The 144179-nt window shown below is 44.4% G+C and overlaps 6 protein-coding genes across 9 annotated transcripts; 4 read left to right on the plus strand and 2 right to left on the minus strand.

Moving 5' to 3' along the window:
* Window positions 1–21388: 21388 nt before the first annotated feature.
* On the minus strand, window positions 21389–25964 carry LOC306936224 (uncharacterized protein; the record flags this gene model as incomplete). Its single annotated transcript, XM_079519717.1, has 3 exons — window positions 25705–25964; window positions 23623–24881; window positions 21389–21553 (listed from the first exon to the last, which is right to left on the minus strand). The coding sequence occupies exons 1-3, from the start codon at window positions 25904–25906 to the stop codon at window positions 21389–21391; spliced, it is 1626 nt and encodes a 541-aa protein (XP_079375843.1). The 5' UTR covers window positions 25907–25964.
* Window positions 25965–28775: 2811 nt separating this feature from the next.
* LOC306937674 (chitobiosyldiphosphodolichol beta-mannosyltransferase-like) lies at window positions 28776–37062 on the plus strand. 2 transcript variants are annotated; one of them, XM_079521571.1, is made up of 13 exons: window positions 28776–29131; window positions 29926–30003; window positions 30130–30233; window positions 31121–31269; window positions 32736–32825; window positions 33593–33706; window positions 34274–34395; window positions 34663–34701; window positions 34822–34881; window positions 35081–35191; window positions 35268–35382; window positions 35973–36048; window positions 36551–37062. In XM_079521571.1, the coding sequence occupies exons 1-13, from the start codon at window positions 28804–28806 to the stop codon at window positions 36689–36691; spliced, it is 1527 nt and encodes a 508-aa protein (XP_079377697.1). In that variant the 5' UTR covers window positions 28776–28803; the 3' UTR covers window positions 36692–37062. The 2 variants fall into 2 exon arrangements, with proteins under 2 accessions (XP_079377697.1, XP_079377698.1); XM_079521572.1 differs by lacking the exon at window positions 35081–35191.
* An 849-nt stretch (window positions 37063–37911) lies between these two features.
* On the minus strand, window positions 37912–45458 carry eef2kmt (eukaryotic elongation factor 2 lysine methyltransferase). Its single transcript, XM_079521573.1, has 8 exons — window positions 45279–45458; window positions 44895–44957; window positions 41518–41598; window positions 40547–40651; window positions 39210–39343; window positions 38768–39012; window positions 38163–38312; window positions 37912–38084 (listed from the first exon to the last, which is right to left on the minus strand). Exons 1-8 carry the CDS (start codon window positions 45399–45401, stop codon window positions 37984–37986), a joined length of 1002 nt encoding a protein of 333 aa, XP_079377699.1. The 5' UTR covers window positions 45402–45458; the 3' UTR covers window positions 37912–37983.
* A 3137-nt stretch (window positions 45459–48595) lies between these two features.
* pigq (phosphatidylinositol glycan anchor biosynthesis, class Q) lies at window positions 48596–61541 on the plus strand. The gene is made up of 14 exons (XM_079520673.1): window positions 48596–48730; window positions 49251–49452; window positions 51047–51233; window positions 51453–51685; window positions 51854–52050; window positions 52752–52883; window positions 53666–53786; window positions 54643–54769; window positions 55167–55320; window positions 56089–56200; window positions 57081–57161; window positions 58096–58210; window positions 59018–59079; window positions 59416–61541. The coding sequence occupies exons 2-14, from the start codon at window positions 49300–49302 to the stop codon at window positions 59566–59568; spliced, it is 1827 nt and encodes a 608-aa protein (XP_079376799.1). The 5' UTR covers window positions 48596–48730; window positions 49251–49299; the 3' UTR covers window positions 59569–61541.
* A 2660-nt stretch (window positions 61542–64201) lies between these two features.
* LOC306937359 (phosphatidylinositol N-acetylglucosaminyltransferase subunit Q-like) lies at window positions 64202–79407 on the plus strand. Its single transcript, XM_079521070.1, has 13 exons — window positions 64202–65744; window positions 69001–69187; window positions 69407–69639; window positions 69808–70004; window positions 70708–70839; window positions 71550–71670; window positions 72527–72653; window positions 73055–73208; window positions 73955–74066; window positions 74947–75027; window positions 75962–76076; window positions 76884–76945; window positions 77282–79407. The coding sequence occupies exons 2-13, from the start codon at window positions 69001–69003 to the stop codon at window positions 77432–77434; spliced, it is 1674 nt and encodes a 557-aa protein (XP_079377196.1). The 5' UTR covers window positions 64202–65744; the 3' UTR covers window positions 77435–79407.
* A 2622-nt stretch (window positions 79408–82029) lies between these two features.
* On the plus strand, window positions 82030–117796 carry LOC306937667 (ras-related protein Rab-40C). 3 transcript variants are annotated; one of them, XR_013791633.1, is made up of 7 exons: window positions 82030–83572; window positions 93947–94007; window positions 105644–105704; window positions 106430–106507; window positions 110001–110223; window positions 112247–113899; window positions 114210–117796. XR_013791633.1 is itself a non-coding variant. In XM_079521564.1 (6 exons), the coding sequence occupies exons 1-6, from the start codon at window positions 83431–83433 to the stop codon at window positions 112522–112524; spliced, it is 843 nt and encodes a 280-aa protein (XP_079377690.1). In that variant the 5' UTR covers window positions 82030–83430; the 3' UTR covers window positions 112525–117796. The 3 variants fall into 3 exon arrangements, 1 of the variants encoding a protein (XP_079377690.1); XR_013791634.1 differs by having other exon boundaries at window positions 112247–112618; window positions 112670–117796; XM_079521564.1 differs by having other exon boundaries at window positions 112247–117796.
* Window positions 117797–144179: the final 26383 nt, after the last annotated feature.

A 144179-nucleotide genomic window follows, 5' to 3' on the forward strand; every position in this document is an offset into this window, starting at 1 on the left:
GTGGCCATGACAAGCTAAAAGACACACACACACACACACACACACACACACACACACACACACTCACACACACACACACACACACACACACACACACACACACACACACACACACACACACACACACACACACACACACACACACACACACAAATACCGTTGCTGTTAGGTGAATCTCATATAGGCCTATCCTCCAAAACTGTAACTTTTCAGGGAAACAGCAAAAAATACAGCTGATCTACAAGCTCATGTGGAAAAAAAGCCACACACAAGTAACAACGACATATAACTAAATGTATCAAGTTGTATTGCTGTCTCAGACTTCAGTGAATCACCTGCGGCTGCATGTGCCTCATGTCATGCCCTCATCTTCCATCCTGTGTTGTTGTCTCCACCAGGCCGAAGGCATGGGGAGAGAGTATGTTTTGCACTCCGTCCGTCCGTCCGTCCGTCCGTCCGTCCGTTTGTCCGTCCGTGTGTCCGTCCGTGTGTCCGTCTGTGAACAGCTAATCTCCGGCATCGTTAACCCGGTCGATGCCACATTTGGCACACACACTCCCTGGATGCCAACGATGAACCTCTGCCCCAAAACTTCCAGAGCGGCCTGTTATAGCGCCACCAGGAGGCCGCTTTGTGCAAAACAAGTTTTTGGACAGTACACCTACAGATTTTGTCCAAACATCACGCAAATTGGTACACAGTCTCTCTAGAGCCATTCAACGAAACAGGTCTTTCACATTTCTCAGACTCCATCCTGATTGGCTAAGATTGGCTTCCAAAGTTCGCAGTGTGCTCAGTTTCAAACAAAATGCTGCAAATCATGAACACATCATGTGATTTCCATGAAATTGTGCACGCACATTCCCACTAGGCCGAGGAAGAAATGCCATGTGAACCTTTTCAACTCAGCCTCATGGTGGCGCTATAACTGGCTGAAAAGTGTTTTTACCTCCAACTGCAGGGATTTGTGGATAACTTTGTATGCCAACTCCCTAGAGGCCAAGGAAAAACCTTTGCCTGGAATTTTTCACATCTGCTCTTTATAGCGCCACCAGGAGGCCGACATATGTAAAACACATTTTCTAATATTACTCCTTCAGATGTTATCCAAATTTCACACAAATCGGTACACATGCTCTCCATAGTCATGTGATCAAGACGGGTTTGTTTGATTTCTCAGAATCCACCTTCATTGCCTACGATTGGCTTCTAAACTTTTCAGGAGTAGCCTGCTTTGTACCCGTTTTGTACAAATCGCCACAACTACTCAACGCAGTAGTTGTCCGATTGCGGTGAAACTGTGCATGCATATTCCCACTAGGCTGAGGAATAAATGCCAGTTTTCAAATCAGCCTCATGGTGGCGCTACAACAGGCAAAGCCGTGTCACACACACACACACACACACACACACACACACACACACACACACACACACACACACACACACACACACACACACACACACACACACACACACACACACTCTCCTGGTGGAGACCTGTGCCCAGAAGGGCACTTTTTCTAGTTGGGTTTGTTCTAGTTGAGGGGGGCTGCTGTCTGGACTGATAGACCTACAAAATAACAAGAAAACGCTCGCACACTGAGGGCTCCAATGCGACAGATGCTTTTATTGCACCAACTCTTCTTCAGACTAATGTGATTATGTGAAACAGAGGAACACCACAGGAACAATCAACATGATCACATGGAATGTAATACAGCTGTGGACATTCTCGCGTGACCAAAAAACAAGTCAGGATAGTAAGGGACATCAATGACAGCAGTAAAGTGACACATACATTATTGTAAACAACATTTGACATACATCACTAGTCATAAAAAGATTGTATACAAAATGAAGAACCAGAGATATTATACACACATACATTATTATAAACACATCATCTATGACTCAACCTCATACAAAAGGACCATCTACTTGTGAGGTTAAAAACAGATTATCAAGAGGAATATAATTACAATGGTTAAAGGGGTTTGCGGGAGACTAATCGATGCCAGGAACTAAAATCATAGAAAGGGGAGGATGTCCTTTTCTTCATTGAGAAGATGGTATTAAGAGCATGTAAACAGTTCACGTTTTAAGAGAAGAGCATTCATGTCACCAACACGTTGTGGGAGCTGAACATGTTCTAATGATCTGACAGGATCTCCTCTTGGCTGAGAGAGTATAAATGGATCCAAATGGATTCAGTTAAATATGCACTGCATGGGAAGATTCTTCACATTATGCAAAGAGAAACCTGCCATCACCAGTTGCAGTCCATGCAAGGACGTGCAGAGAGCATTTGAGAGGCAGGGGCTGAAATCCCATAAGAGGGCACTTTTGGACAAAAATAGCGGAAATAGCAGATCTACAAGCTCACAACGCGTCTTGCTGAGAGCTTGTAGATCAGCTATTTTTGGGTCGCAACCCAGCAGTCTTTATCTAGTGGAGATGCGACGTGCGACATGGATGTCTAAACAAATTTGTTCAACGCAAAATACTGTGTTCAAGTTCAGGAGACTTCGGAAAAAAAGCAATTCTCCTGAATGCTGCCTTCCAGTATGGCATGGAAAGGAGTGGCATTTGCATTCTTTCACCGTAGTAAATGCTGCACTCGTGGTCTGGAGAGGGCAGTTGTTTTACAGACGGGTAAAAGGGCAGGGGCTGAAGCGCCCTTTGATGTCTATGTGTGCACGCCCCTGCAGTCCACACACACACACACACACACACACACACACACACACACACACACACACACACACACACACACACACACACACACACACACACAAACACAATCCTTCTCTTTCTCATTCTCTCACGATCTCTGTTCCCCCTGAGGTACAGTTTGACTCACTTGTTATTCTGTGTCCTCACCCCTGTCTGTATACTGTCCGCACGCACGCACGCACGCACGCACGCACGGACGGACGCACACACGCACGGACGGAAGCAAAAAAAAAAGCCTGGTAGAGGACACGTGTATATGTGCATGTACCTGTGTATATACACTGTGTCTCTGTGTAGTGTTTTCATTCAAGTGTTTGTATTTTGAGCATGAGTATGTGTACAGTACATGCATGTTTGTGTGATTTATTTTGCATGTGTGCAAGGAGACGGAGAGCGTGTATGTTTGACTTGTTTGTGCATATTCGCATGTTTTTGTTAAATGTGGTTGTGTGCACTGTGCACGTGTGCGTGCAGGCATGCATGCATATGTTTGTGCGAGCGTACACAGTGTGTGTGTGTGTGTGTGTGTGTGTGTGTGTGTGTGTGTGTGTGTGTGTGTGTGTGTGTGTGTGTGTGTGTGTGCCCTGGGCTGTGTGCTGTGCTTGTCAGTGTTGTTCAGGCTGAGCAGGAGATAAGTTAAGAATCAAGCCACACAAACATGTGTAGACAGACAGACAGACAGACAGACAGACAGACAGACAGACAGACAGACAGACAGACAGACAGACAGACAGACAGACAGACAGACAGACAGACAGACAGACAGACTGACTGACTGACTGACTGACTGACTGACTGACTGACTGACTGACTGACTGACTGTATGTCTGAGTTGCAGTCTCAAAAACACACACATGCTGCATGCACGCACGCATGCACACACAGCCACACAGGCACATGCACGGATTGCACGCGCACACGCACAATGATTGGACAGAGGCAGATGATGCAGTGAAATATTGTATTTCGACTTCACTTGCTTTGGCAATGTAAACGTATGTTTTCTCATGCCAATAAAGACAGAATGTCATAAAAGGGTGAGAGACCAGTAACAGAGAGAGAGAGAGAGAGAGAGAGAGAGAGAGAGAGAGAGAGGAAAAGGGCAGATGGTCAGAGATACATGCAGTCGGTGGGTGTGTGATGAAGATGCGGGTAATGGACTTGGCCAGTGAAAAGCAGCAGGTGGGTGTGATGCTAGTAAATGAAGCCATCAGCTGCAGCCAGGTCATCAGCAGCTCTGGGCCAACAGGCCAACCTATTAGAAACACCCATCACATGTATGGATGGACACAATGGGACACATCAGCTTTCCCCTCGGAACACATTATCGGGGCCACAGTCCACTGGCACTAACTGTGTCACTAACTGTGTGTGTGTGTGTGTGTGTGTGTGTGTGTGTGTGTGTGTGTGTGTGTGTGTGTGTGTGTGTGTGTGTGTGTGTGTGTGTGAGCATCAAAATATACTTACAGTACCAAACTAAAGTAATCTTTATGCAGAATGGCCCATTTCATAATTATATTATTCATTTTCACAACTTCAATGTTGTAGCTGAAACTGCTGGAGCTGTTTCAATTACTTTGTGTACTGCTGGCAATGTCAGGGGTCAAACATTAAATGATGTATTGTTTGAGTGAACATATTTTGTGAATGTATTTAATTTAAATACATTCACAGTGGACAGGGGTAGGTGGTTGTGATTGATAGTTTGGTTAGAAAATACATGAATAAACACAAGGAGTAAAGAAATATTTGAGGGGGGGGGAACTGTTTTTTTTTTTTTTAAAGGTTTATTTATTGTTATGCAGACATCATCATTATTCAAAACAATGAATTACAGAATCATGATTTCCTTTTTTTCTTTTAACAAAAACAAAAGTAGCAGGCTTTCTCCTTACATTGTACAGTATCTTTTCAGGAGTACAGTATGATGAAAGCTCATTCAGCCAGTGTCTCTGTGAAGGTGAGTTTTCAGATTTCCAATTAACCAAGATGATTTTCTTCGCAGCTGTACTGGCGAGTAACACAAAATACTCTTTATAATAATTTGTGTTGATCAACGTAACGTCACCCAGTAACCAAATTCTTGGATCATGTGGCATTTCAACCTCTATGATATCAGAGACAGTAGACATGATGAACTTCCAGTAATCAATCAGAAGTGGGCAGCTCCATAACATATGTAATAGGCAGCCTTCTGTTATCTTACATCTTTGGGGGGGAAACTGTTCTCAGTGAGATGGAAGGCAGTGCCAGTGGTCACACAGTGCTGGAGCTGATGAACAGTATTTCTTCTTTCTGAGACCATCTCTAGCATACCAAGAGCTCCACGCTGCAGGTGAGAAAGAGAGGCTCATTTCAATGTGAAACTGACAGCTCCCCAAGGCATTGATGCAAAACTCAGGCCAAGCGGTGATGGGTGTATGGATATGCTTAAATCTTAGCTTGTGTATTCTGTCCGTCATGACAAATGTGTACACGAATGTAACAATGGAGAGCATCTCGTTTGAGCCATCTCTTGAAACATGGTGAAGTTGGAGACTTCCAGTTCATCAGTAGGCTGTAGGCCTATATACATTTCTTGCAGCAACCATACCTGCCTTAAGGATTTGTCTTTGGTGGGAAGGAAGGGCCCTTGTCTCATCAGAGCAACCAAATATTGCTGAACAGCAATCTGGCTGAATATCCTTTCCCAGTTGTCTGGAGAACCAATTCAATATATTTAACCAGAAATGGGTTATTATTATTACTGGACACTGCCAGAAATGATGTGACAGAGAACCCTCTAAAATATATTTTCACAATATTTTAACATTAATTATTGTGAAAGTTTGAATACAATTTAAGTGGTTAATCAGTACAAATAAATTCTTAAAGAGACACAATTCTGCACGGATATGAACGTTTGTATGAATGTTTGTATTCATGATTCAATTCGCCATAGTCCAACCATGAAAATGACCAGTCTCTTTGCTGTGGACCTTTAACCATTAACACACAATAAAATGTTTGAAGTTACAATGGGTTTGTAGGAAGAAAATCTAAATACTGAATCAAGCAACTTAAAAACTGTCTGGGGTGAGTAGATTTTCAAAAAATTAAATACCCCTTTAACCCCAGGTAGCCTATTTAAACTAGTCTCAGTTCTCTTTCAGGCAGCTAGCCTTAACTGAAAATGCTGTCTTCTTGATTATACTTAGTTGTCTACCCCATGTCTCCTGACGCCCAGTATAAGAAGGATAAAATATCTTATTTTATATTATTATTTATTATTCATAGTGCAAACATTATGACAGCTTCAGTGTTGAACAAGCTGTTTCCAATGCACCCCTTTTCCCTTTGAGCTGACAAACAAAACAACAACACACACAAAATCAAGCAGTGGAAATAATAAAAATCACACCCGTGTGAACTGAGTGGTGCAAGGTCTTATATAGCCTGATCAGCTGTGGTCTGACGTAATGTCAGTGACCATAGTAACCATGCTGCTGAATTTTTTTGGGTCCCACGTACAGGTACACACACGTACAGGTACACACATACATAGACACATAGATACAGACAAAGCTGGTTGTTGGAGTGGTTTGCACCACTCAAAAAAGGATGAGAAGGAAATAAAATAATAATGATGTAAATAAGGATAATCATAAACAAAATAAAAAAGAATCAGTATACAATATAGTCTATAATAACTAAAAGGTAGAAGACAAAAAATAAATAATTATACATCAAATATATTGCATGTGGATGTGTCTATTGAAGATTAAACTAAACAAAATACATACATACATGGATGCACCTGGGACGTATCCTCAGTGATGTATCCCAAGGTCATCGGGGTTTCGGGTCTCGCAACATCATACCCCTCACTCAGGTGACCCAGCCGGGGTGATCAAGTCCCGACTTACGTCCCAGTAGCTACCCTCGATCAGTCCCATTAGGGAAAAACCAGGGCCACACAATCCGTTCCTCCTGAACTACTCTGCCGGGACTGGGAGGTACCATTCTGGCGCGTGGAAGGACTAGGCTCTGTGGGTTGACTCCTGTCCGGGCCCCTCCTACGTCTCACCAGGTCCACTCCTGCTCTCACCAGGTCAGGCCCTGTGCGTTGCACCAGACTCCCAGCACCAGGCACTTCATAATTGTAGTAATGGAAAGAAAGGATATAAATAGAAAAGAGAAAGAAAGAGGAAACAAAAAAGGAGAATCACAAAAAGAGAAAATAAACAAATAGAGATAGGAGAGGGGGAAAGGAAGATGGAATGGACTCAATTATATCAGTTAAACTACTGCAAATTAATAATATTTAATGCCAATAACCTACAGGTATGCCAAACTTTCCAAAAGTCCTGCTGCCTATTCTTAATATTGTAATGAATTTTGTCTAGAGGAGTGTAACTGGATAGTTAATTTAGCCAATGTGAAACTGTAGGAGGGATAGAAGACTTTGAATGTGTGCTAATACATTTCTTTGCTTCTAGAAAAGCTAGGTCAATGTATTGCTTTTGGTCAAAAAGGCATAGGCAAGGGGACTGGGGGACAGAGATCCCCAAGCAAGATGAAGAAGGCCAGAATATCCTCTTATATGTATAACTACATTGGAAATACAAGTGATGAGTAGTTTATATTTCTGATCCTTTCATTCTTGTAAACCGTTTATCCTTCATTCACTATGAGACCATTAACCCATACAAGAGCTGTGTTGAGAAAGAAAAAGAAATACAGAGAATTGGTACTTGTTTTAGAAAGTGATGTCGATAATCAGCTCTGAAGCTTCAGCCCATCTTTTCTTAAAGTTGAGGTTTAGATCATTCTTGGTCCATTTGAGGGTTCCATCATTCTTTTCCCAGAAACCACTTTCACAGTAAAGCTCAGAGTATTCATTATTATCACATACAACACTCTTGATAAAAATTGTACTCTCTCTTGTTTCAGTCTCTGTGATGCCAAACGTTGCAGCAAGTTTGATTGATGCCTCAGGCTCGGTGGAAGCTTTGACAGTTATTTCCCGACCAATGTCAAAGTTGAAGTTGAAAGTTGAAGAGATTTGCTTAGTGATCTTGTAGGTCCAGTTGCTCTCTAGCACAGTCTTCTTGAATTGTACCCGGCCACTACAACCTATGACAACGTAATCTCTCTTCGAGAAACGGATCATGCTGGTTGTTTCAGCCACTACTTTGCCATGTACCAGGCGGGGAATACCATGGTCCAGACTGGTTGGGTGGTGGATGGTGATTAAGGCGCTGCCCATTCTACAAAAGAGAACACCAGATGTACTGTAATGTGGGTTTAATTACAAATGTATACATGACACATAAGACATGAGGTTTGATCATTATTAGTAAATAAGTACACATGTAGTCTACTTGAATAGAGCCAACATTGTGAACCCGGAGAATGCAGACATGTTGAGTACACCAAACTTTTAGGCTATGTTGAGTATCAGCTCCCCATCATTTAGAAACTGTCGGATGCAAACTTGCTAAATTGCTTATGTTGAGCAATTAGCATAATTTTCTTTAATTAGGCTACCATAATCACCTACAGTATATGGACAATACTTCAACAATAGTCCCAGGCCTTATGAATATTATCAGTCTTAAACTCATTCCCTGCCAAACGCCTCTACCTCCCTTCGTATGGTTCCAAACTTCCACATCTCATCCACCACCATTGCATTTTCAACAGACCATAACACGTGAAGTCTAAGGCCACTTTTACACGGCAACGGTCTCCAGAGAAAACAGCAAATTTGCGTTCTAATTTTGTATTCAGCTTTTACACAGAGACAGACCAGGCACGGAGGCAACAGGCACACATGCATACTAGAACCACTTCCGTTCTACTTCCTATCACAAGGCTGTTTGTTTACATTCAATGCAGCGGCTGAGCGGGGGCGAGGGAGCGCTTGCTCATACTAGACTGGGTCCGTTTCCCAAAAATATGAACCCCGAAGGCAAATCGTGTTAATTTATTACATACATGTTTTCTAGGGGTATTAAGGGCTGCTGAATCCAAATCTGCTGTATGTATAACTCAAAAATGACTGCTAAGCCCTCAAAATGGAGCATTTAAAGATGGCGGCCACCACTGTGCTGAAACATAATAAAACTATATATGTTTGACTAAATAAGGAGGATTTTTTATGTTTTCATATATGGGGAATACATTGACATATTCATATTTAAGATCAATTGTGAAGGAACCACTTTTATATCATTTATATTGTGAAAAAGGCCTCTTTAGTAATTAATAATGTTTTTTTATTTGTTATGATGAATAATTGCTTCAAGCCTTCATTTGTGTTTCTGACTTGTATTTGCATGCAGCAGACACATGGACTTAGTCCCAGTCATCCTCAGTGTTCTGGCAGGTGTTGCCAAGTTTCTTGCAACTGCACACTTCAATGCACTCCATGTGTCCTTTCTTGCAGCCGCAGCATTGACTGACACCCCTTTGTGCAACTGCATGACGTGATCTCCCTGCATGCTTTGGCATTGGTGGCAGGGAAAGCAGCCGTGGCACCAACTGACCATTCAGGACTCAGTTAAAGATATATAAGGGTCCATTTGGTTACTCTCTATCATTTAGCTGGGGACCACCTGGAACCCCCTCAAGGACCACTGGTGGTCCCCGGACCACTGGTTGAAAACTATCGCTATAGTGTATCCTGAAGTACTAGAATAGGCTGAGACCAAGTCTCACACAGGAAGAGGTTGAGTTAATTGTTTTTTAATGCAGCATCAAAAAATGGTAACCAATCCCCCCCCCCCCACTAGCTATGAGTTCGGTAGTGTCATATCCCTAATATATGTATGGCATGGTGTAGTACAGTTGAGTTTGGGTTTTGCAACCAGCCTACTGACAGGAAATATGCTGAGCTGTGTATCGGACGGTTATTCTCTTGAAACCACATGGTTTCATGGAAATCATAAACCTACATTTCTTATCTCTTTACACAACTAACAGTAATAAAACAGGGGAGTAAATTATGCCACTCAGTCACACATCATTATGAAATCAGATTATCAGATCTAATTGTGAAAGTACAACAGAGGTTAACGTTATGCGTGTGTGTGTGAATGTAATGCACAATCTCTGTAAAGCAAATAAATGCACCATTTACCATTTCAACAACGAGTCAATTCAAAGTTCTTTAGGCAGAGAGGCAGAACACTAGACACATTATAAAAGGACATTTTAGTACTTTTAGTTCTTATGTTTTTAGTAAAACATAAGAAAAGAAAAAAACATATATTAAAAGACAAAATAAGGGGGGAATACAATTATAGTGCAGAATAAATAAAACTCAATAAAGGTTAACGGCAGACAGAAAGGTCTTCAGCAGCATTGCTGTGTCTACCTGTTATTACTTCATAAAAGATAACAAACACTTTCAGTTTCATGATGTGGTGTCTCCTGACCTCCCACCTCTCTCTGTATCACTCTGAACTGATAGCAGGGTGAAACCTTATCTATATATTGTTTTATCATTTTAATCACATGAATGAAAAGCAGTTTTATTAGTTTCATTTTTACACAGTAAGTATAAGGTCAAAGTTGATCCCAATGTCCCTTTGTAAGTTATCTAGATTCTAGAGTGATAAGCTCTCTCTCTGTGTGTGTGTGTGTGTGTGTGTGTGTGTGTGTGTGTGTGTGTGTGTATTGTTTCTCTTTTCTGCAGCTGAGCAGCCTTTCTGTGAGGTTCAGCTCCTTCTGAGAGAAGCAGCAAGGTGTTAAGGTCTCCACACACCGGGCGCGAATTTGGATTTTTAAGCGGCGTTTCTCCATCGGTTTTCCGAAAAACCCGGCCGGTGTGCAACCACCTTTAGTGGCTGATATTTGAGTTAGGCCATCTGTTAAATACCACATGCTTGCTATATGCTTTTTGAGCAAGTATTATGGAGTTGGTTACCTTAATAATGACACATTTATGTATACAATAATTGGGAACATATTATAAGTTATCGGATAATGTTGAAAAATATTCACCAATAATGACAATTTTAACAACATATATGAGTTTTACGCAATTTACTCACACTTTATTTGAAATCTGAATATTGAATTGGATTCCCCATATGAAAACCTAAAAAGAAATTAAAAAAAATAAGTTTCTATACCTTTTTTGGTCAAAGCTATGCTATGTAATATATTTCAATAGTGGTGGCCGCCATCTTTAAATGGTCATTTTGAGGGCTTAGCATCCATTTTTGAGTTATACATACAGCAGATTTGGATTCAGCAGCCCTTAATACCCCTAGAAAACATGTATGTAATAAATTAACACGATTTGCCTTAAGCACTTTAAAAAAGCACATTTTCTGAAATCAAGCCTAGTCTATACTAGGAACTCCAAATATGGGCTATGGCTCTGTACATAAGTGTGAACCTGTAAGCCATGATGTCACACGTAAATGGATTCAACGTTTTGCCCATTTATATGCGGAGACAGGAGGAGACAGCGTTTTCAAAGATTTCCACCCTGGAAGGAGTTTTCACTTTGTTGCGTTTTGTCGTATAAACGGACCCCTGCAAACGATACTTTATTTTGCCGTTTTCTATGGAAACCGTTCTCATGTAAAGGGGGCCGAAATTGTGATGGACCGTTTTACTTTTTTTTTCCAAACGCACCACGAAATGCTCTGTTATTATCAATGATCGGGGGTGCAATCGTAGTGGAGATAAATATTCTGTGGCTACTTGAAAGGTAAGGAAATACGAAAAAAAAACACAAAGCTGGCAGTGGGTGGTAATTTATGATTTATGAGCTGTTGAATGATTTGGCCCAGATGTAGATTTAGCTAGGGAGCCCGAGCCGGCGACCTAGCGGCCAAATCCAAACCGGGCCATGTGTTTTGGGAAATGTGGGTTCTGCAGAAAATATTATGGGCCCAGCTAGGTTTTGGGCCTATACCTTCCGGTTACAGTTGTTACAGCATGTCTGTTGCTTTATTGACTTCTGCTTCGGCACATGAACTGCCATAAAAGTATAAATTGTGATCAATGTTCTATTCTCCCCCCAGTACCCAGAGCCCCAGATAATTGTCCACCACTTCCTTCACACCTCACCTCATTTCAACCAATTTCACTAACAACACTCCTAGAGACAATATCACACATGAAATCATCCTCATGCTCACTAGATTCCATCCCCACCTCTTTCCTGAAAGAGGTCCTGGACACAGTTGGTCCCTCCATCCTAGAAATTCTAAACAGCTCCCTAGCCACTGGCGTTTTCCCAAAGTCCCTTAAAAGTGCCCTGGTACAGCCCATACTGAAAAAGCCTTCCCTTGACCCCCTCATTTTAAACCATTTTAGACCCATTTCTAAACTTTCTTTTTTATCCAAGGTTTTAGAGAAAGTAGTTTCCAATCAATTCATTTCCTACTTGAATTTTAACAGTGTCTTTGAGAAATTTCAATCTGGCTTCCGCACCCTCCATAGTACTGAAACAACACTTTTAAAGGTCACTAACGACCTGCTCCTCGCCGCCGACTCTGGGGACTGCTCTGTTTTATTCCTTCTGGACTTAAGCTCCGCCTTTGACACCGTAGACCACTCAATTTTAATTGATAGACTAGAGCACTGGGTGGGGATCAATGAGGTGGCACTGGACTGGCTGAGGTCTTACCTCACAGGTAGGAGTGTCTCCGTTACCATTGGTGAGGCTTCCTCCTCTCGAGCCCCTTTCACGTGTGGGGTCCCACAGGGATCTATCCTAGGACCACTACTATTCAGTTTATATATGCTTCCCATCGGTAACATCATTCGCACCCATGATATTCATTTCCACTGCTACGCGGACGACACCCAGCTCAATATGCCATTAAAACCAGGTCCAGGAAATATGTCACGCATACTGGCCTGCCTATCAGACATCAAAGACTGGATGACACAGAACTTTCTCCAACTAAATCAGTCAAAAACAGAGATTATATTATTCGGCCCCCCTAGTTTAACCCTTCCACTACACGCACAACTTGGTTCCTTCTCCACTAACATCACTCCTGCAGCCCGTAACCTGGGGGTGATTTTTGACACAGACCTCTCGTTCAAAAAACAGGTAACAACAGTCGTCCAATCCTGTTACTTCCAGTTAAGGAACATATCCAAAATCAAGCCATTCCTCTCAGCCCCGGATCTCGACTGTTATTCACGCTCTCATATCATCTCGCCTTGACTATTGCAATTCCATCTACTCTGGCCTTCCGAAGAAAATCACATCCCGTTTACAATTAATACAAAACTCTGCTGCTCGACTACTGACAAATACAAAGAAACGGGACCATATAACACCTATACTAGCAGATCTGCACTGGCTGCCGGTGAGCACCAGATGTGACTTCAAGATCCTACTAATCACGTTCAAAGCCCTAAATGGGTTAGCCCCTATTTACATCCGTGATATGCTATCCCTCCCTGAATCCGGGCGCACCCTCAGATCCTCGGATAAGGCCCTTCTGGCTGTCCCTTGCACTAACCTAGTTACCCGGGGTGACCAGGCTTTTGCCGCTCGGGCACCCAGACTGTGGAACGCACTGCCAGTGCACATTAGGATAGCACCATCCGTCCCGTTATTCAAGTCACGCCTGAAAACCCACCTTAACTATTTAATAGCCAATTGTACATACATCCTTGTTTTGTGTGCCATTATCATTTTGTTATTGTGTGTTTCTTGCTGTTTTTATCTTGCTCTGTGCAGCACTTTGGAACTATGTTTTGAAAAGCGCTATACAAATAAAGTTCATATCATATCATATCATATCATATCATATCATATTGATATTGATGTTTAGAATCTGCACCGTACAAAGTTATTTTGAGTTGAGCAAGTTTATTTGGCCGTTCACACCTAGCACTATAACTAATAGTTTACCTTTGTCTTTAATATTCTTTTAATATTCTTTCGACTTCTGACCCTCTGACCCTCAGCACAGGAGCCCCTCAGGGATGCATTATGTGCGTTCTTTACTCCCTGTACACCCATGACTGTTCAGTTCCAATAAAGTGATCAAGTTTGCCAAAGACACCACAGTGATAGACCTGATCACAAACTGACTGGCTGTTTCACTGCCTGGTATGCCAGCTGCACCGACCTCAACCACAAGGCAATGCAGAGGGTTGTACAAACAGCGGAACGCATCAGCGGATGTGATCTCCCCCCATCGAAGCCCTGTACGACGATCGCTGTGTCAGCAAAGCTCGTGGAATTATGAAGGATCCAATCCATCACATTCAAAATCTGTTTGAGATGCTGCCGCATGGAAAACGGCTACGCAGTCTCAAAGCCACTGGCAATAGACTGAAAAAAAAGCTTCTTCCCACGTACAGTCAGGTACAACTGAACTGAACTGTCAAGAACGAGAAGGACCAGGGCACCCATCTATTGCACATAGATAGAATACTAGTGTACACTGTGACAAGCTGTTTGCAGCAGCCACTGGGAAAAAAATAAACAGAAAAATGCTGGTATAATACAATATACCAATAACTATTTGCACATTTGATGATGCTATATACAATATGCCAAGACTATAATTTATGCACATTTGATTTGATTATGCCATTTTGTGCACTCTCTCCCTTCGATATTTTCACATTTTTATCATTTTAATCCCCATTCTACTATTATTGTCAATGCTGCTGCATTGTCTGAAGAAAGGCAACCCAAAATAAGTTTTACTCTTATGTACCTGTCCTCTACACAAGATGTAACAATAAAGTACAGCCTTGAACCTTGAATCTTTATGGTTGTGGTACGGACTTTGCCATCAACTATCCTTATCGTTAGGCCCTATATAGACTATAGTGTTTGGGGAATTATGACTGTTATAAATGGTAGCAGCTTCACCGCCGTTATATGGCTGCTGATATTCAGTTTGACGTAGGACAGTCAATAAAATAAATAATTACTTAGTTACAGTATTCCATAATAAGATTGTTGTGGCCTAGTACAACAACTAACTTGAACTTTATAATCACCTCACTGAGGCACTGGACAGATTGACAATCATATGCAGTTTTTGTTTATTCATTCATTCATATTGATTGTCCTAATGATGTAGGACAATCAATATGAATGAATGAATAAACAAAACTGTGAATATCAACACTCAGCAGCCTATGACAGCGGTGAAGCTGCTATCACAAGACTTTACACCGAAAAGAAGAAAACATAAAAGATCCGTATTGATCAACATTAATTTATATTGTCCATATTGTTCCGCAGCAGATTGATTAAACAACAAAGGTGAGGTAGCAATCGTTTTATTATTATTATTATTAGTAGTAGTAGTAGTAATAGGCCTAGTAGTATTACTTTTTTTTAAAGTTCATGCTAATTATTCAGAATGAGAAAGCTTACCCGTCAATGCTTCTGTAGTAGAGCTGTTTAGAATTTCATTAAACAGGAGTCTTGACAACCAAAGTGTTGCTGAAGGTGTGCACATATAGTTGATAGTATTGCAATCGATTCTGACATTGTATAGTTCTCCGACTCATCCAATCAGTGTGAGGGGGAGGCGGCTTAATTTACATTTTAACATCCGATCATTGAGTTGGGGAGGCTGGTTTTTAAACTTTTTTATTTTCTGTGTGTGTGTGTTTTGAAGCTAATCTCCTAAACCACTGCAGAGCCCACCCAAATGTGTCCTGCCAACGCAATCAAAAGTTTTGGGGAATATTTATATTCAGCCAATATAAAAATACCACAAAATATCTGTACCATTTATCATTTCTGATTGGGTGGGCAGCATTTTTTGAGAAATTTAGACCCACCTGAACACTGTTTGCCATGTGTGCTGTTAACCGACAGGGTGCTGATGGAAATTGGGTTACTGTTGGTCAAAGGAGAATATAGATAGATGGATAGATGATGATAGCAGTTTTCTATGCACTAATTTCAGGGATTGATGTGGGGTTTGACCCCCTGTAATAACTCGAAGTTGTTTAAAAACCACAGTGGCATGGGATCACTGATGAATCCTTTGGTATTGGTATATTTGTAGCTGCCCTCGATGTAAAGAAATAGAGTGGATTGGTTTCAACGGGTGTTTTTATTTTTTCCTTCTTTCAGCATGGATCGAACACCGTGAAAACTATGAAAATAGAAAATAAATACTCTTAGACATATCAAACATTTCATAGTTCCATTCAACAATAAAAGCAGTGCATTTGAATTAATCACCTTAGTACAATTCAACAATAAAATACTTCATAGTCGATTATAATTCAGTAAAGTCATTAACATAGAAAAACCCAAACGGACAATAAATGCACCAACCAAAGTATCATAGACCCAAACAAAAGTAATTAAGCCCAAAGTAAATAATAAACAAAAAACCCAAACCAAACAATCCTATACCTTGCTCCGGCTATCGAGGGGCTAACAAGCTGTTTGGACGCCACCTGGAACCTTCATACACCGTCACCCATCATTGCATGTTTGTCAACATTGAATACAGCAGACGGGCACTGTGGAAGGTATAAACTGCTCAATCGACTGAAGGTACAAATGTCTAGGTTCAACATTTACCGCATAAAAGTGTGAGAAGCATTTCCAAACAAACATACCGTGTTGTGCTGCTGTATACACACACGCCGTCTCTCTCTACTGTCACTGTCTCCGAGTGTGAATGAATGGGGGTGCGTGAAACGAGCAGGTATATGTGCGTGCCGGTGCCATGGCAGGATGTTTCAAAATAAAAGGTAAACCAAAACGTACAGGAAGTGTCAAAATAAAGGTATCCCAAAAAGCAACGCAAATTAACTTCAAACCAAGAAATAATAGAAGTTAAACCCAGCAAGTGTCAACGACAGTTACACTCCCCCCAATCATGTTACCCAGGACCAATCCTTCAGAATTAAACATAACATGATTCACAACACATCAGTTTGTGAGAACCATTTTTTGAATTAGCCTTTTGGTGACAGGAGGTTTAGGGGAAATAACCATGACTCCCAGCTCTTCAAGGGAGCTGTTGCAGTGGGCATGGGTGGGGTCAGTGATTTTTCCTACCGCCTCCGGTATGATGCCCTTGGTCTCTAGACCCTTCGTGTGTAGGTCCTGGTTCTGTTTCTCCAGGGTCTGCTTCGTGTCCAGTAGGTGGTCGAGTTCTTGTTTCAGCTGTTCCTCGGAAGAACGCAGAACTGACACCTGCTGAGTCTGTGGTTTCAGGTCGTTCTGACTCAGGCTTCGCTTCTGAATCTCCTGCTCCAGCCGGTTTGTCGCTTCCTCAGAGAGCATGTCCTTGTTTGCCTTCAGCTTATCCAGCTTTTCCTGGGACTGCTTGTAGTCAGTGTCCAGCATGGAGTGGTCTTTCTGTAGCTGCAGCAGCTCGCTCTTCACCTGCAGCTTGGAGTTGTGCTCCTCCTGAAGGCTGCGCTCCACCTCTTTCAAGGCTCCGGACTTGGCTGCCACAATGGACTGGTAAGTCTTGTTTTCATCAGCTAGCTTGGCTTTGGTGGCCCGGTGTCCTGCCTCCTCCTGTTCCAGACTCTGCTGGAGGGTCTTCAGCTTAAATGTCAGGTTGATCTCCTGATTGATCTGCTCCCGGTCAAGGTCAGTGAGTTTCTTTTGTAGTTGCTTGTTCTCAGCGTGGGCCTTGGAGAGAGAGGTCTTCACATCCTTCACCTCCGCTTCCAGATCTGAGATGCGTCCCTGTAGGTCAGTGATGGTCTCTGTCCCCAGGCTGAGGTCATCATGTCTCTCAGTCTCTACATGGCTTGCTTTAGACTTTAACTCAGTCAGACACTTGTGGTTCCCTGGTCGATCAAGGTGTGGACTTGAACCGACTATACTCCACCCCAGTACAGTTCTCTGAGCGAAGGGGTCGTTATCGTCTCCGGTGATTACCTCGAGAGGTGCCAATGCTATTGGGCAGTCGTTTCCAATCAGGAGACCAACTTCACAGTCTTGTAGTGGCGGCAGCTTGGTTGCAAGTTGTTTTAGATGAGGCCATTGTAAAGCAGTGTTCTTGGTGGGGATATATGACTTATTTACAGGGATCAAGTTGCGGGTGTAGGCATTGTGTAGTTGAATGTGCTTGTCAGAATGCATACCTCTGACTTGCAGTCCTCGGACACTCTTACTTGCAGTGACTGTGTTGATGGCCGTCATGGTGCTAAGTTTCAACTGCACAGGCTGGGTTTTTACCTTTATCTCTTCAAGGAGGTCTTCTAACACAAAGGTAGAGTCACTCTGTGTGTCGAGTAGAGCATACGTTAGAATTTCTCTCCGTGGCTCCTCTGAAGATGACAGGAAGACTGGTACAATGCTTGAGGTGGCGGAAGCTCGTTGGAACAGTGTGTGTGCCATGGCAGTATGGACTTCCTGATCTGCATAGTCGTCTGTGGAAGTGGACTGATTTGACGTTTCTCCCCCAGGTCGGTTCTCTCGGTTGACATGCAGGCAGGTCGGATGTTGTCGGTTACATACTCTACAGGTATGTCTCTTCTGGCATTGTTTACTACTGTGTCCTTTCCTTAGGCACCCGAAGCAGAGATGATTTTCAAAAATATACGCCTTCTTGTCTTCGATCGATTTATTTGCGAATATGGGGCAGGTAGCGATTCCGTGTGCTTCCTGGGTACAGATGGGGCAGGTGAATGAAGGTTTGGAGTCATTGTTCTGGGTACTGGTGTGGAATGCCCTGGCTTTTCTTGATATTTTATCGTCTGTAGACCTGTGGTGTAGTAGAAAAGGAGAGGCAATAGGGTTGCAAACTATGTTTGCTTCTGTCTGGATGTATTTTGCAAAACATGGGAAGTTTGGGTAATCCCCAGATTTGTCCAGTTCCTTCACTACTACCCTGCTCCACCCACGCACAATCCACTCTGGTAGTTTTTGGAGGATTCTATGGTTCTCCTCACAGTCATTCAAGATAGATAGGCCTTTGATGTGTGGCATTGCTTCAACACAACTTTGCAAGAAGTCTGAAAAGTCTCTGAGGGCAAAAGGATCCTTCGAGTCAATGTTGGGCCACTTCATTAATTTATCACGGAAGGCCTTTTGCAAAATGAACGAGTTTCCGTATCTTTCTTGTAAAACCCTCCAAGCTCCCTGGTACGCATCCTCAGAGTTTCTATAAAAGAAGCCTTCCACAGCCCTGAGGGCTTCCCCAGCTAAATAGTGTTTCAAATAAAACATCTTTTCGCTTGCAGGTATTGGCTGTCGATCTATTAGTGCCATGAAAGACATTCTCCAGTCCACAAACTCCAATGGCTCACCAGAAAACATTGTTGGCTCTGGGGTGGGGAGGCGATTTATGCTCAGTGAGCTTATGAGTGATTGTGTCAGACAGTTTGTATCCAATGTAGCCGATGTTTTAATGAGTGTTTGTGATGTTATCGGCTTCGGATTTGAAGTTGATTGAGGACCTGTGATGTTTAGAGGTGGGTTATTGCATTGTTCAGATTCTTCTTCAAATAGTTTATAAACTTGAACCCGTGCTGCTGCTACTCGGATGTCCTTTTGTGCCTTAAGTTCCTGTAGCTTTATCGTTTCCTCTTGTATTTTGGTTTGTTGGCTATGAATCTCCTGCAAGGCCTTGGCCTTTTCTTGTTGGGCAGCGAGATCTGCCTCTGCGTCTGCTCGTTTCCGGGAGGCCTTGGAGGAGGCATTAGAGTTGCGGCTAGAGGTCGATTTTATATCATCGCCGTTTACTATGGAAGTGGCTAGGTGCAATGGCTGGGTTCCACGGGAGTGCGTGCGGGTTTCCGCTTCATCTGCTGCATCTGAGATAACGGTTTCTGTTTTGGTGTTTCCGAAAATTGAGCCATATTCCTCCTTATTTAAGGTTGACCTGACACGTATTTTCGCAAGCTGTTCATTGAATGGTTGGTTAATAGTATGCAGGTATTTATCCACGATTTCACAAATTTCGGGGGTGATTGTGACACAGGCGTCCATTTTCTTCACAATGTCTGAATTAGGGGTGCAGTTGCGTTGGATTAATTCATAAGATTCACTGATTGCATTGTGTTGTTTCTGGATGGTTCGTTTAATGTCGTGAAGGTCTTCCGCTGCACAAAATGATTTTAGTGCCGTTCGTATATTCTTTGCTGATTGGGCCCAGGTGGTATAAGCTTTGGTAAATGCCTTTCCATGTTTCTTTGCATTCTCATCCTGCATCATCTGGCCTTTCTCTGTTGTGGTTTTTGACCGGGTGCTTAATTTGGCCTGATGTGCATTGGCTGATGTCTCTCCAGTTTCAGTAGTATCCAGTGTGTTGCGTGTTGACTCTTCTGTATTTATGGGCTGCTGCATGTTGCCCGCCGTCTCAGGGGTTGACATTTATACAGAGTTTTAGAGGTTGTTTGATCACTGACACTTCACAGGGTTCTTTTTTGGTCTGTGTGTAACATTCCGAGTATATACACACAACGTAACACGAAGCAGCTCCACAGACGTGTACAAACCTTTAATCCCAAAGGAAGGATATCAAACAACCATTTCAACACAAAGATACCCAAAATGTCCCCTTTAGTCATTAAAAAATGCATGCAGCTTCATATTCTCAGTTTGAGACAGTGAAGCAAACCTTTAAATCCCTTCACAAGGAAAACTCTTAAGTTTTCTCTCACATTTTTTTTGTTCTTTTTACATTTTTTGTTGTTTTTTATTTATTTTGTATTGGTGTGTGCATGTATTGTCCCATTGCAGGTTTCAAGCTCATTCAGTCCAAAATATATAAGCTACCTATCATAAGTAGTTCTCTCAGTGTATGGATTACTGTGATGTTGACGTGTGACAAACTTGGTACAATGGGCCGGTGGGTTGAAGCACAGGGTGGCTGTAGTTGAGATGGAGGTGTCGACGTTGAGTTACTTCAGGGCCAAGTTTTCACTGTAGCTGCCCTCGATGTAAAGAAATAGAGTGGATTGGTTTCAACGGGTGTTTTTATTTTTTCCTTCTTTCAGCATGGATCGAACACCGTGAAAACTATGAAAATAGAAAATAAATACTCTTAGACATATCAAACATTTCATAGTTCCATTCAACAATAAAAGCAGTGCATTTGAATTAATCACCTTAGTACAATTCAACAATAAAATACTTCATAGTCGATTATAATTCAGTAAAGTCATTAACATAGAAAAACCCAAACGGACAATAAATGCACCAACCAAAGTATCATAGACCCAAACAAAAGTAATTAAGCCCAAAGTAAATAATAAACAAAAAACCCAAACCAAACAATCCTATACCTTGCTCCGGCTATCGAGGGGCTAACAAGCTGTTTGGACGCCACCTGGAACCTTCATACACCGTCACCCATCATTGCATGTTTGTCAACATTGAATACAGCAGACGGGCACTGTGGAAGGTATAAACTGCTCAATCGACTGAAGGTACAAATGTCTAGGTTCAACATTTACCGCATAAAAGTGTGAGAAGCATTTCCAAACAAACATACCGTGTTGTGCTGCTGTATACACACACGCCGTCTCTCTCTACTGTCACTGTCTCCGAGTGTGAATGAATGGGGGTGCGTGAAACGAGCAGGTATATGTGCGTGCCGGTGCCATGGCAGGATGTTTCAAAATAAAAGGTAAACCAAAACGTACAGGAAGTGTCAAAATAAAGGTATCCCAAAAAGCAACGCAAATTAACTTCAAACCAAGAAATAATAGAAGTTAAACCCAGCAAGTGTCAACGACAGTTACAATATTCATGCGACCGAGTCAACTTCTCTCTGCTTGGAAGGTTATAGATAGATTCCCAGCCGGGAAACAGAATTCCCGGCCGCCTTCTCGCATACCCGTCGTACATGTACCATGTACCAGCACCAGTCCACATACCGGTGGTTGGGAACCCCTGGTGTAGAAAAAATCACACCCGTGTGAACTGAGTGGTGTAAGGTCTTATATAGTGACGTCACATACTAACCATAGCAACCGTGCTCATTTTTTGAGTGGTGTAAACCACTCCTACAACTGGCTTTGTTAGTTTACGTGTCTGTCTGTCCGTTCGTACCAAAAAATGAGCATGGTTGCTATGGTCACTCAGTTCACACGGGTGTGATTTCATTACGTCAGACATTACGTCAGACCACAGTTGATCAGTCTATATAAGACCTTACACCACTCAGTTCACACGGGTGTGATTCTTTTGGTACGGACAGACACGGGTACATCGCTTTTTGAGTGGTGTAAACCACTCCTACAACTGGCTTTGTTAGTTTACGTGTCTGTCTGTCTGTTCGTACCAAAAAATGAGCATGGTTGCTATGGTCACCCAGTCCACACGGGTGTGATTTCATTACGTCAGACATTACGTCAGACCACAGCTGATCAGTCTATATAAGACCTTACACCACTCAGTTCACACGGGTGTGATTTTCTTTTGGTACGAACAGACACGGGTACAAAGCCAGTTGTTGGATTGGTTTACACCACTCAAAAAAAATGGGTGAACGTGAACACAGCTTCTGAACCATTCTTTAGCCCCATGGTCACTGAACTAAATACTGGACCCACCCCAATCACCACAAGGCACACAATATTTTCAAGATGTTCATACTAAAATGGCTATTTCTAGCGAGACAAATCAGGGGTAAATCTACTTTGTTATCGACCTTTCTTTATCCCAGCAACACTCTCGTGGGATTTGGGAAGATAACTGGAGTCTCTCAGTTTCAGTCCATCTGCAGTCTGAGTGTCTGACAACACAGAGGGCTCTGTCCCCATAAGATCGATGTTCTAAAAACATATAAACTGAGATTATATGTAAATATAGTAGCCTACGTGAAATCTGTATGGATTTGGACATATTGATAATCAAATAAAATGTGTGTTCCCATGCTCAATACATTTCCACAACTGTCTTGGTTGATGGGGTCTGACTTGGGAATCATTTTGCCATCTGTAATTTATTTCTCCTTTATCAGTGTGCAAGTGGAATGATGTTCACATACATACACAATATCGTCATTCACAACACCGGTGGAAATTTTTTTTTTTCTATATAAAGACAAGTTTGATTGACCATGTCACAACTCACAATGCCAAAACTTTGTGCAACAGTAGTCTGTAATAATAAAAACAGAAAACAGAAAATCTGTCGGAGGAGAAGAAAACCACACCTACTTAAGAGACCATTTGTGTACCATTTTGCCTCTAGTGTCTCCAACCGAGATTGATTAAGTAGCCTATATTAAAAGTCTTTGATGCAGACTAGGTGTCACAGAGACTAAAGTTTGTCTGGGGAGCGTTTAACCCATTGCTGGCTGTCTGAATACTAAAAAGAAAAAGAAAAGTAATAATATATTATTACTTAGCCACTTGAAACCCAGGAATGGATAACAATAATGCCATTATGCATTATCACCATATTTCAATATCCCAAACCTAAGACAATATCTAGTCTCATAACACAATATAATTGATATATTGCAGGGTCCTAATGGATAGCAGATAGCAATCCTATGACAGTAAGACATGATTTCCAGTGTTTTGCTAAAAATGTGTTGTTATCGGACAACTCAGACTTCTGGTAGTTTGTTGCCGCCAGGCAGTCCATATAAATACAGCCTAGCAAAAAATACTAAATATCTATTCTTATACAGTAGTAAATACATCAATACAGCTCACTGTGGCACCAGTTTGGATGGATCTCAGTGATGTAAAGTACAACTAAGTACATGTACAATTTTGAGGAATTTGTACTTTACCAGGCAATTTCCAATACTTTTCTACTCCATCTCAGAGGAAAATATTGTACTTTTACTCCACTACATTAATTTGAAAACTCACTTACTATAGTTACTAACTAAAGACTAGAAATGTCAGAGAAACACCTGCCACAAACACTGCAGAGGTAGGGTTTCTCGCCCGTATGGGTCCTCTTATGTCTTGTCATATTTGAGCCACAGTTGAAGGATTTACCACATTCCTTGCATCTGAACAGCTTCTCTTGTGTGGCTCTTCTTTTGTATGCAACCTTTTTGATGTCTGCGCTGTACTGTCCTTCTCTGCATTGACATCCCCATCGTCAACTACAGGAGTGGTTACAGTGAGTGTTCTGTCTTGTAAATGAGTCCTCATGTGTCGTTTAAATGCACTGCGGTCGTTGAAGCATTTGCTGCAGGTGGTGCAAGTGTATGGCTTCTCCCCTGTGTGGATCCTAAGGTGTCTTGTCATATTTGAGCGACAGTTGAAGGATTTACCACATTCCTTGCATCTGAACAGCTTCTCTCCTGTGTGACTCTTCTTGTGTATGCGCAACCTTTTTGATGACTGCACTGTACTGTCCTTCTCGACATTGCCATCCTCATCGTCAACTATGGGAGTGGTTACAGTGAGTGTTCTGTCTTGTAAATGAGTCCTCATGTGTCGTTTAAATGCACTGCGGTCGTTGAAGCGTTTGCTGCAGGTGGTGCAAGTGTATGGCTTCTCCCCTGTGTGGATCCTAAGGTGTCTTGTCATATTTGAGCGACAATTGAAGGATTTACCACATTCCTTGCATCTGAACGGCTTCTCTCCCATGTGGCTCCTCATGTGTATCTTAAAACTGTAAGGATTAGCAAAGCATTTCCCACAAATATCACAAACCGCCTCAGCTTTCACATTCACATGAGTTTCCAGGTGACGTTGAAAATCCTGCTCTCTCTCAAAGTGTCCCCCACACAGCCCACAGACATCTGTAGGGTGAATTTCTAGATGATTCACCAGTGAGAATTTGCCATGAAAAGATTTCCCACACACTTTGCAAATTATGTGGGATTTTGCGGTTGATGTGCAAAGTTGCCCACTGTTCCCTTCTGTCCCTTCACTTCTGTCACCGTCTTCATCTTGAGTAGCTTCACTCAGCCTCCAGTCCTTGTCGTTGTCATTTTCAGCCTTTTCAGAGAATCCTGGAGATGGGACCTCTTCATCAGTCTCTATTGGCATCTGCTCAGCTGGAGTGACAGGTAGAGGTTCTTCCTCTTCTTTGTATATTTCATGTTTCTCACAATGAGGAGTGAATATGTCATGGATGGTGTCGTCCTCTGGTCTTCTGTCCTGGCTGATGCTCAAAGGTTCATTGTGGCTCCTCTCAGTCTGCAGGGACTCAGGGTTCTTCTGCCTCGGACTGGAATTCCACTCCTGCTGCTGCTCAGTGAGGAGATCCTCCTCCCACACAGAGAGGTTGAGCTGTGCTTCCTCTGAGGAGCAGAAAAGGAGAAAAGAACATCCAGCAAGGCTTGAACAACGTGTGTGTGTGTGTACATGCGTGCAGTGTCTCCTGACTCAACATACTGGTTCATTCTAATAAAGAGATTGTACCGTTTTCATCACACATCTCAGGCAGGATGATTGTATGATTGCATACGGTGTATACACCATGTCTGTGTATCTGATGATACCCTTCTTCACCTACTGTACTTAAAGTACATGCCCTAGACTAGAGCCTAGGGCCAGGCTGTATCTGTAACTTTTACTGGGGCCTGAATTTCCCTCATGGGACCAATAAAGGTACTACTCAGGGTTTTTGCTATAGTTACCTTCGGATGTGCTATATAAAATCTACTGATGCCATGGTAACCATTAGCAGGTTCCAAACGGAGCTAGGTATAATTGGTTAAAACAGCTGTGTGTACTGTGTAGTAATAGTAAACACTAGCTAAATGATTAGATATCCAACATCTGAGCTAGAACAACAACACTGGCCCCGTGTGTGACCTCTCCTTCACTGTAGCTGTAGACCAGGACTTCGTCACACCACACAGCATTAAAACGGTTATCACAGTCATACAGTAGTTCAGTGATTGGTGAAACTCATCATGCATTTTGGAAACATTCATCCTGAATTTCACCAGAATAAACATTTGATTTGAAGTGGGCGTTTTACATTAGAGGCTGATAGTTGATTCTGCAGGCTAGATTGACGCAGGCAATCATCTCTAACACACACCTGGTATTCTATTTTATTATTTGATCTGTGTTTTACAAACCGATCAATGATACATTGTAATTTGTATCACATACCGGATAAGGATATTCTATTTAACCGGATCTCGGGTTGTAGAAGCGCACCGAGCAGCTTGCGTTGTCGACTGATCTCTTGTTTAGACTGGAACATTTCTTCCTCGTAGCCTGAGATCATCTTTTCAACAGCTTCCACGATCTGATCAGCAGTCGCAGACAGAAACTGCTCCACAAGGACCCGAACACCTTGAATTTTACTCATCTTGGTATATAATAGCCTTTTAGCCTAAATCTCTTTATCATGATAAACAGTTCTGACGCTAGTCGGTCTAAAACTACAAGATACTACTTCCGCTTCACTTCTTCTTCTTCGTGTTTTTTTTGGCGGTTGGCATCCAAATAGTTGCATTACCGCTCCCTTCTGACCCGTGCGTGGATCAGACGAAACAAACTTAATTATCTCTATTTGCACAGGTCCTAATCCATTCCATACCCTGTGCAATCTTAATAATATATTGGCGCCTGAGGCGGTGTGAATTCTTCCCGTAGTATGGTATTCAAGTCTTCTCCAGTTACATCCAGTATGTCCAAGAATGTCTTTGCTGCTTCCAACACCATCTTGATACGTTCAGACTTAAAGTCTGTATATCAACTGCACAATTAATGACCATTGCGATGAAGGCCAAAAAACGCTTCTTATCCATTCAGACGTTTGTATCACTTCCAAATTTCCTTCTCAATTCCCTCAGCTGCGCCTTTATCCTCATAGTAAGAGAAATCTATGAAAATCTGGGAACTAAATCGTTACCAAGAAATGTCTTCACCAATGTGTTTCTAAAGGTGTCTAATAACATGTACTAAAAGTTTGAAATTCAACTCCCGTGGGAAATTGAGTTATTAGCATAATATGTGACCATACCCCATAACATCAAAATTTCATCATTCTTTAAGTAGCATGTGACATATGAAACTAGGGGGTTTTCATGATTCTGAATCAATTCCAAGCATTAGTTTTGCACAAAAAACACTCCTTGGGCTAAATTAGGCCATATCCACTTGACCAAATGTGCTGACCTCATCACGTTTGTGAGGCCGTTTCCCCCCCAAGGAGTGTTTTTTGTGCAAAACTAATGCTTGGAATGGATTGGTCAAATACCTGATAAAATGCCCTTACTATCACTGGCCTTGCTCCTCTCCACTCTCTTCACAGCTTCGGCGTAAGACAATCCTTTCCCTTCTGCTCTAACCCTGCTCACCATAATCTCCTTCTCTCTCCTAGGACACCCAGCTGATCCAGTGTAATGTCCCCCAGACCCCCACCACAGTTCTTTACATTCCTCTTCTTCACATGTTTCCTCCCCACACCTCCCACACGTTCTGTTCTCCCTGCACACTGCTGTCACATGGCCGGTGCTCTTTCATATGGCCTGACCAGCTCATGTAAGTCAGGTACACTCTCTGGGGTAGATGCTCTCCTGCAAACGTAAAGAAAAACGGACCCACTTTCCTCTCGTTTCCCATCTCTAAATCTGGACAATCTTTTTGCCTCACATACACCTTCAACAAGGCTCACAAACGCTTGTGGCTTCACTGACAATGGAACTCCACTTATAATTCCCTTGCTCCGTTTTCCTCCAAGGCGAAAGGTGCTCACGTCATGCTCCCCGTATTTAATAATACTCAATGCCCTGTCCACCTGATCAATCAGCACTGCACTCAAAAAATCACCAGACCTCCTGGATTTGATTCTCCCCACTTTCTTCTCAACAAACTTTCCCAGCGCATATTGATCATTAAAAATGCCGTCGACCTGCGTCTCTGCTCTCATCCCAGCAATGAATCTCTCTTCATCACTTTCTGAATTGTTTGATCCCATTCCTTTTTAAACAGGATCCCATTCCTGTTTAAATCCATCCTTATTTCCATCACTGCACGTTTGACTGTCATGATCAGAATCCTCCTCTGACGACTGCATTTCAAACCCGACTAGAGAGGTCAGAGGTGGGCAGCTACCTCCTCCGGACCGTTCACCTGAGCTATTTGGTGACATTTATGATCCTTGCCCCTCCTTCCGCTGCACTGGCGTTGCACTTCCAGGTAACCTATCTTTTTCTAAATTCAATACCAGAAGCACCAACAGAAGCACTAACAGGAGCCCTCGTACAAGGTTTCTTCGACTATGCATGCACCTCCTGGTACCACAGCACCTCTAAGGCCCTTAAAACAAGGCACCAGACTTCCCAAAACAAACTGGTAAGGCTACTACTTGGCCTCACTCCCCGAACCCACCTCACCCCTGCCCACTTTGACAGGCTGGAATGGTTTAGGGTTGATGACAGAGTAGAGCATCTTGCAATGGGTCTGGTCCACAAGATTCGCTACACCACCAAGATACCCATGTACCTGTCTAAATACTTCCTTAATGTCAATGAAGTCCACACCCAGAGGCCAGAGGGAGTTCAACAAACCATGTGCAACCCAGATTCGGAACAAACAAGGGTCTAAATTCATTCCGCTCCTATGCCACCAACATGTGGAACGCCCTACCAACAGTCATTAAGACATGCAAATCCCTTGACTACTTCAAAACTGCTCTCAAAGGACACCTACGGATGGCTGCAATTCGAAACGGGCCCCTGTAAAATCTGAATCTGAATCCTCCACCCACCCCTTTTCTAGCCTGGCGCAGCCACACTTCACCCGCCCCTATTGCATATGCTTCTTTTCCTTTTTTACCTCCTCTATGATGATTTCCTGTTTTGACTATATAGTTGTGTATATTCGTACGTCTCTTAATGTTTTGATGAATTGAAAATGGTGGACCCTATTGTAAACAAGTGTAATGCTTTATGGTGTCGTCCACTCACAGTTAACAGTTTTTTGTAATGAGTTGTACTTGAAATGTACTGTAATTCTGCAAACTGTTAATAAATCAATCAATCAATCAATCAATCAATCAATCAATCAATCAAAACCAGAGTGCGAAAGCTGCTTTAAAAATAAAAGTCTGGCATATCCATAAGAATGTAGCTACAGGTACAAAACGGAATTGTTATTATTATTATTAACTGTAATTACTAAATATTACAGTAGGGGACAGCAACACACGTACAATGCGTCTGCTCCGAAAAAGTCTGGAAGAAGATTAGAAGAAGAGCCATGTCACGTGCAACAACAACAACAATGGCGGACTCCTCCACGTCGCCTAATACGTCTGGGGGTCTTTTCGCCGTTTCTCTGCTAGTTGCAGTGTTGGCGGCGGTATTTTATTTAAGCAACGTCAGTGCGACATCCTGGTCCCTCGTGTCGCTGACTGTCGCCGTGGTGGTGTATCGGTTGTTGAGAGAGACGCGGAGACGGGACGGCGACACTGACCGGCGGGTGTGTGTGCTGGTGCTGGGGGACGTGGGACGCAGTCCCCGCATGCAGTACCACTGCCTGTCCCTCGGAACACACGGGTACCACGTTACCTTTGTGGGGTTTGCAGGTAAGGTTAAGAGTGTTCAGTTAAAAAAAAGTGCTGCAAGTTCTTTCATTGTAGTCAAAAGCAACATGACTGTCAAAAGCTCTTTCACCACGCCATTTCTCAAGTGGTGCGAGGGCTAAACAAGGTTGCTGAAGACATGTAATATTGTGTTAATGTGTTGTGCTTTGTATGTTGATAAATTGATAGCCTTGGATCAAGACTATCATACAGTAGATCAAATGCATCTATGATAGTCTTTTCATCCAAGGCTAATAAATCAAATACACATCATTTTAGCCATAATATCTTACTGTACCACATTGTTTACATTTCTGACCAATAATAAAGTATTCAATCAATCAATCATCAACATCAATACTGTACAGCAGCTGTAGTATTTGTGGTTTCCTTTTCCCTATTCCTTGCTTATTACTACCTGGTTACTCTTTTCCCCCCCTCCTATTGTTTGTATTATTGTCCTGTGTAACATAGCTGCTGTTTTGCCATGACAACTGATTTCACCCCACAGGATCAATAAAGTCTGTCTGTCTGACATTTAATTGAAATGAAATGAAATGAAATCTATATTTACCCAGGGTATCTGGGCTAAGCTCAAGAACTTGTTTCCAGCCAGGCCCTGCTCATAGAACACATTTCATCGTAGTGGTTGATGCCTTGTTCAAGGGCATTTCAGCGGTGGTAATTTTAACGTGTCGGACGGCTGATTCGAACTGGGAACCTTCCGGTATCTAGACCGCGCCGCTATCCGTTCGGCCACCGCTGCCACTGTAATTGATGCTGTCCCCTCTCCCAAGGTACCAAACCCCATCAGCACATACTTCAAGATGAGAAAATAAGCATATTCCATATTAAAGAAGTGAATGGCATTCGAGGTAACTTGAAATGTTTTGTAGTAGTATTACAAACTGAACACTGCCATGGACATTTTCTGTTTACCATTCGATTTAACTTGAAACCAAAGCTGCATTACTAACTAACTTGCATGTGGTTCTTTTAAGTGGGACCCAGGGTGGTTACATATGTGACAAAGGTGATTCTCCAGTCACTACAGCTTTTCTATGTTCTGATGAAGATGGACTTACAATCACATATTCTAATGCAGGTATATGTTCTTCAGGATACAGGCCGAGTGGCATCCAAACATTGTGGGCACCTCGATCTTAAATTGGCAATTTATTTTCCCCCAAATGTGTTAAAAATTATAATAAATATATGTTTTTTGCTTTAAAAATGGTCAGAAATAATGTAAAGTATACATTATTTGAACATGCATCATTATCAGAATTAAATTTACCCTTCAACTTCTACTTTATGCCCAAAATGGCTTTGTTGCATTGTCCTCAAATATCATTACAAATATATAAAAAGGTGCCCAGAGGTCTCAGGTGCCCCTTGAACTGGTTATCACTCTTCATACATTGTGTATACAGTTGAGGCATTATTTCCAAACATGTTTAGCATAATGTAATTTATTATTCACATAGTCGTTCTCTCCCAGCCTCCAAACTCTGACATTATGGAGGGCAAACAAACTGATACTGCAGATTAACCCATTAAAACCGGGAAGGCGTTGGCTATTCAAAATAGCAGATATACAAGCTCACGGGACTGCCTTTTTCGCAGAGCATTCTACCTGATGGGTGCTGATGGTGCGCTTTTTTTCTGCGGTGTAAAACAAGCACTCCTAAAAACTAATGCTCCATGAAAAAGGTAGTCCCACAAGCTCACAGCAGGGGCCTTGTACATCTGCTACTGATTCAGAAGGCATTTGTAGAATCGGCCTTGGGTCTTAACGTTACGTTAAGAACGTTATGTTCTTAACTTACGCATGTTTCATGATAAATGCATTTTATATATGTGATGTATTCCCATGCTTTTGTTCCTGCTAAATGCCTAAATTGTAATTTGTAAATTGTCTTAATGGGTTAAATCTGTCTGTCTACCTGTATATAACAATCCATCACGGATGATGTCTTCTGTGTGTTGCAGAACCCCCCAGGCTTGCCTAGCATTGCCGTGGTGTGTCTGGTCTGCGCTGTGCGTGGAAGCAGGTTCATCATTGATTGGCACAACTATGGCTACACCATCATGGCGCTCTCCCACGGACAGAAACACCCTATTGTCAGACTGGCTAAGTGGTCAGTATATTGTTATGAATGTTACTATGCAGTCTAAAAACCTAAAATACCTTCAGCTAAGACGCATGAACTCAGAACTATCATGCTTAACTATCATAAGCATCTCAGAAAATCTGGTGTGTAGAATTTACAGAGATGGAGAACGGTGCATTAAACCTAGAAAGAAAGATCCAGTCAGTGTCAGTTCTGTAGGCGATAGGGGTCAGAGGAGAATGGTCAGGTTAAAGCAAAAAAGGAGACCACGCATGCACAAATATCTGAATGCACAACTTGTTGAAACTGCAGGCACTATCTGCAGGCACTATGTACTAAGTAGCTGTACACATACATATGTCCATAATTGTTCACTTGGTGTAGGTTGACTCGACGTAGTTTGAAATATTGTGGTGATGTGTTATCTGAAACTGTCAGTGGAGTTTGCTAGAAAGAAAAGGCACAGCAGCAAATGATGGATATGTAGGCCTAACATGATGTTTTCTTATTTTGTCCTTTACATGGACTTGTCCTATACTGTATCTGACATACTATATTATATATATCATTTTTGTCTCCACCAGGCCGAAGGCTTGGGGAGAGAGTATGTTTTGTACTCCGTCTGTATGTGTCCGTCCGTGTGTGTCCGTCCGTCCGTCTGTTACCAGCTAATCTCCGGCACCGTTAACCCGGTCGATGCCAAATTTTGCACACATGCCAACGATGAACCACTACCCCATATTTTCCAGAGCGGCCTGTTATAGCGCCACCAGGAGGCCGACTTTTGAAAAACACATTTTTTGATATTACTCCTCCAGATTCTGTCCAAAAATACCGCACATCGTTACACACTGTCTCTATAGTCATGTGTTCAAGCCGGATCTGTCCAATATTTCATATTCCATCCTAATTGGCTAACATTGGCTTTCAAAGTTGGCAGGATTGGCCCGTTTTGAACAAAAAGCCTCAAATCATGAACGCAGCATGCAATTTACGTGAAATCTTTCACAGACTTTCCTACTAGGCTGAGGAATATATCCCACCCTTTTCACATTGGCCTGTATTGTATTGTATTGTATTTGTATTTATTTATTCAGTCAGCACAGTATAAAAACAACACAGTGAACATATAAATATAAGAAGGGTAAAGTGCTGAGGAGGCTGAGGAATATATCCCACCCTTATCACATTGTTGCCTGTTATAGCGCCACCAACAGGTGGATTTTTGCAAAACACATTTTTGGAACAAAATGCCTCAAATCATCCAATTGCCATCCAAGGCGTAAGAAGAAATGTCACCCTTTACACATTGGCCTATTATAGCGCCACCAGGAGGCCACAACCTGACCTGCCCTGTTGGAGACCTGTGCCCCGAGGGGCACTTTATTTATTTACAGAATGTGTTATTGGGATGATGGAGTGATGAATGATGTTTAGCAGTTTAAAAGTGTCAGTTTACCATGTTAACATTTTGTTGCCTCTATCTTTACCAGGTATGAACACTTCTTTGGCCCTTTGGCCACCCACCACCTGTGTGTTACCAATGCCATGAAGGATGACTTGCTGAAGAACTGGGGCATCAAGTATGATTTTCTTTCTTTTTTGCACCCATACATGTATCCAATTCCAAATACATATCCAGATTATTTTTATTTTTATTTAATTTTTTTATTTAACTTTATTCCAGATTATAAGGTATTTTTCAAGTCATGTTTGCATTCCTCTGCATTTTGTGACCCATTGAATGTTTTTCATACTTAATTAGCTTCCATTAGCTTAGCACAACACATGAGACACAGATTGACGGCATGGAACTCAACTACCTCTTTGCGTATGCATGACTCTCTCATAGCCTAATAACTGTGCATGTAGACAGTAGACACGAAAAATAGCTCCTGGACAGAACACTCACCTGACACCTCACACGTCACCTCACACGTCACCTCAGCCGCAAATTCTACCAAACCATCCATTGTAACCGTGAAGTTCTAGAATCTAATCTTTATGCTTTGTTGATTGGACAGCTGCCAATTTAAGTGATCCCTAGGTTTATATGAAAGCTTTACGTGATGAATGAATGTATCATATACCCAGTCTTTATTTGATCTGCGACGTAAATCAAGCTAAAGTTGTTTTGGGGTGAAAACTGCAAGGGACTGACACAGGTTAAAATGGCAACCATTGACAGAAGGGTAGTGTAATGGTGTGGCTGGTAGCACATGCCATGTTTTCAGTCAACTCTCTCCCCACACTGTCAGGGAATCCTACAGTGTGGTTTATCATTTATCATACTTCCCAAAAAGGACATTGAATATTTTTGGACTAATGCTAAATGCTTTGACGTCTAAAGGGCAACAACCTTGTATGACAAACCTCCTGCCATATTCAAAGAGGCTCCAGTCAGTCTCCAGCATGAGCTCTTCATGAGACTGTCCAACACCTATCCTCAGTTCCAGTCTGACGGGTGAGTACCCTGTGAAATAATCCACACATCTACCCACTGGGGGCTCATAATATCCTCAATAATCTCCATTTTATTCTTTTTGTGTTTTTTTTGTAAATGTGTACCCTACTACTTGATCATATTACAGCGTCACAAAAGCATCAAAAGTAAAACTGAAAACGCAGCATGAAGCCACGTTTTGGGCATAATCTTCCAGAGACGATATATTGGTTTGTCCATCCTTACCTTAACCTTAATATTTACTATTACTTTATTTCTAAGGGACCATGTGTACACTATTAAATGTAAATTTTGCCAGTTGATGTAGTGTACAATATTTATCTTCAGCTCATTTGCAGTCTCTTGGTATAAGCCACAAAATCCACAATAACAATACAAATATACAACATTTCATGACACAGACATTACATTATTGACAGTAGACCCAGTTATCCTCACCACGATCCTTACCGATTATGGTTGGGAAGCATGTCAGACACACACACACAGTAAATGGCAGATCTACAAGCTCACAATGTGTGGCACAGCAACGAGTTACTCTCAACCCATTCCATATACATTTTCTAGTGTCCAGTGCGCAGAAGGGGAGGTGGAGAGGACGGCCTTCACAGCTCGTGACCTTGCGGGTGACACCGTGACCCTGACATTGGATCGACCTGCACTGCTGCTCAGCAGCACCAGTTGGACAGGTGACTAAACTGGTGACTAAAGCCGTTTGGTTTACTTAACAACATGAAACCTACCATCCCTCTTCTGGGCATGTCATAATAAGCAAATATTCTGCGAGAATAGCTGATCTACAAATGGAAGCGTGGAGAATGTACAAATGAAGGGTCCATTTGGTTCCATTTGTATACTCCATGCTCGAGAGTTTCTTGTGGATAAAAATGAACATTTTACACTTTACTGGGTATACTGCTGTTACAATAAAATGAAAATTCTCTTTCTCCCTGCAGAAGATGAAGACTTCTCTGTTCTTCTGAAGGCTCTTGAAGGTAGGAGGTCTTTTTACAAAGCACTATTTTCATCTGTTCCGCAGAAACATTTTCTTTGGTAATTTTAAAAATAATAAACATATATCACTTTTGACTGTGGACTTGTTTCTTTTTCAACAGAGTATGAAGGCTTTATTAGAAAAGGAACTGCCCTGCCATCTTTGGTCTGTGTTATCACAGGTAACTTGCTAAAATTCATAAATGGTTGTTGAATAGGTGAATACTATTCTTATTGGTCAATGGTCATATTGTAGTACAGTAGTACATTTCCATGTCAGACTCCCGACTTGGCACTGTCAATGATAATCTAACGTGTGTGTGTGTCAATGATAATCTAACGTGTGTCTGTGTGTGTGTGTGTGCGTGTACGTGTGCGCAGGGAAGGGCCCACAGAAGGAGTATTACAGGACACTTATAGAGACTCTAGACTTTGAACACGTGAAGATCTGTACTCCCTGGCTGGAGGCAGAGGACTACCCTGTCTTATTAGGTATGTTTACTACAGCAGGATTGCATTCCTGTTCCTTTTACCAAATTGAGTGCCATATATCTGCTTTCCCTCCCAGGTGCAGCTGACCTGGGCGTCTGTCTCCACAAGTCATCCAGTGGTCTGGATTTGCCCATGAAGGTGGTGGACATGTTTGGCTGCTGCCTGCCCGTCTGTGCCATCCACTTCAACTGGTAAACACGAATTGTCCACGTGATAATTATAATAACTATAAATATGACATTTAAAAATGAGTTCACACCACATCTATAATGACAGTGATGAATGATCATTTTTGTGATTCCTTTCATTGTGATGATTTCATTAATGTACAGAACATTATCGCTCATCAGTGTGGATGCACAATGATCACTATAGTTGGTCTTTATAGTTGTTATTGGTGTGTTTGGTCTTTCTAAGTTCAGCGATGTGTTTCTGACATTTCATTGACAAAGCATGACTCTCTAGGACTCACACCCTCAAATCCACTTTTCAGCTAGCAACATTTTATAGATCCAACGCAGTTTCTCTTCTCGGAAATGTACCCTGGAGGAAATCCTGGTTGGGATGCTATCTTAAGAAATGGGTTATAGGCCTGGGCCGGTATTCCAGACTGACGGCGTGTCGTGGGTTCGAGTACCGAGCCCCTTTGCCGCATGTCTTCCCCACCGTCTCACTCCCCCTTTCCTGTCAAATTAATGTACCCCATCAATAAAGGCATAAAAAGCCACAAAAAAAGAAATGGGTTATATGTTAAGTTTAAATTAAATATTTTTCTCTCCAGTTTACATGAGCTGGTGAAGCACGAGGAAAATGGCCTGATCTTCAAAGACTCTCACGAACTGTCTCAGCAGCTGAAGGTGACTGGTTAATATGAAATTACATTGCAATGCTGTATTCAGCACACTGTCAAATCCTCAGTTTAAAAAGGTGTTTTTTTTCATCTGCCCACCTCTTTAATAAACAGAAAAAAACATTTTCAGGTTGGTCATCAATTTCATCCGGTCAGAAGAGAAACCAGCTTAAAATGTAGTGTTCAAATTACAATGTTGCTGTTTTTATTTCAGCACTTCCAATTTCACTTGTTGATCCCATATGAGTTCTCTCTCATTGTATGAAATTGGTATCCCAAACACTCTGTAGCAATGATTGCATATAGAGCTGTACAGACGGAAACAAATTAGTTCCATTTGTATATTCTCAGAGTTAAATGAACACCAAGGATTTTACCAACACTGTTTGTGGAGATATAGTGCATGGATCATAATATTCCAAATTACATTTTAACTGTTTGATAAATAGGTAAAAAGATAGTGCCTGACAGATAATTAATTATTTGTGTGTGTGGGCCTTCCTTCACAGTCTCTCTTGTCCGAGTTCTCCAGTACAGAGGGCAGGCTGGGTGTGTTCCGGAGGAACCTCCGCACCAGTACAGGGCAACGCTGGGACGACAACTGGGACAAGAATGTCCTGCCTCTGATCTCCACCCATCAGTCGTCATGACGACCACCTTGTTGTACCATACACATTGTTGCTGTCGGGCAGAAACCTCATCTCCATGTTTTAACTTTTATTTTTTTTGTAAATTAACGCCTTACTTGATCATACTGCGTCACACAAGCATCAAAAGTAGCAGATCCAGCAACATGTTTTGAACTTGCTATTTTGTCATTTGAATCCTGAACAGTTTTGGACGTATGAGGTTTCCACCGACAGATGATATACACGTGTAGATACCTCATTGGCCGCCGCTGTTCATTGGAGTGATGCATCAACGTGGCCTTCATACGTGGCAACGAGGCAGGGGAAAGACATTCTATTCTATTGAAGCAGGTCTCGCCACAATTAAAATCATCACAACTCACTGAATTCCCTACCTTTTCAAGCGGTTCAATTTGTTACAAATGTCACATGTAGTTAGGATACTTGGTTAAATAAATGTGTGTTTCCATACCTTAGCTTATGTAGATAGTGTCAGTAATGGTTATAAAAACAAATTTGTTTTAGGCTCAGGTACTTACTGTATACATGAATAATTCATATTTCTTGCAGTGGATTTATATGGCGGTGACATTGATATACAATCCAGTGGCCAATGTGGTGTCTACATACGGTATATTACACTTTAATTACAGTATGTGGATGACCATGCATGCAAACACAAAGGATTGGTGTTTGGAAAACAAAAAGATATACAAGATAATACTTATCAGGGTGGCAAATGTCAGGAGAGTAGCATGTTGGTGTGAATGTACAGTATAGTGACGGGTAAAGTAGGACATCATGATATGGGGTTTAATTTAGTGTTTTGAGGTTTCTCAAAGTTTACTATTGAGATATCTGAAATGAGATAAAAAGGGAGATCCTATTTACATTCCAACAAAATGCCCAAAACTTCCTTTAGAAGTTTCATGACTCTTTGGTCTGCCTTCGCTTGGCCTTTTCAATATGTCAAAAGTGGTTACTCTTGTTAGAGTACTCGAAATAAATTAGGTTCCTGGTGTCACAGGAACCTCCTATGAGAGCCCCCCCGCTCCACCAAAAGCAATTAGGGCAATGAAATATTTTTGACCAAATACCTCAATATCGTGACGATAATGTTATTGTGACAAGTAACTTATTTGAGACTTTGACTTCTGTGATTAAAACCAGGAAAAGACAACACCCAGCCCTAAAACCAATCCAAAGATATTTCCCACTCAAAAGCACTTAAATGACTGAACTTTTCTACTGTGTACACTTTTTGTAAATAAATGTTTTATTCTCTCTCGATATCAAAGGAGGTGTATTGTTTGTCATATGTACAGTTTGATCATCTCTAAAGCAGACACTCTGTTGTAAGGAAAGACGTGGCTGACCGGACCCGTCAGGACATCGTAGTGAATTCCCATGTTTTCTGTGCAATGGAAATAAAAATATATCAGTGCATTTGCACACACAAGAGTTAAATAAACATTTCACAGCATTCCCATACCAAGCTGATGCTTGAAGCAGTTGTATGTGTCTGGGTTTCGTATGGTGGAGGTGACGAAGACATCGGGGGGGCTCTCAGGAGACGAGCATCGCAGAATCTTGGACAGCAGCTTCACCAGACAGCCTATGATGTCAGGGTCATACACCACGTCTGAAACCAGGGAAGAAACCACCCTTCTTTAAAATGAAGGGCTTTGCTTTCATTTCTTTACTTAAACATTTCACCTGCCAGTGTATCTTGTTTTGCATCTGTCCATTCCTGATGTATGGCTGATAATGTGATTTTGACCCCTGGGCGTGGTTGTACAAGGTCTGGGTGTGTGCATTTTATTATGGTTTAAAAAGACTTAAATTGTGCTGCACACGTATGGAATATTCTTAAGGTTATTCTTTTGCCCTTGATTTTTTGGAACCTCAAGAACTGGTATGACGGCATGACTCAGAGTTACAGCGCCATTTGATTCCAAACAATCATTCATTTAAGTGGAGACCCCCTAGAACCCCCACCCATAGGGGTCCCCACTCCCCATACCACAAGTATGTACGTACGTGCTACAGTGTGAACAGACTGCTGAACCGCAGAACTAGGCCATGATGAAACGTCACCTGTAGCGATGACGGTGTTCGCGCCTATCTCTCTGAGCTGCTCCTCCGTTGCCGTTGCCCAGTCCAGGTCTTCCACACAGACGCTGGGAGACGTCTGGCTGGCCAGGCCGTTGAGCTGGACGTTGTCCCTCAGCCTCTGCAGCACGCTGGGGTGACTGTCACTGAACACGTACCTGGAGGGACCGCACGTGCGACACACAGCGATCCCCGTCAAGCCCATGCCACTGCCCAGTTCCAGCACCGTCCTGGAGCGAAGGAACGCACACACACGCACACACACACACACACACACACACACACACACAAACCAAGGTCACATTGAAAGAAGTGGTTACATTTTGTACGTTTGAGTCATGGGGAGATTTCTCTTTTTGGGTGTGGAGGTGAAGACATTTGGAGGCCTCTGCAACTAGTAGAGGGCCACGAAAGGATAATTAATGACCTGCTGTTGAAGAGCTGCTGGTTGTCCAGGGCCCACTCTGCCAGGTAGAGAGCAGCATCCCACGTTACCAGACCTGTGGTACCCTCTGAGATGACAGCCACGTTCTCTAGAAGACTGATGGCATCTCCACATGGCTGGGTAGGACACATCCAGGCATTACCATGTATTTAGGCTAGTGCTTCTCAAAGAATTTAATGTCATGGTGGACCTCCAGTTTTGCATGCATTATTCCATACATACTGTAACTCTAACTCTGAGTGCACAAATGGAAGCAAATGGACCCATAACCGTAAGGGTCACTTTCAGAGTTACAGACCTATGTAACTGGGGGGTCCCCGGACCCCAATTTGAGACCCACTGATTTAGATAATTTTGTTCACTGGCACAGATGTACTGTATGCAGGAAGTAAACAAAAAAAATCACAACTGAACATTTTTAAATACCAATCTGTGATTTGTGAAACAGCGTGAAATGTGTCTCACACTAGCGCTTTGTTTCCTAAACAAAATATGTACATTTTTGGTATTATCATTAAACCCATGTTCCTGCTGTTCTACATCCAGCCAATCAGTTGAAGAAATCGCGGATTGAGGCTTTATCCTTTGCTTTCATTGACCTAGACTATTAGGGTTAAAATGGCAGATGCTCTGTACGACCCGTAACACAATGAAAGTTAATAATACATTATTAATGTATTAATTAATGTAACAAATGACTTGTAACAATTACAAAATGTACTGTGATGCCCAATGTGACCCACCTGTTCACCGAAAAATAAAAATAAAAACAATATATATAAAAATAAAAAAATGGCAGATGCTTCTGCACAGTGCACACTTATTCTATTGCTAGTTTGACCAATTCAAATATATTTTAAAATAACTTTAACATCTATTATTACTGTAGCTAACTTTTGGTTTGTTAGGCTCATGCCTGCCATTTATACATGGTTGTGTTGCATACCGGAAATACCAAATCTAAAAAAGACCACAGCAGGTTGCAGTGTAACAGCGTTTTGAATGAGACCTTTTTTGTATTAGTTATTTCATTATGTTACTATTTTCTGTAATGTAATGTAGCATCAAGGAGTCCTATACCCTATGTGCATGCATAAAATGTAGGTCTACCCATTCAGTAGGAGGACAATATCAGTCATCAGAAGCACGGATGTGTGCTTTCGAATGGGCTTATACAGGAGGGGGTTGTGTGTGATCAAATGAATAGCAAATATATTGTGTTTTAAAGTAAAGTTCCCCGTTAACACTTTACCAGCAAAACCCCACAAAAGTAACGGTTTTACAGTGTGGTAAGGTTGTAAGTGTAGCATATTTGGTACCAATAAATAACTTTTGTAGCACTCTTCTGTTCCCTCGTCTGTCCCCAGAACGTCTCCTAAAGCATCATACAGCTCATCCAACGGCTCTGACTCTGCAGCCTCATGCTGTGGACAAAAGATGAGTGAATGTTACTGAAATACAACAGTTATTTCATAATAAAATAATATGAACACATAAAGATTTATTTGATTAGAAGGATTTAATTCCAGAAGTGGGAAATCGATAGCTCTTTAAAGATAGAATCCTTAACTTGTGTGTCCTTCCTGGGAATTCAAACCCGGGCTCCCAATGCAGCATGAAAGACCAAATGTCTACCACTCTAAAGCTCAAACCACACCAGTTGCAACCCCTTGCAACAAAACCGTTTTAAGGTCAACCACACGGTGTGGTTAACAGTTTTGTTGCAAGGAGTTGCAACTGGTGTGGTTTGGGCTTAAGGGGCAATCCCAAAAAGGTAAGATATTGTACTTCAGGCAGGCCTACTTGTCAACCGGGTGGGTGTCCTACTCGACACCAGGGTCTAAATGTCTCAGTGGAAGAGTGAAAGAGAGAGACTACCTCTAACTAAAGGATGACATCTTTTTGGGATTCCAGCAGGTCACGGGATTCCTGTGGGAATGCCTTTTTTGTATTTGGGATGTCGGTATCCTGGATGCCGACATCCCAAATACAAAAAAGGTATTCAGGGTTCCGAAAGGGGCTAACAGTAACTGTGATTCTGTGTGCCAATGCGGTGCAACCTGTGCATTTACCTGATTTATCGGGCCTACTGATGTACATATTAGTTCCAACTACTTAAATGTAATTAAGAAGTAACATTTATTTCTACATAACGGTTCATCATATCATGCATCCCTAGTCTGTAACAATGAGTGTACAAACAGAACCTTTTGTACACTCTCAGAGTTAAATTAATCATTGGGATCAGTCAGTGTGTAGATGGTGAGGGAGACATGACGTTGGTGCCAACCTTTTTGATGAGCTCGGTGAGAAACAGCCTCCTGTACTTGACTGTCGGAGGGTGCTTTTTACACAGAGGGTGCAGACATGTCTGTCAAGATGGTGGGACAGTGGGTTAGAAAAGTGGTTCTCAAACGTGGGTTACATATTTGACCAAGTGTAAACAGTAGGACACAAAAAAAAAATTTAAGCACAGATGACAAAAACAATAATTCAAGCACAGATGACAAAAACAATATATACACAGGACACAGGTCAACCAGGGTCTGGACTTTTTCTAGTCATGGATTTTATTTTTCAGGGTTTCTCACATGGGGAAATGGGACAGTGTGAGGCAAAGTTCATGGGGTGAGGCTCTGTCCTCCTCTGGAGTCCGGTCTGTAGGGTGAGAGGGCACAGAGTTATACACTGACAACCAACAGAAATACACGTTGGGGCCCTGGGTCCACCCAGGGCGGTCTACCAACTTTTTAATAGCAGATAATAATCCTCTTCTCCGCACTTCTCTTTTTGGGCAGTAGTGACGGCGGCAGAGCCCTAGGGGGCGCCCTCGGGCCGCCTGACTGCCGCAGGTGGGTCTAGAAGAGGCTTTCTCTTGTGCGCGTCTAGGACACGGAACCCGGCCCAATCGGATCTTCAGGCGGATACGGTTGAGTGGGTGGGTCCTTAGCTGTTCAACGATATCTTCGGCCAAATAATAATAAGCAGATGACGGCTTCTCAATGTCTCTTCCCCTGCGATCTCTTCTTTCAGATCGAGGCGCTCATACAATATCCATGGGAGCTGGCCAGGCTCGAATTGTTAATCACATTCTTCTTTAACAGTTCTTTATCCTTAGCTTCTATTCGGATGGCCGTGGGTTGCTTTCCATAGGAAGTAAAACTAAAGGTTGGCTTACGACCTGAGGTGAATGAAGGCGTCCGGGAGATGCGAGCTCCTTGTCCTCGCATTAATCAACCGGGCCGGTTAGATCGATTCGTCCATAGACGCGGCTGCTCCGCTCTCCGTCTCCGCATCAGGACTGCTACTGCTGCTGCTCCATGAAGCCTACGAATGGATAGAGTGGTGAGGGTGTGGACCAGGCATATAAGGAATGTGGTACAGAGAGGCGCTGCATTTCTATGCCACTTACCACCCAAGGCTCGCTCTACGAGCGCGCTGCGTCTTTAACCGCTCTGCGTGGTGAACCAGCCTGCACTGACACGCGAGTCCGTCTGTGTTTATATAGCCCTCGTTCAGGCTCGCAGGCGAGTGTGGTTACCTGACGAGTAGGTGGCGGCATCAAGCCTGACTGGCCGAGTAGGAGGTTCGGTAGGTAGGCGTTGTCTACAACGACACCCAGAGCGCGTCTCGTGACGTAGGGTGTCTGTCTGCTTGGTGTGCTACTGGTTACCATGGCAACGTATGCCGGTGAATGGTGGCTGTCACTGGGGACACCACAATAGTCACAAGTTATGTTATTAGACTGTTTCTGGGTTAGAAGTTCAAAATCTGATGGTACCCCAAAAACGGCGATCTGGGGTGACGGCTCCAAACGAACCTCAAATATATCAGACAAAATCTCAAATATTTTAGTCCAATAGTGTACCAGCTTGGGGCAAGACCAGAACATGTGTGTGTGATAGCTGGTGAGAGAGCACATCTATCACATTTGTCATCAATTCCACGATATATTGTGGCAAGTTTAGATTTGCAGTAATGAAGTCTATGAAAGACTTTGAATTGAATAAGGCCTAGTCTAGCACATGATGTTGATGTGTTGACTCGATCAATAGCCCCATCCCACCATTCATCAAGAAAGGTTTCACCCAACTCGGTCTCCCACCTATTCCTATTCTTGTCCATAGGGAGGACGTTTAATCTCATAAGAGATTGATAAGTCACTGAAATATGGCCCCTTGTATTAGAAGGTTGTCCCATGGTTTATTCGCTGGTTTCTCAGGGTAGGAGGGAAATTGATTTTTAACAAAGTCTCTAATTTGAAAGTATCTGAAAAGATTATTGTGGGGTAGATCATATTTGGTGCGAATTTTCTCAAAACTACTGAATATATTCCTCATAGAGATCTGAGAATTTGACACTGTTTGAAAGCTAAGTCTGACATAGAGGGAGGGAATAGGTGATTTCCAAGTATGGGCGAGGTCTTCTTTTTGACTGATACCTGTCCATTCAAACTCTAGACGGTCCCCTCCAAAGTTATTAGTCAGCCACACCCGGCAGCCGGCGAAAACTAGAGTTCTCAACAGGCCCGAAAATTGAGGCCCTCATCAAAGGCTGTACACTCAAGACACGCTCCATATATGGCTGGCCAGTACAGAATTCACTCCATATGTTGATCTGACCCACCATGCCAAAGCGCCAGCACTCGCCCAGCAGTCACCCAGGTGGATGCGTGCACGACGCACGTCACCCTTCTCGCCCTCAGGCGTCTTTTACTGGTATATTAGAACCCTTCCACAGTAGTAGCTTTTTCATATTTTTGCATATTTTCCTATAGGCCTATAATGCCTAATTTGCATATTTCAAAAATGTAAATTCTTAATACAATAAATCATTGTCTTTTTGTAAGTAATAAACTGGGAAAGTTTCATGGTGATAACAATTTAATATAGGTATGGTTTTGATTAACGTTCCAATTTTTGAGCTCTGGCTCATGGACTAAGAACCAAAAAGAACCAAAAAGAACTGAACAGGGTTCCCAACCGGTGGAAAGGGGGCCTTTGAGAACCACTGGGTACCCACAGGGAACACGTTAAAATTAAATAGAATAAATTGCATAGCTCTGCTCAACACACAAGACACAGCATAAACTGAGCCTGCGGTTTGCGGTTGATTGATTGATTGAAGTATTTATTAACAGATTGGAGAGTTACAGTACATTTCAAGCACAACTCAATACAAAAAAAACTGTTAACTGTGGACGACACCATAAAGCATTACACTTATTTACAATAGGGTCCACCATGTTCAATCCATCATAACATTTAGAGACGTACAAATATGCACTAACAGGAAATCATCATAGGAGGTAAAAATATATATATATATACAGTGAGGGGGAAAGAGGTTTTTTTGATTGATTGATTGATTGAAAGATTTATTAACAGTTTGCAGAATTACAGTACATTTCAAGCACAAACTAAATACAAAGGCTGTTAACTGTGAGTGGACGACCCAATTAAGCATTACACTTGTTTACAAGAGGGTCCACCATGTTCAATTCATCAAAACATTTAGAGACGTACAAATAGACACTTCTATATAGACAAAGAACAGAACAGGAATTCATCATAATGGAGGTAAAAAGGGAAAAGAAACATATACAGTGAGGGAAAAGGGGGGGGGGGGGGCGGATTCAAATTTTACGGGGGGAAAGGGGTGGGTTACCTGTTTCAGGATGTCTGAAATCAATTCGGACGATTTGTCACTTTCGATCTCTCTGTCAAGGAACTGTAAACATGGATATGATATGAATGATCAGATCAGTCATCAGTGAGTGGTGCAGTGAAGATGTGATCAGTGAGGCAGCGGTGGCCGAACGGATAGCGGCGCGGTCTAGATACCGGAAGGTTCCCAGTTCGAACCAGCCGTCCGACACGTTAAAATTACCACCGCTGAAATGCCCTTGAACAAGGCATCAACCACTACGATGAAATGTGTTCTATGAGCAGGGCCTGGCTGGAAACAAGTTCTTGAGCTTAGCCCAGATACCCTGGGTAAATATAGATTTCATTTCATTTCATTTCATCTGATGACTGGTAGCCAACTTACAGTCCATGGAAATGTGGGTAAACGGCTCATTGCAAAGAAAGCCACCTGGAAGCCGTGCAGAATGTCCGTCCTGTTCCTCATGCTACACGGTTTGGATTGATCGTCTGAGTGAAGGCTGCTCATTTTCACACTGATTTCTTCTTCAGGAGAACTGTGAACATGTGGTTTCTTTGGTCACATTGTGTACGTCCTCGCTACCGGCACTGTTTTCTGGCAAATCTAAGCTAGCAAATATAAGACTTCCGGGGGACGATCTCTTCAAAATAAGAGTACCCGAAAAAAAGATTAATTTGCACATTAAAACTATAAATTAAGCATTTAAACGATGCTATAGGACACACATTATGTTTCTGTGTAAAAATAAGTAATAAGTAATGTTTCTGTGTAAAGATAAGTAATTAAAAAGTTATCTAAATGGATAAATGCTATTCACTGGAGTGCATGGACTTTATAAAGTGGACACCGGACAAAAATCCCTGCTATGTATCGACTAGTGTGACATATGCACATGTCCGGGGAGACCTCCTCTACAACACCACACTGTCCGCTAAGCAGCAGAGGTGTAAAACAAAAATTGGCACGCCATACAGCGAGGTGAAACATTAAAAAAAATCCCATTTCCAGACTAAAGTCAACTAAAGTGGACACCGGACAAAAATCCCTGCTATGTATCGACTAGTGTGACATACGCACATGTCCGGGGAGACCTCCTCTACAACACCACACTGTCCGCTAAGCAGCAGAGGTGTAAAACAAAAATTGGCACGCCATACAGCGAGGTGAAACATAAAAAAAAATCCCATTTCCAGACTAAAGTCAACTAAAGTGGACACTGGACAAAAATCCCTGCTATGTATCGACTAGTGTGACATACGCACATGTCCGGGGAGACCTCCTCTACAACACCACACTGTCCGCTAAGCAGCAGAGGTGTAAAACAAAAATTGGCACGCCATACAGCGAGGTGAAAGGTAAAAAACTATCCCATTTCCAGTGTCCACTTTAGTTAACTTTAGTCTGGAAATGGGATGTTTTTTGACCTTTCACCTCGCTGTATGGCGTGCCAATTTTTGTTTTACACCTCTGCTGCTTAGCGGACAGTGTGGTGTTGTAGAGGAGGTCTCCCCGGACATGTGCATATGTCACACTAGTCGATACATAGCAGGGATTTTTGTCCAGTGTCCACTTTAGTTGACTTTAGTCTGGAAATGGGACTTTTTTTATGTTTCACCTCGCTGTATGGCGTGCCAATTTTTGTTTTACACCTCTGCTGCTTAGCGGACAGTGTGGTGTTGTAGAGGAGGTCTCCCCGGACATGTGCATATGTCACACTAGTCGATACATAGCAGGGATTTTGGTCCAGTGTCCACTTTAGTTGACTTTAGTCTGGAAATGGGATGTTTTTTGACCTTTCACCTCGCTGTATGGTGTGCCAATTACATTTTTACACCTCTGCTGCTTAGCGGACAGTGTGGTGTTGTAGAGGAGGTCTCCCCGGACATGTGCGTATGTCACACTAGTCGATACATAGCAGGGATTTTTGTCCAGTGTCCACTTTATAAAGTCCATGCACTCCAGTGAATGGACTTGGGCACTCCAGTGCATGGACTTGGGCATTTATCCATTTAGATAACTTTTTTACGTTATTTAATTACTTATTTTTACACAGAAACATAATGTGTGTCTTCACAATAACTGTAATGTAATAACAATACTAATAATGTAATGTAATAATTATTTAATTAACCACGCTTTTATTCTGAAAGCAACCGGATGTCTTAAATTTGCTAGCTCTCAAACAGGAAGTTCTAGATTTGCCAAAAGAACGGAGCCCTCGCTACCCATAAATCCTTTCGTCGTCTACTAGGCCTTGTGGTTATTGTAGTTTTTTTCTCCTCCGTGGACCGTGGCGTGTGGGACCCATAGGGTGGGACCACCATACTCTATGTGGGAAGGCCGGGAAGCGCAGCGCCTGCCGACCTAAACCCCCCTATGACCTAAACTGCCGACTCCTGTAGGGCGCGTTACTAAAATTTAAGCTGTAGCTAGCAAAAATTACTTAATTTTAAGCTGTTGCGTGCGTTATACTTTGAGCGCGGCAGCTCGAGCTCACCTGGGTGCTCTCTCCACTTGGACATGTTGTCTTTGACTTTCTACGTTGTTATTAAGTACAGCATAATAGTCCACTTGCCAGAATGTGAACCCAGGCATGTTGAGTACACCAACGTTTTATGTTAGAAATGTTGAGTATTATATGGGTCCCCAGCATGAAACTGAAACTGCCGGATGCTAATTTGCATATGTTGAGCAATTTTCATAATTGGCATAATATGTGCAACAAAACAATCTATAGGGACATTTTTCATCATGCTTTAATTAAGTAGCATGTGACTTGTCAAACTAGGGTTTTTTCATGATGCTGAATCCATTCCAAGCATTCGTTTTGCACAAAAAAACACTCCTTGGGCTAGAACGGCCATAGCCATCATCACAAATGTGATGATGTCAGGACATTTGGGCAAGTGCTATGGCTGTTTTTAGCCCAATGAGTTCATCAGGGCATACTACTTGCCCTGATGAATACTTGGCTTATTTTAACTTTTCTAAATAAAGTACATTTATTTGTATCCACCCTCTCCTCATTTTACCTTTTGAGTGCTCGGATCGCCGCCTTTTCTTTAGTATTCCATGATCCTTGAAGCACCAGCCCTACTTTACATTATTTTTTTTGCATCTCCATCAGCACCTGGTTGATTTTATTTTTGTCACACAACAATTATGATATTGAACATTCACAATAATATATAATTTAAACAATAGATTACAATGGCTGTTTTGTCACATTTGAACATCTAACTTAACATTACATTACACATTAAAATCGTCAGAGTTCAATTATTTATTCTTAATTCATCAATTTAGTTATATTTGTGCTCTGCAGTTAAATTAACACTGAACAGCCCGCGCTTTTCTTGCTGTGTCATTAGAGAAAAGATAAGTTCTTTACAGTTTGGCCAACTCCTCATTCATTCACCACAGACCTCTGATAGCAGCACTACTGCAGCGTTGGTAAGTAGCGAAATAACTTCACTGGGAACAATACATATTGCCATATCCATAAATCTATCAACCGTCAAGATGAAAGAATGGTAATGATTTAATGCAGTTATTAATTAACAGGTTTAACAGATTATTGCATATAGTGGAGAGAGAGAGAGAGAGAGAGAGGGGGGGGGGGGGGGGGGGGCTGAAGGAGGGGGAGGGGCTGGGCTGGGAGAGGGGGCGGGGGGGTTGTGCATAATTCTGAACAACTGCACCGCGGAACCGACGATATGAACGTGTATCCAGTCGGAGCCTTTGTAGCAAAGGACTGTCAACAAAAAATATGGCGACGTTCTCTGAATAGCTGTCTTCTTGTTCGAAGGGTAAAACTCATCTCATGTTGTTGAAAGGTAAGAAACGTATTATATTTACGCGCTTAGTAAATATCGTATCTACATTTATATGCGGGTCCTCGAGTATATAATATACCGGTAGTTTGCAATGTTGACTTACATTTTCAACAGCGGTCATTTTCGAGACTTGGACTTGTTGGCAGCAGTCTAGACAGTCGTGGTGAACTTGAGTACGCGCTGGGATGTTTTTAGTTTAGTGTGGTGAGATATTAAAGCTATTCATCAGTTTACTACTTTGTTTGTTGTCACTGATATTGAATTTATGTTAGCTTAAATTGCTTACGAGTTGCTTACTTAAATCTCTTCTGTTAGCGGTTTTGGCTGGCCAATTATTGCAAATCAATAGCTTCCCCTTGCCCCAGGCTCTGTTGCCACAGCAACATGCCCAACGCTCAATATTTGAAGGGCAAAGGGAGGGCAGTGTCTGCTTTTACTTTGGGATTACAACAAAGTGATGTGAACAAAGACACACTCACAGTGTGGTCAACATGACTGTGTGATGTCAAACCATTCTCAGATACACAGAACTTTGGATCCTGAATCGTGAACTGCAGCGATAAGTCGCCATGGTGCTGAAGATCTTCTTCCCCCAGTGCTGTAACCGGGCCGACAGCGGGCTGCTAGTAGGACGCTGGATCCCTGGTTATGACACGGCTGTGGTGCTGACGGTCATCCACTACCCCTTTATCCCTGGCCAGGTCAAACAGTACATCCAGCAGGTCAGTGGAGCACAGCACTGTGTGTGAGTGATAGCCGCAATTTGCAACGCTAGATTTTTTTATAATGGGATTAATCTAGAGTTGCAATACCCTCCATTGACTCCCCACTCATCCAATTTGGTTTGCGATCTGCTTGTCTTAAACAACGTTAAAATCACCAACATTGCAGCTGTAGTCCAAGCTTGAATTATCCTCTTTCAATCTGCCGAACTTGTTTTTCATAAAAATCCACCGTAGACATGTTATTAGCTACTTTCTGTCAAGAAATTCTGTGCAGGTGATTCTTTTTCTAAGTGCTGGAGTTTGGAAACACTCGTCGTATGTCACTGAACCACCTGTTTCGAATTTGCACATAATGCAGGAAGCAGCAGCGTGACCCGTTAACAAAAACGAGTGCTTCCAAACTGCAACACTTAGAAAAAGAATCACCTGCAGAGGATGTCTTGACAGAAAGTAGCTCATAATATCTCTACGGTGGATTTTTATGAAAAACAAGCTCGGCAGATTGAAAGAGGATAATTCAAGCTTGGACTACAGCTGCAATGTTGGTGAGTTTAACGTTGTTTAAGACAAGCAGATCGCAAACCAAATTGGATGAGTGGGGAGTCAATGGAGGGTATTGCAACTCTAGATTCATCCCATTATAAAAACAAAGCCTGCAGCAGTGCAGCCTAGGAATTAATCCTGTACCTAGGAATTCTTGCACATGCATGCCTATATTATGGAGTTCTCCATGCAAATAATCATACAATAAGTCTTTATATAATCATGTGTAATTGACTTTCTCTCTGAGAGGAGAATTCTTTCTGTGGTGTGTTGAACATTAGCATAGCATTAATTTGGGGAAACCAAACCAGAAACACAGCTGTTATATTTGGCCTGTTACTGGTAATGGTAACAGACTTTTCTTTTCTCACTTCCACCCAATGCATTTCCATTGTAGTCATTTAACTTACACTGTTGTTATTGCTTCCAGAGTGAGAGCAGGTCTGAGTTGAGTGGCATGTTGCAAGACCTTCTGAGCAGGATCCATCTAACCACAATAACACTGGTGACACGATTTTGGGCAAATATATTAAAAAAAATCAATCGTACATCAAAGTATATAGAGCTTAAGGGGTTAAAGAACAAGGTGTTTCTGTTGCAGACTTCAAGCAAGTAGTACATGTACCCTCGCATCGAGTGTGGGCTCTCTCAGGGGTGTGAACAATATCATCACAAAAGTTTGAGATATAAAAACGCAACAATACACCGTACACGTACACCAAGAGACCAACATTTTGCTTCACACAATGAAACATGTGCTCCTCTTCCCCAGCCATCCTTATAAAGCACTTTCTACAACTTGCTGGTCTTTTATATCGCTTGTATGGCAGCATGTTAATTTTCTGTTGAAGCAGGAAATGGCAACAGGGTGACTGACAAAACATGTAAGCATCACTGTCAGAAAATTGGGACTTACACCACCTCACAATTAACTTCTGCACCCCTAATTGTGAACCTAATATGGTGTATAAAATTACATGGTGAGATGGGTGAATGGTCACACCTCTATTTCCAACCATTATCCCTCACTGTTGCCATATGACACCAGATGCAGGACCAGAGCAAAGTGGAGCTGACTGTACTAGGCTCATGGAGCATGCCCAAGGAGGGCCAGGAGGGCATGGAGAGTTTCCTTCGGGACCTCAGCACCATCTTTCCCAAGGGACGCTGGCTCCAGCTCAGCCGGCAGATCGGCAAGATGGGCTTCACCTGCGAAGTCCTACACCGAGACCCGAGTGAGTTTGCTGAATAAGAATTATTTTTATTGTCAGGTGTGGCTCATTCCGGTTTAATTAATGTATCAGAAACAAGATGTAATCTTTCACATTTCTAATCAAGGTAAAGCACACATTAGCACATCTACAAGCTCACAACAACTTGTCAGAGTTGTGAGCTTGAAGATTTGCTATTTTCAGTGTGTGATTGACTGATGGTAAATCTTTGTTTATTACCAGACGGGAGACCAGTACAGGATGAGGTGAAGGAGGAGAAGAGGAAGAAGAAGAAGAAGGAAGAGTCGGAGGAGAATGAGGATGGTGATGGTGATGGTGAAGGTGAAGAAGAAGAAGACGAGGACAAGGTCATCTTCGTCCACTACGAGCAGAGGAAGGTCATGCTGTCCCAGCTCCATCCCATACAGAACGGGCTTCGTGACCCCAATGCCGATCCACCGTCTGAACTGCGACAGGTACAGGAAACATTAGCATGCTGCGTGTTTATTTCTAACGTGCAAACAACAAATACAGACATGATATGTGTTTGACAGCAAATTTTGTATTTACTTTTTTTTAGTCATAGTCTTTTGTACACCCGTCAGTTCATACCACTGTGCCCTATGTGTTGTTCTCTGTCCCAGATGTTCCAGACGGTGTCTCAGAGTGAGCCGCTGTTCTTCCTGGACAAATACGACGACGGGCCCCTGAAGATGACCCACTGGCAGTCAGAGGGCCGCGAGGCCAGCATCATAGTGGAGCTGTTCAAACACGCCTCCACCCCCATCTGCCTCCTCATCACCTGGATTCTCTCCATCTGGTCCTGGATCTGTAGTCTACGGTGAGAGGATGTTTTCATTCCACCAGGAGAGAGACAATATACTGGACTGGACTATGACGGACTAACAGTTTTATGCCATGAAGTTGCCTCATCAGTGTTTCTTTCTTTTGTCCTTTTTGTTCTCTCTCTGTTGATACTGCTATGTGTTATGGTTGCACTAAACGGAATTTTGTTGTATGTCTCATACAGTGACAATAAAGATCTTATCTTATATAAAGCAGTGGTTCCCAAACCTTTCAGGTCGAGACCCAAAAGAGAGATAAGACGTTTGCCCGGGACCCAAACTGGTATAAATAGCAGATCTTTTCACTAATTTGAAATTAATTATTTATTTTTATTCATGGAATTTCTTTAATTTGTTTGTTTGTTTTTAAAATGTATAGAATTCTTGTCCCCATGAAAAAAACAATTTGTAACATAATTAAATGCTCACAGATGGCCTGGGCTGGCCAAGCGGTCCAGGCACCTAGGCTGGTAATCCAGCCTGACCGCGTGTCACGGGTTCGAGTCCCGAATCCCGATCCCGATGACCTTTGCTGCATGTCTCCACCCCATCTCTCTCCCCTTTCCTTTCAAACTACTGTTGTTAATCTAACAATAAAGGCAAAAAGCCCCAAAAAAGTTGGGGTTACTCCTAAAATAAATCAGTTTACTAAAGATCAAAATCGAATCCTCCTCCCTAATTACTTCTTCTGTCTCAGGGTTCTCAACCTCTACCCGGTGCGCTTCCTGTCCAGTAAACTGTCCACGTGTGTCCAGCTGAGCTACAGGACGGACCACATGCACACGCTCTACTCACCCAAGAAAGCTGCCACGCACACGCAATCCATGAGGTAAGCATGTGTAATCGTGGGAACAAACATAGTTGGATGTGTTCATGGGACACTGCACTAGCAACTCCAGGGTTGATCCAGGATGCCTGTCAGCAGGCAGGTGTGTTGAACTGTGAGTAGTAGTGAATAGGGTGGTTCCTCACTGGTACGTGAAAAGAAGCGGCAGGCGCCTCCATGTGTATAGGAGGAGGTGTGATACCATCCCTGGGACCAACCAGTCCAACAACCAACCAGTAGGGGTCAGCAGTGACAAGATTACACAAGCAGGGAAATGGTATGATGGGGGAAATTGGCAAAAACATGTAATCTACTTCCATTCGAACCTGAAATATACCACTCATACAAAGATTGTCCCCCCCACCTAGCTAAGGGAGATATTGGATCCCTTGGTTATTAGGCCACTTGACTCTTTTAATATGTGTGCCAAGGAGCAGGAATGTTCATTCACAACCCTATTATTATTACTGTATGATTATTAACTGTTCCATTTTCCAATTTTCCTTAAGCCTAATTTATACTTAATCGCACGGTGTGTGTGTGTGTGTGTGTGTGTGTGTGTGTGTGTGTGTGTGTGTGTGTGTGTGTGTGTGTGTGTGTGTGTGTGTGTGTGTGTGTGTGTGTGTGTGTGTGTGTGTGTGTGTGTGTGTGTGTGTGTGTGTGTGTGTGTGTGTGTGTGTGTGTGTGTGTGTGTGTGTGTGTGTGTGTGTGTGTGTGTGTGTGTGTGTGTGTGTGTGTGTGTGTGTGCGCATGCGCATGCGTGCCTGCGTGTGAATGCCCAATAGGAAAGCCAACATCCTGGTGTCCTTCATGGTGGACATAGCTCTGGGCCTCCTGCTCATCTCCTGGCTGTACAGAGAGAACCGCATCACCATGCTGGCCAACGCACTGGTGCCCATCGCTGATGTACGTGTGTGTGTGTGTGTCCACTGTAACCACCCAAATCCTGAGTGAACTCTTTGATGCTGGTTGTAAGTTGGGCTGAAGGCCTCTGAATATAGAGGGTATGCGCGTGACATCATCATACCCGGAAGTTATGCGGGAACACCTACTAAGTGCAAAAAAACTACCATACTTTCTGGCCTTGACAGCCTAGACAGCCTATACATCTAAACAGCAAAATCCTATCTGATTGCATTAAACAACATTAAACGATGTTAAACTCACTTTGCCACTCACTTTATGCATGCGCAGCTGCATGCCCTCTATACTGCAGTGCTGATGCATTTCTTTATCTCTGCGGTCACATGAAACCTCTAACCCCCGAGGTTTGTAACAGTGAAGTTGGAACTGAAGCTCATTCTACAAAGGGCATCACTTAACCTCACGAATCCTATCATCCCTATTCTGGATTAAACATTCACCAAAATAGCCGATCTACAAGCTCAGAGCTTGCGGCTTACAGCAACAGTATTTTCACAGAAGATGTTTAGTGTAGAGTGAAAACTGGAGGGTCCTAGTGTAGAGCCCTGGGGACTCCAGTCAACTAAATGTATAGGGTTTAAGTGTTTTTATTTTTAAAGATTTGTTTTTGGCTTTTCTGCCTTTGATAGTTTCAAGTATTGATGACCAGGAAAGAGGGAGCGAGAGACATGCAGCAAAGGTCCTCATGAACGGGACTCGAGCCTATATGTGTGGCATGCGCCTGGACCGCTAGGCCAGCAGGCGCGGTTTAAGTGGTTTTAAACGTGTGGAACAGTGCTATGAGTGTGTCCTGAGTGTCCGTGTGTCCTGACCTTGTGCTACGTGTTTCTTTCCGCAGCACGTGGCCAAGGAGCTAGAGGAGCTGCTGCAGTGGCTGATGGGAGCGCCAGCTGGACTGAAGATGAACAGAGCTCTGGACCAGGTGTTGGGACGCTTCTTCCTCTACCACATCCACCTCTGGATCAGTGAGTCCACCACACACACACACACACACACACACACACACACCAATCACCCATTGGTTGTCCACTTGTCAACCAATAGGTGTCCAACCTGACTACAGAATCTAATTGTATTTATTATTATTTATTTTGTATAGTACTGTCTTTATAATTCTTGAATAATTTAATACATAGGACCATAGGGGCTTTTCATGTTATCCTTTTAGAATTGTTTTATTCACTAAAAATGGTTACATAGTGTAGCTTTAGTTTAAATAATATCACAATACATTTTGAATCGTAGCCTGAAACTCATGTTAAAATGGGATCTTGAGCTCCGTAGTGATTCCGAGTCCTACCCCTAACACAGATACACCTCTCCTTGTCTTTGTTCCTCAACCATGGGGTCCATCTCCTGCAGGCTACATCCACCTGATGTCTCCCTTCATAGAGAGGATCCTCTGGTACGTGGGCCTGTCGGCGTGCCTGGGTCTGACCTTTGCCCTCTCAGTGCTGTCTGACATGGTGGCTCTGCTCACCTTTCACATCTACTGCTTCTATGTGTACGGAGCCAGGTGAGAGCACGAACACACACACACACACACACACACACACACACACACACACACACACACACACACACACACACACACACACACACACACACACACACGAACATGAACAGCTACAGTACCCTGACTACCCTCCACTTTGTGTAGCTGAGCATATTACAGAGTCTGTACTCCAGGGGGCAGTGTCTCTCAACTGTTTGCTTCTTGTGAGAGAGCCTAGTTGGGGCTAATTTTCTATTTTTGTCCATGCTAAACCCCCTTATTTAAAAAACATTTTTGAATAGTTGAATCAGAATATTTGGCCAAGTACATTGACACATACAACACATTTCACTTGGTGAGGTTGTTGGAACAGCGAAAAAGAAAAGCCTATTTTAAGAGCTTGGCCATAATAAATCTTGATGGAAAATAAAATATAATGAAATGGATGTTTTCCTGTGGCAGGCAGCTGAATAAATTCAACCAGCCATAAGCTGATCCACTTCTACATAGGATCTGTCCTCTCCTCCCCCACGAACGCACCCAAAGCCAGTATAGGCCTTATGTGGTTAATACTGAATAAACATATTATGATTGTTCAGCCTGCTGTAATTCATATGCTTTCAATCAATAGTGTCAACTTCATGCACTAATTTTAGACTACATCGGGGGGAGAATAGAACCAGGCAGACCGGTCTGATTGATTGTGCAGATTGTAATGGGAACTGCCTGGTTTATGACCAGCTGGTCAAAATCCTCAGTGTCGGGTGAAACGAACTGTGTTTGTGTCAGGTTGTACTGCATGAAAGTCTACGGACTGTCCTCTCTCTGGAGACTCTTCAGAGGAAAGAAGTGGAACGTGCTGAGACAAAGAGTGGACTCCTGCTCCTACGACCTGGACCAGGTAGCACATACACACACGCACGTCATGTATTCACTCACTTACAAAGTCAGACACGCTCAAGTTCAGTAGCATTTCCCCAAGTATACACTTACTGTACTGTCACAATTATTTGTAAGGCAGATAATCATCAAGAATGGCTTAGGGTTGATGACAGATTACAGCAACTTGCAATGGGCCTGGTCTACAAGATTCGCTACACTACTAAAATACCCATGTACCTGTCAAAATACTTCCTTAATGTCAACGAAGTCCACAATCACAACACCAGAGGGAGTTCAACTAACCATGTGCAACCCAGATTTGGCTCAAACAAGGGTTTAAATTTATTTCGCTCCTCATCCATCCATCCATCCATCCATCCATCTTCAACCACTTAGCCATAGTCTGGTCGCGGGGGCAACAGCTCCACCAGAGAACTCCAGACTTCCCTCTCCAGAGCAACATTAGTAAGTTCCTCCTGCGGAATTCCGAGGCGTTCCAAGGCCAGTGAGTCAATGTAATCCCTCCAACTGCGCCTTGGTCTGCCCCGGGGTCTCCTCCCAGTGGGACGTGCATCGAGGACCTCCCCAGGGAGACACTCGAGAGGCATCCTGACCAGATGCCCAAACCACCTAAGCTGCCTCCTTTCCAGGTGAAGAAGCACCTGCTCTTCACCTCGAATTACTCGGCTCTACTCCGAGTAATTCGTAAATGCCCCCGCCCCCTCCTATTTTTCCATACTGTACACGTTTTTCACCTTTTTTATTATATTTTTATTTTATTTTAACTATATTATACATTATATTATATTATATATATTATATATTTTTTCATAGATGTGTATATGTGTATACCTCTGATATGATGATCGTATGGTGTTGACGGTGCATTGTGTTTTCAGCTCTTCATCGGAACTCTACTGTTCACCATTCTGCTGTTCCTGCTTCCCACCACAGCCCTGTACTACTTGGTCTTCACTCTGGTACGTACACAGACTACACACCAAAGGTTATTAGAGTTAACTAAAACTAGAATTGAAAAAAACATTTTAAATCATTTTCCAACATTTGTCCTTTTTAAGCTTTAATCTCACAGGTTACAAACTGGACATTTCTTTCTTTCTTTATGTGTCCACTATTCCTGTAGACAGGCTCTACAGAAGCTGTGGCTTAATCTTTAAAAAAAATAATATATACTTATTTGGGGGGGGATTTGATTTTTTATTTTTTTAATGGCTTAAGTGTTTAATCAGTAGGGGTGTAACGATCAGCGCAATTGTTTTTAATTCAACTAAAGCGACTAGTGTGATTAATAATCAGACTAGTAGCTTTAGTTGAATTAAAAGGAATTGCGTGATAAGATGATATCACGTACTGATACTAAAAATGCATGAATGCATCTTTCAAGCCAGACTTCCCGGTCCTTCATTGCCATCCCCGGGTCCTGCTTACTGATGCCTGTGTCCCTAGCGATGACATCAGGGAACGACAGTTTTCTACCTCTGGTCTGTTTTGAGGCAGGATTCTAGAGAAGAAGGGAATATATCAGCTCTGTAGCAGTGGCCGGCAAACTGTGTTCTTCTGAATCGGACTATAGTGAAGAAACATGGGGAAGGTTGCTGTATATTAGAGAAGTCAAGAAGTCGTTAAGAATTTAAGTCAAGTCTGACCATAAGCAGGGGTAAAACATATCCCCACTGAAATATACTGACCTCAAAATGTGACTCTCATACATTTACTTACAATTACACAGTAAAATCATTAATTGTGTTCATTTAATAGTCAAATGAAGAATTTTCCTGTCTATCTCTATTGTTTTCATGGTGCACATGCACACATTGCTCATCCATTGTACATCCATGTGGACTGTATGGTGTATTTGTGACTCCTGCATGTCTCTGTGTGGTGGGGCTATAGTTGCGACTGGTCGTGGTGCTGTTCCAGGGCGTGCTCCACCTCAGTGTGGACTTCATCAACTCCTTCCCTCTGTTTGGCATCGGCCTACGCATCTGTCGCTCCTACAGACTGGCAGGTAATGTACACGTTCCACTTCACCACATGAGCCATAACGTCCCTAATCTTGGGGCGAACGTTTGGTGAAAAATAGCAGTTGAGGTTGGAGATCTGCTGTTTTCAGCATAGAGCCCTGGGGAATCCCGGTCAACTAAGGAGTGTTTTAGTGGATAAGCCCTGTATTCATACTATGATGAATAGCGAAAATAGCCTTGTGGTTAGAGTGTCCTCTGTGAGATTGGGAGGTTGTGGGTCCAATGCCTGCAAAGACTAAAAATGGTACCCAGAGCCTTGGCACCAACATCCACCATGGCTTCCCAAATGAACGGTGCACTCGTCGTATCCTCTCCCTGCCTTGCTGATGTAACAAAACCAAGCGCTCCTCTTCAGTTTTCCTCCCAGGAAAACAAATATTGCACCCAGGACTACAGTTAATGCACAGAGCCTACAGTTTTTGAACATCCAACTGACATCTGACCAATGCAGTTGTGTTGCATTTCCCGTTAGGCTGCTTCTAGGCCCCTCCTGTTCTGCTATCCAACAGCCAACATATTCCACACTCTCCCTGTGTCATTAGAATATCTGTAGTCACATTTATTTGTACAGGCCTTTGCATAACGGTCACAAGGGAAGAGTTTACCAAAAATGACATCATCATGATGATAATAATAATAGATAAAGGATAGACTTTAGGTGGATAAAGAACTGTGTGTGCGTTTGTTTACCTGTGTGCTTCAAGCATGACAGGGCAAAAGTTGAAAGTTGGTCCCTGGCCAAATTGACAGTTACTTAAATGCAATGATGCGTTTTGGTGCTGTTTGTGCAGAGGGGGTGAAGTTCAGGGTCCTGTGTGAAGAGCCAGGAACAGCCCTCCACCTGATGATGGAGGTAAGCTTCTCTTGGCCTTTGTCCTTTCATTTCCTTTAAGACCCTTTTTTTCTACTTTACATTAATTAAGGACATATTTTTGTCTCTGTATCTAGAAATGGAATGCTGTTCCTTTTCCAAACATGTTTTAGTATGGGCAAACTTTCTACAAAAATAGCATATCTGCAACCTCATAATGCGTCGTGGTGCATTATGAGATTGTAGATGGTCTATTTTTGCGAGTTTAAGTTGTTAAATCTATTTAATTTATTTTTAATTAAAATGTTGACGCACTTCTGTTCACGTCGACGTAGAAGCTTGTCCTTCACATTTTCTCCTCTCCTCTCACCCGGTTAGATGAACCCGCTGAAGTTCAGCGATGTGGTAAAGACCTATCGCACCCCGACATACAGCTGCTACCCCAAGGACTCCTGGCTCGCCCTGGCCAAGAAGCTGTTTGTCGGAGAACTGGTCTACCCCTGGAAACACAAGAGCACCAAGGTGGACTGAGAGATCGCTGTAGATGAGATGCATGGTGGGGTAGGAGGAGGCAGGGGGACTGGGCCATGAGAGATGCAAGCCGCAAAATCTGGAGGTTCAGTTCAAAATAGACCCGCAAGGGAATACAATTCCCAGAGAAACACAGCAGAGATGCCAAGGGAGTGGTCACAGAAGGTGTGCGTGCGTGTGGGCGAGAGAGAGAATGTGCGGCATTGCGAATCAGTAGCTTAGATATGGAGTTGATGTTACAGCCATTGAGAGATTCTTTAGGCTAGTGCGTGACTGCATGTAGGAGAGATGCTGAGCAAATTTTGAAATCAGGTATTAATACATTAACTGCACTGATCAGAGATAGATAGGAATAATTTTATGATTTTATGTTATTAAAAGTATTAACTTAATATTGGTCGGATATTTTGCAAGAAATACATTCTGATTCTGTTTTCCCTCAATACATAGGTTTTTGTATTTCTTTCCCTAGAAAGTGGCTTGCTGAATCGAATGTATAATGTATTTATTTGTGTTTTAACAACGTTCCTTGAAATTTGGAGACTTTTGAAAACTTGTTTGTTGTTGTTTGTTTGTGGAGATCTGATAACTGGATATAAGGTAGCGGCCAGCATACTTGAAAACACCTTTTGTCTCACTGTGAACGTCCCATCAAATCAAACTGGTAGAACGCATTGTCTCTATAGCACTGCCATTAAAGCTGCTATAAGCAATATTATGTATGTATGTAATATATTATTTTTTGGTATTCAGACAGCCAGCAATGGGTAAAACACTCCCAAAAATGTAGTCTCTGTGACACGTCTAGGGTTTTTTTTTTCTACCAATGACAAAGCTTCTATGAACATTTTTGAATGCAAATTGTGGCCCCTAGATGTGTCACAGAGACACACAAAATTGGCATTTTACTCATTGCTGGCTGTCTGAATAAAAAAAAGTCATTAAGATTTTGACATGTTATTGCTTATAGCAGCTTTAACCATTTTAATCCGGTGTCCCTATTTTGGAATATGTGAAGATTTCCAATACCTTCCAAAATATGTGAAAATAGCTGTACAACAAAGTATAAAATAGGGCTATACGGGCTATTCATCTTCAGTTAAATTTACGTGGTGTTTGAAAAGCCTATGCAGTTTCCTCCTTTTCAGGTTCCATTAACTGCTGAGTGAGCGTTTACGTGACATGGGCGGACGTATAGTCCTCCTGAAATGGACTGCTGCCTTCTGGGTAGAAATGCCTCACCTGAGGCCACTCTATAGGCCTACTTTGTCCAAAAACAAAAAAAAGTATAAAAGAAGTTGAAATATCATCAGCAAACACTTGTCTTATGAGGATGATGTTTCCCAAACTTTTGAAAAATTTCCAAAAGAAATTACATTTTGAAAAGTAGTTAAAAATAGGCTATCTTAAAGCACAAAACGCATCATGATGTGACGTGTTATGAACTTGTACATTGTTGTTTTCGCTACTCGTTATATAGAAGAAGTATGGGCTTATGTGGTGTTTGTTTCTTTATTGTCAGTACATGGTGTTTTATTACTGTCGGTGCTCATCTGCACTGCAGGACACACCCTGCTGTTATACATTCCACTGTTGTTTTTGTTCTGAGAGAGCCCATCACAAAGGAACTGGTATCTAGTTAGTCGGAACTATAATTTACTGCTATTCCCGCTCAGAACCATGTCACATTTGAATCAATTGTGTGCCAACTTTACGATTTGGCTTTTTGTGTAATTGCATCTGTCCTTGGACCTACTGCTTCTCAAGTTGAACAATTATGGTTGTCTTGTCATCTGTTTTACTTTCTTGATTTTTGTTTTTTACTTTAACTTTTCACTCTATTGTGCCAATTTTGCTGAAATGATTAACAACGTTTTAGACATTGCTTGATTCTTTGTCTTAAACTTTACTATGTGTTTGACAGCTGAAGTTATTCCTTTTCCCTTTAATAAAATTCCTGATTGATATTTAAAGTGATGACCTCTTCTTTTCAAATAAGTCTATTATGGAAATAGACTGCTGCATTTATATATGTATTTAATTACTTAGTAATAAGTTTAGCCTGGGGTTAGGCATAGTTTTACTGGGGTTTCTTACTTTGTTTTTGTTTTGTCAGTAACTAATAATACTCTTAAAAAAGGGTAGGCATAATAAGCTTTGGCTTCAGCCTACACCTTTTCGGTGCTAAACCTGATCATGTAACACAAGTGTCTTTTAAACATGAAAATGTAAGTACCGAAATAAACCATTCATTCATTCAAAGAATAGTTAGGTTTTGGCACCGTTTTACTGAGGTTAAGGTTAGGAATAAGGTTAAGTTTATCCGTTTAAGCATAGTTTACTTGGGTTACTTTTTAGGAATACCAGGCTGTACGCCAGGGGGGAGCTTTCCAGTATTCAATACTGCTGCATCAACTCCCAACATTTTCCATGTTCAGTCTTCATTCATCTCTAGAGTGTCCACTGTACACATGGAACCAAATGGACCAATTTGTAGACTCCTCTGAGTTAATTTAACAGGATTTGACTGTACATATGTATTTGCCTCCCAAAAATATGAGTGTATTTAGACAGCAGATTATGGCTGATGTCATAGTACTATAAATAAAGGTACTGGGCAATACAGTGGCAAGAGCGAGTTTTAACTTTTTTTTCCTCTACATTAAAATGTCCACAGTCCACACTGATGAAGGCTGGATAACGAGGATAACGCACCAGTCAGAGTGCGACAGTGCGTACAAAAAAAGTAATTTATGATGTCATAGCACTGCCATCATAGACGGAAGCCTTTGAAAGTATATTCAAATAATGAGTAGGACTGTATTATAACAGCAGATAGAAAGAGTCCCATTAGCCCTAATTTGCTTTCAGGAGTTAAGGCGCCCCAGGCGGTCAAGTGGAAAGCTTAGAGCATGGGTCTTCAACATTTTTCAGGCCAAGGATCCCTTAGCTTAGACTTCATAGATGGCTTAGTAGACTTTGACGTTCGTTTGACAGCACTTTCATCAGTGGTGTGTTAATTAATGTTTTTGTATTTGTACACACATCTTTTATTATGTTGTTTTTTTGTTTTGTTTTTCAGATTTTTAACCACTTATTAAACCCTCAATTCTTAGTACATATGACCTTTGGCTCTGTACTCTTGCGTGTGTTGCACACACACACACACACACACACACACACACACACACACACACACACACACACATACACACACACACACACACACACACACACGCACACGCACACGCACACACACACACACACACACAATTAGAAAATCATGTATGTTGTGATCCAGCTTATCTCTTTATCTGATGGAGAGATGATTGGATTTATTTAAAAAGTATTATGCATGCTAATGCTCATGGGAAATAATATGATTCTGCAGTCACTGTTGAGTATTTCCACTGTTGTGTGCTGCACTTTGACCTCCCCAAAGAGTGGTGAAGGGAGGTGACCCTGTCCTCTCCTCTCCCGGTGAGCTGTGGAGTTCCTCAATGAAGCATACTAGGGTATTTACTGTTCCTAATATAATTTATGTTAACGACATCATCATGTGACTGCAATATTTTCTTGATTGCGGATGACTCTCCACTCCTGGTCTCAGGCAAGGACAAATTGCAGGTTGAAAAAGCCCTTAGCTCTGAACTCTGAATTTTTGGGTCCAGAATAACCTCTGCAAGGCCAAAGACTTCATGGGCAAAGTGGGCAACAATCACAAGGAAAGACTATTACCTAATTGTATTATCTAGATTGTATTTAGATGCAAATACCCCACCCCCTGTTTACTATACTGTAACTGTACATAGGCCTATATATTTTTCTTGTATTATATTTGTATGTCTTTAAATGTCTCAATGAATTGAATACATATAGTACCACAATGGGAACAAGCCCTTAGGTCTTTTTTCGTTATCCTTTTATCACCACCATTGTATATATAATCATATAAGTAGTAAGTACCACTGTCATTTGTGCTATTTGCAAACTGTGATTGTATTCAAACAATCAATCAATCACAGACACACACGCACGCACGCACGCGCGCTTGCACACACACACACACACACACACACACACACACACACACACACACACACACACACACACACACACACACACACACACACACACACACACACACACACACACACACACACACACACACACACACACACAGCTCAGCTCAGCTCAGCTGACTGTAAATTATCCTCACACACACTCAGACATTATTAGTTTACAACACTTTCTGCATCTGTGTTGTTGTTGTTGACAGCGAAGGTGATTGATTGGTCTACGCACAAATCACATGTAAGCTTAAGTACCCAGTCAGATGAATGGGGGAGGCGGGACTTGACAGGGGGCGGGAGTGTGGAGGCAGAGCTATTTAATGCCTCGCATAGGGTATATTTTTTGCCATAAAGTAGCTTTCCTTTACATACTTTGTATAAATTCAACAGGATTTTTATCTCCACAACTCCACCTCACGTAGTTAGTAAAAGTACACTAGCTGAAACTGAGCGTATTCTGATATTATTATAACAATGGCATTGCAAATCTAAAGATCCTCCAGAAGAAATATTCAGGGCAAAAAGGTACTGTGTGCCGAGGCAGCAGCCAGTGAGCAGCGCGGGCGCAGTGTGGCTCTGTGAGCGGACCACGGACGGTGTTGTTGTTGCAGTAGCAGGGCTTCTATCGCTGTTATGATTGAACAACATGGAGAAAAATGGAAAGATCTCCCACTGATATCACCCCGTACACGCACACACACCCGGGCTGGACGTGAACCGGTCGCCCTGCCGTGACTCTCTCCACTCCGCGGAAGAAGGAACCGCAGCCCCGGGACAACCCGTGCTTTTACAACGGGGGGAGATAACGACGTTAAACGCCGCGAAGTTGGGAATCTTTGTTGTCCCCCGGACTGAAGAAAAGGAACGGGGGCCTGAAAAACACTCCGCTCCGTGAGTGAACGTTCTGCTAGCTGCCAGCTCACCCGCCGTGGAGAACAACACCAGTGTTTTCTGCAACCGTGTGGCTCTGCGTCGCGAAATGAAATGCGAATATGTTCAATGAATATCACAACACTTGTCTTTATTAAACCATAACGAGGGTGGCAGGCTAAGTGACGGTGCTAAGCTACGCTAGTTTAGCGCTGAAGCTAGTCTAGCGGGTCGGGTAAGGGTTCATGTGGACAAGACTTGTAAGGTTAGACACTGGTTTGTTTGAGGGGGTTTCAACGTGGGCTTAGTTCCGAGGTGTTGGATTCTCCTGTTGACCTGCGAGATGGTTCCGTGATAACGGCAATACGAAAACGTCTGTAAACAACAATGGAGAAGAGCTTTCAAACTGGATGACACAATGAAACAGACTCCTGCCAAAAACACTACAAGAGCCATTCCACTATTTGTGGATCAATTAACGGATATCTCTTTTTGCTTGGTTTAAATGCATTCTAATCCGTAATAGATGTGAAGCTATCAAAACTGTATTCATGTTCCACACAAGTGGTTGGTTTCTGGCCATTCAACGTTATTAGATTGTATAATTAGACTTTTTAGAATGTAACTTATTCTGACAGTTGTAATCTAAGGACCAATGTTTGCTTTTAGGGGAGAGTAGTTTTATATCTGTTTTTGGGGTACTTTAAATATTTTTGGCCACTAGGAGAGTTGGAGGATGTTTTGCCCCAATTTGGGAACCCATGCTGTTTTTTTTATCAGACTCTGAAGCAGTTGTGTTGGAGGATTTTTACTTTATTTTAAGTTTTTACACGTGTCCATTTGGCAGACAAAACACCAAGTGGCACACCCATCACCAAGCGAAGAACACGCGAGCATTGGACATTGCATACTGTCCCAACGTAGGGCAAGTTTGTGACACATCCAACCCTTTTGTCTCATCAAGGCGGTCAAGTTCACGTAGGGGGTCACCCCGTTTGCCTTCCTACGCCGGGGTCTGCTCAGAGCCAGGGTTCCTTGTCCGTAGTCCCCTCCTCCCCCCGTCGCCCTGGTGGGCACAGATGTGAGGCACCATGGGCAGCCAGGGCAGCCCGGTGAAGAGCTACGACTACCTGCTGAAGTTCCTGCTGGTAGGAGACAGCGACGTGGGCAAAGGAGAGATTCTGGACAGCCTGCAGGACGGCTCGGCCGAGTCCCCTTACGCCTACAGCAGCGGTGAGTGAGTCACTGATGTATCTGCCCCCTTATCTGGGCACTGGCCTGCGTTGTTTTGCCCTCGCCTTGTGTTGTGTCATGCTGGCTCGCCACAAAACCTCCCAAACGCTCGCCGCCATGCCTCTCAATATGGGCACTGTGGAGCGCACAATGAGCCCTCTTAACTCCAACCCTCCCTCTGAGTCTCCCTCGTCTTTACCAATTCATCCGTTAGCAGCACGCACCGGTACACTATCTCTGTGTGTTGTCTAGCTGTCTCACATGCACAAACGTATCCACAATATACGCAACTAAGCGTGTGTGCACAATAATATAGTGTGCAGGAGCATGGCACCTGGTGTGTCATGACCTCATGACCCCTTAACAAGATCTTGTTTATGAAAGACTCAAAGGAAGGTGACTCACACACACACACACACACACACACACACACACACACACACACACACACACACACACACACACACCCCAACATAAACTGCTTTGTATTCTGGACGTATGTGTACTGTATGTGTGCTTATGGGTCAAGTGGAGGCAGCTCAAACAAACAAGCCTGCCATTACAGTGCTCATGGAAATGAGTAGAAATGGTTTGATTTGAACATCTCAGCAGTGCTGAGATTGAAGCTGTGTTGCCTTATGTGCTGTGCTCATAAATGGGTACCAGAAGGTGCGGATAGGATCATGTCTGTCTTGCAACACCCAACTTGACTGTACGGTCATGCTGGGCTCCATCTACATGTGCATTGTACTGACACTGCCAATTGTCCTGGAGGGTCCTTGAGGGACTCAGTGGGAGCTTTATGGCAGCACTTTGCTCAATCACACAGACCCTCCCTGGGTGTGAAAGCACAGCAGTCACTTCTATCCTGCTGAAAGTGACAGGCTGTATCTGATCAGTGTTGGCTGCTGTTGGGGCAGGACGGTGGTCAGTGGCTTCAAAAAGAGCTGCTGCGAACACACACACACACACACACACACACACACACACACACACACACACACACACACACACACACACACACACACACACACACACACACACACACACACATACATTTCAGCCCCCATCAGAGAGAGACTGAGGGAAATACAAAACAAATTGAATACTCAACCCAAGGCAGGGTCACTCCAGCTATGCTAGTGGAATGTGAATCCTACACCAGAGGAATGGGGAAACCTCTTTCTGTTTTGACAACATGGGATCACCCTGACTATGCTAGTTAGGTTCATCGAGGGAAGGAAGAGGGGGGGGGGGGGGGGGGTATAAAAGGGAAAATGTCCATACAGTAACTTAAACGCTCTTATTTTGACTAGAGTACCCTCATTGCTCTATACTCGGTTCCTTTCCCCCTCTAAACAAAATAGCCGATATACATGCTCATCAACGGGCTGTGTTGCTGCATGTTGTGAGCTTGTACATTTTCCCAGAATGTTCGCCCACAGAATAGGGATGCTAGGGAGGGTTCATGTGGTTAATTAGGCCCGGCTCTCAGCATAAGGCAGCTTTTTTACTCTGCACATCGCCCGCTGGCGTGCTTGCACCCCAAGGGAAAATGTGCAAATGTGCCTACATTAGAGAAGAGACGCACTCCTCTGACACAAAATCCTCAACAGAGATGCTCCGGCAAGTGATTCCCCAAGTATCCATTTCATTACTGAGATGAAAAACACCTCTCCTCGCTCGCTCCTTCACTCCCTCCCTCCCATGTTCATGATGACAGGAAACGTTGATGAAAAATACATCAGTCAGCTCTGTGAGGCCTTTTCTTTTGCTAGTGGTAATCTAATGGATTCCGCCAACACTTGTTGGCAGCGTGAGTGAGGCTGTGTTTTTGTGGATATCTGTACCCTTTTGAAAGTTCAGCGTAGAGGGCGAGGATGTCATACAGAGAAGGAATCCTGCGTTATGACTTATGACATTGTAATGCAGAGACGCCTATGCATACAGCCTACACTGTAAAATCCTGAATGTTCATTTAACTCGGAGTACAAAGGATCCATTTGGTTAGATTGGACTGATATGGATTACACTTGTCCTCCTTATGAGGTAAAATTGATACGTTTTGCTGTGTAGACTGGGGGTGTAAGAAATCAAATGAATCTATTATTAAAAAAAAATCAATTACTTTTTTTCCCAAACATTTTTCAAAATAGGCACTGGCTTGACCGGAGACCCCCAGGGTCTCACAATGCAGCTCACAATGCAGAGCGGCTATTTTGGGTATTTTTGTGTGACACCGTTGAACAATGAAGTAGAAATAGGCCTTCAGTGGTTAATCAGGCCAAATTATTTTGTTGATTATGATTTAAAAAAAAATAATTGGTGGTGTTTTGTTTAAAAACATCTCTCAGGAAGATGACAGTGTCACTTCTTCAGTGGTGAATTGGCGATATACCACAGCTAAATTCATCACAGTCAGAATCAACCACCATGAATCTAGTAACTGGCAGAAGCTGGGTGCCAAGCTGGGTCCTGGCCAGGCCTCCAAAAGGTCCTTAAAACTGGAGGACATCCTAATTGATGCGAGCGAGATCAAAAGCCCTCCAAACCATAGCTTCATTAATATGGAAGGCAGAGGGGGTGGGTTCACAGGCTCGAATGCGCTGCATCAGAGATGTTTGTGTAGACAGATGCACTACTATTGATTTTTATCTCTCTGACAGAGGCAGTCAGAGAGGCAGGGCGGGGGGTGGGGCGAGTTTTGCAATACAGTAGGTGAAGTATTTTCTTTACTAAATGAACCCTGGCGTCCATATTCTGGGCATGTACACTATATAATACTTTAAGTTAAATGTGAGTGTTGCAGACTTCAAGCAAGTAGTACATGTACCCTCGCATCGAGTGTGGGCTCTCTCAGGGGTGTGAACAATATCATCACAAAAGTTTGAGATATAAAAACGCAACAATACACCGTACACGTACACCAAGAGACCAACATTTTGCTTCACACAATGAAACATGTGCTCCTCTTCCCCAGCCATCCTTATAAAGCACTTTCTACAACTTGCTGGTCTTTTATATCGCTTGTATGGCAGCATGTTAATTTTCTGTTGAAGCAGGAAATGGCAACAGGGTGACTGACAAAACATGTAAGCATCACTGTCAGAAAATTGGGACTTACACCACCTCACAATTAACTTCTGCACCCCTAATTGTGAACCTAATATGGTGTATAAAATTACATGGTGAGATGGGTGAATGGTCACACCTCTATTTCCAACCATTATCCCTCACTGTTGCCATATGACACCAGATGCAGGACCAGAGCAAAGTGGAGCTGACTGTACTAGGCTCATGGAGCATGCCCAAGGAGGGCCAGGAGGGCATGGAGAGTTTCCTTCGGGACCTCAGCACCATCTTTCCCAAGGGACGCTGGCTCCAGCTCAGCCGGCAGATCGGCAAGATGGGCTTCACCTGCGAAGTCCTACACCGAGACCCGAGTGAGTTTGCTGAATAAGAATTATTTTTATTGTCAGGTGTGGCTCATTCCGGTTTAATTAATGTATCAGAAACAAGATGTAATCTTTCACATTTCTAATCAAGGTAAAGCACACATTAGCACATCTACAAGCTCACAACAACTTGTCAGAGTTGTGAGCTTGAAGATTTGCTATTTTCAGTGTGTGATTGACTGATGGTAAATCTTTGTTTATTACCAGACGGGAGACCAGTACAGGATGAGGTGAAGGAGGAGAAGAGGAAGAAGAAGAAGAAGGAAGAGTCGGAGGAGAATGAGGATGGTGATGGTGATGGTGAAGGTGAAGAAGAAGAAGACGAGGACAAGGTCATCTTCGTCCACTACGAGCAGAGGAAGGTCATGCTGTCCCAGCTCCATCCCATACAGAACGGGCTTCGTGACCCCAATGCCGATCCACCGTCTGAACTGCGACAGGTACAGGAAACATTAGCATGCTGCGTGTTTATTTCTAACGTGCAAACAACAAATACAGACATGATATGTGTTTGACAGCAAATTTTGTATTTACTTTTTTTTAGTCATAGTCTTTTGTACACCCGTCAGTTCATACCACTGTGCCCTATGTGTTGTTCTCTGTCCCAGATGTTCCAGACGGTGTCTCAGAGTGAGCCGCTGTTCTTCCTGGACAAATACGACGACGGGCCCCTGAAGATGACCCACTGGCAGTCAGAGGGCCGCGAGGCCAGCATCATAGTGGAGCTGTTCAAACACGCCTCCACCCCCATCTGCCTCCTCATCACCTGGATTCTCTCCATCTGGTCCTGGATCTGTAGTCTACGGTGAGAGGATGTTTTCATTCCACCAGGAGAGAGACAATATACTGGACTGGACTATGACGGACTAACAGTTTTATGCCATGAAGTTGCCTCATCAGTGTTTCTTTCTTTTGTCCTTTTTGTTCTCTCTCTGTTGATACTGCTATGTGTTATGGTTGCACTAAACGGAATTTTGTTGTATGTCTCATACAGTGACAATAAAGATCTTATCTTATATAAAGCAGTGGTTCCCAAACCTTTCAGGTCGAGACCCAAAAGAGAGATAAGACGTTTGCCCGGGACCCAAACTGGTATAAATAGCAGATCTTTTCACTAATTTGAAATTAATTATTTATTTTTATTCATGGAATTTCTTTAATTTGTTTGTTTGTTTTTAAAATGTATAGAATTCTTGTCCCCATGAAAAAAACAATTTGTAACATAATTAGAAATGCTCACAGATGGCCTGGGCTGGCCAAGCGGTCCAGGCACCTAGGCTGGTAATCCAGCCTGACCGCGTGTCACGGGTTCGAGTCCCGAATCCCGATCCCGATGACCTTTGCTGCATGTCTCCACCCCATCTCTCTCCCCTTTCCTTTCAAACTACTGTTGTTAATCTAACAATAAAGGCAAAAAGCCCCAAAAAAGTTGGGGTTACTCCTAAAATAAATCAGTTTACTAAAGATCAAAATCGAATCCTCCTCCCTAATTACTTCTTCTGTCTCAGGGTTCTCAACCTCTACCCGGTGCGCTTCCTGTCCAGTAAACTGTCCACGTGTGTCCAGCTGAGCTACAGGACGGACCACATGCACACGCTCTACTCACCCAAGAAAGCTGCCACGCACACGCAATCCATGAGGTAAGCATGTGTAATCGTGGGAACAAACATAGTTGGATGTGTTCATGGGACACTGCACTAGCAACTCCAGGGTTGATCCAGGATGCCTGTCAGCAGGCAGGTGTGTTGAACTGTGAGTAGTAGTGAATAGGGTGGTTCCTCACTGGTACGTGAAAAGAAGCGGCAGGCGCCTCCATGTGTATAGGAGGAGGTGTGATACCATCCCTGGGACCAACCAGTCCAACAACCAACCAGTAGGGGTCAGCAGTGACAAGATTACACAAGCAGGGAAATGGTATGATGGGGGAAATTGGCAAAAACATGTAATCTACTTCCATTCGAACCTGAAATATACCACTCATACAAAGATTGTCCCCCCCACCTAGCTAAGGGAGATATTGGATCCCTTGGTTATTAGGCCACTTGACTCTTTTAATATGTGTGCCAAGGAGCAGGAATGTTCATTCACAACCCTATTATTATTACTGTATGATTATTAACTGTTCCATTTTCCAATTTTCCTTAAGCCTAATTTATACTTAATCGCACGGTGTGTGTGTGTGTGTGTGTGTGTGTGTGTGTGTGTGTGTGTGTGTGTGTGTGTGTGTGTGTGTGTGTGTGTGTGTGTGTGTGTGTGTGTGTGTGTGTGTGTGTGTGTGTGTGTGTGTGTGTGTGTGTGTGTGTGTGTGTGCGCGCATGCGCATGCGTGCCTGCGTGTGAATGCCCAATAGGAAAGCCAACATCCTGGTGTCCTTCATGGTGGACATAGCTCTGGGCCTCCTGCTCATCTCCTGGCTGTACAGAGAGAACCGCATCACCATGCTGGCCAACGCACTGGTGCCCATCGCTGATGTACGTGTGTGTGTGTGTGTCCACTGTAACCACCCAAATCCTGAGTGAACTCTTTGATGCTGGTTGTAAGTTGGGCTGAAGGCCTCTGAATATAGAGGGTATGCGCGTGACATCATCATACCCGGAAGTTATGCGGGAACACCTACTAAGTGCAAAAAAACTACCATACTTTCTGGCCTTGACAGCCTAGACAGCCTATACATCTAAACAGCAAAATCCTATCTGATTGCATTAAACAACATTAAACGATGTTAAACTCACTTTGCCACTCACTTTATGCATGCGCAGCTGCATGCCCTCTATACTGCAGTGCTGATGCATTTCTTTATCTCTGCGGTCACATGAAACCTCTAACCCCCGAGGTTTGTAACAGTGAAGTTGGAACTGAAGCTCATTCTACAAAGGGCATCACTTAACCTCACGAATCCTATCATCCCTATTCTGGATTAAACATTCACCAAAATAGCCGATCTACAAGCTCAGAGCTTGCGGCTTACAGCAACAGTATTTTCACAGAAGATGTTTAGTGTAGAGTGAAAACTGGAGGGTCCTAGTGTAGAGCCCTGGGGACTCCAGTCAACTAAATGTATAGGGTTTAAGTGTTTTTATTTTTAAAGATTTGTTTTTGGCTTTTCTGCCTTTGATAGTTTCAAGTATTGATGACCAGGAAAGAGGGAGCGAGAGACATGCAGCAAAGGTCCTCATGAACGGGACTCGAGCCTATATGTGTGGCATGCGCCTGGACCGCTAGGCCAGCAGGCGCGGTTTAAGTGGTTTTAAACGTGTGGAACAGTGCTATGAGTGTGTCCTGAGTGTCCGTGTGTCCTGACCTTGTGCTACGTGTTTCTTTCCGCAGCACGTGGCCAAGGAGCTAGAGGAGCTGCTGCAGTGGCTGATGGGAGCGCCAGCTGGACTGAAGATGAACAGAGCTCTGGACCAGGTGTTGGGACGCTTCTTCCTCTACCACATCCACCTCTGGATCAGTGAGTCCACCACACACACACACACACACACACACACACACACACACCAATCACCCATTGGTTGTCCACTTGTCAACCAATAGGTGTCCAACCTGACTACAGAATCTAATTGTATTTATTATTATTTATTTTGTATAGTACTGTCTTTATAATTCTTGAATAATTTAATACATAGGACCATAGGGGCTTTTCATGTTATCCTTTTAGAATTGTTTTATTCACTAAAAATGGTTACATAGTGTAGCTTTAGTTTAAATAATATCACAATACATTTTGAATCGTAGCCTGAAACTCATGTTAAAATGGGATCTTGAGCTCCGTAGTGATTCCGAGTCCTACCCCTAACACAGATACACCTCTCCTTGTCTTTGTTCCTCAACCATGGGGTCCATCTCCTGCAGGCTACATCCACCTGATGTCTCCCTTCATAGAGAGGATCCTCTGGTACGTGGGCCTGTCGGCGTGCCTGGGTCTGACCTTTGCCCTCTCAGTGCTGTCTGACATGGTGGCTCTGCTCACCTTTCACATCTACTGCTTCTATGTGTACGGAGCCAGGTGAGAGCACGAACACACACACACACACACACACACACACACACACACACACACACACACACACACACACACACACGAACATGAACAGCTACAGTACCCTGACTACCCTCCACTTTGTGTAGCTGAGCATATTACAGAGTCTGTACTCCAGGGGGCAGTGTCTCTCAACTGTTTGCTTCTTGTGAGAGAGCCTAGTTGGGGCTAATTTTCTATTTTTGTCCATGCTAAACCCCCTTATTTAAAAAACATTTTTGAATAGTTGAATCAGAATATTTGGCCAAGTACATTGACACATACAACACATTTCACTTGGTGAGGTTGTTGGAACAGCGAAAAAGAAAAGCCTATTTTAAGAGCTTGGCCATAATAAATCTTGATGGAAAATAAAATATAATGAAATGGATGTTTTCCTGTGGCAGGCAGCTGAATAAATTCAACCAGCCATAAGCTGATCCACTTCTACATAGGATCTGTCCTCTCCTCCCCCACGAACGCACCCAAAGCCAGTATAGGCCTTATGTGGTTAATACTGAATAAACATATTATGATTGTTCAGCCTGCTGTAATTCATATGCTTTCAATCAATAGTGTCAACTTCATGCACTAATTTTAGACTACATCGGGGGGAGAATAGAACCAGGCAGACCGGTCTGATTGATTGTGCAGATTGTAATGGGAACTGCCTGGTTTATGACCAGCTGGTCAAAATCCTCAGTGTCGGGTGAAACGAACTGTGTTTGTGTCAGGTTGTACTGCATGAAAGTCTACGGACTGTCCTCTCTCTGGAGACTCTTCAGAGGAAAGAAGTGGAACGTGCTGAGACAAAGAGTGGACTCCTGCTCCTACGACCTGGACCAGGTAGCACATACACACACGCACGTCATGTATTCACTCACTTACAAAGTCAGACACGCTCAAGTTCAGTAGCATTTCCCCAAGTATACACTTACTGTACTGTCACAATTATTTGTAAGGCAGATAATCATCAAGAATGGCTTAGGGTTGATGACAGATTACAGCAACTTGCAATGGGCCTGGTCTACAAGATTCGCTACACTACTAAAATACCCATGTACCTGTCAAAATACTTCCTTAATGTCAACGAAGTCCACAATCACAACACCAGAGGGAGTTCAACTAACCATGTGCAACCCAGATTTGGCTCAAACAAGGGTTTAAATTTATTTCGCTCCTCATCCATCCATCCATCCATCCATCCATCTTCAACCACTTAGCCATAGTCTGGTCGCGGGGGCAACAGCTCCACCAGAGAACTCCAGACTTCCCTCTCCAGAGCAACATTAGTAAGTTCCTCCTGCGGAATTCCGAGGCGTTCCAAGGCCAGTGAGTCAATGTAATCCCTCCAACTGCGCCTTGGTCTGCCCCGGGGTCTCCTCCCAGTGGGACGTGCATCGAGGACCTCCCCAGGGAGACACTCGAGAGGCATCCTGACCAGATGCCCAAACCACCTAAGCTGCCTCCTTTCCAGGTGAAGAAGCACCTGCTCTTCACCTCGAATTACTCGGCTCTACTCCGAGTAATTCGTAAATGCCCCCGCCCCCTCCTATTTTTCCATACTGTACACGTTTTTCACCTTTTTTATTATATTTTTATTTTATTTTAACTATATTATACATTATATTATATTATATATATTATATATTTTTTCATAGATGTGTATATGTGTATACCTCTGATATGATGATCGTATGGTGTTGACGGTGCATTGTGTTTTCAGCTCTTCATCGGAACTCTACTGTTCACCATTCTGCTGTTCCTGCTTCCCACCACAGCCCTGTACTACTTGGTCTTCACTCTGGTACGTACACAGACTACACACCAAAGGTTATTAGAGTTAACTAAAACTAGAATTGAAAAAAACATTTTAAATCATTTTCCAACATTTGTCCTTTTTAAGCTTTAATCTCACAGGTTACAAACTGGACATTTCTTTCTTTCTTTATGTGTCCACTATTCCTGTAGACAGGCTCTACAGAAGCTGTGGCTTAATCTTTAAAAAAAATAATATATACTTATTTGGGGGGGGATTTGATTTTTTATTTTTTTAATGGCTTAAGTGTTTAATCAGTAGGGGTGTAACGATCAGCGCAATTGTTTTTAATTCAACTAAAGCGACTAGTGTGATTAATAATCAGACTAGTAGCTTTAGTTGAATTAAAAGGAATTGCGTGATAAGATGATATCACGTACTGATACTAAAAATGCATGAATGCATCTTTCAAGCCAGACTTCCCGGTCCTTCATTGCCATCCCCGGGTCCTGCTTACTGATGCCTGTGTCCCTAGCGATGACATCAGGGAACGACAGTTTTCTACCTCTGGTCTGTTTTGAGGCAGGATTCTAGAGAAGAAGGGAATATATCAGCTCTGTAGCAGTGGCCGGCAAACTGTGTTCTTCTGAATCGGACTATAGTGAAGAAACATGGGGAAGGTTGCTGTATATTAGAGAAGTCAAGAAGTCGTTAAGAATTTAAGTCAAGTCTGACCATAAGCAGGGGTAAAACATATCCCCACTGAAATATACTGACCTCAAAATGTGACTCTCATACATTTACTTACAATTACACAGTAAAATCATTAATTGTGTTCATTTAATAGTCAAATGAAGAATTTTCCTGTCTATCTCTATTGTTTTCATGGTGCACATGCACACATTGCTCATCCATTGTACATCCATGTGGACTGTATGGTGTATTTGTGACTCCTGCATGTCTCTGTGTGGTGGGGCTATAGTTGCGACTGGTCGTGGTGCTGTTCCAGGGCGTGCTCCACCTCAGTGTGGACTTCATCAACTCCTTCCCTCTGTTTGGCATCGGCCTACGCATCTGTCGCTCCTACAGACTGGCAGGTAATGTACACGTTCCACTTCACCACATGAGCCATAACGTCCCTAATCTTGGGGCGAACGTTTGGTGAAAAATAGCAGTTGAGGTTGGAGATCTGCTGTTTTCAGCATAGAGCCCTGGGGAATCCCGGTCAACTAAGGAGTGTTTTAGTGGATAAGCCCTGTATTCATACTATGATGAATAGCGAAAATAGCCTTGTGGTTAGAGTGTCCTCTGTGAGATTGGGAGGTTGTGGGTCCAATGCCTGCAAAGACTAAAAATGGTACCCAGAGCCTTGGCACCAACATCCACCATGGCTTCCCAAATGAACGGTGCACTCGTCGTATCCTCTCCCTGCCTTGCTGATGTAACAAAACCAAGCGCTCCTCTTCAGTTTTCCTCCCAGGAAAACAAATATTGCACCCAGGACTACAGTTAATGCACAGAGCCTACAGTTTTTGAACATCCAACTGACATCTGACCAATGCAGTTGTGTTGCATTTCCCGTTAGGCTGCTTCTAGGCCCCTCCTGTTCTGCTATCCAACAGCCAACATATTCCACACTCTCCCTGTGTCATTAGAATATCTGTAGTCACATTTATTTGTACAGGCCTTTGCATAACGGTCACAAGGGAAGAGTTTACCAAAAATGACATCATCATGATGATAATAATAATAGATAAAGGATAGACTTTAGGTGGATAAAGAACTGTGTGTGCGTTTGTTTACCTGTGTGCTTCAAGCATGACAGGGCAAAAGTTGAAAGTTGGTCCCTGGCCAAATTGACAGTTACTTAAATGCAATGATGCGTTTTGGTGCTGTTTGTGCAGAGGGGGTGAAGTTCAGGGTGCTGTGTGAAGAGCCAGGAACAGCCCTCCACCTGATGATGGAGGTAAGCTTCTCTTGGCCTTTGTCCTTTCATTTCCTTTAAGACCCTTTTTTTCTACTTTACATTAATTAAGGACATATTTTTGTCTCTGTATCTAGAAATGGAATGCTGTTCCTTTTCCAAACATGTTTTAGTATGGGCAAACTTTCTACAAAAATAGCATATCTGCAACCTCATAATGCGTCGTGGTGCATTATGAGATTGTAGATGGTCTATTTTTGCGAGTTTAAGTTGTTAAATCTATTTAATTTATTTTTAATTAAAATGTTGACGCACTTCTGTTCACGTCGACGTAGAAGCTTGTCCTTCACATTTTCTCCTCTCCTCTCACCCGGTTAGATGAACCCGCTGAAGTTCAGCGATGTGGTAAAGACCTATCGCACCCCGACATACAGCTGCTACCCCAAGGACTCCTGGCTCGCCCTGGCCAAGAAGCTGTTTGTCGGAGAACTGGTCTACCCCTGGAAACACAAGAGCACCAAGGTGGACTGAGAGATCGCTGTAGATGAGATGCATGGTGGGGTAGGAGGAGGCAGGGGGACTGGGCCATGAGAGATGCAAGCCGCAAAATCTGGAGGTTCAGTTCAAAATAGACCCGCAAGGGAATACAATTCCCAGAGAAACACAGCAGAGATGCCAAGGGAGTGGTCACAGAAGGTGTGCGTGCGTGTGGGCGAGAGAGAGAATGTGCGGCATTGCGAATCAGTAGCTTAGATATGGAGTTGATGTTACAGCCATTGAGAGATTCTTTAGGCTAGTGCGTGACTGCATGTAGGAGAGATGCTGAGCAAATTTTGAAATCAGGTATTAATACATTAACTGCACTGATCAGAGATAGATAGGAATAATTTTATGATTTTATGTTATTAAAAGTATTAACTTAATATTGGTCGGATATTTTGCAAGAAATACATTCTGATTCTGTTTTCCCTCAATACATAGGTTTTTGTATTTCTTTCCCTAGAAAGTGGCTTGCTGAATCGAATGTATAATGTATTTATTTGTGTATTAACAACGTTCCTTGAAATTTGGAGACTTTTGAAAACTTGTTTGTTGTTGTTTGTTTGTGGAGATCTGATAACTGGATATAAGGTAGCGGCCAGCATACTTGAAAACACCTTTTGTCTCACTGTGAACGTCCCATCAAATCAAACTGGTAGAACGCATTGTCTCTATAGCACTGCCATTAAAGCTGCTATAAGCAATATTATGTATGTATGTAATATATTATTTTTTGGTATTCAGACAGCCAGCAATGGGTAAAACACTCCCAAAAATGTAGTCTCTGTGACACGTCTAGGGTTTTTTTTTTCTACCAATGACAAAGCTTCTATGAACATTTTTGAATGCAAATTGTGGCCCCTAGATGTGTCACAGAGACACACAAAATTGGCATTTTACTCATTGCTGGCTGTCTGAATAAAAAAAAGTCATTAAGATTTTGACATGTTATTGCTTATAGCAGCTTTAACCATTTTAATCCGGTGTCCCTATTTTGGAATATGTGAAGATTTCCAATACCTTCCAAAATATGTGAAAATAGCTGTACAACAAAGTATAAAATAGGGCTATACGGGCTATTCATCTTCAGTTAAATTTACGTGGTGTTTGAAAAGCCTATGCAGTTTCCTCCTTTTCAGGTTCCATTAACTGCTGAGTGAGCGTTTACGTGACATGGGCGGACGTATAGTCCTCCTGAAATGGACTGCTGCCTTCTGGGTAGAAATGCCTCACCTGAGGCCACTCTATAGGCCTACTTTGTCCAAAAACAAAAAAAAGTATAAAAGAAGTTGAAATATCATCAGCAAACACTTGTCTTATGAGGATGATGTTTCCCAAACTTTTGAAAAATTTCCAAAAGAAATTACATTTTGAAAAGTAGTTAAAAATAGGCTATCTTAAAGCACAAAACGCATCATGATGTGACGTGTTATGAACTTGTACATTGTTGTTTTCGCTACTCGTTATATAGAAGAAGTATGGGCTTATGTGGTGTTTGTTTCTTTATTGTCAGTACATGGTGTTTTATTACTGTCGGTGCTCATCTGCACTGCAGGACACACCCTGCTGTTATACATTCCACTGTTGTTTTTGTTCTGAGAGAGCCCATCACAAAGGAACTGGTATCTAGTTAGTCGGAACTATAATTTACTGCTATTCCCGCTCAGAACCATGTCACATTTGAATCAATTGTGTGCCAACTTTACGATTTGGCTTTTTGTGTAATTGCATCTGTCCTTGGACCTACTGCTTCTCAAGTTGAACAATTATGGTTGTCTTGTCATCTGTTTTACTTTCTTGATTTTTGTTTTTTACTTTAACTTTTCACTCTATTGTGCCAATTTTGCTGAAATGATTAACAACGTTTTAGACATTGCTTGATTCTTTGTCTTAAACTTTACTATGTGTTTGACAGCTGAAGTTATTCCTTTTCCCTTTAATAAAATTCCTGATTGATATTTAAAGTGATGACCTCTTCTTTTCAAATAAGTCTATTATGGAAATAGACTGCTGCATTTATATATGTATTTAATTACTTAGTAATAAGTTTAGCCTGGGGTTAGGCATAGTTTTACTGGGGTTTCTTACTTTGTTTTTGTTTTGTCAGTAACTAATAATACTCTTAAAAAAGGGTAGGCATAATAAGCTTTGGCTTCAGCCTACACCTTTTCGGTGCTAAACCTGATCATGTAACACAAGTGTCTTTTAAACATGAAAATGTAAGTACCGAAATAAACCATTCATTCATTCAAAGAATAGTTAGGTTTTGGCACCGTTTTACTGAGGTTAAGGTTAGGAATAAGGTTAAGTTTATCCGTTTAAGCATAGTTTACTTGGGTTACTTTTTAGGAATACCAGGCTGTACGCCAGGGGGGAGCTTTCCAGTATTCAATACTGCTGCATCAACTCCCAACATTTTCCATGTTCAGTCTTCATTCATCTCTAGAGTGTCCACTGTACACATGGAACCAAATGGACCAATTTGTAGACTCCTCTGAGTTAATTTAACAGGATTTGACTGTACATATGTATTTGCCTCCCAAAAATATGAGTGTATTTAGACAGCAGATTATGGCTGATGTCATAGTACTATAAATAAAGGTACTGGGCAATACAGTGGCAAGAGCGAGTTTTAACTTTTTTTTCCTCTACATTAAAATGTCCACAGTCCACACTGATGAAGGCTGGATAACGAGGATAACGCACCAGTCAGAGTGCGACAGTGCGTACAAAAAAAGTAATTTATGATGTCATAGCACTGCCATCATAGACGGAAGCCTTTGAAAGTATATTCAAATAATGAGTAGGACTGTATTATAACAGCAGATAGAAAGAGTCCCATTAGCCCTAATTTGCTTTCAGGAGTTAAGGCGCCCCAGGCGGTCAAGTGGAAAGCTTAGAGCATGGGTCTTCAACATTTTTCAGGCCAAGGATCCCTTAGCTTAGACTTCATAGATGGCTTAGTAGACTTTGACGTTCGTTTGACAGCACTTTCATCAGTGGTGTGTTAATTAATGTTTTTGTATTTGTACACACATCTTTTATTATGTTGTTTTTTTGTTTTGTTTTTCAGATTTTTAACCACTTATTAAACCCTCAATTCTTAGTACATATGACCTTTGGCTCTGTACTCTTGCGTGTGTTGCACACACACACACACACACACACACACACACACACACACACACACACACACATACACACACACACACACACGCACACGCACACGCACACACACACACACACACACACAATTAGCAAATCATGTATGTTGTGATCCAGCTTATCTCTTTATCTGATGGAGAGATGATTGGATTTATTTAAAAAGTATTATGCATGCTAATGCTCATGGGAAATAATATGATTCTGCAGTCACTGTTGAGTATTTCCACTGTTGTGTGCTGCACTTTGACCTCCCCAAAGAGTGGTGAAGGGAGGTGACCCTGTCCTCTCCTCTCCCGGTGAGCTGTGGAGTTCCTCAATGAAGCATACTAGGGTATTTACTGTTCCTAATATAATTTATGTTAACGACATCATCATGTGACTGCAATATTTTCTTGATTGCGGATGACTCTCCACTCCTGGTCTCAGGCAAGGACAAATTGCAGGTTGAAAAAGCCCTTAGCTCTGAACTCTGAATTTTTGGGTCCAGAATAACCTCTGCAAGGCCAAAGACTTCATGGGCAAAGTGGGCAACAATCACAAGGAAAGACTATTACCTAATTGTATTATCTAGATTGTATTTAGATGCAAATACCCCACCCCCTGTTTACTATACTGTAACTGTACATAGGCCTATATATTTTTCTTGTATTATATTTGTATGTCTTTAAATGTCTCAATGAATTGAATACATATAGTACCACAATGGGAACAAGCCCTTAGGTCTTTTTTCGTTATCCTTTTATCACCACCATTGTATATATAATCATATAAGTAGTAAGTACCACTGTCATTTGTGCTATTTGCAAACTGTGATTGTATTCAAACAATCAATCAATCACAGACACACACGCACGCACGCACGCGCGCTTGCACACACACACACACACACACACACACACACACACACACACACACACACACACACACACACACACACACACACACACACACACACACACACACACACACAGCTCAGCTCAGCTCAGCTGACTGTAAATTATCCTCACACACACTCAGACATTATTAGTTTACAACACTTTCTGCATCTGTGTTGTTGTTGTTGACAGCGAAGGTGATTGATTGGTCTACGCACAAATCACATGTAAGCTTAAGTACCCAGTCAGATGAATGGGGGAGGCGGGACTTGACAGGGGGCGGGAGTGTGGAGGCAGAGCTATTTAATGCCTCGCATAGGGTATATTTTTTGCCATAAAGTAGCTTTCCTTTACATACTTTGTATAAATTCAACAGGATTTTTATCTCCACAACTCCACCTCACGTAGTTAGTAAAAGTACACTAGCTGAAACTGAGCGTATTCTGATATTATTATAACAATGGCATTGCAAATCTAAAGATCCTCCAGAAGAAATATTCAGGGCAAAAAGGTACTGTGTGCCGAGGCAGCAGCCAGTGAGCAGCGCGGGCGCAGTGTGGCTCTGTGAGCGGACCACGGACGGTGTTGTTGTTGCAGTAGCAGGGCTTCTATCGCTGTTATGATTGAACAACATGGAGAAAAATGGAAAGATCTCCCACTGATATCACCCCGTACACGCACACACACCCGGGCTGGACGTGAACCGGTCGCCCTGCCGTGACTCTCTCCACTCCGCGGAAGAAGGAACCGCAGCCCCGGGACAACCCGTGCTTTTACAACGGGGGGAGATAACGACGTTAAACGCCGCGAAGTTGGGAATCTTTGTTGTCCCCCGGACTGAAGAAAAGGAACGGGGGCCTGAAAAACACTCCGCTCCGTGAGTGAACGTTCTGCTAGCTGCCAGCTCACCCGCCGTGGAGAACAACACCAGTGTTTTCTGCAACCGTGTGGCTCTGCGTCGCGAAATGAAATGCGAATATGTTCAATGAATATCACAACACTTGTCTTTATTAAACCATAACGAGGGTGGCAGGCTAAGTGACGGTGCTAAGCTACGCTAGTTTAGCGCTGAAGCTAGTCTAGCGGGTCGGGTAAGGGTTCATGTGGACAAGACTTGTAAGGTTAGACACTGGTTTGTTTGAGGGGGTTTCAACGTGGGCTTAGTTCCGAGGTGTTGGATTCTCCTGTTGACCTGCGAGATGGTTCCGTGATAACGGCAATACGAAAACGTCTGTAAACAACAATGGAGAAGAGCTTTCAAACTGGATGACACAATGAAACAGACTCCTGCCAAAAACACTACAAGAGCCATTCCACTATTTGTGGATCAATTAACGGATATCTCTTTTTGCTTGGTTTAAATGCATTCTAATCCGTAATAGATGTGAAGCTATCAAAACTGTATTCATGTTCCACACAAGTGGTTGGTTTCTGGCCATTCAACGTTATTAGATTGTATAATTAGACTTTTTAGAATGTAACTTATTCTGACAGTTGTAATCTAAGGACCAATGTTTGCTTTTAGGGGAGAGTAGTTTTATATCTGTTTTTGGGGTACTTTAAATATTTTTGGCCACTAGGAGAGTTGGAGGATGTTTTGCCCCAATTTGGGAACCCATGCTGTTTTTTTTATCAGACTCTGAAGCAGTTGTGTTGGAGGATTTTTACTTTATTTTAAGTTTTTACACGTGTCCATTTGGCAGACAAAACACCAAGTGGCACACCCATCACCAAGCGAAGAACACGCGAGCATTGGACATTGCATACTGTCCCAACGTAGGGCAAGTTTGTGACACATCCAACCCTTTTGTCTCATCAAGGCGGTCAAGTTCACGTAGGGGGTCACCCCGTTTGCCTTCCTACGCCGGGGTCTGCTCAGAGCCAGGGTTCCTTGTCCGTAGTCCCCTCCTCCCCCCGTCGCCCTGGTGGGCACAGATGTGAGGCACCATGGGCAGCCAGGGCAGCCCGGTGAAGAGCTACGACTACCTGCTGAAGTTCCTGCTGGTAGGAGACAGCGACGTGGGCAAAGGAGAGATTCTGGACAGCCTGCAGGACGGCTCGGCCGAGTCCCCTTACGCCTACAGCAGCGGTGAGTGAGTCACTGATGTATCTGCCCCCTTATCTGGGCACTGGCCTGCGTTGTTTTGCCCTCGCCTTGTGTTGTGTCATGCTGGCTCGCCACAAAACCTCCCAAACGCTCGCCGCCATGCCTCTCAATATGGGCACTGTGGAGCGCACAATGAGCCCTCTTAACTCCAACCCTCCCTCTGAGTCTCCCTCGTCTTTACCAATTCATCCGTTAGCAGCACGCACCGGTACACTATCTCTGTGTGTTGTCTAGCTGTCTCACATGCACAAACGTATCCACAATATACGCAACTAAGCGTGTGTGCACAATAATATAGTGTGCAGGAGCATGGCACCTGGTGTGTCATGACCTCATGACCCCTTAACAAGATCTTGTTTATGAAAGACTCAAAGGAAGGTGACTCACACACACACACACACACACACACACACACACACACACACACACACACACACACACACACACACACACCCCAACATAAACTGCTTTGTATTCTGGACGTATGTGTACTGTATGTGTGCTTATGGGTCAAGTGGAGGCAGCTCAAACAAACAAGCCTGCCATTACAGTGCTCATGGAAATGAGTAGAAATGGTTTGATTTGAACATCTCAGCAGTGCTGAGATTGAAGCTGTGTTGCCTTATGTGCTGTGCTCATAAATGGGTACCAGAAGGTGCGGATAGGATCATGTCTGTCTTGCAACACCCAACTTGACTGTACGGTCATGCTGGGCTCCATCTACATGTGCATTGTACTGACACTGCCAATTGTCCTGGAGGGTCCTTGAGGGACTCAGTGGGAGCTTTATGGCAGCACTTTGCTCAATCACACAGACCCTCCCTGGGTGTGAAAGCACAGCAGTCACTTCTATCCTGCTGAAAGTGACAGGCTGTATCTGATCAGTGTTGGCTGCTGTTGGGGCAGGACGGTGGTCAGTGGCTTCAAAAAGAGCTGCTGCGAACACACACACACACACACACACACACACACACACACACACACACACACACACACACACACACATACATTTCAGCCCCCATCAGAGAGAGACTGAGGGAAATACAAAACAAATTGAATACTCAACCCAAGGCAGGGTCACTCCAGCTATGCTAGTGGAATGTGAATCCTACACCAGAGGAATGGGGAAACCTCTTTCTGTTTTGACAACATGGGATCACCCTGACTATGCTAGTTAGGTTCATCGAGGGAAGGAAGAGGGGGGGGGGGGGGGGGTATAAAAGGGAAAATGTCCATACAGTAACTTAAACGCTCTTATTTTGACTAGAGTACCCTCATTGCTCTATACTCGGTTCCTTTCCCCCTCTAAACAAAATAGCCGATATACATGCTCATCAACGGGCTGTGTTGCTGCATGTTGTGAGCTTGTACATTTTCCCAGAATGTTCGCCCACAGAATAGGGATGCTAGGGAGGGTTCATGTGGTTAATTAGGCCCGGCTCTCAGCATAAGGCAGCTTTTTTACTCTGCACATCGCCCGCTGGCGTGCTTGCACCCCAAGGGAAAATGTGCAAATGTGCCTACATTAGAGAAGAGACGCACTCCTCTGACACAAAATCCTCAACAGAGATGCTCCGGCAAGTGATTCCCCAAGTATCCATTTCATTACTGAGATGAAAAACACCTCTCCTCGCTCGCTCCTTCACTCCCTCCCTCCCATGTTCATGATGACAGGAAACGTTGATGAAAAATACATCAGTCAGCTCTGTGAGGCCTTTTCTTTTGCTAGTGGTAATCTAATGGATTCCGCCAACACTTGTTGGCAGCGTGAGTGAGGCTGTGTTTTTGTGGATATCTGTACCCTTTTGAAAGTTCAGCGTAGAGGGCGAGGATGTCATACAGAGAAGGAATCCTGCGTTATGACTTATGACATTGTAATGCAGAGACGCCTATGCATACAGCCTACACTGTAAAATCCTGAATGTTCATTTAACTCAGAGTACAAAGGATCCATTTGGTTAGATTGGACTGATATGGATTACACTTGTCCTCCTTATGAGGTAAAATTGATACGTTTTGCTGTGTAGACTGGGGGTGTAAGAAATCAAATGAATCTATTATTAAAAAAAAATCAATTACTTTTTTTCCCAAACATTTTTCAAAATAGGCACTGGCTTGACCGGAGACCCCCAGGGTCTCACAATGCAGCTCACAATGCAGAGCGGCTATTTTGGGTATTTTTGTGTGACACCGTTGAACAATGAAGTAGAAATAGGCCTTCAGTGGTTAATCAGGCCAAATTATTTTGTTGATTATGATTTAAAAAAAAATAATTGGTGGTGTTTTGTTTAAAAACATCTCTCAGGAAGATGACAGTGTCACTTCTTCAGTGGTGAATTGGCGATATACCACAGCTAAATTCATCACAGTCAGAATCAACCACCATGAATCTAGTAACTGGCAGAAGCTGGGTGCCAAGCTGGGTCCTGGCCAGGCCTCCAAAAGGTCCTTAAAACTGGAGGACATCCTAATTGATGCGAGCGAGATCAAAAGCCCTCCAAACCATAGCTTCATTAATATGGAAGGCAGAGGGGGTGGGTTCACAGGCTCGAATGCGCTGCATCAGAGATGTTTGTGTAGACAGATGCACTACTATTGATTTTTATCTCTCTGACAGAGGCAGTCAGAGAGGCAGGGCGGGGGGTGGGGCGAGTTTTGCAATACAGTAGGTGAAGTATTTTCTTTACTAAATGAACCCTGGCGTCCATATTCTGGGCATGTACACTATATAATACTTTAAGTTAAATGTGAGTGTAGCTCACCTATTTTCAGGGAAGAGATTGGGTATAGAAGGAAAAAGGTTGCGGCCAAGTACAGACCCCTGGGTGACTCCGGTCAACGAAGTATATACTGTAGGTAGGTGTAGGGTTTATATGTTAAAGGACCACTTTTCAACGGAACCTATCTTCATATAATTGGTCCTAACTAATAATCATGATAAAATGGCACATTTGTTTTCTACTCACTCTGTGTCTCATAGGAGGGCTGTGGGCGATGGCTTCCATTTTCGCATTGCAACTTTTCAGGACTAGAAAGCCTGCAGTTTCTATTAGCTTGGATTCCCCATCACTGGTGGACGGGTTTCTGAACTGCCCACAGCCCTCCTATGAGATTATTAGTGAGGATTGAGGAGTCAGGACCTACCAACCTAGTATATGAAGATAGGTTGAAAAGTGGTGAAGTGGTCCTTTAAGAGCAGCAAAGACGGTCATTTCTGACTGGATGGAGTTGCCCTTGGGTTGATGATCATTAGCTCCGTGCTCAGTAAAATCCTCAGTGTTGATTGAACTCTTGAGTGTACAGTAGATACTACCAAGATGGACCCGTAAGATCCAAATTTAATATACACTAAGGATTTTACTGTGTGCCTGAGTGGTCCATTTCCTCCTTGGTGATTGTTGTATGCCTGGCCTGCTGCATGCAGTTTTCTATGGTGTGGTTCCTCAGGCAAGCCGTCTAGAAGAGGGTCTATGTGTGTGTCCGTCTCTAATCTCACAAACCACTGGACCGATCAGTGCCAGATTCTATACTATGTGCTACAAATGGATAAATGCACACTGCGGGTTTTATAATTCCAACGAAATTAATTACTTCTCATTGTCTTACCTCTTCCCCTCATGCCCAACAACCTTGATTAATGATGACATAAAGGAGAGAAAAGAGTGTTAAATTATGAATGCAAATGTCTGTGGTTCAGGTATATGGTATAATTATAGTTTCTGATTCAGTTCTATTGTATTACACCTGAGTGAAAGTATTTTGTTTTATATTGAGCAACATCAACAGATGATCCCTGATCATCAATTGCTTCATGCATTGATTATAATGTAGTTGAATACAAAGCCTAGCCATATCGTTTCTGTCAAGTGGAAACCTCATACTGTATGTCCAAATTCAAAAATAGCTAAAGTAGCAGATCTACAAGCACAAAACGCGCTGCTTTGCGCCATGTTTTGAGCTTGTGGATCTGCTACTTTTGTGTGACACTTTAGTCTAGTATGAATGACTCTCATTCCTAACAATAAGGTCAGAATGTGAGCTAATGCTGCCAGCAGCCTGGACATCATCGCATTTCCTGAACAAGTAAAATATTTGGACATACAGTACAAGGTTTCCGTCCAACAGCAAAGATATTGCAACTATTAACCAGTCAGTGAAACATCTCACATCTTTGCTGTTCAATATATTTTACATAGCTCTAAGCGCAGCTTAGAAGATGGCTCAGTATCTATTCCCAATCCCCCTGGGGATGTACAAACTCAGTTAATTTCAGCTGGGGGGGATGTTTGTTGTGAGAGCTCACAGTCTTCCCTGCCAGCTGCCACCACTGTTATGTCCTTTTCTTTGTTAGACTATTCGATGTCACACAGCCAGGTAAATCCATAGTTATGGTGGGTGGTTGTTCTGGGGGAAAGCTGCGGGGTTGGGGCTCATAGAAGGTGCTTTCACTATTCAGTAGGTATGCACTGATTGGGCAGATACAGTTTATGTTATATATATATAGTTTATGTTTTTGGGAAACAAATAAATCACTATAAATGACTGTTTGAAACTGTTTTAGCACGAATCCAATTGTATTTGATTTATGATTAACGCCAGGAGAGGAATTCTATTATATAATCCATGAAGGCTATATGGCTGTCATTGCCTCTCAGTTGGCCTTCTGCCCTCTGTCTCGGTCCTGTAGTCACAGACTAAATCGTGCTTCTGTAGAACAGGATGGGAATGCTTGTGGTCAGAAAGACGAATGCTACGGGACTGGGCCAGGCCTAAATGGATTGCAGAAAAGGTGACAAAAAGGATGATCTTCAAACATAGTGGCGTCCCTGGACCCTGCTTTTAGATCCGCTGCTCTAGTGTGTCTACGTATGTATTTTCCTTCACCATACATCCATGTCACCAGACCTCAGTTTTTGCCACTCATTAAGACCTGAGGAAACGATTCTATAAATGTCATCTAAATTCTAACAGTTTCTTCTGTCAGTGGTTCTCAAACTATTTGATGTCAAGGACCCCAAAAATGTTATGTAATTGGCCGCCGACCCGCATAAATATGTTGTTGTTCCAGGGCACCCCCCAGAAGCAAAGATATGAAAAGACATGCTGTGAAAGAATATATATTCAATGGTTTGCACACATTTTCACAATACAAAAAAAAAGCAGATCTACAAGCACGTACATACGTAGATTACGTATGTACAAGCTATGAGCTTGTTCATCTGCTATTTTGCAATAGCTAAAGTATAAAATAATGGTTACACGCTAAAGTGACACAGATACGTTCCAGGTCTTAATTAAGCAGTTTGCATGCCTCTCTTTGTGTCAAATCACTTATCCCTCGTCAGCAGGTGGCTGTGTGGAAGTGCTGTCTAACCAGTCTGGCTGGCAGACACTTCTCTCTGTCCTGGGTGTGTATAGTGAGCCTGAGTTAAACCTGGTTGTGCACGAGTGTCAATAAATGGAAAATAGACAAAATGCAAGCTCACAATGCATCGGGTCGTGATACCTTGCAGATTGGCTATGTAGATTTGTGTTAACTCATAGTCATTCTTCATGCGTACAGAACTAGTATACAATATGACTATCCACATCACACTTTACCTCTAACTCACATTTAGGTGAAAATGATTTATGACTTATTTTTCAGGTCTATCTGGTTTTCAAACATTGGATCTGTCTGATCTTGTTAAGATATAACATATTGATGTGTGTCTCTCTGTGGATGTGACAGAGGACAAGCGAGTGAATGTGTTGATGGGCCCGTTTGCATTGCTTACTGCTTGCATCCCCTATTCCCCAATCCCCATACAGTTTTTCATCATGTATTTTGGGGTTATCAAATCTCAGCTAGATGCCCATGCCCATATTTTGGCAAAGATATCCAAAAAAAATGTAACCGCAAAATGTTAAATCAGTTAGAAAATCTTAGATTTTATTACAAATTCAATTTGAGATTTATTTTTTGCAGGACTCTAGCTATGTCCAGCTTTTAGTGTGCGTGTAAACACAAACATTAAATGCAATAATGAATGGCCAGTTTTGAGTGTTTGTTTTGTCTAAACACAAACATTAAAAGACTAATGATTGGCCAGAATCAGATGATGTATGTATGATGACGTCACGTATGATGATAAGAGCGCCCCTCACTTCACACAGGTGTGATGTTTGATTGATAAAACACAACTACACAACTTTCAATATATGAAAAGAACATTTGACTTTAATTATATGAGCAAGGCAAGCAAACAAGTACACACTTTATATTTTTTTATAATATAAGCCCTATTCACCTACTGAATGTACTATGTTACTACTTATGGACGGTCTGGATGGATTTTCATCTGCTTTGAAATCACAGAGGGGGATTAACTAGTCATTTTCAGTGGATTTACAGACGACTTTGCACATGACAAGCTTCACACTTTGCCATCAGATGGACATGGCAAAGTGGAGAGGAGAGGGCCCCAAGTGAGAAATGTAAATCCTCTTGTTTCATGCAAAGGCCCCAACAATGGAACTCTCCCCAAGGAAGGACGAGGTATCTACAGGGAAGAGCGTCCCATTGTGTCACTACGGCAATGGACTTGGGTATTCTCACAATGCCCAATGCTCCACAGTGATTAGTTTTCGCCCCTGGAAGCAGGCCACTTCACACTCAGATAACCCCCTACTTGTGTTTCCTGTGAATGCACACGTCAAGCGGGAGTGAAAGAGAGATGGGACGCGAGTAGAGTAGGTTTAGGTAGATGGTGTAATCCCCTTGACACAGATCCACTGATGGTCACAGCTGACCATTAAGCCTGATGTAGTTGTGTGCCGGTGTCACACACCGGAAATGGCCACTGTCTGTGTTCTCAACCTGGGGGTCGCGACCCCTCGGGGGCGTCACCAAATTATTTTCGGGGGTCCACAGATAAAACCCCCCCCCCAAAATTCTTTCCCTTTTTGTCTCCACCAGGCTGAAGGCATGGGGAGAGAGTATGTTTTGCACTCCGTCCGTGTGTGTGTGTGTGTGTGTGTGTGTGTGTGAGTCCGTGTGTCCGTCCGTCCGTCTGTGTACAGCTAATCTCCGGCACCAAAAAGCCACAAATCATGAACGCAACATATAATTTACGTGAAATCTTTCGCAGACTTTCCTACTAGGCTGAGGAGTATATCCCACCTTTTTCACATTGGACTGTTATAGCGCCACCAACAGGTGGATTTTTGCAAAACATTTTTCAAACCATGAACGCAGCGTGCAATTTGCGTGAAATCTTTCACAGACTTTCCTACTAGGCTGAGGAATATATCCCACCCTTTTCACTTTGGCCTGTTATAGCGCCACCAACAGGTGGATTTTTGCAAAACACATTTTTGGAAGAAAAAGCCTCAAATCATCCAATTGCCATCCAAGGCGAAATGGCACCCTTTTCACATTGGCCTATTATAGCGCCACCAGGAGGCCACAACCTGACCTGACCTGCCCTGGTGGAGACCTGTTCCCCGAGTGGCACTTTATCTAGTTTCTTTTTTTTGCAACTGAATGGCTGGAAAATGGAAATTAGGAGTTTACATAGTAGTACACACAGTACATGCATAAACTTTCCTTAATACTGAAATCTGGTTTCAGTATTTATGATGTATTTTCTCTATTATTAATTAAGGTTATTGTAGCGGTCAATTAGTATTGGGTAGTGGGGAGGGGGCGGACGGGCGTCACGAGACATGGCCAAAGTAAGTCCCCAGCCAAAAACGTTGAGAACCCCTGATCTATGACAGGTGAGCTTGTAGATTGGCGATTTTCGATGTGCGACACCATACTCAACCAAGTATAAATTATGCTTTTTACCACTAAACGGGGCCTAGCGCCACAGCAGCGTGCTTCCACCCTGCTGTCAAATCCCATTTCACGCCCACCGGTCCTGGTTTCTAACCGCACTTGCTGTCTTTTCTTTCTTTCTTTTTCTTGCCCTTTGCATCGTCTTCAGCCCCCCCCCCCTCCCCCCTTAGATACCGGCTCTCTTCCTCACTCCCCGTCTTCCCATTTTCCGTCTCTTTCCTGTCCGGATGCCATGCGGGCGGGCGGGCTCAGCTCGCGTTCATACATTTATACAGCTGCCTGTACCCTCTGAGGCTGAAACCACTCGCTGTGTGTGTATGAAGTATGCATACTGTATGGGTGGGATTGTTTTGAATACACGCATGCACTCACGCGCACGCACACACTTAACATTACCACTTTTGAGAATGTCCTGACAGGAAGCAAAGTCACTCCACTCCCAGAATAGCAGCAACAGCAGCCTGTTCAAAGACTGGTAGAGGCTATTGATTGTCCTGTCTGTCTGTCTGTCTGAAAGAATCCTGGCAGGTTGAAGAGCGAGAGGAAGCACTTGGTCCAATGCCCTGCACTCACTCCAATTCAATTTCTTTGGCTTGCTTGAGCTGAGAGCTCAGCACTTTAGCCTGGCTTGTGTCTCCATTGCCCAGCAAATTGGAGGATATTGCTAACATCGTTAGCCAGAGGGCTTTTGTTAATATCAGGGAAATGATACACTGCTAGTAAAACGATTGCCTTAGCATTTTTATGGTTTGCAAATGGGTTTTTGGCTAATACTGGAGCCTCCAGATATGTTAATTTAGTGCTTGGTTGGCTGTATGTTGCATGGTAACAAAGCACACAGCTAATGTAGCTCAGTAAATATTAATTTATGTACGTAGATAGAGGGTTGAAAACTTGTTGTTGATTATGGAATTCAGCTGTTGGATGTTTTAGTATTAGTAAGCAGGTGGATGACTGAGTTGGGGCTGGAATTAGAATTTGGGAAAATGCCATTGGGTCCTCCAAAAAATCCGCATGGAGTTGCACAGCAAATATACGCAGTATTTTGAAATATTGTGTGAATGTATTCTAGTGAGAGTTTTGGCTTAATGGCCTGCATGTGTTTGGTTACAGTAAATAATAATACTAATATGCAAGGAAGCACACATAAGAAAGACGATCCACGACAATGTGGATACGGAGACAATAGGCAGACGTATTGAATATCCATGTTTGGGCCATAAATATCGTGAGAACTCTTCCAAACGACTCATATTGGCAAGCTGCGCGGTGAAAACCAGAGTGACAGGGGAAGCGGATCCACATCATGTTCAGACTTGTAGCCACCACAGAGGCAGGTGTAGCAACAGAGTAACATGGAGAGAGTGGAGACATCTCAGAAGGTTGAGGTGCCTCAGAAGAACGGAGATCTGTTGGCTGCCCGGGGCTAAACACTATTCTGGCACTGCACCAACCTACTAGGTGCAGTGCTCATGACCTACTCATGACCACTGAGCACACAGGAGCACTGTGTTCAGTCACGCATGCACACACGCACGCACACGCGCGCGCACACACGCACACGCACACACACACACACACCCCCCTGATTTGATCATTGCGATGTCATAATGAAATAATACGTCTGCTCCAGAAACTACAGCCTGCATAGTCCAATCCTGTTAATTTCACTCAGAGAGAGTGTACAAATGGTTTGATTTGTACACTACACTCTCAGAGTTAAATTTAGAGAGGATTTCAATGTGCCTTCAATGTGTCTTTTGTTGTGAAGGAGCAGCAACGCTAATGGCACACAGCTGGCACCCAAGTGACAGGCTGCAAATAAATGACACTTGGAATATCGGAGTAAGTCACTTCAAGCCAAGGCCACAAAACAAATATAGACCAGCTGACCTAAGAGGAACTTTGTGAACCAAAGCCAAGTTCCACTCAGGCTTGAGGTTGAACAGTGACAGTGGTGGATGAGTAGAACATTACGCGACGGCGGTACCCTTATGGAACAACTGGCACCTTGATAAAGACAAGTCATAAATCTCATAAAAGACAAACTATGAACACGGTATTTGCTGACACTGGGCTAACCATGAGCTGCTGATAAGACAGCAATAACCTCTGCCATCCTAATTACTCTTTTTATGATTTATTACAGAGTCCCCCCAGTTTGTAATACCTTTGTATTAATAGCTGTTTGTTTAAATAGATGTTGATCACATCTCGAAAGCTGTTACAAAAATAGTTTTCTGTTGTTAATGAATAATGAATGTTGAAACTTTGTTGATGTAACGCTCAGCTTCCCGCCGAGGTTTCAGAGCAGGGAAATTAAGTTTAAGCTTCACCCAGCTGATGGCTCCTCGGATGGTTATGATAGAGGGGATGGGCCAGGAGGGGCTGTATTCATAGCTGTTTTTGCAAAGAATACAGGTGTTCCTTCACTGCCTTGAGATTTGGACTTGCCCATTGGTGTGCCTGCCTAGTACACAAAAAGTTATAAAACCACTGACCTAATCTCTGTCTGTCTCTGTCTCTTTCTCCAGGTATTGACTATAAGACCACCACAATTCTGCTGGATGGGAGGAGAGTGAAGCTGGAGCTTTGGTAAGCACCTGGCATCACACTGCCCAATGCATAATCCATTCCAGGTTACATTTACATGCAAGGAATACTACGTTCTGGGAATGTGACCTGCTATCTAATCTGAATAGAAACGGTAGGATAGGTGTTTGCGGCTGATCCGAATCTATGACTTTAGGCTGATTGGTTAATTTCCTGAAGGAGAGAAAGACAATGCAAATAGTTGAGGAGGCAGAGTTTTTCTGATGCGTTTCTGTACAGCACATATAATATCATTTTATCACCCCAGTCTTTTTCATTGCACTCGCTCTGCTGAAATGCCTTGGAAATGGTAGTCTTCAAAGCAATGCAGCGGCGGTGCCTGCGTCTACAACCCACTGTTACACGAGCAAGGGCCAGTCAACTGGAAGTGGGCCAAGGAATTTGGCTCCTCAGGGGCGAACCGACGCCTCGTCTCTCCCACAGAGAGAGTCCTTCAAACACACCCACTCTTTTTCTTTCTTTCTGCCCCACCACGCTTGACAACACGAACCCAAGCATCCCTATTCTACATAGAGTCTGGAACTACACCCTCTGACAATTCGAAAATATATTTAGAATATCTTTAAAATATATTTTCGATTAGATTCATTTGATTTACATTAGGACAAATTTGCGTGACTGCAAAGACGAAAAGGAAGTGGGGGGAAGCGGGGAATCATTTTCAGCGCTTCTGTTACACAGAAAGATGGAAGCATTTTGAAAATTGTGTGAATCAACAGTCATTTAAAAATTTTAAACATTTAAAAAACATTCGGCCATATTACCTTATCTGAGCTTGTTTATCTTCTGTTTTTGGCTAAGACATTTGGCAAGCTCACAATGCGCTGTGATGTGTATTGGCTTGTAGATCTGCTATTTTTTAACGATTTTGAAAGTTTGGGAAACATGCTCAAAATAGGGACACCAGGTTGAAAGCGGTTAATTTCACATCAGTTCAAAGCATATACATTTCCCTTGAGGTGTGTGTGCTGTGAGAAGCAAGCGTTCAAAGAATATTGTCTTAGAAATATTGCTAATTTATTAATATATTACCCTTCTGGACATGATCAAAGTAGGGACGCCATGTTGAAATTGGTTAAACTTTATTTAATGAAATTAACTTTATAGTGTGCTATTATTCTAGAAACACATAATACTGTATAAATGATGCTTCTGTACTGAGTGCTTGGGGAAGAAGATTGTGTCCCTAGTTTAACCATCTGGTTCAGTTTTAAAGTTATTGGCAGGATCTTTGCTAGATCAGTGATTCGCAAAGGAATACAAAATGTCAGAACATCTTGTTGAGTTGACCAACATTGGGTCTTAACCAAAGTGGGTGTACTACAGTCTAGTCTAAACCGTATCTTCTTCAGAACGAGGCTGGACCGTTATGGGCATCACGATGGTAGAGTTTTACAGTTGCTCTGAGAGGCACTCAGAGTCCTTTATAAGCCATTGGGTTTGTTTGGGGATGGCTATGTTGGTCTGTTCACCACTTTGGTCCTATACAACATATTTTGAAAACTACTAACTGGAGGCCATGGAATTCGCTGCACACTTGAATCCCAGATCATGGCCCCTCCTGGTGTTGGTGACCCCATGGTCTTTCAAGTTTCCTCCAGCACTATAGACACAAACATCCACTAGCATACATTTTTACTCCCAAACAAACAAAATATACTGTACTGAAACTGTTACTGTCTCTCTCTGCAGCCTTCCTTCCCTCTCCCCCTGCTCCATTTGCAAATTTGCCTGTTATGCTTGTCGCTTATCAAATACAGTCGAGCCACAAGATCGACTATTATCGATCGACTATTTCCAGTGCTTACCAAGTATAAATCAGGCTTTTTTTCCTCTTTCTCTTTCTTTGGCTCTTTTTCTGTCTTTCTGATGAGTCACACCCGCTAGTCTCACTCTCTCTGAGGTGCTGTTAAATTAAACATCCATCACTTTCCCGCTCAACCTCTGTCCAATTAGCGGCCGGACTCGCAGACCAACTGACGTCAGGCCAGTCCAGTGGGCCAGTCACCATGTGACAGGAGGCTTAGATGAGGAAATATTATTTGCAATTCATCATTAAAGAGTCGTATGGTGCTTTGTTTTCCACCACATTGTACCGGCCTACTGGCTCGGCTCGTCCTTTTTCCCATTGCATTGGTATCACATCCGCCGGGGTTCTGTGAAAACACAGCAGACAACTGACTGGTCAGAGAGAATGAAAACACAGCAGACTGACTGGTCAGAATGAAAACACAGCAGCCTACTGACTGGTCAGAGAATGAAAACACAGCAGACTACTGACTGGTCAGAGAGAATGAACACACAGCAGACTACTGACTGGTCAGAGAGAATGAAAACACAGCAGACTACTGACTGGTCAGAGAGAATGAAAACACAGCAAACTACTGACTGGTCAGAGAGAATGAAAACACAGCAGACTACTGACTGGTCAGAGAGAATGAAAACACAGCAGACTACTGACTGGTCAGAGAGAATGAAAACACAGCAGACTACTGACTGGTCAGAGAGAATGAAAACACGGCAGACTGACTGGTCAGAATGAAAACACAGCAGCCTACTGACTGGTCAGAGAATGAAAACACAGCAGACTACTGACTGGTCAGAGAGAATGAAAACACAGCAGACTACTGACTGGTCAGAGAATGAAAACACAGCAGACTACTGACTGGTCAGAGAGAATGAAAACACAGCAGACTACTGACTGGTCAGAGAATGAAAACACAGCAGACTACTGACTGGTCAGAGAGAATGAAAACACAGCAGACTACTGACTGGTCAGAGAGAATAAAAAAACAGCAGACTACTGACTGGTCAGAGAGAATGAAAACACAGCAGACTACTGACTGGTCAGAGAGAATGAAAACACAGCAGACTACTGACTGGTCAGAATGAAAACACAGACTACTGACTGGTCAGAGAGAATGAAAACACAGCAGACTACTGACTGGTCAGAATGAAAACACAGCAGACTACTGACTGGTCAGAGAGAATGAAAACACAGCAGACTACTGACTGGTCAGAATGAAAACACAGCAGACTACTGACTGGTCAGAATGAAAACACAGCAGACTACTGACTGGTCAGAATGAAAACACAGCAGACTACTGACTGGTCAGAGAGAATGAAAACACAGCAGACTACTGACTGGTCAGAGAGAATGAAAACACAGCAGACTACTGACTGGTCAGAGAGAATGAAAACACAGTAGACTACTGACTGGTCAGAGAGAATGAAAACACAGCAGACTACTGACTGGTCAGAGAGAATTGTCACAGTGGACTCCAATATTCTGCATGGAAGCTCCTCCCCATTACTGTTAGTAAACCTTTAACCCATTGAGACCTGAGGCCGATACTACAAATGCCTTCTAAATCAGTAGTTCTCACACTTTTAAAAAAATATTAAAAAATAGCAGATGTACGAGCTCGCAGTGAGGCACAAAGTGACGCACCTTGACCTTGTGTATCTGCTATTTTTGAATAGCTAACCGGTTTTAATGGGTAAAATCAAACCAGCCGTTGTAATTGTGAAATTATTCAATATTAAGCGACTGCATGGGCTATTTCTCTCCTAAACTGATATCAGAGAGTTTTAGTTGGACTTCATAGTAGGTTCATTTGAGATTGTTTCCAGACAAGTTGCCATTGATTGTTCTTTAGCACTCTCCTCCTACACAGAGGGTTGGTCTTAGGAGTCTTAGGAGTCTGCAATGGAAAACAGACGGAAAAAATATGTTGTACCAAAAGCGAGTATAGTGTCGAGTTGAGTCTAGTCAACCCAGTACCATGCCGTAGTAAGTGTGGCATCTTGACCTTTAAGTGTAAAGATGACCTTTGAAGTTCAAGGAAAACAATATTCTGCCTGTTGGAAAGGCAATATGACAATGGGACAAAGGAAAAGTATTCAGACTTGAGAGCCAGTGGCTGCCAGTGGTTTGAATGACCTGCTGTGTCATCTCCCTGTCGGTTGCATTTCATGTTGTCACTGTAGAGTAGACCACTCCAAAACACTTCTTGTTTAATCTCTGATTAATTTATTATCTGGGTTTTAATCATGGGTGAAATGAGGAAACCTCGCCCCACTCTTCCACTCTGGGAAGTGGATTTGAACAACAGCTTTACCTAAATATTTCCGCTCTACTAGGGTGGTTATGTGGTTATGTTTGAATATATATATATATATATATATATTCTTTCAGAGCGAACGTCAACGTCAATTACATATAATTCTGGGGGTCCTTGACATGAAAATGTTTGAGAACCACTGATATAGAAACTTTAAAAGCCTTTTTTCAAATCGTCCTCAGGTCTATATGCCTTAACTGCACTCAATGAAATGTCTCTATTTGCTCTACAAACACACACTAGGAATCCACTTCCTATATTTTGTAAGCCTCTCACTCTCGCACGCTCAAAGAGCTATTGGTTTTGTGATGTTAGAAGGCCGTTAATCACATCATGTGTTTGACAGCGACTGACCCATCAAACACATCCTCTGTGCTTGTACACTTCACACTCAGTTGGTCCATAAAGCTAATGAAGCCACGAACACCTAGACGTCAGTATCAGACAGGCAGGAACTCTGCTCCGGCCTTCTTCTCCTCTCTGATATAGGCTCTACCTCAGCCTACCTGAAAATAGCCGAGCACTGCTGAGCAACCTCTGTCATGTACTTTTTTTATTATATTAGTTTTTATTAGGTTTTTTATAGACATGACATACAGGACATACATAACAATGACACATACACCAGACTAGACAATGTATAAAACGAGTGGCAAACCTATCGTGATAAGATAACGGGCTATGAACACAACAATCATAAAACATCAACAAGAGTACAGCAGCAGGGCATACAGAACATAATCAACAAGAGAGCACAGCAACAGGGCAAACAGGCCAGCGGTTACACAGCAGAGTCAAGGTGAGTTGTAATAGGGCCCCATATATATTCAAATGTTGCTAAGCTATCTTGGCCGTTGCATCGCAACCTCTCCAAATGTATCAATGATATAAATTCATTGAGCCATTTAGAGAAACAGGGCACAATGGGTGTCCTCCATTCAGCCAATATAATTCGTTTGGCTACCAATGTACCGAGCATCAGCGTCTGCTGTGTAGTGTATGGAAGCGCGAGGGAGGCATCAGAGCAGCCGAAGAGGGCAGCTAGAACATCAGGAACAATGTTAATACGGTATACTCTTGAGTACCATGCAAAAATATTTTTCCAAAAAAAGATAATCTTTGGACAGGACCAGAAAGTGTGGCCCAGAGTGCCCTTGAAGATGTTGCATCTACCACATATGTCAGAAACAGCTGAGTACATTTTGTTCATTTTGACTTTTGAGTAATGTAGTCTATGGATGACTTTAAACTGGATGAGTTGTAATCTAGAGTTGACTGAACCAGAATGGATCCTCCTTAACCCCTCGCTCCATATCTCATCTGACAGCTCCAGGCCAATATCCTCCTCCCAGGCAGCCTTTATATGGTTTGTAGATGGGATAGATAGTTTGGAGAATAGTGAGACAAATTTTGAGACAAGTTGTTTGGAGTTGGGATGTTGTTTCAATAGCGCATGTAAACAGTGATCCTGAGGTAAATTTAGAAAATTATGAAATTGATTTTGAGAAAAATGTCTAACTTGTAAATAGCGGAAAAAATGGGAGTGTGGGAGAGAGAATACTTCTTTCAGCTCAGAAAATGATGCAAATTGATTGTCTATATATAGATCTGAAAATTTGGTCAGGCCCTTGTCCTTCCAAAGAGCAAAGGCTGCATCTGTCTGAGATGGAATGAAGTTGTGATTATAACATATAGGAGAGTGTACAGAGAGATTTGGAACTGAAAGTACCTTCTTTACTTGTTTCAAGATTTTAATTGAGTTTCTCAGTACGAAATTGTCTTCCAATAGATGCGCTGGCAACTCTATTGAGGAGAACAGGAGAGCTGAAAGAGAGCTGCCCTTCACTGCCTGGGATTCAAACTGGAGCCATTTAGGAGTGTCTGCAGATGATTGAGGGAGCTGGTCTTGCCAATAAATTAAAGCTCTGAGATTGGTGGCCCAGTAGTAGTGTTGAAACACAGGGAGGGAAAGCCCCCCCATTTGTTTGGGTTTCTGTAAATGATTTTTTGAGATACGGTTAGATTTGTAACCCCAAATAAAAGACATTATTATTGAGTCGATGTTTTTAAAGAAATTAGATGCGAGCTTGATTGGGATGTTTTGAAATAAATACATAAACCTGGGGAGAGAAACCATCTTGATCGCGTTCACGCGCCCTATCATTGATAGCGGCAGGGTTCTCCAATGTTCGATATCTGTTTTAAGTTTCTCTAATAGAGGAATAAAGTTATATTTAAAGAGCAACTTTGGCTTCACTGGGATGGATAAACCCAGGTATGTAAACTGTTCTGTAGCGATCTTAAACGGGAGGGAGTCAAGATATGACTGCTCCAAATTATCAGTGAGAGGAATAAATGCGCTTTTTTGCCAGTTGATAGAATAGCCCGACAGTTTACCGAAACATTTAATTAAGGAGAGAAGCGGAGGGAGTGATGAGGCTGGATCCATCATAAAAATTAATAAATCATCGGCGTAAAGCGATAATTTACATTCCACGCTCCCAATAGTTATTCCTTTGATGTCAAGATGCTTTCTTATACAAATAGCAAGCGGTTCAAGCATTAAATTGAACAGAAGAGAGCTCGTGCAACAACCCTGCCGCGTACCGCGTTGCAACCTAAATGATAATGATTTATTACCGTTAGTCAAAATGGAGGAGGTGGGGGCTGCATAGAGCATCTTGATCAAATTCAAAAATGAGTCACCGAATCCATAATGTCTTAATGTGGCATGCATATATCTCCAATCGATTTGATCGAAGGCACGCTCCGCGTCAAGAGATAGAACTACAGGTTTGTCATTTGGTTTATATTTAGAGTACATTATATTGAATAATCTCCGAGTATTAAAAAAAGAAAATCTACCGGACATAAAACCATTTTGATCCTGGTGAACGAGAGAAGACATGTGTCTGGCAAGCCTAGATGAGACCATTTTCGCGACCACCTTTTGATCAAAATTTAGAAGGCTGAGAGGTCTATAAGCTGATGGATCCGTTTCATCCTTACCTTTTTTGGGCAACAGACAGATATTTGCTTCGTAGAACGACTGTGGAAAAATATTACTTTCAATGGAGTGTTTAACCATTCTGAGTAACAAGGGGGCAACGAGATCACTATATGCCTTAAAGAACTCAGCGCAGTAGCCGTCTGGGCCGGCAGCCTTTCCAGTCGCTAGAGCCTTAATCGCGTCTTTAATTTCATTAATAGTAAAATCAGAATCGAGGTCGGCCTTGGCAATTTCATTTACTTTAGGTAGATCAGCAGAGACCAAGAATGACTCAAGCTCGTCATCAGTTGCGTTAGATTTAGCTGTATATAGTTTTTCAAAATGATCTCTAAAGAGATTATTTATATCTTGAGGATTAGTTAATAGCTCACCTGAGGGGGTCTTCAGTTTAAGGATGGACCTGCTTGCCTGAGCGCCACGAAGTTGTCTGGACAGCAATTTACCTGGCTTGTCTCCAAGTTCAAACTGTTTTTGTCTCAGCTTCAGTATCTGTTTACTCACCTGGTCACTCAGAATGGTATTATATTCATATTTCAACTTCATGACAGAATGCAAATCACCCATGGACAAAGAGGATAAATACAACCTCTCAGCAAGCAAGAGCTGCGTCTCGATTTCAGCGAGGCGTTTACGCCTTTCTTTCTTTTTAGTAGCTTCATAAGCAATTATTTTTCCTCTCATCACGACCTTGAATGATTCCCAGAGAATAGAATCAGAAACATCGCCATTGTCATTAAATAGTACAAAATCAGTGATGGCTGCTTTCATATACACATTAAAGTTGGAATCCTGCAATAACAGCGAGTTAAAACGCCAGGCAAAAAAGGCCTTGGGAAGGGACCAATTAAAAGACATGATGAGAGGACTATGATCGGACACTAATATTCCCTGATATTTTGTGTTTAGTACGTTTGAGATTAATTTAGAATCAATGAGAATAAAGTCGATACGTGTATGTGCTTTATGGGCATGGGAAAAAAACGAATATTCTCTATCAGTAGGATGCTGTATTCTCCATATATCAACTAAGTTAAACGATTTAATCAAATTGTTCAGGGTACAAGCAGCCTTACTAGAAGTAAAAGGGCGTGTTGATGACCGGTCAAGATAGCCATCCAGAATTGCATTGTAATCGCCACCCATAATCAAGTTAGTGGAGTTCAAATCGGGTAGTAAATTAAAAACCCTCCGAAAAAACTCAGGGTCGTCAGAATTAGGACCGTAAACATTAACACAAGTGATAGGGATATTATTGATTTTACCGGAGACTATCAAGTATCTACCATTAGGATCATCAACCAGGGAAGATAATTGAAACGGTACACATTTTTTAAATAATATAGCAACACCTCTAGCTTTGGATGAGAATGTGGATTGATAGACCTGTGAAAACCAATTTGCTTTGAGTCTGCTCTGATCAGATGGCTTAATGTGCGTCTCTTGTAAAAATATAATGTCAGCTGTTAGTGATTTTAAATGTGAAAAAACCTTCCCTCTCTTGACTTGTGTTCCCAATCCATTTACATTCCAGGTGACAAACTTCAACGTTCCAATATCTATGTTATTGGTCGTACTCATAGCGACAAGTTGGGATAGATATGACACACGATAGGCATAATGTTACTCGTTTTAAATAATACAGTATATATGACACATAATACAGTCTGGTACACATAACATAAACCCCCCCTCCCTCCCCCAACCCACATCCCACATGAAAGCCAATTAGGACCATTAGACCGCACTACTTTGGTCTGGGGAGCGACCTACAACACAAGTCTACAGTAACGAATTCACTGCACAACCGTGCATGTTTACTATAGGCTAATTACTTAACCCAAATATGAAAAGAAAAAATAATAATAATAATAAATAAAGTTCGACCCTAGTTCGAGCAGTAAGAATTTGACTGCATGGTATAGTATTGGCCTATGAAAACAAAAACTATTCAAAACAATTATTATAGATATAGGCCAGTGACGTGACTTACACCCCCCCCCCCCATCCAATCTCCCATTCTACCAAAACAAGAGAGTAAAGAAAAGAGCAAAACAATACGTATTGATACTCAAGTGCAAAAAGAGAAATAAATAAGTAAATAAAATAAGGACGACAGTAGGCTCACTATAAGGTCGTAAGAGCAACGTAAGGGAGAAATAAAATAAAGACGACTGTTGTCCGTGTCTGGACACCGATCAGTTTATCAGTCGTTTTCTCCGGTTTTTGTAGTCATCAAAAAATAGCAGAAAGAATAACCAAACAAAACAATGACGTGTAAACTAAGGAGAGAGAGAGAAAAGAGGGGTAGCGAAGAACAATAACAAACAAGAAGAAAAAAAAGCAGACATGATTAAGACTCCTCTGTGGTTTCCTCGATAGGACCTGGATTCACCTCGGCCTCTGTGCTTTCATCAGAGGCATGCATCTGGAGTCACGTCAGCCGCGGTGATAGTGTTGTAGAATTTTTCAGCGTCCTGTGGCGTTGAGAAGAGATGCATTTTTCCGTCGTGGAGAACTCTCAGCTTGCAGGGATGAAGTTGAAATCCACGGAAGGCATTCCTGTCAACGAACAGCTGTGTAATTGGATTGAATCCCCGTCTGATCCGGGCCGTCTCCGCCGAGAGATCTTTCCCAAATGATAATTTGGATCCGTTGTGTTTAATATCCATTTGTTTAGCTTTGCGGTAGACAAACTCCTTCTCCTGGAATTTTAAGAACCGGATGAGGACCGCTCGGTTCTGGCCAGGTTTCGGCGGAGCTAGCGTGCGATGTACACGTTCCAATGCGAACGAGCGGCCAGGGTCCAAACCCAGCCATTGTGGCAGCAAGGTGTTGATATAGTCGAGGAGCGACTGCTGTTCCTCTGCACGTTCTCGGATCCCGAATAAACGCAGGTTGTTCATTCTGGACCGGTCCTCGGCGGCGTCTGATCTGGACTCAAGGTGAGTGACTCGTTTGATGGCGGCACCAAGTGCGGCCTCGGCCCGCTCCAGTGCTTCTTCTGTACTTCGTATGCGGTCTTCAGCCTCGTCAACACGGGTTGTGTTGGAGGAGACATCTCGTTGTACGTTGGTTATTTTGCTCTCAACTGCAGCCAGCGAGGTCGCCATAGTGGTCAAGCGGGTCTCTATGTTGTCTAGCTTTGATCCAACTTCAGTTCGGAGACATTTGATTTCCTTCAGAACTTCAGCCAAGGAGGCCATGGTGGGGTCTGTATGATCAGGTGCAAATGTTTGCAGCGACGCCGACGCGGGTTGCTTATCTGCCTTACCCTTGCGTGATCTTAGAAAGAAGTCGCACTCCTTGACTGCGCTTGTAGTAGATTTCTTTGACATATCCAGAGGTTTGTTTTGGTCGAAGTTAGTAATCTGTTTTATAGTTTATGCATTAAAACCTTGCACGGTTGTGTGGAGCAACAGCGCTACGCAGCCATCTTGTTTCAGCCACCCACTGACTGTTGAGCTGCAGTTCCTCTGTCATGTACTTGATCCATGTGTATTTCCTGGACAAACACAGGGCAGTATTATGCGTGTCTTAAGTACCAGGTCTTATTACTTAACTTAAGACCTGGAGGCGTGATCAATGCCATTTGGCTATTCTGAGTGGCCAAACAGCATTGACCACGCCTCCAGGTCTTAAGTTAAGTCATAAGACCTGGTACTTAAGACACGAATAATACTGCCCACATAACAGTCTCTAGTGTAGTGCTGTTTGTAGAGCAAGGTGCCAGTGTGTGCTAGCCAGGCCACACAGGCGTGGATTGCCACGGCTCATGCTAACAGAGAGGCACTGGTGGCTGGTTAACCACTTAAGACCTATTTTAGACTTTGGCGTACAATGGTGTCGCATGGCAGAAAGGAGCCGTTCTGCAAGTGTCGCGATGCATCATATTGTGATTTGTGAGCTTGAGCTTTCGGAAATATTTGTTTATAATGACCTGCCTGCAACCTGCCTAAAATTTGGACACTGGTTTGGAAGTGGTTAAGAAGGTGATGCGACTTAAAAGTGTTGCAATTACTGTATATTTGTTAGACCAAATTGTGATGTTTGACATGTCGCAGTATTGGGATGATTCATATGTAATGTAATATGTAATTAACCTGCTAAATAATTACATAATCTGCCTTGGTCTTTATTTACTGAAAGACTTTTGAGCAACACAGGGAGTGAGATTATTTTGTAAATGTTACAAGATACAATATTTCTTTCATTTGATGTCTTAACATTGAGATTTTCATGATGTTCATTGAGCTCTGTCATATTGTATCATTTGGTTGAGTACCCAGCCTTATAGATAAAGGATACACACAGGCCAATTCTCTTGTCATTACTTTTGCTGGATTCCGACTGAGACACAGGTTATAACTAACTCGTCCAACTGGCTGAACCATAGTTTCTTGGCTGTTGGTCTGTCTGTGCATTGGCAATGACCATCTCTTCTCTCCCTCCCGCTATCTGTCTCTTTCTGTCTGTGCTCTCTCCAGGGACACATCGGGACAAGGCCGTTTCTGCACCATATTCCGTTCGTATTCCCGTGGTGCTCAGGTGAGGAAAACTAAAAAGACAGTTACTGCTTTTGTTAGTCTCTACTGAATAACAAGCTGGATTCTGTACAGCATATGTGTGCTGCACTGTTGCTTGTATATAGAGTATGCACACACAGCATTGGTTTATGAAATGGCAGCAGACAAAATGTTGTATAGTTTAGTTTGTAAAAACATGTTTATCTGAAACTCACCATTTAATGTTTCTAGAATACACATGAATCTATTTTTTTCTTTTCTTTTAAAAGCATGATCAAAATAGGAATGTCAGGTTGAACAGCTATAGGTAGTACTAGTCCACATACATTATGGTCTGTGCCTCTTAACTCTTAATCCACCAGCATTTATTGAAAAATTAGGATCTAATTCATGCCAGCATTTTTTCCATTTGAGCTCTTATTTTGAACAGCCACATTTCCGGTCCACTAGCAGTAGACATAACCTAGGAAGCTGAACGGAGCTGGAAAGGCCTTGTTTACAATGTGAATCCAAACTGGAGCTCTGGAGAGCTCCACATCGCCGGCTCTGTGCCGTCAAACAAACGCTGTTTTGACTAAAAATGCCATCTGTGATAAGGAATAGGAGATACAGGCGATTGAAAGAAACGGATAGAACCGCGAGGTAGCGACGACGTCTTGAGCCCTTAACACCACGATTCAGAGGAAGAGGTTGTTTAAGACAATGTTGTGCCTGGCCGCATTGACCATGTATGTGTGTTTATTGCAGGGCATCCTGCTGGTCTATGACATCACTAACCGGTGGTCCTTCGACGGCATCGACCGGTGGATCCGAGAGATTGACGAGGTGAGTCAGCAGAAGCGCTGAAATGGAGATGGAAGAGAGGGCTGAAGTATTTTTGGCCATAGATGAGCATTTTGGGTGATACACGGCTAGCCAGGAGGCCACACAGATCTCATTTTGAGAAAAAGAAGGCTAGGGTCGAAGTCCAACATCAGTTCTCATGGACAATGAAAACAAAGGAGGGAGGCCTTTGCCTCCAGTGATATGTAAGCCAGTGACATGAAGCTACAAAGTGACCACAGACACTGCTGCATTACGGGCTTAATGCCAAATCTGATTAAAAGCTATAAAACAAAGAAACAAACTAATATTGTGTTCACTCTAGCAGCGACAAAGCTACAAAAAGCGTGGCCAACTACATTGCTGCCGTTGAAGTGTTGCTCAGACCACACTGTCAATGAAAAAACCTAGGGTTAAATAGCACAGGGAACTGGTTAACGGCAAGAATGAGATTTGTTTCCATTTACGGAAGGCAGCACTGAATTGTGGGGAGAGAAGCAGAGTGGAACTGGGGAAACAAAAACATAATTGCGGCTTCACCACTTCATTGGAGCACTGCAAATCTTTTTGCAGCTACAGTAGTTGGGCATCACTTTGTAGCTTCATGTCACTGACTTCCATTGAAAATAAAAGCCTTTTGCTTTGGTGCCGCTAGCATGAACGCAGCATCGTTTTTTGTTTTGTTTTGCTTTGAATCAGATCTGGCATTTTCAGTGCATGTTGGTGTCTGTAGTGTCATTCTGTCAGAAGCGCTCAACCATTTGTGTTTCCCGGGTCCTCGACACACAGCACAGCACAGAGCAGGCTATGCAACGGACCAGTATATGTGAGTTGGTGTCAACTCACACATACTGTGACTTACTGTATAAGCACAGCCTCTCTGAGGTCGCGACTAATGTCAGCGTCATTCCCTCATCAGCCACACACATCTCTGCCAATTACGCCACTGCATTCCCCAGCAACGCATGAAACACAATTGTATACTGAGAAGAAATGCAGAAAACCTAGAAGTCACATTATAATCAACACATTAAGCAAATAAGTCCTTTATATGTATAGTGCTTTTCCAAGTAATCACTTTACAGAAAACAAGTAGAAAACTAAAATAGTAGAATTAGAATGATAAAAATAAATCTAATAAAAACAGCCGTCTGGTTGTTCAATGTTCTCTGTGCCCTGCCCTGACTCTCAGAACATCATCTCGCCCACTTTTTGTGGGTTCCCAGCCCACAGGTTGAGAAACACTGGCCTAGATTGCATTTGGAAGATTGTGTCGTACATAATTGAGTGGCGAGGAATATGGGACATAGGAAAATATGGCAAGTAGGAAAATATGCTCTGCCAAAGCCAAACGTGTATCGCCATGGTGTGGCTCTCGCTCGGACTGGATTCAAAGTAGCCTCAAATAAACACAGAGGAATCCCACAGATGGCTTTCCTCAGGCTATATCGTGGTTTTTAGGTTTTTGGACAATAATGATTTGATTTATTGGTGGTTATTTTGTGTTTTTAGATCAAGGCATTTGTGGTTAATTATTTAACGTGGAGGAGAGTGAGGATGACCCATGCAGCACAGGGTTAAAGCAAGCTTACTGTAATTAGTTAAAGTCAGAGTTGCACTCAATTTTCACAACTGTACACATCCTCACAGGAAGCCACTGTACATGTGACAATCTACAAGCTCATGGTGTGACATCTTGTGAGGTTGTAGATTGACTATTTCTGCTATTTGTCGTAACTCGCCGCCAATTTTGGTGGCTTCTAGCTGTCTGCTATTAACATGACGGGAGACTTTTTCTTATCAACCAGTAACCACCTACCATCTTAGGTTGTTATGTATAAGATGTGTGTGTGTGTGTGTGGGGGGGGGGTCTCCCTGGCTCTGATAGGTCCTTCCTGCTGATTCGGAAGTGGAGGATGTCCTTTTCTCTCTTGTGCGTGTTTGTGTGCGTGCGCAAGCGCAGCAGGGGCTGCGCTGGTATTTTTGGCCTCTGGTATGTGTGTGCTTGAGATCTGCCTTTCCTGCCCCACCTCCTCAGAATCCTGTGGCTGCCGGGTCGCAGCCACAACGCAGTCAAATCCTCAATGTTCATTTAACTCCGAGAGTAACTACGAGCGTTTGCACATGAAATGAAACCATATGGACCCGTAAGGGTGTGATGAAGCGAAACGAAGGGAAAATGTCCGAGCGCAGTCAGAAACAGAACACGGGAGAGCAGGCAAACAGGGTTGTAGATTGGAAATTTAAAAACACTGGAACGTTGGTGCTTCAACCCAGACCCAGTTATTAAGTGGACTTAGTGGTTTTGCTCTGGGAGACGAGCCATGTACCAATGACCGCGTACATCCCAGAGTCATACTAGGTCATTGATTCAACTATTACTGCCTAGAGCTGAGCAATATAGCAATAATAAAAATCGACATTCCTATCAATATTAGTCTTGACTGTTTTAGCTTAAATGTTTTCCTGGTCATCACATTAAGTTGTGATACCAATTGTGGACCATATTTGACTGTTATAGTGAGTGATGGATTGAGACAGATGGACAGACAGACAGGGTGAGACAGATGGACAGACAGACAGGGTGAGACAGATGGACAGACAGACAGGGTGCATGGAGGAGGAGAGAGGCGGCCACTGGGCCAGGCTGCCATCTTCTATTATGTCAGTCAGAACAGATGGCTGTGAATTAGGGAGACACAAGTCGAAGTGACAGGGCAAGTTATTCTCCTGCCCCGGGCCTGATGAATAAGTAACAGACCACCGCTAGTCACTTTGTTCCATTTAATGTGTGCCAGGGCCCTCTCATTCCATCTCCGTCTAGCGCTCTATTGCTTCCACTCGCTCTGGGCCTCTAAATGGAACAATTTAGTCTTAGAGAATTGGAATTGAGTTACAACTGTACTTTGACTGCTTTTTTCCCCATCTGCACCAAGTCGCTTTGCCAAAAATAGCCGATCTACAAGCTCACAATGAGCCACGTTGCGACACACTGTGCGCTTGTAGATCTGCTATTTTTGCAGAATGTTCCCCCCAGGATATGGATGCTGGGGTTAAAGTAGTTAACCAACCCCTTAAAGCTACAATATGTAACTTTCATGTCCTAACCAGGATTCCAACTCCCTGTGAGTGCAGTGAAGGGGAGTTGGTCCCCTTCGAGTTTCATGCAGTACCACTTGTCAACCAGTAGTGTTCCTATCCGACCACATTATCTAATAGAAGTGCAGGGAGACCACACTTAACCGCCACTCTATTGTACTTACTCTACAATACAGAATGGTTACAATAAAAATGTATTCACTAAAGAAAGTGAATCACTTCCAACTCTTTCCCCAATTCCCCAGAATGAGGGTCTTTTTTTGTTGTTTTGAGTGCACAAAAAATAATTGTGGTGTTTCAGTTGGAGCAAAGAGTGCCAAAAACACCATGAAAACTACAACTTCCATGATGAACCTACCGCATGGCTTACTTGATCTCTCCCGTTCCGTCTACCCAGCATGCACCAGGCGTCCCTCGGATCCTGGTGGGCAACCGGCTCCACCTGGCCTTCAAGCGGCAGGTCCCCACGGAGCAGGCGCGCGCCTACGCCGAGAAGAACGGTATGACCTTCTTCGAGGTGAGCCCCCTGTGCAACTTCAACGTCATCGAGTCCTTCACGGAGCTGTCGCGCATTGTCCTCATGAGGCATGGCATGGAGAAGTTCTGGAGGCCCAACCGAGGTGGGTGGATGAATTCATTCATTCATTAATTAATGGGTCGATGTGTGGAGCAGAGCTTTACGGTGATTGTGGATGTTTAATTGTCTTGTTATTTCAGTGTCTGTTGTTTAGATTCTGAATTCTTCACCAGTCCCCATCCCCATCTTCCCCATCCCCATCCCCATCTTCAAGTCCCCATCCCCATCTTCAAGTCCCCATCTTCCCCATCCCCATCTTCAAGTCCCCATCTTCAAATCAGTCCAGTGACTCTGAACTTTTCACGAGTTTGTACAAATATTGGTAATTTGTAAATTCCAATCATTTCTTTTTCGCTCATAGTTATACTGCAGTGAATAATTAACACAAATTCATTCTTAACCCTTAAATTAAATGAATTATTTAAGTGGACTTCATATTGTTTTATTTGGGTGGCATTACGACTCACCGCCATTCTAACTACAGGGCTTCCGCGACCAAAAGCCAAGTGGCCTTGTCCCTAAAAAGACGAAATTCCAGGACTGACTGTAGCATACATAAGTGTATTCATTCTCACATCTTGGGAGTGCTAATGTACGCTAATGTACTGGTCTTCAGATGGATGCTGTCTGTCTCTCTCTCCCTCTCTCTTCTCTCTCATTAATTCTTCCCAGTTCTACCTCTGTCATGGTTGCCTTTATTCAGATCATGTGTAATTAGAAAGCGAGAAGCAGATGGAGAGAGATGTCCCAGCTTGCCCTCTGTAAATAAAACGAGTGCTTACTAAGGCTCTAGAGGTCTGCCAAGGCTGGCTGGCCTGATGTTCAGTCAGTTGAGTGTCTGCTGTGCGAGATCCACGGAGTGAGAAGAAGCCTCAGCTGTTCTGCGTGGAGCTTTTTTAAATAGTCATCCTCCATGTTAGAGAGGAACTCCCTTCAAGTTCACATTATTCCTCTGCAAAATGCATGTTTTTATTCTTGTGTTTGCCATTTCTGCATTATTAGATACTTAGGCCCTCATTTATCAACGTGATTTACACCCAAAAATGGGCGTACGGCAAAATCACCGCAATTATTGGCATTTATCATTCCAGCGTGACTTTGAACTTTGACGTACGCCACGCCAAATCTCACATCTGGTCGGGAGCTGTCGTAGGCTTTGTTTGCACCCTTTTTTCTGTTGTAGAAATTTACATGACAGGCAGTTGTTGGTACCTGCAGAGCACCTCCGATGGTGCCTAAGCGCCAGCTGTAGGGTTTCAGCTGAGAGCCATCCTGGCCTTGACCCTTGCTCACAGGTAGTGACCCTAGACTCTGCATGGCAGGGGCGTCCTCCTCCCTGAGCCAGGCTTTTCACCTGACCGCATACCTGATGGTTTGGACAAGCAATTTAAATCGAGCAAATAGAAATAATGTTGCAAATTAGATACTTAACCCATTCAGGACGGGAATCCCTTTTGGTGTTTAAAGCAGTATGCTATTGAAAAAAGCAGATCTACAAGGTCATCGAGTGCCGCACTACGATTTTTTTCTAAAGTAGCAGATGTACAAGCTCAACACGTCGATTCTAGGGGATGCACACGCAGATACGACACACTAAAGGTCCTACATGCAGAAACAACGGTCGGACATGCGGTGGAACATGCGCTGCTCCCGTGCTTTCGGTTATGGTTAGGTTAGGGTTTGAGGTAGGTTGTCGGTCTAATGACAGTCGGACCAATAGTATGTCGGAACTAAAGCCTGTACCTGATCTAGCCGCATTTCGAGCTTGTGTATCTGCTGCTTGATGGATCTTGATGCATTTGTGTGACGCTGTAGTATGATCAAGTAGGGCATTCATTTACGAGAAAAAAACAACAACCACCAAAGGTTAGAATACGAAGATAAGAGGTTTCTGCCCCAAGGGGTCTAGTCTATACTTGGTCCCCTCCCTTTTCCGCTCTACACCAAATAGTGCAGCTATTTACACCTATACTGTTCCAACCCCCCAGAATAGAGACTCTGCTAGGGTTCATGTAGTCGGCTGTCATCCTGGTGCTGAACTCTTCCCTCTCTCCTCCCATCTGCAGTGTTCAGCCTGCAGGACCTGTGCTGCCGCGCCATCGTGTCCTGCACGCCGGTCCACCTCATCGACAAGCTACCGCTGCCGGTGGCCATCAAGTCCCACCTCAAGTCCTTCTCCATGGCCAACGGCATGAACGCCGTCATGATGCACGGACGCTCCTACTCGCTGGCCAACAACCCGGCCGGCGGCTCCAAGGGCAACAGTCTGAAGCGCTCAAAGTCCATCCGTCCACCCCAGAGCCCGCCCCAGAACTGCACCCGCAACAACTGCAAGATCTCTTAGTCTCTGTGGACTTGGGGGGAGTGCTGGAGATGACGGGAGAGGAGACCATTAGAGGGATCTTTTTGTGGGGAGATGGTGTGTGGACTGTGGGTGGGTTTTGGTGGGGAGTAAAAACCGTGTCCTGGGAATTTGTGCTCGGAACAAGGAGGTAAATCGTGAATGCTTAACCACTCCTAAATTACTTTGTTGACCGGTGTGCCCCAGGGGTCTTTTCCCCTTAAAACCAAAACTCTTCTGCGAAAATAGCCTGTCACAACGTCGTGAGCACGTAGACCGGCTATATTCACAGGATGTTCGCCTATCAGAAAGCGCTATGGGGTTCATGTGATAAAACTCGGTGAAGCGACAGTCCTCCCATCTCCCCTAACATCCTGTCACGCCTGTTGCTTTGAGACCACCTTCTTAGAGAAGTGACTCATCTAATGAGCGAAGGAGGAGCCCGGTGGCGTCTCTACAGCCTTGTTGCTGGCCACTACCAAGCACTGACGGTGGGACAAGACATATGGAAAAGAATCCCTTTCAGTCCCGGCGTTCTCCTGTCTGCGGGAGCATTATTATTACTACATGTACAAAATGGACAACAAGTGTACAGGAACCTTAAGAAACTCTTGCAAACATATTTAGTTAATCTACATTGCGCCACTCATGGTTAGTGTCATAAACGTCACCTCAATTCTTTATAATCTTTGAGACCTTTGAGGTGTGTGTGTGTGTGTGTGTGTGTGTGTGTCTCTCTGTGTGTCTCTCTCTCTCCCCCTCAATTGCACCATCAGTATTCCTTCCTTATTCTGTCCATATAACATTTGTCTATTGACAAGTAAGCGATCAATACTATTGCTGATCACAAACCCACTATTACCCATTTATAACTTTGGCTAGTGGCTACGAATGTCTGTTCTGGCCACAACCCCCTTGCATTTGACTGTAACGCTGCTTTGTGAGTCACGTTTTGTTCCGTTTTCACATGACCTTCACTGATTTTGAAATCACAAATAATTTACAAGTCGAAACAAACTCTAGGTGTATCTTTAGTTGGAGCAGTTTTTCATCGGTTTTCATCGCCCACAGACCCCCTGGGAGTCGTAGTAGAAGACGAGGTCGAAAAGGACAGCTTTCCATTTGCATCACGTCTAGACGCCACCCAAGGGAGCTGTTGGGGTCCAGATGCACATTAATTTGACTGTCGCCTTCTTCCCTCCTCCTGTTTTACCTGGGTTTCCTACTTCCTCTCTCATCCTCTCGCAGCCTGGCGTTTGCCCTGTAGATTCCAGTCCAGTGGTTGCCTTGTGATGTCTTGTTGGTTTTCGGAGGGTGTGTCCAATCCACCCCCACTTCCTCTTCTTCACATCCTGGCTGATGGATGGAGTTCCGGTTGGTTCTCTCCAACAGTCTGGCGTTTGATATTTTATATCCAACGTGTTCAGATCAGCGGTTGATTCATGTCAGGGAGTCCAGGGACCCACAAATGAATATGTATTTAGCTGCAGACCCCCTTCTGGAAATATTTAGTGTCAGTGACCCCCACAGGCCCAAGCCCGTTGACACCTGTTGAGTGGTGAGATGAGGCATCCTCATTAATGTGTTCCTCCAGGAATTGCTCACCCTGCTACTGCTAATGAGGTCTGTGTCTCCTAGCAAAGCTAGTACTTGCTGTACTTGTACTTTGTTGTGAACACAACACACAGAAGAGAACACACATGGCCGACCCTCATAACTCTTATTGTTACTTGCCCACCTCCTCCTGTGCCAAATCTTTTAAGATCAGTCAACAGTCCCAAGCACTTCCTTGCCAAACCTGTTTCATTCCCAAACTCTACCGCCACTGTCTGTCCCCCCCCCCCCCCATGGGTCTCAAAGATGCTTTTCTTGTTCCATAAACCAGCCCCCCCCCCCCCCCCCCCCCCCCCACCCCCAAAAAGGAGGAGACAAATCCATAGCATGTACTAATAGGTTTACCATCCCTTCAGTTCAGCGCCTGGCCTACAGCATGCATAAAAGCTCTTGAGATGGAGAGCACAGGTATCCACGGCTGTTAGAAAACAAAAGCATGGCTTCCAGCATTGGGTCGTCATCCAGCTGAATAAAGAGTGCCAAAGTGATGAGTCTGAGGAGAGACACAAAGAATAAAAGAAGCACAAGCTCTGTTAGGGAGACCAGCGTTAAGCTAAGATTGTGAATTGTTCAGAGAGTGCACTCGGGTAGAAGGGTTGTGTTAATATCGAAACAGTGTCCTTAGTTTTTACGCATCCGTCTGCTCAGCGCTCAGACAGAAAGCAGATGTGGCATCACTTCTCTCATCTCAGCTCCTGATTTCCCCAGGGAATGTTCCACCCAAGAACCTCTTATTACACCCGCGTCCATTTTTTTGTATTGCATTGTAATCGACCCATTCCGTCAGTCATAACTGTGTTTTAATCCTCTTCGGATCAAACAGTTCTAGGCCTGCACTATTGATTTTTATGTTTTGTGTTTTCTTTTATCGGCCAAAGATCAAGGTCAAAGTTCAGCCCAATGCTTAGCATATTTAGAATGAGCCTAAAGGAACAGATGGCGTTGGTGCGCCAAGCCCATGAACGCTTTGCGTTGCGATGCGCAGTGAGTTTAAAGATCGGCTGTTTTTTGTTTTGTTTTTGGTGTGCGACACTCGTGCACAACTTATGTATAAACCAGGCACGATCTGCCCTCATTGACGACATGGGCTCTGTTTTTCCGTTTCACGAATACATGCACACACCCCGTTCCTCCAGGCTCTGTCCTGCCTTTCATCTCTCTCCCTAGTCCCTACATTCTCTCTCATCCCCCCACCCCCCCTCACCATCTCCACATGCTGCCCCATGATTCATAGCTGCTGAATTATAGATGCTCTTTTCATATATCTCTGGAGGGCTTTATCAGTCCACCCCAACTCTCTCTCTCTCTCTCATCTCCCTCTCCTCCCCCCAGCAGCCAGTAGGAAGCCTGCTAGAGTGGTCTCCAGATTTCTATTTATCAGTCTTTACTCTCCTGGGCATCATCTGACCAATGTTTTCCTGTCACTACCTGCACCTGGCTTCCTTTCGCTCCCCTTTACACCAGACAACACATGGGCTTTCTCCTTGGAACAGCTTCTTTAGGTATCGCACTTGAATTCAGGAACTATGCCCTCGTCAAAACTCTTCTCGTTTCACACAACACAAATACAAGCCACCCTATTAGCTGAACAGATGTGAACATTAAGGAGGAGTGGCACTGTCAAACAGGTCTGGGAGATATCAAATAAATACATTGAAAACAAGAGAGATGTTAATACAGTAACCAAATACTGTTACCTACACACGCAATAAGCCATGTGTAACTCAGGTCATTGCTAATTGAACATTTTCTTAAATGAGCATAGATACACAGTCTGCACTTTAGAAATGTAAAACAAATGTAAACTCAGAAGTGCAAAATCCATCCTGTGTCTCAATCTCTCTCTCGGTCTCTTTGTCTCTCAATGCTAGCAATCAATTTGCAACATTGCCCCTAAAGCTCGAGGGTATATTCAAACTAAAGAATCTCTGAATGCCCAATCTTTTGTAAAATCGGTGTGAATTGAAGATAGCAGATTCAATTCAATTCACTTTTTTTGTCCTTTTTGTGTCAGTCTTGACATTTCCAAAAATCTAGTTTGGGCTGCTGCTGTTCCTTTGTGTGTGATGTGATGGGACGTCTTAAGCCCGATTTACATTTTGTCCTGTGTCGCGTGCCAAAAATAGTAGATCTGCTATTTTGGGAAACGGTAGGACTCTTCTCCCCTCCACTTGTCCCCCCTCTCACTTCTCTTATCTCAGGGAGTTGCCCTTTGACCTCCAGACTTTCAAGATGCCTTGACTCACCCAATGAAGCCTCCTTGCTTTTAAGACAGACCTCTCTCGCTCGCTCTCTGGCTACAGTCTCCGGGGAAGTCCTATTCCCCACCTCACCTTGTGGGACAATTGACCGCATGCCGGCCGTTTGGCTCTGGTGTCATGTGACATAGGAGCAAAACAAATGGCCGCTGCGTGAATGTGGTCAATAGGAATGAGCCGGTCCTCGCATTTGTGACGAGAGGAGATGCTTCCTATATAAAGCAGGCATTGGCTGAGTGGTGTGAATGGACGTTTTATTTCCCTGTCAAAGGGAGGATATGTGATGGAGTATTGTTTTAGTCCTCTACCTCTACCCCACCCTCCTCTTTCTCACACACACACACACACACACACACTCACTTCCATCCCCACTGTTTCAAGCACGCTTTTATTAGCATCGCAGACCAGTGTTGTGAGCACGACGAACAAACGAGGCGCTGAAATAAAGGACTTTGAGAAAACTCGTAGCCGATGTTTTGAGAAGAGGTCTGCCTCTCTTGTCTCTTAATCCGCTGTTGCTCGGCACGGACAGTGGGTGGTTATTATAATTTTTTTAATTAATGTTGTGAGTCAGACCTTTCAGTACATGTGATATAGAAAAGACGTTTTGGTTCGTCATTTTAAAGCTTAAGCCTGATTCATACAAGTTGCGCGCCGGTGTCACGTGCCGAAAACAGCAGCTAATAATACTACGTCTGCAAGTTCTGTCTGTGGGCTTGTAGATCTGCTGTTTTCAATGCACAACAACGCACGCAACGAAGTATACATCAAGCCTTATTTGTATTGTATTTTACCACCCTCTTCTGTTTGTTTTTGGGGGAGGGGGTTGGACCCTATGAGTTTGTCAGTTTATCTTCCACCTGTCAAACAGGTTTTCACCTTGTAACTGTTGACAGGGTTTAACCACTTAAACCCTAATTTCTTAGTCAAACAGAGTTACAACTGTACTTGGGCCATCTATAGCAAATCTCTTTGCAAAAACTGTCAATCTACAAGCTCACAATGCATGCGTTATTGCGTTGTGAGCTTGTATTTGTGGTTAATGTTACCCCCAAATAAGTATGCTGGGGTTCAAGTGGTTAAAAAGGATGGATTGTTTTGTAGAGAATGAGAGCGTATTTGTAACTGTTGTGGATTCTGAGAGCCTGATAGGAATAGCCTATGATAACTGGCTTGTGTAAGCGGGAAAGACTGGTGAAAATGACTTGGTAAACACTATTTTTGGGGTGTTTCTTTTGACATTGAAGCTGCCGAGTAAGCAAAGTGAGGGTTTGTGTGTGTGAATGTTCCTCAAACACCAAGCTGAACATTTTTTCTTTTCTTTTTTAAATTATTGATTGTACAGTACAATGGCTTAGGGTATGAAGACTTTTTCACAATAAAACTGTTAATGTTATAAACTTTGCGTGTGTCCGCTGTACATTTTTCTACCCTCAACCACATTTTGTTTCAGGAAGATGTTGCATCATTGGACAACAGGGGTTACAACTTACAGGGCATCTTGAATATATATGAACATTTCTTATTAAAAAAAATATATAATTTTAGCAACACAAATATTGCCACATTTGGTGGCCCTTCAAGTTTGGACATGAAAAGGTTTGAGAACCATTGACCCTTTGGAATGGATGCTTGCACTGCGGTTTCTTAAGGTGCTTTGCTTTGGATAGAGTGCCACCTACTGGATCTTAAGTGCATAGACAAAAACGGAAGAGATTGAAAACATCAAAAAGTGCATTTTAAAATGGATACCTAAATAAAAGCTATTGTCTGTAGATAAGCCAGTGTAGCCTAGTATACATTTGTGACATTTCTAGATCTATCCTCTACTAAAGAAAGTCTTAATTGACTAAGAATGTGTCTCCAATAAAGTATTACATTGTGTCTGCCACACAGTCCTGCTTTTAGTTTTCAAGTTAGTGAGGTTGAGAATTATTATTGACTAACAAAGTTGTCGACTGTAAAGCCAAACTGATTACTCAACAGCTTTCACTGGACACGACAGGAAGCATATTCTGCAGCCTGACCTGAGTAATACAGCGAGTCTTTTATGACTCCTTTCAATACAAGGGTGTTTTCACTCCGTCCTGATTGACACTAGTAGAACTGCTTGTTTTTCTGCTGAAAATATTAGCCTAAGAACGAGGCGTCTCTTTAGAATTTCAATTCTGAAAACATAGCATACTGTAAAAGGAGGCTGAACTCATAGTCAACAACGAACACTCATGTATCAGGTGTTTGTAAAGATGATTTTAAACTGAAAATGGTAACAACTGAGGAGGTACTTAAAATACTGTGTGCCCTTCAACCCCACAAGGCCACTGGCCATGACAATATTCCCTCCAAATTTCTCAGAGACTCTGCCATCTCTATAGCTCCAATCATCACCAACAAATAAACCTCTCCATCAAACAGGGACAGGTCCCCCAAGATTTCAAACTGGCCAAAGTAAACCCCCTGAACAAGAAAGGGAGCAAATTAGACCCTGGCAACTACCGCCCTATTTCTATTCTTAGCTCCATCTCGAAAGTGTCTATGAACAGGTTGAAAAGTATCTTGCCACAAAAAAACGAAAACTTCAGAACATCCCACTCCACTGACGCATGCCTCCTCTATTTGAGCGACCACATCAAACAAGATGTGGATGCTGGCAAATACTGCGGCATGGTCATGCTGACCTTCAAAAGGCTTTTGTCTGTGAACCACTCTATACTGGTAAACAAGCTGAAAGCAATTGGTTTTGATAGCACTTCAGTGAGCTGGATGCAATCCTATCTGGAGGGGAGAGAACAGATGGTGGAGTTGAACAGAACACAGTCCCCCCCTCCCAGTGAGCTGTGGCGTTCCAAAAGGTAGCATACTAGGGACTTGACTGTTCCTAATATATGTTAACGACATGACATCAGCTTGTGACTGCAACTTGTTCCTGTTCGCAGATGACTCAGCACTGCTGGTCTCGGACAGGAACAAGCTGCAGGTTGAAAAGGCCCTCAGCTCTGAGCTCGGTAGAATCTGCACCTGGCTCGCTGATAAACTATCTCTACACCTGGGTAAAACTGAATCCATTCTCTTTGGTTCTAATAGTAATCTCAGCAAGGCTAATGACTTCTTGATTAGAGTGGGTGACAATGTTATCACACAAAAAGATGAAATTACCAATTTCCATCCTGGAGGCAAATCTTTCCGGTGATAAAATGGCCACCAACGTAATCAAAAAAGTCAACCAAAGAACAAGATTCCTATACAGGATCTCCTCACTGGTCAACAAAAACACCTTGAAGACCCTAACAGGAGCCCTCGTACAAGGTTTCTTCGTATGCACCTCCTGGTACCACAGCACCTCTAAGGCCCTTAAAACTAGGCTCCAGACTTCCCAAAACAAACTGGTCAGGCCAATACTTGGCCTCACTCCCCGAACCCACCTCACCCCTGCCCACTTTGACAGGCTGGAATGGCTTAGGGTTGACGACAGAGTACAGCATCTTGCAATGGGTCTGGTCCACAAGATTCGATACACCACCAAGATACCCATGTACGTGTCTAAATACTTCCTTAATGTCAATGAAGTCCACACCCACAACACCAGAAGGAGTTCAACCAACCATGTGCAACCCAGGGTAACAGGTCAGGTCGCCTCAATTCCATCTCGCCACAGATTTCTTCCGCCGACCTCACGCCGATAGCTCGGTGCGGCGGTTCTTGTATTCTTTATTTTGTTTTACTGAGAATAAGGTTAGAAATAAGTTTAGGGTTAGGCATAGTTTTACTGGGATTAAGTTTAGGAATAGGGTTAGGTTTAGGCATCGTTTTACTGAGGTTGAGGTTAGGAATAAGGTTAGGTTTAACCGTTTGAGCATAATTTACTTAGATTACTTTAGGAATACCAGGCCGCGCTGTTCCGCCGGCTGTACGCCCGGGGCGAGTTGGTAAAGGGGCGAGCAGTCTCGTATTCCAACCCAGATTCGGCACAACAAGGGACTAAATTACCAACAGTCATTAAGACATGCGAATCCCTTGACTCCTTCAAAACCGCCCTCAAAGGGCACCTACGGATGGCTGCAATTAGAAACTGGCCCCCATAAAATCTGAATCCCCCACCCACCCCTTTTTCCCCTCACTGTATATGGTATATGGTTTCTTCTCTAATTGTTTTGATGAATTGAAAATGGTGGGCCATATTGTAAACAAGTGTAATGCTTTATTGTGTCGTCCACTCACAGTTAACAGTTGTATTGAGTTGTACTTGAAATGTACTGTAATTCTGCACTGTTAATAAATCAATCAATCAATCAATTTGAAAATACAAAGTTTGTTGGAAAAAACATACACTCATACGTCAATTTAAATATAAAAAGTTTGTTGGAGACAAAACACACAATGTAAATAAAGATCACATATCATTATATGTGATTACTAGCCCTACTTTACACACAGTTCTTATATTAAGTTGGGAGTTTAGATTTCCGCCATTGTCTTTTCTTTTCTTTTATGTTAAGCAGTATAAATAAGCCTAGTGGAGTGATATGAGTATTTGATTGGGGTTGTGTATTTTTTATTTTTTTTAATTCTTTATTTACCCAGGGAATGAGCACAGGTGCTCATTTTCAGCAACGCCCTGCACATAGAAACACACACATTAAAACCTGGGAGCTGACCAGTACAACCACAGTCTTATACTGTTGGCCACTAAGCAGCTCCAGGGGGAGCAGTTGGGGATTCAGCACCTTGCTCAAGGGCACTTCAGCAGTGTTTGGTGAGTGATGACAATCACTTCCCCACCCAGTTTTTTTCCTGCCTGTCTGGGGAATCGAACCGGCAACCTTCCGGCAACAAGGGCGCTCCTCTAACCCTTAGGCCACCGCTGCCTCTAAGTATCCTGCTTTATCCACCAGTGTTATGGTGTTTCATCAGGCCAACACTGCACTTTAAACTGGAATGAATCTATAAGAGGACTGCAGTGTGGAATGTATAATTATTTCTCACATCTGTCAAAAACCGGCTTTCCTCTTCAATACTGGCAATAGTATTACAAACTCAAAGATAAAAGCCCTAGAAGTGTGTGTCTCTCGCTGGGTGCAGTGGCGTGTGCCTGTAATCCAAGCTACTGGGAGAATGAGGCTGGCGGATCGTTTGAGCTCAGGAGTTCTGAGCTGCAGTGGACTATGTCGATCGGTTGTCCGCACTAAGTTCGGTATCGATATGGTGCTCCTGGGGGAGCCCGGGACCACCAGGTCGCCTAAGGAGGGGTGAACCGGCCCAGGTCAGAAACAGAGCAGGTCAAAGCCCTCGTGCCGCTCAGTAGTGGGTTCGCGCCTGTGAATAGACACTGCAGTGCAGCCTGAGTAATACAGCGAGACCCAGTCTTTTATGCCTTCTTCTAATACAGACCTGAAATGTATAATTATTTCTCACATCTGTCAAAAAACGGCTTTCCTCTTCAATACTGGCAATAGTATTACAAATTACGTAATTTCTCTCAAAGATAAAAGCCCTAGAAGTGTCTGTGTCTCTCGCCGGGTGCAGTGGCGTGCGCCTGTAATCCAAGCTACTGGGAGGCTGAGGCTGGCGGATCGTTTGAGCTCAGGAGTTCTGAGCTGCAGTGGACTATGCCGATCGGGTGTCCGCACTAAGTTCGGTATCGATATGGTGCTCCTGGGGGAGCCCGGGACCACCAGGTTGCCTAAGGAGGGGTGAACCGGCCCAGGTCGGAAACGGAGCAGGTCAAAGTCCTCGTGCCGCTCAGTAGTGGGTTCGCGCCTGTGAATAGACACTGCAGTGCAGCCTGAGTAATACAGCGAGACCCAGTCTTTTATGCCTTCTTCTAATACAGAGCTGAAATGTATAATTATTTCTCACATCTGTCAAAAAACGGCTTTCCTCTTCAATACTGGCAATAGTATTACAAATTACGTAATTTCTCTCAAAGATAAAAGCCCTAGAAGTGTCTGTGTCTCTCGCCGGGTGCAGTGGCGTGCGCCTGTAATCCAAGCTACTGGGAGGCTGAGGCTGGCGGATCGTTTGAGCTCAGGAGTTCAGAGCTGCAGTGGACTATGCCGATCGGGTGTCCGCACTAAGTTCGGTATCGATATGGTGCTCCTGGGGGAGCCCGGGACCACCAGGTTGCCTAAGGAGTGGTGAACCGGCCCAGGTCGGAAACGGAGCAGGTCAAAGCCCTCGTGCCGCTCATTAGTGGGTTCGCGCCTGTGAATAGACACTGCAGTGCGGCCTGAGTAATACAGCGAGACCCAGTCTTTTATGCCTTCTTCTAATACAGAGCTGAAATGTATAATTATTTCTCACATCTGTCAAAAAACGGCTTTCCTCTTCAATACTGGCAATAGTATTACAAATTACGTAATTTCTCTCAAAGATAAAAGCCCTAGAAGTGTCTGTGTCTCTCGCCAGGTGCAGTGGTGTGCGCCTGTAATCCAAGCTACTGGGAGGCTGAGGCTGGCGGATCCTTTGAGCTCAGGAGTTCTGAGCTGCAGTGGACTATGCCGATCGGGTGTCCGCACTAAGTTCGGTATCGATATGGTGCTCCTGGGGGAGCCCGGGACCACCAGGTCGCCCAAGGAGGGGTGAACCGGCCCAGGTCGGAAACGGAGCAGGTCAAAGCCCTCGTGCCGCTCAGTAGTGGGTTCGCGCCTGTGAATAGACACTGCAGTGCAGCCTGAGTAATACAGCGAGACCCAGTATTTTATGCCTTCTTCTAATACAGAGCTGAAATGTATAATTATTTCTCACATCTGTCAAAAAACGGCTTTCCTCTTCAATACTGGCAATAGTATTACAAATTACGTAATTTATCTCAAAGATAAAAGCCCTAGAAGTGTCTGTGTCTCTCGCCGGGTGCAGTGGCGTGCGCCTGTAATCCAAGCTACTGGGAGGCCGAGGCTGGCGGATCGTTTGAGCGCAGGAGTTCTGAGCTGCAGTGGACTATGCCGATCGGGTGTCCGCACTAAGTTCGGTATCGATATGGTGCTCCTGGGGAGCCCGGGACCACCAGGTTGCCTAATGAGGGGTGAACCGGCCCAGGTCGGAAACGGAGCAGGTCAAAGCCCTCGTGCCGCTCAGTAGTGGGTTCGCGCCTGTGAATAGACACTGCAGTGCAGCCTGAGTAATACAGCGAGACCCAGTCTTTTATGCCTTCTTCTAATACAGAGCTGAAATGTATAATTATTTCTCACATCTGTCAAAAACCGGCTTTCCTCTTCAATACTGGCAATAGTATTACAAATTACGCAATTTCTCTCAAAGATAAAAGCCCTAGAAGTGTCTGTGTCTCTCGCCGGGTGCAGTGGCGTGCGCCTGTAATCTAAGCTACTGGGAGGCTGAGGCTGGCGGATCGTTTGAGCGCAGGAGTTCTGAGCTGCAGTGGACTATGCCGATCGGGTGTCCGCACTAAGTTCGGTATCGATATGGTGCTCCTGGGGGAGCCCGGGACCACCAGATTGCCTAAGGAGGGGTGAACCGGCCCAGGTCGGAAACGGAGCAGGTCAAAGCCCTCGTGCCGCTCAGTAGTGGGTTCGCGCCTGTGAATAGACACTGCAGTGCAGCCTGAGTAATACAGCGAGACCCAGTCTTTTATGCCTTCTTCTAATACAGAGCTGAAATGTATAATTATTTCTCACATCTGTCAAAAAACGGCTTTCCTCTTCAATACTGGCAATAGTATTACAAATTACGTAATTTCTCTCAAAGATAAAAGCCCTAGAAGTGTCTGTGTCTCTCGCCGGGTGCAGTGGCGTGCGCCTGTAATCCAAGCTACTGGGAGGCTGAGGCTGGCGGATCGTTTGAGCTCAGGAGTTCTGAGCTGCAGTGGACTATGCCGATCGGGTGTCAGCACTAAGTTCGGTATCGATATGGTGCTCCTGGGGGAGCCCGGGACCACCAGGTTGCCTAAGGAGGGGTGAACCGGCCCAGGTCGGAAACGGAGCAGGTCAAAGCCCTCGTGCCGCTCAGTAGTGGGTTCGCGCCTGTGAATAGACACTGCAGTGCAGCCTGAGTAATACAGCGAGACCCAGTCTTTTATGCCTTCTTCTAATACAGAGCTGAAATGTATAATTATTTCTCACATCTGTCAAAAACCGGCTTTCCTCTTCAATACTGGCAATAGTATTACAAATTACGTAATTTCTCTCAAAGATAAAAGCCCTAGAAGTGTCTGTGTCTCTCGCCGGGTGCAGTGGCGTGCGCCTGTAATCCAAGCTACTGGGAGGCTGAGGCTGGCGGATCGTTTGAGCTCAGGAGTTCTGAGCTGCAGTGGACTATGCCGATCGGGTGTCCGCACTAAGTTCGGTATCGATATGGTGCTCCTGGGGGAGCCAGGGACCACCAGGTTGCCTAAGGAGGGGTGAACCGGCCCAGGTCGGAAACGGAGCAGGTCAAAGTCCTCGTGCCGCTCAGTAGTGGGTTCGCGCCTGTGAATAGACACTGCAGTGCAGCCTGAGTAATACAGCGAGACCCAGTCTTTTATGCCTTCTTCTAATACAGAGCTGAAATGTATAATTATTTCTCACATCTGTCAAAAAACGGCTTTCCTCTTCAATACTGGCAATAGTATTACAAATTACGTAATTTCTCTCAAAGATAAAAGCCCTAGAAGTGTCTGTGTCTCTCGCCGGGTGCAGTGGCGTGCGCCTGTAATCCAAGCTACTGGGAGGCTGAGGCTGGTGGATCGTTTGAGCTCAGGAGTTCTGAGCTGCAGTGGACTATGCCGATCGGGTGTCCGCACTAAGTTCGGTATCGATATGGTGCTCCTGGGGGAGCCCGGGACCACCAGGTCGCCTAAGGAGGGGTGAACAGGCCCAGGTCGGAAACGGAGCAGGTCAAAGCTCTCGTGCCGCTCAGTAGTGGGTTCGCGCCTGTGAATAGACACTGCAGTGCGGCCTGAGTAATACAGCGAGACCCAGTCTTTTATGCCTTCTTCTAATACAGACCTGAAATGTATAATTATTTCTCACATCTGTCAAAAAACGGCTTTCCTCTTCAATACTGGCAATAGTATTACAAATTACGTAATTTCTCTCAAAGATAAAAGCCCTAGAAGTGTCTGTGTCTCTCGCCGGGTGCAGTGGCGTGCGCCTGTAATCCAAGCTACTGGGAGGCTGAGGCTGGCGGATCGTTTGAGCTCAGGAGTTCTGAGCTGCAGTGGACTATGCCGATCGGGTGTCCGCACTAAGTTCGGTATCGATATGGTGCTCCTGGGGGAGACCGGGACCACCAGGTTGCCTAAGGAGGGGTGAACCGGCCCAGGTCGGAAACGGAGCAGGTCAAAGTCCTCGTGCCGCTCAGTAGTGGGTTCGCGCCTGTGAATAGACACTGCAGTGCAGCCTGAGTAATACAGCGAGACCCAGTCTTTTATGCCTTCTTCTAATACAGAGCTGAAATGTATAATTATTTCTCACATCTGTCAAAAAACGGCTTTCCTCTTCAATACTGGCAATAGTATTACAAATTACGTAATTTCTCTCAAAGATAAAAGCCCTAGAAGTGTCTGTGTCTCTCGCCGGGTGCAGTGGCGTGCGCCTGTAATCCAAGCTACTGGGAGGCTGAGGCTGGCGGATCGTTTGAGCTCAGGAGTTCAGAGCTGCAGTGGACTATGCCGATCGGGTGTCCGCACTAAGTTCGGTATCGATATGGTGCTCCTGGGGGAGCCCGGGACCACCAGGTTGCCTAAGGAGTGGTGAACCGGCCCAGGTCGGAAACGGAGCAGGTCAAAGCCCTCGTGCCGCTCAGTAGTGGGTTCGCGCCTGTGAATAGACACTGCAGTGCGGCCTGAGTAATACAGCGAGACCCAGTCTTTTATGCCTTCTTCTAATACAGAGCTGAAATGTATAATTATTTCTCACATCTGTCAAAAAACGGCTTTCCTCTTCAATACTGGCAATAGTATTACAAATTACGTAATTTCTCTCAAAGATAAAAGCCCTAGAAGTGTCTGTGTCTCTCGCCAGGTGCAGTGGCGTGCGCCTGTAATCCAAGCTACTGGGAGGCTGAGGCTGGCGGATCCTTTGAGCTCAGGAGTTCTGAGCTGCAGTGGACTATGCCGATCGGGTGTCCGCACTAAGTTCGGTATCGATATGGTGCTCCTGGGGGAGCCCGGGACCACCAGGTCGCCCAAGGAGGGGTGAACCGGCCCAGGTCGGAAACGGAGCAGGTCAAAGCCCTCGTGCCGCTCAGTAGTGGGTTCGCGCCTGTGAATAGACACTGCAGTGCAGCCTGAGTAATACAGCGAGACCCAGTATTCTATGCCTTCTTCTAATACAGAGCTGAAATGTATAATTATTTCTCACATCTGTCAAAAAACGGCTTTCCTCTTCAATACTGGCAATAGTATTACAAATTACGTAATTTCTCTCAAAGATAAAAGCCCTAGAAGTGTCTGTGTCTCTCGCCGGGTGCAGTGGCGTGCGCCTGTAATCCAAGCTACTGGGAGGCCGAGGCTGGCGGATCGTTTGAGCGCAGGAGTTCTGAGCTGCAGTGGACTATGCCGATCGGGTGTCCGCACTAAGTTCGGTATCGATATGGTGCTCCTGGGGAGCCCGGGACCACCAGGTTGCCTAATGAGGGGTGAACCGGCCCAGGTCGGAAACGGAGCAGGTCAAAGCCCTCGTGCCGCTCAGTAGTGGGTTCGCGCCTGTGAATAGACACTGCAGTGCAGCCTGAGTAATACAGCGAGACCCAGTCTTTTATGCCTTCTTCTAATACAGAGCTGAAATGTATAATTATTTCTCACATCTGTCAAAAACCGGCTTTCCTCTTCAATACTGGCAATAGTATTACAAATTACGCAATTTCTCTCAAAGATAAAAGCCCTAGAAGTGTCTGTGTCTCTCGCCGGGTGCAGTGGCGTGCGCCTGTAATCTAAGCTACTGGGAGGCTGAGGCTGGCGGATCGTTTGAGCGCAGGAGTTCTGAGCTGCAGTGGACTATGCCGATCGGGTGTCCGCACTAAGTTCGGTATCGATATGGTGCTCCTGGGGGAGCCCGGGACCACCAGATTGCCTAAGGAGGGGTGAACCGGCCCAGGTCGGAAACGGAGCAGGTCAAAGCCCTCGTGCCGCTCAGTAGTGGGTTCGCGCCTGTGAATAGACACTGCAGTGCAGCCTGAGTAATACAGCGAGACCCAGTCTTTTATGCCTTCTTCTAATACAGAGCTGAAATGTATAATTATTTCTCACATCTGTCAAAAAACGGCTTTCCTCTTCAATACTGGCAATAGTATTACAAATTACGTAATTTCTCTCAAAGATAAAAGCCCTAGAAGTGTCTGTGTCTCTCGCCGGGTGCAGTGGCGTGCGCCTGTAATCCAAGCTACTGGGAGGCTGAGGCTGGCGGATCGTTTGAGCTCAGGAGTTCTGAGCTGCAGTGGACTATGCCGATCGGGTGTCAGCACTAAGTTCGGTATCGATATGGTGCTCCTGGGGGAGCCCGGGACCACCAGGTTGCCTAAGGAGGGGTGAACCGGCCCAGGTCGGAAACGGAGCAGGTCAAAGCCCTCGTGCCGCTCAGTAGTGGGTTCGCGCCTGTGAATAGACACTGCAGTGCAGCCTGAGTAATACAGCGAGACCCAGTCTTTTATGCCTTCTTCTAATACAGAGCTGAAATGTATAATTATTTCTCACATCTGTCAAAAACCGGCTTTCCTCTTCAATACTGGCAATAGTATTACAAATTACGTAATTTCTCTCAAAGATAAAAGCCCTAGAAGTGTCTGTGTCTCTCGCCGGGTGCAGTGGCGTGCGCCTGTAATCCAAGCTACTGGGAGGCTGAGGCTGGCGGATCGTTTGAGCTCAGGAGTTCTGAGCTGCAGTGGACTATGCCGATCGGGTGTCCGCACTAAGTTCGGTATCGATATGGTGCTCCTGGGGGAGCCCGGGACCACCAGGTTGCCTAAGGAGGGGTGAACCGGCCCAGGTCGGAAACGGAGCAGGTCAAAGTCCTCGTGCCGCTCAGTAGTGGGTTCGCGCCTGTGAATAGACACTGCAGTGCAGCCTGAGTAATACAGCGAGACCCAGTCTTTTATGCCTTCTTCTAATACAGAGCTGAAATGTATAATTATTTCTCACATCTGTCAAAAAACGGCTTTCCTCTTCAATACTGGCAATAGTATTACAAATTACGTAATTTCTCTCAAAGATAAAAGCCCTAGAAGTGTCTGTGTCTCTCGCCGGGTGCAGTGGCGTGCGCCTGTAATCCAAGCTACTGGGAGGCTGAGGCTGGTGGATCGTTTGAGCTCAGGAGTTCTAAGCTGCAGTGGACTATGCCGATCGGGTGTCCGCACTAAGTTCGGTATCGATATGGTGCTCCTGGGGGAGCCCGGGACCACCAGGTCGCCTAAGGAGGGGTGAACAGGCCCAGGTCGGAAACGGAGCAGGTCAAAGCTCTCGTGCTGCTCAGTAGTGGGTTCGCGCCTGTGAATAGACACTGCAGTGCGGCCTGAGTAATACAGCGAGACCCAGTATTTTATGCCTTCTTCTAATACAGAGCTGAAATGTATAATTATTTCTCACATCTGTCAAAAAACGGCTTTCCTCTTCAATACTGGCAATAGTATTACAAATTACGTAATTTATCTCAAAGATAAAAGCCCTAGAAGTGTCTGTGTCTCTCGCCGGGTGCAGTGGCGTGCGCCTGTAATCCAAGCTACTGGGAGGCCGAGGCTGGCGGATCGTTTGAGCGCAGGAGTTCTGAGCTGCAGTGGACTATGCCGATCGGGTGTCCGCACTAAGTTCGGTATCGATATGGTGCTCCTGGGGAGCCCGGGACCACCAGGTTGCCTAATGAGGGGTGAACCGGCCCAGGTCGGAAACGGAGCAGGTCAAAGCCCTCGTGCCGCTCAGTAGTGGGTTCGCGCCTGTGAATAGACACTGCAGTGCAGCCTGAGTAATACAGCGAGACCCAGTCTTTTATGCCTTCTTCTAATACAGAGCTGAAATGTATAATTATTTCTCACATCTGTCAAAAACCGGCTTTCCTCTTCAATACTGGCAATAGTATTACAAATTACGTAATTTCTCTCAAAGATAAAAGCCCTAGAAGTGTCTGTGTCTCTCGCCGGGTGCAGTGGCGTGCGCCTGTAATCCAAGCTACTGGGAGGCTGAGGCTGGTGGATCGTTTGAGCTCAGGAGTTCTGAGCTGCAGTGGACTATGCCGATCGGGTGTCCGCACTAAGTTCGGTATCGATATGGTGCTCCTGGGGGAGCCCGGGACCACCAGGTCGCCTAAGGAGGGGTGAACAGGCCCAGGTCGGAAACGGAGCAGGTCAAAGCTCTCGTGCCGCTCAGTAGTGGGTTCGCGCCTGTGAATAGACACTGCAGTGCGGCCTGAGTAATACAGCGAGACCCAGTCTTTTATGCCTTCTTCTAATACAGACCTGAAATGTATAATTATTTCTCACATCTGTCAAAAAACGGCTTTCCTCTTCAATACTGGCAATAGTATTACAAATTACGTAATTTCTCTCAAAGATAAAAGCCCTAGAAGTGTCTGTGTCTCTCGCCGGGTGCAGTGGCGTGCGCCTGTAATCCAAGCTACTGGGAGGCTGAGGCTGGCGGATCGTTTGAGCTCAGGAGTTCTGAGCTGCAGTGGACTATGCCGATCGGGTGTCCGCACTAAGTTCGGTATCGATATGGTGCTCCTGGGGGAGACCGGGACCACCAGGTTGCCTAAGGAGGGGTGAACCGGCCCAGGTCGGAAACGGAGCAGGTCAAAGTCCTCGTGCCGCTCAGTAGTGGGTTCGCGCCTGTGAATAGACACTGCAGTGCAGCCTGAGTAATACAGCGAGACCCAGTCTTTTATGCCTTCTTCTAATACAGAGCTGAAATGTATAATTATTTCTCACATCTGTCAAAAAACGGCTTTCCTCTTCAATACTGGCAATAGTATTACAAATTACGTAATTTCTCTCAAAGATAAAAGCCCTAGAAGTGTCTGTGTCTCTCGCCGGGTGCAGTGGCGTGCGCCTGTAATCCAAGCTACTGGGAGGCTGAGGCTGGCGGATCGTTTGAGCTCAGGAGTTCAGAGCTGCAGTGGACTATGCCGATCGGGTGTCCGCACTAAGTTCGGTATCGATATGGTGCTCCTGGGGGAGCCCGGGACCACCAGGTTGCCTAAGGAGTGGTGAACCGGCCCAGGTCGGAAACGGAGCAGGTCAAAGCCCTCGTGCCGCTCAGTAGTGGGTTCGCGCCTGTGAATAGACACTGCAGTGCGGCCTGAGTAATACAGCGAGACCCAGTCTTTTATGCCTTCTTCTAATACAGAGCTGAAATGTATAATTATTTCTCACATCTGTCAAAAAACGGCTTTCCTCTTCAATACTGGCAATAGTATTACAAATTACGTAATTTCTCTCAAAGATAAAAGCCCTAGAAGTGTCTGTGTCTCTCGCCAGGTGCAGTGGCGTGCGCCTGTAATCCAACCTACTGGGAGGCTGAGGCTGGCGGATCCTTTGAGCTCAGGAGTTCTGAGCTGCAGTGGACTATGCCGATCGGGTGTCCGCACTAAGTTCGGTATCGATATGGTGCTACTGGGGGAGCCCGGGACCACCAGGTCGCCCAAGGAGGGGTGAACCGGCCCAGGTCGGAAACGGAGCAGGTCAAAGCCCTCGTGCCGCTCAGTAGTGGGTTCGCGCCTGTGAATAGACACTGCAGTGCAGCCTGAGTAATACAGCGAGACCCAGTATTTTATGCCTTCTTCTAATACAGAGCTGAAATGTATAATTATTTCTCACATCTGTCAAAAAACGGCTTTCCTCTTCAATACTGGCAATAGTATTACAAATTACGTAATTTCTCTCAAAGATAAAAGCCCTAGAAGTGTCTGTGTCTCTCGCCGGGTGCAGTGGCGTGCGCCTGTAATCCAAGCTACTGGGAGGCTGAGGCTGGCGGATCGTTTGAGCTCAGGAGTTCAGAGCTGCAGTGGACTATGCCGATCGGGTGTCCGCACTAAGTTCGGTATCGATATGGTGCTCCTGGGGGAGCCCGGGACCACCAGGTTGCCTAAGGAGTGGTGAACCGGCCCAGGTCGGAAACGGAGCAGGTCAAAGCCCTCGTGCCGCTCAGTAGTGGGTTCGCGCCTGTGAATAGACACTGCAGTGCGGCCTGAGTAATACAGCGAGACCCAGTCTTTTATGCCTTCTTCTAATACAGAGCTGAAATGTATAATTATTTCTCACATCTGTCAAAAAACGGCTTTCCTCTTCAATACTGGCAATAGTATTACAAATTACGTAATTTCTCTCAAAGATAAAAGCCCTAGAAGTGTCTGTGTCTCTCGCCAGGTGCAGTGGCGTGCGCCTGTAATCCAAGCTACTGGGAGGCTGAGGCTGGCGGATCCTTTGAGCTCAGGAGTTCTGAGCTGCAGTGGACTATGCCGATCGGGTGTCCGCACTAAGTTCGGTATCGATATGGTGCTCCTGGGGGAGCCCGGGACCACCAGGTCGCCCAAGGAGGGGTGAACCGGCCCAGGTCGGAAACGGAGCAGGTCAAAGCCCTCGTGCCGCTCAGTAGTGGGTTCGCGCCTGTGAATAGACACTGCAGTGCAGCCTGAGTAATACAGCGAGACCCAGTATTTTATGCCTTCTTCTAATACAGAGCTGAAATGTATAATTATTTCTCACATCTGTCAAAAAACGGCTTTCCTCTTCAATACTGGCAATAGTATTACAAATTACGTAATTTCTCTCAAAGATAAAAGCCCTAGAAGTGTCTGTGTCTCTCGCCGGGTGCAGTGGCGTGCGCCTGTAATCCAAGCTACTGGGAGGCCGAGGCTGGCGGATCGTTTGAGCGCAGGAGTTCTGAGCTGCAGTGGACTATGCCGATCGGGTGTCCGCACTAAGTTCGGTATCGATATGGTGCTCCTGGGGAGCCCGGGACCACCAGGTTGCCTAATGAGGGGTGAACCGGCCCAGGTCGGAAACGGAGCAGGTCAAAGCCCTCGTGCCGCTCAGTAGTGGGTTCGCGCCTGTGAATAGACACTGCAGTGCAGCCTGAGTAATACAGCGAGACCCAGTCTTTTATGCCTTCTTCTAATACAGAGCTGAAATGTATAATTATTTCTCACATCTGTCAAAAACCGGCTTTCCTCTTCAATACTGGCAATAGTATTACAAATTACGCAATTTCTCTCAAAGATAAAAGCCCTAGAAGTGTCTGTGTCTCTCGCCGGGTGCAGTGGCGTGCGCCTGTAATCTAAGCTACTGGGAGGCTGAGGCTGGCGGATCGTTTGAGCGCAGGAGTTCTGAGCTGCAGTGGACTATGCCGATCGGGTGTCCGCACTAAGTTCGGTATCGATATGGTGCTCCTGGGGGAGCCCGGGACCACCAGATTGCCTAAGGAGGGGTGAACCGGCCCAGGTCGGAAACGGAGCAGGTCAAAGCCCTCGTGCCGCTCAGTAGTGGGTTCGCGCCTGTGAATAGACACTGCAGTGCAGCCTGAGTAATACAGCGAGACCCAGTCTTTTATGCCTTCTTCTAATACAGAGCTGAAATGTATAATTATTTCTCACATCTGTCAAAAAACGGCTTTCCTCTTCAATACTGGCAATAGTATTACAAATTACGTAATTTCTCTCAAAGATAAAAGCCCTAGAAGTGTCTGTGTCTCTCGCCGGGTGCAGTGGCGTGCGCCTGTAATCCAAGCTACTGGGAGGCTGAGGCTGGCGGATCGTTTGAGCTCAGGAGTTCTGAGCTGCAGTGGACTATGCCGATCGGGTGTCAGCACTAAGTTCGGTATCGATATGGTGCTCCTGGGGGAGCCCGGGACCACCAGGTTGCCTAAGGAGGGGTGAACCGGCCCAGGTCGGAAACGGAGCAGGTCAAAGCCCTCGTGCCGCTCAGTAGTGGGTTCGCGCCTGTGAATAGACACTGCAGTGCAGCCTGAGTAATACAGCGAGACCCAGTCTTTTATGCCTTCTTCTAATACAGAGCTGAAATGTATAATTATTTCTCACATCTGTCAAAAACCGGCTTTCCTCTTCAATACTGGCAATAGTATTACAAATTACGTAATTTCTCTCAAAGATAAAAGCCCTAGAAGTGTCTGTGTCTCTCGCCGGGTGCAGTGGCGTGCGCCTGTAATCCAAGCTACTGGGAGGCTGAGGCTGGCGGATCGTTTGAGCTCAGGAGTTCTGAGCTGCAGTGGACTATGCCGATCGGGTGTCCGCACTAAGTTCGGTATCGATATGGTGCTCCTGGGGGAGCCCGGGACCACCAGGTTGCCTAAGGAGGGGTGAACCGGCCCAGGTCGGAAACGGAGCAGGTCAAAGTCCTCGTGCCGCTCAGTAGTGGGTTCGCGCCTGTGAATAGACACTGCAGTGCAGCCTGAGTAATACAGCGAGACCCAGTCTTTTATGCCTTCTTCTAATACAGAGCTGAAATGTATAATTATTTCTCACATCTGTCAAAAAACGGCTTTCCTCTTCAATACTGGCAATAGTATTACAAATTACGTAATTTCTCTCAAAGATAAAAGCCCTAGAAGTGTCTGTGTCTCTCGCCGGGTGCAGTGGCGTGCGCCTGTAATCCAAGCTACTGGGAGGCTGAGGCTGGTGGATCGTTTGAGCTCAGGAGTTCTAAGCTGCAGTGGACTATGCCGATCGGGTGTCCGCACTAAGTTCGGTATCGATATGGTGCTCCTGGGGGAGCCCGGGACCACCAGGTCGCCTAAGGAGGGGTGAACAGGCCCAGGTCGGAAACGGAGCAGGTCAAAGCTCTCGTGCCGCTCAGTAGTGGGTTCGCGCCTGTGAATAGACACTGCAGTGCGGCCTGAGTAATACAGCGAGACCCAGTCTTTTATGCCTTCTTCTAATACAGAGCTGAAATGTATAATTATTTCTCACATCTGTCAAAAGACGGCTTTCCTCTTCAATACTGGCAATAGTATTACAAATTACGTAATTTCTCTCAAAGATAAAAGCCCTAGAAGTGTCTGTGTCTCTCGCCGGGTGCAGTGGCGTGCGCCTGTAATCCAAGCTACTGGGAGGCTGAGGCTGGCGGATCGTTTGAGCTCAGGAGTTCTGAGCTGCGGTGGACTATGCCGATCGGGTGTCCGCACTAAGTTCGGTATCGATATGGTGCTCCTGGGGGAGCCCGGGACCACCAGGTCGCCTAAGGAGGGGTGAACCGGCCCAGGTCGGAAACGGAGCAGGTCAAAGCTCTCGTGCCGCTCAGTAGTGGGTTCGCGCCTGTGAATAGACACTGCAGTGCGGCCTGAGTAATACAGCGAGACCCAGTCTTTTATGCCTTCTTCTAATACAGAGCTGAAATGTATAATTATTTCTCACATCTGTCAAAAAACGGCTTTCCTCTTCAATACTGGCAATAGTATTACAAATTACGTAATTTCTCTCAAAGATAAAAGCCCTAGAAGTGTCTGTGTCTCTCGCCGGGTGCAGTGGCGTGCGCCTGTAATCCAAGCTACTGGGAGGCTGAGGCTGGCGGATCGTTTGAGCTCAGGAGTTCTGAGCTGCAGTGGACTATGCCGATCGGGTGTCCGCACTAAGTTCGGTATCGATATGGTGCTCCTGGGGGAATCCGGGACCACCAGGTCGCCTAAGGAGGGGTGAACCGGCCCAGGTCGGAAACGGAGCAGGTCAAAGCCCTCGTGCCGCTCAGTAGTGGGTTCGCGCCTGTGAATAGACACTGCAGTGCAGCCTGAGTAATACAGCGAGACCCAGTCTTTTATGCCTTCTTCTAATACAGAGCTGAAATGTATAATTATTTCTCACATCTGTCAAAAACCGGCTTTCCTCTTCAATACTGGCAATAGTATTACAAATTACGTAATTTCTCTCAAAGATAAAAGCCCTAGAAGTGTCTGTGTCTCTCGCCGGGTGCAGTGGCGTGCGCCTGTAATCCAAGCTACTGGGAGGCTGAGGCTGGCGGATCGTTTGAGCTCAGGAGTTCTGAGCTGCAGTGGACTATGCCGATCGGGTGTCCGCACTAAGTTCGGTATTGATATGGTGCTCCTGGGGGAGCCCGGGACCACCAGGTCGCCTAAGGAGGGGTGAACCGGCCCAGGTCGGAAACGGAGCAGGTCAAAGCTCTCGTGCCGCTCAGTAGTGGGTTCGCGCCTGTGAATAGACACTGCAGTGCGGCCTGAGTAATACAGCGAGACCCAGTCTTTTATGCCTTCTTCTAATACAGAGCTGAAATGTATAATTATTTCTCACATCTGTCAAAAAACGGCTTTCCTCTTCAATACTGGCAATAGTATTACAAATTACGTAATTTCTCTCAAAGATAAAAGCCCTAGAAGTGTCTGTGTCTCTCGCCGGGTGCAGTGGCGTGCGCCTGTAATCCAAGCTACTGGGAGGCTGAGGCTGGCGGATCGTTTGAGCTCAGGAGTTCTGAGCTGCAGTGGACTATGCCGATCGGGTGTCCGCACTAAGTTCGGTATCGATATGGTGCTCCTGGGGGAGCCCGGGACCACCAGGTTGCCTAAGGAGGGGTGAACCGGCCCAGGTCGGAAACGGAGCAGGTCAAAGCCCTCGTGCCGCTCAGTAGTGGGTTCGCGCCTGTGAATAGACACTGCAGTGCAGCCTGAGTAATACAGCGAGACCCAGTCTTTTATGCCTTCTTCTAATACTGAGCTGAAATGTATAATTATTTCTCACATCTGTCAAAAAACGGCTTTCCTCTTCAATACTGGCAATAGTATTACAAATTACGTAATTTCTCTCAAAGATAAAAGCCCTAGAAGTGTCTGTGTCTCTCGCCGGGTGCAGTGGCGTGCGCCTGTAATCCAAGCTACTGGGAGGCTGAGGCTGGCGGATCGTTTGAGCTCAGGAGTTCTGAGCTGCGGTGGACTATGCCGATCGGGTGTCCGCACTAAGTTCGGTATCGATATGTTGCTCCTGGGGGAGCCCGGGACCACCAGGTCGCCTAAGGAGGGGTGAACCGGCCCAGGTCGGAAACGGAGCAGGTCAAAGCTCTCGTGCCCCTCAGTAGTGGGTTCGCGCCTGTGAATAGACACTGCAGTGCGGCCTGAGTAATACAGCGAGACCCAGTCTTTTATGCCTTCTTCTAATACAGAGCTGAAATGTATAATTATTTCTCACATCTGTCAAAAAACGGCTTTCCTCTTCAATACTGGCAATAGTATTACAAATTACGTAATTTCTCTCAAAGATAAAAGCCCTAGAAGTGTCTGTGTCTCTCGCCGGGTGCAGTGGCGTGCGCCTGTAATCCAAGCTACTGGGAGGCTGAGGCTGGCGGATCGTTTGAGCTCAGGAGTTCTGAGCTGCAGTGGACTATGCCGATCGGGTGTCCGCACTAAGTTCGGTATCGATATGGTGCTCCTGGGGGAGCCCGGGACCACCAGGTCGCCTAAGGACGGGTGAACCGGCCCAGGTCGGAAACGGAGCAGCTCAAAGCCCTCGTGCCGCTCAGTAGTGGGTTCGCGCCTGTGAATAGACACTGCAGTGCAGCCTGAGTAATACAGCGAGACCCAGTCTTTTATGCCTTCTTCTAATACTGAGCTGAAATGTATAATTATTTCTCACATCTGTCAAAAAACGGCTTTCCTCTTCAATACTGGCAATAGTATTACAAATTACGTAATTTCTCTCAAAGATAAAAGCCCTAGAAGTGTCTGTGTCTCTCGCCGGGTGCAGTGGCGTGCGCCTGTAATCCAAGCTACTGGGAGGCTGAGGCTGGCGGATCGTTTGAGCTTAGGAGTTCTGAGCTGCGGTGGACTATGCCGATCGGGTGTCCGCACTAAGTTCGGTATCGATATGGTGCTCCTGGGGGAGCCCGGGACCACCAGGTCGCCTAAGGAGGGGTGAACCGGCCCAGGTCGGAAACGGAGCAGGTCAAAGCTCTCGTGCCGCTCAGTAGTGGGTTCGCGCCTGTGAATAGACACTGCAGTGCGGCCTGAGTAATACAGCGAGACCCAGTCTTTTATGCCTTCTTCTAATACAGAGCTGAAATGTATAATTATTTCTCACATCTGTCAAAAAACGGCTTTCCTCTTCAATACTGGCAATAGTATTACAAATTACGTAATTTCTCTCAAAGATAAAAGCCCTAGAAGTGTCTGTGTCTCTCGCCGGGTGCAGTGGCGTGCGCCTGTAATCCAAGCTACTGGGAGGCTGAGGCTGGCGGATCCTTTGAGCTCAGGAGTTCTGAGCTGCAGTGGACTATGCCGATCGGGTGTCCGCACTAAGTTCGGTATCGATATGGTGCTCCTGGGGGAGCCCGGGACCACCAGGTCGCCTAAGGAGGGGTGAACCGGCCCAGGTCGGAAACGGAGCAGCTCAAAGCCCTCGTGCCGCTCAGTAGTGGGTTCGCGCCTGTGAATAGACACTGCAGTGCAGCCTGAGTAATACAGCGAGACCCAGTCTTTTATGCCTTCTTCTAATACAGAGCTGAAATGTATAATTATTTCTCACATCTGTCAAAAAACGGCGTTCCTCTTCAATACTGGCAATAGTATTACAAATTACGTAATTTCTCTCAAAGATAAAAGCCCTAGAAGTGTCTTTGTCTCTCGCCGGGTGCAGTGGCGTGCGCCTGTAATCCAAGCTACTGGGAGGCTGAGGCTGGCGGATCGTTTGAGCGCAGGGGTTCTGAGCTGCAGTGGACTATGCCGATCGGGTGTCCGCACTAAGTTCGGTATCGATATGGTGCTCCTAGGGGAGCCCGGGACCACCAGGTTGCCTAAGGAGGGGTGAACCGGCCCAGGTCGGAAACGGAGCAGGTCAAAGCCCTCGTGCCGCTCAGTAGTGGGTTCGCGCCTGTGAATAGACACTGCAGTGCAGCCTGAGTAATACAGCGAGACCCAGTCTTTTATGCCTTCTTCTAATACAGAGCTGAAATTTATAATTATTTCTCACATCTGTCAAAAACCGGCTTTCCTCTTCAATACTGGCAATAGTATTACAAATTACGTAATTTCTCTCAAAGATAAAAGCCCTAGAAGTGTCTGTGTCTCTCGCCGGGTGCAGTGGCGTGCGCCTGTAATCCAAGCTACTGGGAGGCTGAGGCTGGCGGATCGTTTGAGCGCAGGAGTTCTGAGCTGCAGTGGACTATGCCGATCGGGTGTCCGCACTAAGTTCGGTATCGATATGGTGCTCCTGGGGGAGCCCGGGACCACCAGGTTGCCTAAGGAGGGGTGAACCGGCCCAGGTCGGAAACGGAGCAGGTCAAAGCCCTCGTGCCGCTCAGTAGTGGGTTCGCGCCTGTGAATAGACACTGCAGTGCAGCCTGAGTAATACAGCGAGACCCAGTCTTTTATGCCTTCTTCTAATACTGAGCTGAAATGTATAATTATTTCTCACATCTGTCAAAAAACGGCTTTCCTCTTCAATACTGGCAATAGTATTACAAATTACGTAATTTCTCTCAAAGATAAAAGCCCTAGAAGTGTCTGTGTCTCTCGCTGGGTGCAGTGGCGTGCGCCTGTAATCCAAGCTACTGGGAGGCTGAGGCTGGCGGATCGTTTGAGCTCAGGAGTTCTGAGCTGCGGTGGACTATGCCGATCGGGTGTCCGCACTAAGTTCGGTATCGATATGGTGCTCCTGGGGGAGCCCGGGACCACCAGGTCGCCTAAGGAGGGGTGAACCGGCCCAGGTCGGAAACGGAGCAGGTCAAAGCTCTCGTGCCGCTCAGTAGTGGGTTCGCGCCTGTGAATAGACACTGCAGTGCGGCCTGAGTAATACAGCGAGACCCAGTCTTTTATGCCTTCTTCTAATACAGAGCTGAAATGTATAATTATTTCTCACATCTGTCAAAAACCGGCTTTCCTCTTCAATACTGGCAATAGTATTACAAATTACGTAATTTCTCTCAAAGATAAAAGCCCTAGAAGTGTCTGTGTCTCTCGCCGGGTGCAGTGGCGTGCACCTGTAATCCAAGCTACTGGGAGGCTGAGGCTGGCGGATCGTTTGAGCTCAGGAGTTCTGAGCTGCAGTGGACTATGCCGATCGGGTGTCCGCACTAAGTTCGGTATCGATATGGTACTCCTGGGGGAGCCCGGGACCACCAGGTCGCCTAAGGAGGGGTGAACCGGCCCAGGTCGGAAACGGAGCAGGTCAAAGCCCTCGTGCCGCTCAGTAGTGGGTTCGCGCCTGTGAATAGACACTGCAGTGCAGCCTGAGTAATACAGCGAGACCCAGTCTTTTATGCCTTCTTCTAATACAGAGCTGAAATGTATAATTATTTCTCACATCTGTCAAAAAACGGCTTTCCTCTTCAATACTGGCAATAGTATTACAAATTACGTAATTTCTCTCAAAGATAAAAGCCCTAGAAGTGTCTGTGTCTCTCGCCGGGTGCAGTGGCGTGCGCCTGTAATCCAAGCTACTGGGAGGCTGAGGCTGGCGGATCGTTTGAGCTCAGGAGTTCTGAGCTGCAGTGGACTATGCCGATCGGGTGTCCGCACTAAGTTCGGTATCGATATGGTGCTCCTGGGGGAGCCCGGGACCACCAGGTTGCCTAAGGAGGGGTGAACCGGCCCAGGTCGGAAACGGAGCAGGTCAAAGCCCTCGTGCCGCTCAGTAGTGGGTTCGCGCCTGTGAATAGACACTGCAGTGCAGCCTGAGTAATACAGCGAGACCCAGTCTTTTATGCCTTCTTCTAATACAGAGCTGAAATGTATAATTATTTCTCACATCTGTCAAAAAACGGCTTTCCTCTTCAATACTGGCAATAGTATTACAAATTACGTAATTTCTCTCAAAGATAAAAGCCCTAGAAGTGTCTGTGTCTCTCGCCGGGTGCAGTGGCGTGCGCCTGTAATCCAAGCTACTGGGAGGCTGAGGCTGGCGGATCGTTTGAGCTCAGGAGTTCTGAGCTGCAGTGGACTATGCCGATCGGGTGTCCGCACTAAGTTCGGTATCGATATGGTGCTCCTGGGGGAGCCCGGGACCACCAGGTCGCCTAAGGAGGGGTGAACCGGCCCAGGTCGGAAACGGAGCAGGTCAAAGCCCTCGTGCCGCTCAGTAGTGGGTTCGCGCCTGTGAATAGACACTGCAGTGCAGCCTGAGTAATACAGCGAGACCCAGTCTTTTATGCCTTCTTCTAATACAGAGCTGAAATGTATAATTATTTCTCACATCTGTCAAAAACCGGCTTTCCTCTTCAATACTGGCAATAGTATTACAAATTACGTAATTTCTCTCAAAGATAAAAGCCCTAGAAGTGTCTGTGTCTCTCGCCGGGTGCAGTTGCGTGCGCCTGTAATCCAAGCTACTGGGAGGCTGAGGCTGGCGGATCGTTTGAGCTCAGGAGTTCTGAGCTGCAGTGGACTATGCCGATCGGGTGTCCGCACTAAGTTCGGTATCGATATGGTGCTCCTGGGGGAGCCCGGGACCACCAGGTTGCCTAAGGAGGGGTGAACCGGCTCAGGTCGGAAACGGAGCAGGTCAAAGTCCTCGTGCCGCTCAGTAGTGGGTTCGCGCCTGTGAATAGACACTGCAGTGCAGCCTGAGTAATACAGCGAGACCCAGTCTTTTATGCCTTCTTCTAATACAGAGCTGAAATGTATAATTATTTCTCACATCTGTCAAAAAACGGCTTTCCTCTTCAATACTGGCAATAGTATTACAAATTACGTAATTTCTCTCAAAGATAAAAGCCCTAGAAGTGTCTGTGTCTCTCGCCGGGTGCAGTGGCGTGCGCCTGTAATCCAAGCTACTGGGAGGCTGAGGCTGGCGGATCGTTTGAGCTCAGGAGTTCTGAGCTGCAGTGGACTATGCCGATCGGGTGTCCGCACTAAGTTCGGTATCGATATGGTGCTCCTGGGGGAGCCCGGGACCACCAGGTTGCCTAAGGAGGGGTGAACCGGCCCAGGTCGGAAACGGAGCAGGTCAAAGCCCTCGTGCCGCTCAGTAGTGGGTTCGCGCCTGTGAATAGACACTGCAGTGCAGCCTGAGTAATACAGCGAGACCCAGTCTTTTATGCCTTCTTCTAATACAGAGCTGAAATGTATAATTATTTCTCACATCTGTCAAAAAACGGCTTTCCTCTTCAATACTGGCAATAGTATTACAAATTACGTAATTTCTCTCAAAGATAAAAGCCCTAGAAGTGTCTGTGTCTCTCGCCGGGTGCAGTGGCGTGCGCCTGTAATCCAAGCTACTGGGAGGCTGAGGCTGGCGGATCGTTTGAGCTCAGGAGTTCTGAGCTGCAGTGGACTATGCCGATCGGGTGTCCGCACTAAGTTCGGTATCGATATGGTGCTCCTGGGGGAGCCCGGGACCACCAGGTTGCCTAAGGAGGGGTGAACCGGCCCAAGTCGGAAACGGAGCAGGTCAAAGCCCTCGTGCCGCTCAGTAGTGGGTTCGCGCCTGTGAATAGACACTGCAGTGCAGCCTGAGTAATACCGCGAGACCCAGTCTTTTATGCCTTCTTCTAATACAGAGCTGAAATGTATAATTATTTCTCACATCTGTCAAAAAACGGCTTTCCTCTTCAATACTGGCAATAGTATTACAAATTACGTAATTTCTCTCAAAGATAAAAGCCCTAGAAGTGTCTGTGTCTCTCGCCGGGTGCACTGGCGTGCGCCTGTAATCCAAGCTACTGGGAGGCTGAGGCTGGCGGATCGTTTGAGCTCAGGAGTTCTGAGCTGCAGTGGACTATGCCGATCGGGTGTCTGCACTAAGTTCGGTATCGATATGGTGCTCCTGGGGGAGCCCGGGACCACCAGGTCGCCTAAGGAGGGGTGAACCGGCCCAGGTCGGAAACGGAGCAGGTCAAAGCTCTCGTGCCGCTCAGTAGTGGGTTCGCGCCTGTGAATAGACACTCCAGTGCGGCCTGAGTAATACAGCGAGACCCAGTCTTTTATGCCTTCTTCTAATACAGAGCTGAAATGTATAATTATTTCTCACATCTGTCAAAAAACGGCTTTCCTCTTCAATACTGGCAATAGTATTACAAATTACGTAATTTCTCTCAAAGATAAAAGCCCTAGAAGTGTCTGTGTCTCTCGCCGGGTGCAGTGGCGTGCGCCTGTAATCCAAGCTACTGGGAGGCTGAGGCTGGCGGATCGTTTGAGCTCAGGAGTTCTGAGCTGCAGTGGACTATGCCGATCGGGTGTCCGCACTAAGTTCGGTATCGATATGGTGCTCCTGGGGGAGCCCGGGACCACCAGGTTGCCTAAGGAGGGGTGAACCGGCCCAGGTCGGAAACGGAGCAGTTTAAAGTCCTCGTGCCGCTCAGTAGTGGGTTCGCGCCTGTGAATAGACACTGCAGTGCAGCCTGAGTAATACAGCGAGACCCAGTCTTTTATGCCTTCTTCTAATACAGAGCTGAAATGTATAATTATTTCTCACATCTGTCAAAAACCGGCTTTCCTCTTCAATACTGGCAATAGTATTACAAATTACGTAATTTCTCTCAAAGATAAAAGCCCTAGAAGTGTCTGTGTCTCTCGCCGGGTGCAGTGGCGTGCGCCTGTAATCCAAGCTACTGGGAGGCTGAGGCTGGCGGATCGTTTGAGCTCAGGAGTTCTGAGCTGCAGTGGACTATGCCGATCGGGTGTCCGCACTAAGTTCGGTATCGATATGGTGCTCCTGGGGGAGCCCGGGACCACCAGGTTGCCTAAGGAGGGGTGAACCGGCTCAGGTCGGAAACGGAGCAGGTCAAAGTCCTCGTGCCGCTCAGTAGTGGGTTCGCGCCTGTGAATAGACACTGCAGTGCAGCCTGAGTAATACAGCGAGACCCAGTCTTTTATGCCTTCTTCTAATACAGAGCTGAAATGTATAATTATTTCTCACATCTGTCAAAAAACGGCTTTCCTCTTCAATACTGGCAATAGTATTACAAATTACGTAATTTCTCTCAAAGATAAAAGCCCTAGAAGTGTCTGTGTCTCTCGCCGGGTGCAGTGGCGTGCGCCTGTAATCCAAGCTACTGGGAGGCTGAGGCTGGCGGATCGTTTGAGCTCAGGAGTTCTGAGCTGCAGTGGACTATGCCGATCGGGTGTCCGCACTAAGTTCGGTATCGATATGGTGCTCCTGGGGGAGCCCGGGACCACCAGGTTGCCTAAGGAGGGGTGAACCGGCCCAGGTCGGAAACGGAGCAGGTCAAAGCCCTCGTGCCGCTCAGTAGTGGGTTCGCGCCTGTGAATAGACACTGCAGTGCAGCCTGAGTAATACAGCGAGACCCAGTCTTTTATGCCTTCTTCTAATACAGAGCTGAAATGTATAATTATTTCTCACATCTGTCAAAAAACGGCTTTCCTCTTCAATACTGGCAATAGTATTACAAATTACGTAATTTCTCTCAAAGATAAAAGCCCTAGAAGTGTCTGTGTCTCTCGCCGGGTGCAGTGGCGTGCGCCTGTAATCCAAGCTACTGGGAGGCTGAGGCTGGCGGATCGTTTGAGCTCAGGAGTTCTGAGCTGCAGTGGACTATGCCGATCGGGTGTCCGCACTAAGTTCGGTATCGATATGGTGCTCCTGGGGGAGCCCGGGACCACCAGGTTGCCTAAGGAGGGGTGAACCGGCCCAAGTCGGAAACGGAGCAGGTCAAAGCCCTCGTGCCGCTCAGTAGTGGGTTCGCGCCTGTGAATAGACACTGCAGTGCAGCCTGAGTAATACAGCGAGACCCAGTCTTTTATGCCTTCTTCTAATACAGAGCTGAAATGTATAATTATTTCTCACATCTGTCAAAAACCGGCTTTCCTCTTCAATACTGGCAATAGTATTACAAATTACGTAATTTCTCTCAAAGATAAAAGCCCTAGAAGTGTCTGTGTCTCTCGCCGGGTGCACTGGCGTGCGCCTGTAATCCAAGCTACTGGGAGGCTGAGGCTGGCGGATCGTTTGAGCTCAGGAGTTC

The sequence above is a fragment of the Electrona antarctica genome (genome assembly GCF_951216825.1).
Source record: "Electrona antarctica genome assembly, chromosome: 14".
NCBI classification, from domain to species: Eukaryota; Metazoa; Chordata; class Actinopteri; order Myctophiformes; family Myctophidae; genus Electrona; species Electrona antarctica.

Coding starts and splice junctions, on each gene's coding strand:
- LOC306937667 (XM_079521564.1), top strand. CDS start 83,431: ATGGGCAGCCAGGGCAGCCCGGTGAAGAGCTACGACTACCTGCTGAAG. Junction 94,008..105,643: donor AGAGTGAAGCTGGAGCTTTG/GTAAGCACCTGG, acceptor TGCTCTCTCCAG/GGACACATCGGGACAAGGCC. Junction 106,508..110,000: donor GGATCCGAGAGATTGACGAG/GTGAGTCAGCAG, acceptor CCGTCTACCCAG/CATGCACCAGGCGTCCCTCG.
- LOC306937674 (XM_079521571.1), top strand. CDS start 28,804: ATGTCACGTGCAACAACAACAACAATGGCGGACTCCTCCACGTCGCCT. Junction 30,234..31,120: donor AATCACATATTCTAATGCAG/GTATATGTTCTT, acceptor TGTGTGTTGCAG/AACCCCCCAGGCTTGCCTAG. Junction 33,707..34,273: donor CCTCAGTTCCAGTCTGACGG/GTGAGTACCCTG, acceptor TACATTTTCTAG/TGTCCAGTGCGCAGAAGGGG.
- LOC306937359 (XM_079521070.1), top strand. CDS start 69,001: ATGCAGGACCAGAGCAAAGTGGAGCTGACTGTACTAGGCTCATGGAGC. Junction 70,840..71,549: donor ACGCACACGCAATCCATGAG/GTAAGCATGTGT, acceptor AATGCCCAATAG/GAAAGCCAACATCCTGGTGT. Junction 76,946..77,281: donor CCCTCCACCTGATGATGGAG/GTAAGCTTCTCT, acceptor TCACCCGGTTAG/ATGAACCCGCTGAAGTTCAG.
- eef2kmt (XM_079521573.1), bottom strand. CDS start 45,401: ATGAGCAGCCTTCACTCAGACGATCAATCCAAACCGTGTAGCATGAGG. Junction 41,599..44,894: donor TTTCAGACATCCTGAAACAG/GTAACCCACCCC, acceptor CCATCTTGACAG/ACATGTCTGCACCCTCTGTG. Junction 38,085..38,162: donor CTGCTTCAAGCATCAGCTTG/GTATGGGAATGC, acceptor TCCATTGCACAG/AAAACATGGGAATTCACTAC.
- pigq (XM_079520673.1), top strand. CDS start 49,300: ATGGTGCTGAAGATCTTCTTCCCCCAGTGCTGTAACCGGGCCGACAGC. Junction 52,884..53,665: donor ACGCACACGCAATCCATGAG/GTAAGCATGTGT, acceptor AATGCCCAATAG/GAAAGCCAACATCCTGGTGT. Junction 57,162..58,095: donor ACTACTTGGTCTTCACTCTG/GTACGTACACAG, acceptor GTGGGGCTATAG/TTGCGACTGGTCGTGGTGCT.